The sequence below is a fragment of the Mytilus trossulus genome, chromosome 3 (genome assembly GCF_036588685.1).
Source record: "Mytilus trossulus isolate FHL-02 chromosome 3, PNRI_Mtr1.1.1.hap1, whole genome shotgun sequence".
Taxonomy (NCBI): Eukaryota; Metazoa; Mollusca; class Bivalvia; order Mytilida; family Mytilidae; genus Mytilus; species Mytilus trossulus.
In genome coordinates, this window is record NC_086375.1 from 37,653,675 (window position 1) to 37,779,342 (window position 125,668).

Consider the following 125,668-nt stretch of genomic DNA (forward strand, 5'->3'; position numbering starts at 1 on the left):
TTGATGAATATTGATTGTTGTTTTTTTTCATTGAATTTTTTTTTTTGCATACTTGATTCGCATAGGATTTTTTTTTATAAAATGCTGAACTTATGATTTGAAGTATTAAAGCATTGTGAAAAACAACTATTTCATCAAATAAATTTAAGTCAGATATTCCTATGATATTCCTTTTCATATTGGATACAAACTTTATTAAGTCAACTGCAGACACTTTGTAGTCGAAGTGTTTCAACTGAGGTACTACACAGGCGTCAAAAGGCGTCATTATGGAGTAAAGGGGTTGGCGTCAAAAGGCGTCATTATGGAGGAAAGGGTTAACCCAGAATAGAAAATTAATGGACGAAAGAAAAAAGAACAAAGAAAAAGGAGTGCTAAAATATAAAAAAAAGTCAATAAGATAATGAGCAAAACAAACAAAGACTGCAAAGACAACTCGAAATGGCATAAAGCAAGATTCAAATTGCATGTTCTATATATAAACCCTTGTCATAACTTGTATTAACTATGACAAACGCTCTTTTTGACTATTAGATTCGCCAGTAGTGCTGGAATCTAGTTTCCAGACAAAATCAATAACAAAGTAAGAGACTATGAAAACCAAAATTTACAATAAATTGTTGCAAATCTGATGCTTTCTAAGTCTGGATCAAAACAACTTTAGTTTTTCGAAATATTTGAACATTTTATGAACTATTAATTTACATTTCAAACCTGTTGAAGTATAACAACTTTATGTTTTGAATTATTTGAAAATTTTATGGACTATAAATTTATATATCAAACGAGTTTTATGATTGAATTTGAAGGTCTTGAAATATTTCAAGAGGTCTTCAAAGATAAATGGATATCCTGAATTCGAATAATGGAGATCCTGAAAAATTTCAGCAGCTCCTTTAAGAACAACAGGTTTGGTTTAATTTGTGTCTCGTACTATCGTACGTTGCGCAAAACAAACAATCTGTAGGAGTAAAATGTCTACCTGTCATATTCTTCCAGATTCTTAGTTTGTTATTTTAATTGTATGCTAAGCCAAAGTTCACTGTACATTTTCAGATATGCCACACAGAGGGTTTTAGTCTCGGTTTTAGTAGAACACTGAACTTTTTACACTCCGTCTCGAACAAAGGATCACTTATCAAAATGTCACGTAAACATTGAATGCGCACATCGTTTGCATGTGCATCGGTCTGGACATAAAATGCAACGATCGTGAGCTGTCATGAAAAATAAAGCTAAAAATAGAGAGGTTTTATTTGAACTTTCAATCTTTCCCTTTTCTAGTCAGCCAGTGTTATTTAGTACAATTTAAGTACATTCTTTTAGCTTACACGTACGATAAGTACTAAACAGAACAATTTTGGCCTCGTTTAAAGACAAATTTCTGAACGTGCGAATATCTTTTAAAATATTTCTGACCTATTTCATAGTATACTTGTCTTTTTATCGTATGTTATAGATGTCCGAATTTCGATTCGTATCATTTTAAGATTAAATATGTTTGACCTTGGAACTCAAGATCTAGAAACTTTGGTATTTACAAATAAACAAAAGATTATTTCTGTTATCTAGATCTCTGAACTATAAAAGGGATTCCTTTGCACAATTCGTACCACTTTTTAGTCTATAGTTATAAGAAAATGAAGGTAAGATTTTATGCAGCAAAGCAAACTCTCTTTCCTGTTTTTGAATTGTGAAATTTCAGGAAGCAACCAAATAGGACTATGAAAAAGAAAATTAGATTTATATTTTTCGTACGTCCGAAGTACTTTTCTAGATTAACCTTTATTCGGAAGGCTCAAATTCAAACATTTGAAAACCAGGGAGTATAAATACGTTAAAAAAAAAGATTGAAGCTATATGACTTAAAAATATCAAAATTCATCTAAGGTGAACTTTGCCTACCTTGAAGGCTTAGTTTCTCTTAAAAAAAATAATCAACGGAAAATCTTTGAAAAGTACGTATAAATGATGTCAGTTCGGAAGCACTGACTGACTGAGCTAAAGATACAGTCCAGTTTAACCTTCTATAATGCAATGCCATTTAAAATATAAATTGTTATATTATGTGCAATTCTGAAAAAACGTCTTAACTTAATGGATCACAGGTAATAACAATAAAATGGAGAAAGAGTGGCATTTGCAGTTGAAATTCTATTTTGTTTTGTTTCAGGTATTCTGTGTAGGAGTAGCGCTGATGCTGGTTTGCCAGTCAACAGCTATGTCGCTGTTGAGGGATAGACCAAATCAGAAAGTTGCACACAGCTTCCTTCAGAAAGTAGAATACATAAATCCACACAACAAAGTTGGTGCTGATCTGTGCCCTACTTGTGTATCATTTACAGGACAGGCTATTAACACACTACTTAATCTGATTCTTCGTAAGTTAAGTTTAAAATTATGTCCCACTGTGTATAGTGAAGTTCGTATAGTGTTTTTTTCGTATGAGCCTTTTTAAGATTTGTATGTATAATATACATGTTTAAGTAAAATACCTAGAAGTTTGAGCTGTGTCCTGTATATATATATATATATATATACATGCATAATACAACAATAGTACAATTAATAAGTTTATTTGAGTAACTTAACAGCAAAAGGCACCAATAAATGGATGATAGATGCACACAGTTTATATATGTATTTATGCACCAGAGATACAGCTTCATAACAGAGAAAGTGCTAATACCCTCCACCCCCCCCCCAAAAAAAAAAATTTTTTTTTTTTTAAAAATGATAGCTTCGGATGAGTATGTGAATATATTCAAACCTGTTTCAGTTTAATGTATTTCTCAAGTTTTTCGGTTTTGATTATCATAAATAACTTACAGGTGTTTTAAGCCTACATTTAGAATAATTAAGGTAAAGTTGCATCTTTCTTAAAATTGGTCAATATATTCAAAATATATGCTTACAGAGGGCGGAGTTGTCGGCACATGTGGAGCATTATGCAGTGCTCTGGCACAGAAAACAGGAAGCCAGGCTCTCGGCGAAGTATGTGATCTCATATGCGACATTGCTGGCATTGAAGAATTCATCAAACTTATCGAAAAGTGAGTTTTATTTTTTATATAGATATGGTAGGAAACATAACGCTTATACACAGAAAAAGCTTAGTTGAACTTACATTTTGAGCATGAAGGTTTATGCTTGGTGCATGACACATATTCTAGGAGTTTTGAATTTTTCAGTTTCAATATTAACTTCCAATCGGTTTAGAATTATAGCAATACACTTTCTACTATTGGTGAATAATCATGGAATGTTCATCATTGCCGTCCTACAAGGTAATTTAAATGTTACAGAACCAAAACATTTTGTGACTGACGGACGGACGGACGGACGTACAAGCTGTTTACTGTAGCCCTATTTACCGACAGGGGGCTACTGAATCCTAATTATAAAACGCGATGATCTTCTGCGCTTCGGAATGGTAAGTAACGACTCGTTTTTAAGGCTTTTTATAATTTTGATGTAGTTTGTAGTAATGAAATTATGACTAATTGTGACTAATTTAAATTAATTTTGCAGGGCCGACTTAGATCCAATCTATTTCTGTGAAGAGGTGAATTTGTGTCCCGTTAAAGATGATGGTGATGCAAAAATAACCCAACTTTCAGTCACTCCTAAATCTGGACCTCAAGGTAATATTATGTATATATGCATGATGTTTAGCCGTTATTTCAAATTGTAAGTTTGTACATTTGACAAATTGTTATTTTAAAAGTACAAATGGGTTTACATTTTATTAAAATACGGGAGTTAGAACTTAATTGATTAGACGGACTTGTCTGAATTGCCTTCCATTATTGGTGTATCTCTAATCGTAAATGTGATATTTGCGAAATGTTTCATACATACCGGACTCTACGCACTTTTAGTTGAAATTTACTGAAATTGCACCTCATGTTTTCTTGAAAAAACACGTGATTCATTGTTGTTCATTTGCTATGATGTACAAAGTATACAAAAGAAAGAAGACCAGTGAAAGTGCGCTAGTCATGCACTATTGTAACTGTTTATTTAAATAAGCTATAGAATCTGCATCTTGCGACGATCATGTTTAATCTTTTTTTATATTACAGGACAGTTTTCCATTGACTTCACATATGTCTCAGTTAACGGCACTGGTACCGGCGAAATTATTTTAGAAGTAGAAACAGTAGATCACATTCCAGTGGGTAAGTCAGTCGTTCATTAAATAATTTGAATTACATTTAATTAAAAATAATGTTGCAAAAACAAACTTATTGTGCTCGCAGGTTAAACTTAATGTGCCACATATAACTAAATTACTTATTCCAGCATGCAAAGTGAACCAATATTATTTTTTTTAGTAAATGAAACGCAGGAACTTTCTAAATGCACCATGCAGTGAGTGTCAGAATTGGTTCTTAATGAACAATCAATATATTTATATATATTAAACTACAATTAAAAAGGAGCTACAATGCTCTGGTACATGTAATTTCTGACTTAAGAATTTTGTACAAATGAGAATTATATACACAGTATACCTGCAAGCATTAGTGCTGATAACAATATAGCCTTTTTTCTTCTTTTTCACAGAGGGTTCATTTTTACATGAATTGGCTGACGCAGGATCGTATCCTCAATCAGTTAAACTAAAAGCTAAACCTGATCCTAACTGTGACCCCACACAAGGACCATGCGAAGCATGGATGCCTGGAAATTATACTGTCAAAATTGGTACGTATTGATGTAACTTTGTAAAGCCTGTGACATTTGTATGTGTTCATACTTTCTTAATCTTTCTTCTTTTTTTATTATAGAAAGTGAAAAAAACACAAATACATAGGATCTTTTTCTCTATTCTTTATATTTGGCACACCATTATTCTCTGTTCTTATTTCTTTCTCGTGTACATTTCCATGTAGTTCTGGCCTATTAATCCCATTCTTTATGCCTCATCCTGACCCTCATATATTTTAACAATCTTCTGTCTCAGAAGAGTATACAAGTTAATTAAAACGTTTGCCTAGCTAACATGGTATTATCAGACTTCAATCGCTGAATTTCTAAACATACAAAAAAACAACAACCTAGAAACAGTGACGACTATTAATGAGATTTGTTGTCTTCAGACAGTTGCGTTGACATATTCCTGTGATGTATTATGTAAACTTTATGTATATGTTTTTTTGTTTATCAACAGCTATCTGCAATGGTGAATGTGGCAGCAAACATCCAAACAGTCAGATTTACGATGAAGCCACAACAACTTTTGAAATTACAGAGAGCAATACAACAAATTAAGATCGAACATTTTTGTGATATTTTCATGTTTATGTAAAGATGGAAACTGTCTTATTCTGTTGCTGTAATCATATTTGTTATATCATGTCGTCATTTATGAAATAAAAAAAAATGGTTCAACCTTTTTATTGTTCGACAACTTTGAAGACGTGTTTAATTACGTTTGTTATTCAAAAATGTTATTTTATATGTTTTAAATATTCTTAATAGTAATTATTTAATAGAAATATTCATATGCATAATAGTCAAATTCTGCTAAACCCATTTATTAAAAGGGGAAATGGTTCTAAGCAGTTGTTCAGTAAGATGCAAGATTTTGTTGGCCCGCTGGTTTATGATTGTGTGCAGTTCTCTGAGTGCAAATTAATTTAATGATTTTGCCCTTGCATGCTTTCACAGATGTTCAGTTGTACGATTTAGATTTCAAAATGAAATCTAAAATAATTTGGAGACTTAAAAGTGTCCGTTGATATTATCCTCTTATCAATCTCACTAAAATCACTCTGCTCCAAAAGATTTTTCTGTCTAGTATAAGAGCAACACATAAATCAAACGGAGTAAAGTGAACTATCTTATTTTACTTCAAGTCATGATTACCCGCTTTCGAAATACATCTTCCGTTGAAGTAGTATTGTCTTGTAGTTGGAAATGTTACCATGCACACTTTGGAGGCAATTGCTTAATCTGAAATACAAACGGGAAGACATAGAGGGTGGTTTTTTCACGATTTGTTAGCTCATGTTAGCTTATTGGGTTTTGATATTGGGTGTTTGTTAATGAAGCCCCCTGCATGGTTTCTGTTGCAATTCACACAATAGAGAGGAACCTTCATGTTATTGTTGTAGCGCTAAACATAAGGGATATTTTCAACATCTATAACTGCAATAAAGTGTCTGAAGATGGTTAACAAGGGTTTCAGCGATTCGTTCTCATTTCATTTGGTTATTTTACTGTATGGTAAATTGAGGGAGGTACAGTGTGCGTTTATGAGAGAGCAACCCAAAATCAGAAAACAAACAAAAGACATCTATAAAAAAAATGGATAGACAGTTATCGAATGTAATTTCTGGGGCAAATAATTCAAATCACAGCGGTAAAAATAATGTATTGTTTTTAAGGCGGACAGAACACCTTGAGCCAGACTATAGTGATTAACATACGTTATTTACCAATAGACCGATGTCTGTATAAGTAAATCTATAAATCACCCGTAGTCTGCAAAAAAGGACTTCAGACTCCATAAAAGACAACACATTGAGAAATACCTTATGTAATAACAGTCACTTGCGAGGCCCTTGCATGGATTGGGAAACCTCTGATATAACTCCTTATAGCCACCGGTTGAAATTGAGAAAAAAAAAGAACCATATTACTTTCATGGTTCGGAAATTTCAAAGTTCTCGATTTCTTTTCCTCTGAAACTGAAACTCTATACAAAAAGGATAGTAAGAATTATCAAATATATTGGACAGTGCAATATACCACACTAATCACAAGCAATCATGTCATTTCAAGCTGTGTAGATGAATTGGAGAAAGATTAGTGGTTTGTATATATGAGGCAACTCCCAACCAATGTCACAATGCATAAAAAGTTAACACTGATAGGTCAAAGTACGAACTTCCCCAAGAAACTATAGTTCATACCGAACAGCAAGCTATAATAAAGGGCAAAAATATCTAGTGTTAAACAATTCAAACAAGAAAACTTTACATACACTAGTAACCTATTATGTCATGACTTTATTACCACACTGAATTAGTTTTGCTAAATTATTTCATAGAATAAAAAACTTGATTATGAAGTTTGGCTATATACATTGTACCTGCAGAATTCTTATCAAATATGGCTATATAATACAGGTGAATTGGTATAAATTAAAAAGTGTTGCTATCCTCTTGATTAATCATAAATGTTCTAAACTTTAGTGATGATTACAATCACGGTCGTTAATTGATAACCTGGTTGTGTCAGTATGTATGGACCGTAGTATTTTTAAAGTAATGGATGTGTTTATTCTTGAGATATATTTTCTTATGAAAATACAAAAAGATGTGGTATGAGTGTCAATGAGACAACTCTCCATCCAAGTCACAATATTTAAACGTAAACCATTATAGGACAAAGTACGGTCTTCAACACGGAGGATTTGCTCACACCGAACAGCAAGCTATAAAAGGCCCCGAAAGTGACTAGTGTAAAACCATTCAAACGGGAAAACCAACGGTCTAATCTGTATATTAAAACGAGAAACGAGAAACACTTATGAACCACATCAACAAATGACAACCACTGAACATCAGGTTCCTGATTTAGGACAGGTGCAAACAAATGCCGCGGGTTTAAACGTTTCAATAGGTACCAACCTTCACCCTTACCTGAAACAATAGTTCAGAACAACATAGAAATGTTTTAATTCTGATTGTAGACTAATGTAGAAAAGTAAATGCATAACAATACGCACATTAAAATTCAGTTCAAGAGAAGTCCGAGTCTGATGTCAGAAGATGTAACCAAAGAAAATAAACAAAATGACAATAATACATAAATAACAACAGACTACTAGCAGTTAACTGACATGCCAGCTCCAGACTTCAATTAAACTGACTGAAAGATTATGATTTCATCATATGAACATCAGGCACAATCCTTCCCGTTAGGGGTTTAGTATCATATCATCATAATATATATGAGAAGAACATAACCCGTGTCATGCCAACAACTGGTTTTAGAATTAATGTGTTTAGTTTCGACGCAAAAACATATCAGTGACTCAATATTAACGCCAAAATATGCAATCTTTAATGACTTGACAACAGTATCGTAATTATATCCCTTCTTAATAAGTCTATTCAACGGTTTTGTAAGTTAATGAGGTGAATACTGACACCTTTGTGCTTTATAAAGAATATTTCCATAAAAAATTGGATGTGAAATACCTGAACGTATAAGAAGTCTGCATGTTGAGCTATATTTACGAATGATGTCTTTATACCGATGATAAAATTTAGTAAATGTTTTGACTTGTTTGTGATATCGAAAACCCTGGTGTAATAATTTTTCAGTAATACATAAATTTCTCTCTCTAAAATCTAAAACATTGTTACATACACGAGCGAATCGTACAAGTTGAGATATATAACCACCGTAAGATGGTGACAAGGGAACGTCACCATCTAAAAACGGATAATTAACGATAGGAAATGAAAAATCATCCCTTTTATCATAAAATTTTAGTATTCAGCTTTCCGTTAGTGATATAGATATCAAGATCGAGGAAAGGGCAGTGGTCATTGTTAGTATTAGCTTTATTTGAAGTAAGTTCAGCAGGATAAATTTCATTAATATACATACTGAAGTCGTCATTATTGAGAGCCAAAATATCATCCAAATATCTAAAAGTATTATTAAATTTGTTTATCAGATGTTGTTTTGATGGGTCTTTGCTTATTTTTGTCATAAATTGTAACTCGTAACAATACAAAAAAAGTCCGCAATAAGTGGTGCACAGTAAGTCCCCATTAAAATCCCGATAATCTGACGATATACGGAATCCCCAAAGCGAACAAAAATGTTATCTAGTAAAAATTCAAGGGCATATATAGTATCAAAGCATGTCCAATTAACGTCTTCTTAAGTCAATAAACATGCTATGTCATTTAGTCCCTGTATGCATGGTAAAGAGCTTTCAGATTAGCAATCATACCACGTGTTCCTATCATTTTGATAAACTTACTGGGACTGTAATGACAAGATTGAGAGTGCATTTCTTTCTAAGACAAACCGAGGCAAACGGCTTTAGAAGCGCGCACATGTTTTGATCATTTCTTTCAAACATGCGTTTGCAAAGTTTACATAAACGATGTATTTGTTTTTACGTTTGTAAAAAGCCTGTTTACAAACAACATGTGCATGCATTATTGAAAGTTCAAACCACAGGTGCTTGAGGACAGGATCCTGTATGAGCCCCATATAGTCCCTCCCCCCTTTTATAGTCGAGATTCACGTTGATAGTAAACATGCATATTTAGAGTATAAATATGGTATATTAGTATATATATGGTACAAATAAGTGATATATATCGAAAAATGTGAGATTTATGTTAAAAAAAAAAAAAAAAAAAGGGGGGAGGGACTATATGGGGCTCATACAGGATCCTGTCCTCAAGCACCTGTGGTTCAAACAGGGTCAGTAAACACTGATTAAACAATGAATTTGTTTCTTCTTTTGTAGCGTTTAGAAAATAATGACAAACGCCACACAACTTTTACAAAATGTTGGTAAGAAAGAAATGCACTCCAAACCTATTATAATATTATCTTCACCGCAGTATCTATTTGCGTTAACGTTTCGACAAAACAGTGTGCCGGCATGATGCAAGGGATACATTTTAGCATAGATATATATAAAAAAGAAGCTGTGGTATGTTGGCCAATGAGACAAATCTTCACAAGAGACCAAATGACACAGAAATTAAAAACTATATAGGTCACCTTAAGGTCTTTAACAATGAACAAATAAAATTGAATGTTAAAGAAACAACAACCCGACCAAAGAGCAGACAACAGCAGAAGGCCATAAATGGTCTTCAACACAGCTGGCACCTAAATACAATTGTATACTAGTTCAGTGAAAATGGACTTCACACTAAACCTCAAAACGTTAACATGAACTTAAATACAAAAAAACAATTCTAACAAAGGCAAGAGGCTCCTGATTTGGGACATGTGCAAAAATGCAGCGGGCTTAAAACCCATACCACATAGTCAACTATAAAAGGCCCCGAAATCTAGAAAAAAACTTTACAGCAGGATTCTTCTTCATCATCTTCTTCTACTTCTTCTTGGTGTCATAATTGTTCTCTGAAGGTTCAATTGCTGGGCATGTAATAACCATTTGTGATAGCATTTTCCACTGAGCTATTGTAAGAGGAAAAAATGCCATTTGAAAATTTCTTTTGCAGTAGAGAAAAATGAAGTGTCTGCGCGTCGTAGCCGATGACGACCCTCGTAGTCTACGCGTACCTGCCTTTGGTTTTATAATGTAATGTCATCGGATCGGGAATAAAATGTGAAATGAACTCGAAATTATCGCAATAAGTGAAAAGAAATTATTTGAAAGGCACAGCAAGGACGTATCTAATATATTGGACATAGAGATTTTAAGATTTGAAATGTCAAAATTTCGACTTTGAAAAAAAGAGTTCAATGTCTATTTTATTTTTACTACGTCCCTATATATAATAGCCTTTCATAGAAACTATTCTGGTTAGTTTTTTAATATTTTTCATATATGAGGGCCAATTTGGCTACGCATGCGGGTACGCGCAGAAATTGCCTAAAAAATGACCATTCGTAACTTTCTATTGCAGTAGAAATTTGACGAAATATTTGGTTGTGCGTTTATGTCACGATTAAGTTACTGTTGGAAATAGTGCTATTAGAGACATATAATACATAGAATATATATTAATTGTCTCTGGTGCTGTTTGTAGTATTGACATTAATCTGTGTACAACTTTGTAAAAAGTGTTGTTTTTACACGGTGCTCTATTGAAGTGTTGGTCATTTATATTTTATAACATAGTCATACGGTTATTACACTTCTGGTGTTGTATAGTTGTTGCATGATTAACGAGCAGGACATCTCTGGATCATTTCAAGTTTGTTTATGTGTTCTGTTGAATGTGATTACATAGACCGCAACTATTTCAAAGTGTGGGTCTTGCTATGGATTTGCATGTTCGTGATTTTATTTCGCTGTTTGAAAATTTTAAGTTTGTTTTAAGAAAACCAATTTAAGTGACCGCTCACGGCATTCTATTTTCTGATTTGCATTTTCTCAAGATTCCCTTTGGCATCCGTTAATATTAAAAGCAGATATAATAACTGAGACTACTATAACACATGTGTTGGTAATAAGAAGGGATTGAACTGTCATGCAGAGATAACATGCATTTTTTTAATTCCGGGCACGCTTAACCCTTAATCAGTGACTTTCTATTCTAACAGAAAGTCCATGGCTTAATGTAGGTATATGATCTCTGAATATAGTTTACATTGGCACTAATATCGATTTTGTCTCGTAATTAGACCTCTGAATAGTTTACATTGGCACTAATATCGATTTTGTCATTAGCAAATTAAAACATAACTAAATTATATCTTCTTTTGAGGCGAGATGTATAGAGACACAGAGTGACACGTTAATTTTTATCTCTATGGAACTCGCTCCTCACTATCCTACTACCTTTTGATACATTTATGTTTGGCATTGCACAAGTCATGTCTTCTCTGACTGTTCATGACGTTAAAATACTAAATCCCTGGGATGTTTTTAAGTTGGTTTTAGTCTCTGATGTATGTTTTTTTTATCATTAATTGTGTTTGGCTTTGAACTAGCTGTCAGTAACTGCGAGTACTCTCAAATCGTATTTTCTTGTTAATTCGACCTGTTGATACTGTTTATAATGCTTTTTTGTTATTTTGTATTAATATGGATCTTGTCTATTATTTGGAATATCTTCTAATTTTCAGTTACTACATATATATAAACTTCAAGATTTACCTGTATTATCAAAACCGTTTTTTTTTCGAAAGTGATAATTTCCGAATAGTTAAATATTTCGCAGTGGTGTCTTGCCATGGCTTTGTTTGGACACGTTTGTTTGCTTTTTGGCCTTGAATGTTTGTCCCTAACACTTAATTAACCGTGCATTTGCATTCAGATACCGCAGATCAAATTTATTCGTTCATAGAGTATTAATTTACGTTTTTTGATTGAGTTAAGCCTGTCAATTGATATTTTATCGTGTGTTTTTTTTAAGTTGTGATGTTATGCTATTGTTTCAGGAAAAAGGGAGAAGGTTTGGTACCAATAAAACGTTTTATCCCGCTGCAAATGTTTGCACCTGTCCTAAGTCAGGAACTTCTGATGTACAGTAGTTGTCGTTTGTTTATGTTATTTGTACCTGTTTCTCGTTTTTTTTAATAGATTAGTCCGGTGGTTTTCCCGTTTGAATGGTTTTACACTAGTAATTTTGGGACCCTTTATAGCTTGTAGTTCGGTGAAGGCCATACTCGCATTGACCTATAATGGTTTACTTTTTTAAAATTGTTATTTGGATGGAGAGTTGTCTCATTGGCACTCACACCACATCTTCCTATATCTATATACCATGCGGTATATGAACCCTAAAGCTGACTGCTCGAGCCCTAAAGTTACTAATCAGTAACAGTTTCTCTTTAAAACCCTTCAGTTTAACGACTCACAAAACAATATAGAATATCTACTAGATCGTGCTAGATGCTTATTAATAATTAATTGTTTTTTAAGGTGGCTTTTTTTTTAAACTTAAGAGATGACAGACTAGATATCTGACATATCTCTTAGGAAAGCCTGGAAATCCGAGTGAATAAGAATAAAAGTGGAGGAGGTTTTTCCTAGTTTTATTTTAATTACTTTAAATCAGGGACTTTTCTATATTAGTATAGAGCGTCCCTGTTTAAAATTTGGTCCTAGCTGACGTAAAGAAAAATATTTGAATTCGTGATAACCGAAATAAATTAATTTGTTGTAAAATACGTTTATCCCCCTTCACCTTCTTTTATTTTATTATGACGAAGAACCAGACGACGAGATGAGCAAGGTAAAAATACAACAATTTTAGCAAGGAACCGGACCAACGTTACCGGAAGTCTGCTATAAAATCCAAAACAATATGGCGGGACACTAGCAAATTGTAAAATGCCGACAATTCAACATGTGAAGTTATTTATTAGAGAAGACTTCTTTATTTGCTTCCAATATTGAAGCCATTTGCGAAATAACTGCCACCATGTGTGACCTTTGTAGTGATATGGTATTTTTACTTGACAATTGTAAGTATTTTCCTTTGTCCGTATTCCCCATGCGAACTCTCTCTCCACTGACCAAAACATTCTATAACATTTATGTACACAAACAGCAAAATAAATGAGTATCAGTGACAATCAATAAATGGTGTAGAAGTCAATAATTTAAACAGAAGCGGTGACAAAAATACTGCAGTACCCGAAGATAGAAAAATAATGTCTACAGTCTCAACATCTGAGAGTGAGAAATTCCATCATTCGACAACACTGGTCACCAGTATATCACTATCTAACTATCAAAGAAAAGGAAACAAGCATTTTGAAATTGCACATTGCCAATTTCTTTTGAATTTAGCATCACTCAAATAAAGCTGGCCTCTATCAGTGTATGGCTGTAAAATTCAGTGTCTATATCCTACCGTAGTCCAAGATCGTTCATCTTGTCAGTTCGTTAGGTATTTGTGTTTGAACTAAACACACGGGGAAACTCTGCATTGATGTCACTACGGTACTTCTGGCGTAGAAAAACAGTGCAAAATACGTTTTTTCTGCACTTTTGAATAAAAAACCATTTCTAAAGGTAAGTTTTCATTGTTGTTCTCAATTATTACCAAAAAATGCCAATTTTCTAATGCCCGTTTCAATCCCAACTTCCGAATATTTAAAAACATTCTAGAACTTCACAAAATCCCATTTCCGGCCTCCATTGCTTTGTGTACATTCCATTCAGCGTCATCAATCTCGTGGCAGGCAATATAGGTCAAGCAAAACGTATTTTTAGGAATTTAAAAATGACATGCTCCTTACCTCTTTCTCGATTTTCCCGCGAAAAAAGCTCAACCAAAATGAAAGGAAAACTATATGAAAAAACGATGCCCATACCATAATTTTGAACAGGCATATAGAGTTGGTTAATAAGAAACCATTTACATTTATTTTTCATAGAATTTTCTTTTTATTCATTATAAAAAGATCGATATTCTGACCATCATGACTGTATGTAAATATTAATACAAAATTCCCTTGATGTCAAAAGGGATGGCAAAAAAAGAGTTTTCCTGTTGAATAAAACCCAGAACTATTGCAAACTATTTTGAAGCAATATCCCAGAAAGAAATAACGTAATTGCTGTAGACTGAAAAATCCCCTAATTGACAGTAGAGCAATTTGATTGGATATAACGAACTGACATCACGTGAGTTTGACGCCATTGAAATTTTAATGTAAACAAACAAGGTCAGAAGGTTCCGTATGGGACATCATTGTACATTTAGTTACTGACAAACAATTACGAGTTATCAAGCTTGCCAATGCATGGTTATAAAAAATTAAAGCTAAGTCTACAGAAAAAAAAAAGAAAAAAATAGCCTTAGTATAACGACTTATCATTACACCTGGATAACTTATAGGCACTGGCTACAGTTTATACATGGAAATGTAACAATAATAAAAATATTACTGTTGCATTGAAGACTAATTGCCGGAATGCAAAGTTGGGTAAGGAACTGATTTATTACGAATGTAACAATAATAATGGAGGCTACGGTTACATTGCGTTATTCAGTTAATTGAAAAAACGGCAATGTACGATGGGACTAGTAATATGAACTAAATAATAAAAGTTGAAAACATTTATTTTATATTTACAATATACATACAATTATTACATACAATTTCTTTATTTATTTTTATTTACAATGACAGTTTCTACATATCCAGTAAGTGGTTTTTGGAGCATTTTAAGTCCGACACATCTTTTTTTATAAAACCTCTCTAAACGGCAATATTCGTATAAAGGTATATAATAGATTAAAAAAAAGGGAAAACAGTTACCTTTTGTTTAGGCTCTGTCTGATTTTGAAACGAAATTACGTCCTCCATGGATGATACATGTATACAGAAGTTCACAGTTAGCAAACTTTGCTTTTGATATATAATTTTTTTTCAGAACTGTGTTTGTATAGTTGTAGTAAATTTGTGTCTTGTTATTAAATCAGTTTCGTTTCAAACCAATCCAAAGTTTCAAATTTTTCACCCTAAACTAAATTGGTAATAGGAATCTCTTCATCCTTTGTCCAAAGTATAATGACAGTTATGAGAGTAGGTTTGCAGTTAAATACTGAGAAAAGGAAACTTTCTGAGAAAAGGAAACTTTTCTCAGCCCGACTTGGATCCCAACAACAAACCATTGAACTATAATTTCCACCTTTGACACTACTGAAGTAAAATTGAGAATGGAAATGGGGAATGACAATGTGTCATCTTAATAGCGACAACAACCCGACTATAGAGCAGACAACAACCAAGACCACAATGGGTCTTCAATGTAGCGAGAAACTCCCGCACCCGGAGGCGTCCTTTAGCAAGCCCCTTAACAAATATGTATACTAGTTCAGTGATAATGGACGCTACGCTTAACTCCGAATTATACACAAGAAACTAAAATTAAAAATCATACAAGACTAACAAAGGCCAGAGGCTCCTGGCTTGGGATAGTATCTTTAAGAACATCAAAACCATTAATACGTAAAACTATTCAAACACAATTTGTTGAATAATAACTTATTATTTGTCATTATTACAAGTATTATTTGGTACATATGAATGAATTAAGCAACAAAACTATAGAAGATTTAAATTTAATAAATCCAGGGTATATTGCTGTTTTTCATGTAACAATAACGCAATGTAACCGTAGCCTCAATTATTATTGTTACATTCGTAATTAATCGGTTCCTTACCCAACTTTGCATTCCGGCAATTAGTCTCCAATGTAACAATAATATTTTTATTATTGTTACATTTCTATGTAACTGTAGCCAGTGCCTAACTTATAAGTCTTTGACATGTTTGATATACCAAGGCTCCCTCCTTGGTATCTTTCAAGAGGAAGCTTTCAACCCTTTCTATCTAATCTGTGCAGTCCCCCATTTGCCAAGTAAGTCCAATGATGGACTGGAGCTGAGCTGGCGGGGATTACTTTCCCTGGTACCGCCACAGAAGCCAGATTGGTTCAGGCCAGATGAACGAAGAGAAAATGGGAAACCCCCCCTTTTTTATGCATTGCTTTATTTATAATGTAATGACTTGGGGTCGGCTGTCTACAGGGGTCCAATTTAAGCTTTTTTGTGTACTGGATAGCCGGACCAGTGGACTGAAAACTCTACTGGTCCAGCTCCAAATCTACTGGTCCTGCAAAAATGACATTAATTTGACAAACACGCGTTTACTTTTCTACATTGGTTAGAGGTATAGGGGGAGGGTTGAGATCTCACAAACATGTTTAACCCAAGGCTTCCAAACAGTCATATATTCCGGTCATTTGTATAATGTCCGGTAAAAGTCCGGCTGGCCAAAGCATTAAACGGTCATATATTTTTTAGTTTCAAAGGCTTTTTCGGTCATTTTAACATATAAATTCACGATCTTTTTGACCCAACCTTTTGCCTTTACCTAACAGCCATACATTTCCGGTCATAAAAGTGACATGATGATTAATTACTATCAAAACAACCCCTACTTCAATACTTTCTAATTTTAATCAAGGCTAATTAGTTGTTGGACAGCTGAAAACTACCTGTTCAGGTGACAGGTAAACTATTTTCAGTACTGGACATCGTATAAATTAATCGGTCCATTCACAATTATTTTGGTACATTTCAGCGGTTTGTAACTAATTATTTTGTCCAAAAGATAAAAATTATAAGAAATGAATTTATAAACATTATTTGATGAAACATTTAAAAAGGTTTTAAATTAAAAATCGTCAGAACTACGTTGTACGAACAAGAACACATGTGCGCATGTGCACAGGTGGGAAATTTAATTATGCATCCTACATTTCTTCAAAAATGCTAAAACTATCATTGATACCTGTATCTAACGTTCATTCAAAGTATTTTGTTGAAGAAATAACGTGGAAAGAGCTTCTTCGCTCAGTCGTGTTATGTAAACAAGTCAACATCCGGTTTTGAAAAATGTGACTTTCAAAACGACAATAAAGTTCAAGACAACGTCTTTTGCACAAATGAAGAGTCTAATGCAGATATGAGCACGCTGATGTGCACACTTTGAATGATGCAATGCCAATTTTACAGTTTATGTCAGAACATCAAATTCATATCAAAGTAAAGTTTGATATCGTTTTTAATCTAATGTCAATCATTGGAATGGCCATCTGTCTGATTACCATAATTTCTTTTTGTGACTTAGTCTTACGGATTAAAATCCGGATCGAATACAAAATGTCTGGCTGGCTCAGAAAAATTTTGGAAGCCCTGGTTTAACCCCGCCACATTTTTGCGCCTGTCCCAAGTCAGGAGCCTCTGGCCTTTGTTAGTCTTGTATTATTTTAATTTTAGTTTCTTGTGTACAATTTGGAAATTAGTATGGCGTTCATTATCACTGAACTAGTATATATTTGTTTAGGGGCCAGCTGAAGGATGCCTCTGGGTGCGGGAATTTCTCGCTACTTCAAAGACCTGTTGGTGACCTTCTGCTGTTGTTTTTTATTTGGTCGTGTTGTTGTCTCTTTGACACATTCCCTATTTCCATTCTCAATTTTACTAATATAAATGATAGATGTTCAATTTTATTTTGATGCTTTCAATTACATAAGTTAGACAGTAACAAAGGAATAGTCTGTATTTTGATTTTGATAAAGGCTTTGGTAATCTCAATGATTTTCTTTATCAAAATCAGGATCAAGGACAGAAAAAATATCAACACTGTTTCCACGTCCACAATCTGAAATTTGACGATCCAGTTATGAAAATATATTTCCTATCTAGGTCTTTCATTGCAAATGTTTCACATATTGTACAGTTCATTAAATTCAGATCTACTATATAATGCAACCATTCACGATCTTTTTCCCATTATTTTTGGTATTTGCGTTTCCTTTTGTCACTTTCATATACTTTATTTCGATCTTCCTTTTGATTTTCAGTTATCTTAATTTTGTTGTCCGGCGGTTTAACTCGGCGGTGTCAAAAATTTCCACATTTTATATTGTTGTGAATGACGCTCACCCGATATATTAATCAACTTGATCAATTGTAATACCCCCCAGTACTGTGTAATAGATTTCACAGGTAAATTGTTTTGTAAACAAACGGACATTGCGATGAAATCAGTGATTTTTATCGACAAATTGCTACTGGTCCGCCGGTCCACCAGCTGACAAAATCTACTGGTCCGACGCAAATTTTACTAGTCCCGGACTACCGGACTAGCGCTAATTTCGACCCCTGTGTCTAGTTCACTTATCGTCTTTAACGATAAATTATCCTCCAATAAAACATTTGTACTAGTGTGAATTATTTTGTTTATGATAGAGTGTGTTTTGAAATTCAAATAAACTAAGAAAAAAATATTCTTAATGATTTGATGACAAACCTAAATGCCTGGTTAAAGCTCAACCCTATTTTCTTGTAAAAACAATTATGGTAAATTTGAACAGCCCAGTATCTTTTGATAATCATCTTATAATAATAACAATAAAGATGATAAATATCCATATGTCGATATGAAAATAGAATCAACTATTTTTTTTATTGAACATGTTGAATAAATATTGTATGATATATATACAGGTGTATGTCACAGTATGTGCATATTTAATTTTGTAGCTACATTGAATCCATGACAAATTGCCACCATTAGCAAATCGCCTAACTTTCTAATAAAATCACCCACTTTTGTTTACCAACTCTCCCCATTTATAAAAAGGGTAAAATCACATTGAAAATAGGTTGGATTACCTGTCCCTCTTCTGAAATAGATTGAAATCCCTCTGAATTAAGCTACCAGCTCGCCAAACTCATGACAAATAGATAAATCACGATGAATTAAGTAATGCCAACTCATCCCACTTATGAAAAAAGATGCAATCTTGTTGTGTATCTATGTTCCTGTCCCACTTATAAATAAAACCAATACCTTTGAAAACCTTAGATAAACATGTTTTTGTAGTTCTTTTCTTTCTCATAAACGTTGGAAATGCATCATGTTCATGATGTTTTTTTGTTCTTTTCTTTTTGTTGAAATATAGCAGAAAGAGGTAAGCATCAGCATTTCTGTGACGATATTTTCAATTGTCTGTGTTATGTAAACAACTCAGCTTATTAGAATAAATTTATAATCAGAACACAATAAAAATTTTACAAAGTGAAACATTTAATTTATAAAAAAAAATAGTTTAATACATTCATGACATTTTTGTCTTTTTTGTATTCTGTGTAGATTAGTTTTCTTTTGACATGCTTAAGTGGGTGAGTTGGCAGACCTGAAAATAATATTTTCATCAAAATTTTTTCATTAAGAAGGGTGATTTGGCAGAAGAAAAATTATTGGGATTCAACCCATTTCACAAGTGGGGTGAGTTTGTAAACCAGTTGTGGGCGATTTTTCAAAAGTCGAGCAATTTGGGGTTTAGTGATTTGCCAGTAGGGCGATTAGTCCTGCTTCCACTCATGTATTTTGGTCAATCTTATTTCTTAATGAGAGCACAACCACAGTACCATAAAAAAGAAGATGTGGTATGATTGCTAATGAGACAACTATCCACAAAAGACCAAAAATGACACAGACATTAACAACTATAGGTCACCGTATGGCCTTCAACAATGAGCAAAGCCCATACCTCATAGTATGATTGACCACTGTCAAGATCAACAAAAAATTAAACACAACTATTCTGTACATTATGTCTTAAATAGGAACTATTCTGGATTGATGAGATAAAGAAAAAAATACTAGTGCATTGCCATTTAGATCGATATCAATGCAACACAAAAAAAAAGACCCCCAAAAAATAAGCATATAAAGCTATTGCTTCACACTACAATCGTAGGCAAAGGCAGTGTTCCAGCTAGGCCGTTTTCAGAGGGCGCCCCTGCCCTTTCCCGAGTGGCGCCCTGTGCCCTTTTTACAGTTTCTAGGGCGCCCTGCCTTTTTTGAAGATCGATTGCATATTAATTTGTTCGTATTGATATGATACCCTCATTACTAAATTTTACCTGGGGAAAAGTTTATGACTTTGTTTACGTTTTCAGAGGGCGCCCCTGCCCTTTCCCGAGTGGCGCCCTGTGCCCTTTTTACAGTTTCTAGGGCGCCCTGCCTTTTTTGAAGATCGATTGCATATTAATTTGTTCGTATTGATATGATACCCTCATTACTAAATTTTACCTGTGGAAAAGTTTATGACTTTGTTTACGACCCCAAGCTAATCAACGGTTACAACTGGTGTCATAATCTGTTGTTATAGGTAATCCGTTTATCAGATGGGTCATTAATGATCATCAACATTAATTAATTCAAATAGAATCGGTCAGTCGGCAATTATCTTTGAAGAAATGTGCATACAACAACTTGGGCACAATTTGCGATGTTTACCGTAGTTTCATGGAGGAAACGTAATGACAGAATGTTGAAAACAACAATAAACTCGTTGAAGACATTGTTTTACTTGTTTTCCGTGAAATAAACAGAAAATTCGGACTATTTGTCATTGACTGCCTTCATTTTTGATACAAAAATAACAAAATCGGCCGCCATATTGTGATCATATTAACATCATATTTACGTACTGTTTATAATCCTCCAAAGAAGGAGCACACCCGAATAAAGAAAGATAACTCTAACTGATTTTTTTCTTAGCATTGAGTAACCCATTTACATATATTCTAAAATATGTCTACATACTTCTTGCTTAAGAATATATATGTTTAGGTATTTATTTTGAGATATGGTAAAAGTTAAAGAGGGTCTTAGTAGCAGTGTTGGTAGGGTGCCTTGGTCATCTTTTTCTGTATTCTTTATTTTTTGATACAATTTTTCACTGTTGCTATATACATGTATCCTAAAATTGTGCATTTACTGAGCACAGCTGTTTTGTGCTGTATTGCTATTAAGCACAGCATGGGTAGAAAGGTGAAACTGGTAAAATGTTGCAGACCATAGAAACAGTATGAAACAGGTCACCTTTCAAAACATACCTGCATATAAAGTTCAACTGTGCCAAGCAATGATAAAAAAACTTGTGTGACAAGTTTTCAGCCTTAAAAGTAGAAAGATAGAGTTCTATATGGGCTAATGATGTTGTTCTTGTATAACCTGTGATTCAACGAATAAACACAATGTTTGATTAACATCTTTTATTAAAATATGCCCTTTTCATATTATCATATCGCGCGTTAAATGACCTTTTTCAGGATTGGCATCCTGCCCTTTTGAAATCCTAGCTGGAACACTGAAAGGCTATACATGTATATAATAAAACATTTGAAAAAAAGTTTCAGAAAAATAAAAACTGTTCCCTCCCTACCTACCTGAAGTCAAAATGTCATGGTGATAGGAAGCACACATGTTATTTTATTTGCCCTTAATCAGTGGGCTTATAGACTAGATTTAAATATTATTCATATTTGTATTATTTTTCTTTTTTTTTTCAGATGAAGAAAGAAGTCAAGTCAGTGGATGTCAGCTGAACAAAAATGAAATATTTTCTTTTGTAACTTATGTCCACCTGTGGCCTCAGAAGTTTGTATTTTATATTCTATTATTGAATTTTATGAAAATGTATATTTGTTCTAGAAATAATGACTAACTGTATATACTATACATGTGTACTTGGCAAAGAAACAGGGATGTGGGGTATGTATCAGTTAGAGAGCAACCCAAAAAACATATTCAAAGTTTAAAATTTCTAGAATCTTGTTAAAATATTTATTCCATGTATTCTTGTGAAAATATTTATTTAGTACTAGCTATAGTTGCAAATAATATATCTCAAAAGATGCATTAGGAAACTCATCAGGGTTTAAAATATTATTACTGCAGTCTTCAGAAATATTCCCTCAGCTGTATGGCTGGTTTGGATCATTGGGGATAATCCTCTTTGGTTATTTGCAGAAACTATAATAAATAGAGGGAAACTGTACCATGCAAATATTATGAAGTTTGTTGATAGAAGTTAAATATGAAATTGTTCTTTACAGGCAATGTATGTGTTGTTTCAAAACTCTGAAAAACTTTGAGAAGTTAAACAACATGGTTCAAGTTATCCTGAGTGTCGCTATTAGGGCCATTCAAACTTTACCTGACAATCATGAAAAAGACAAGAAAATGGAAGAAAAAGAAGAAGAACAGAAGGATGAAAAAATGCAAACAGAAGAGGAAGATGATAATGAAGAACCTGAGAAATACACAACGGAGGAGAAGGAAAAATTACTAACATTTGTAACCAAAGTATTCCTGATGAACTTTCCATCTTACATGGCATATAAGCATATGGTTCATGCTTCTCTAGAGGTAATTCAATATTGATTATAATGCAATGCATCTTATAACACCATTTTTGATTGGATGACGTCTTCTGTCAGTTCCATGGCTGATAGTCGGTATCATTGTCAACAACATTGTGCAATTGTTGTTGGAAATTTCAAATTGCTTATTTAAAAGTTACCAAGTCAGTGGCGGATTCAGAGGGGTGGTTCCTAGGGTTGGACCCCCCTATTTATTTTGACAATCAATGCATTTGAATCAATGGGGACATAGAGTTGGACCCCCCTTTATACTGGGTTGAGAACCACCCCTTTTAAAAATGACTGGATCAGCACTTGCAAGTATTTGACTAGAATATATATTTAGGACAAACAGTTACATTTTTGAAAAGTTAACATCTTTTATTTATTTGGATTTGATGATCCCAATAAGATTTTAAATTTTTTCTAACATAAGATTGATTCATTTAATTTTGCATTGGTAGAGGAAATATGTTTGTTTGATTTGTAATTTAGGCAAAGACACAAAAACTTTCAAAATGTGTTTTTATGCATCTTTCAAGTAGCCTTGCTTTTACACCATCTGACAGCTAGTGACAGAGTTTAAATTTTGTTTTATATCTTTTGACAAGTATATTTGAAGGAATGATTTGTTTTTCTTCCTGAAAATCTGTCTCTTTCTCTACTCCTTCTCTTCTGCTTTCCCTGATGAGTTGTTTGGCTTAAATGATATTTTTTATACTTAAAAGTAGTGATTTCTGCTTAGATTTTTTTCACTCCCTAATATTTTTAAATCATGACAGAGACCTACTAGTACTATATTTGCAAGATATCAAATACCAATACCAATTATTTAGAATTTCTAGTCATATAGTAAATGTTATTTTCACTTTTTGCATTTTGCTTTATTATTTGTTTTAATGGGTATTTCAGGAGTTGTCACAGCAGGAAACCAGTGCGTTGAATAACTACTGTGAGATTTCTGTAAGTAAGAGCATCAAGGGCAAGATCCCAAGCTACAGTAAAATTTGTGTATAGTACATGTATTCACATTTTTTTCTCAATATTTCAAGTTGCCATTAGAATTGAGAAAAATTGTGTGTTTTCATGATGTTTATTTTACCCTGACTGCTGATTATTAATATTAAATTATTTTCCTTATCATTTTTATATTGAAATTACTATTAGTCTGAATTATAAACTTCTCACGAAGAGCATGTTATTGGGGCATTGTTTGGCTTAATATTTTACTGAAATTTAAGCTTCTACTTGATATCACAATAAATGCATTTATAATGTCACAGGAAATGGCCCTTCTTCTGGTGTGACACTTGCATGGGTAAAATACTGATTTTGTGACTTATTTAACTAATTACACTATCTTTTAACTGAAATATCTCTGCATATATTCACTTGTCTTTGTTAGTTTTCATTCTCCGATGCAGAAAAGGGCTCTTAGAGCATCTCATCCTCTCTCCTATCATTTGGAAGCATTCAGAAAATATTTTATGAAGATCTTGAAAGTTTCAAAAGTGTTACAAAGTAACAAAAAACCCAAACATTATTGGGTCGTTTTATTGTGGTCTTGGTAGGGACAACAGAATATTTCAGTCAATTCATATATTAAGAGGGAGACATTTGTGAAAAAGTTTAATGCTTTGATGCTATTCAGGCTTTTACTAAAGGAATAAAAGAAATACATTGATAGAATTGAAAGATAGAGAAAATCATATATAAAAAACACCCATTCTTTACATCTTTAAGAAGTGTGTATACATACATTCATTGATTTATTGTTGCTAACTTTATATCCAGTGGCTATGTATTTATGGATGAAAGTTATTTAACAACAAATCATGAATTCTGTCACTTAATTTATGACCAATGATATTATTTCAGGACCCAGAAGTGCCAATATATCTGCTGAGAAACTTGTGTTACTTCATAGACAGCAATGGCATTGCAGGTCTCAAGCAGTGCTTTGACAAGGCAACCCCTGAATCTTTATCATTTACTGTAGCTCACATACTGATAACATTGATAGCTAATGTAAGTATAAGATTAAAAAGCAAACAAAATATTTTATATATATAGGAAGATGTGGTGTGACTGTCAATGAGAACTCTCCATCCAAGTCACAATTTATAAAAGTAAACCATTATATGTCAATGTACGGTCTTCAACACAGAGTCTGAGCTCTTACCTCACAACAAGCTATAAAGGGTTCCAAAATTTACTAGTGTAAAACCATTCAAACAGGAAAACCAACGTGCTTAACTATATAAAAAACAAGAAAAGAGAAACACTTATGAACTACATCAACCAACAACAACTAATGAACATCAGATTTCTTACTTAGGACAGGCGCAAACAATTGCGGGTTTAAATAAATATTTTGCATGAATATTTATAATTTATGGTGTAATAGTTTTAATACATATTATGTATGAATAATAGTTAAATGGTTATAACTGGTTGCATTCAAAGTGAAAATACCAATAGGCTAGTTCAGATCAGGAAAAACTGATACCCACAAAAAGAAAATGGTCTTTGAAATACAATTCAACAGTACTTGTACTCCTTAGCTTCGTGTTAAATGGAAAACATATGCAAAAAATCATGAATAATAGTGTTCACAATAAAAGATAAAAAACTTTTGACATGTATTTTGTATTTTACATTAAACAAAAATGCAGATCCAAAGTTTCAATTTTGATGTTGTTTCTAATCATGAATTGTAAATTTAAAAAAAATTTGTACACAACTTGAACATATCCTTAATTTTTTTGAATCTTTCTTTTCTCACAGTTACGAATGTGGATGAATATACAGACAGTCATGCAGTGTATTGTTCCTCTGAGATCAACAATTATAAGGTAAAACTTATTACATCTCTTAAGTTTTTACTTTTTGTTTTTTTAAGGTATATTCCACAGGCTTTTCAAATCACATGATATTCAGACACATATAACTATAATTTGTTTTTACAAAATATACTAATTAAAATTCAATATATATAAATATAATATTTTCTTGTATTATATATAGATTAGAAAACTTTACCTGTATAAACTTCACATTTCATGGAAAATAATTGCTGTAGACAAATTGAAAATATTTATATTTTATTACCAGGTACATGTGTAAGTTATCAGACCAGGATTTGAGACTAGCCGGTAATCGTAACATGACAGATTTAATGTGGGCCGCAGTGAAGGAACCATTGGAGACACACTTTACATTTGATAAAGAGGGACTAGACCTAGCGTTCAAATACTTCACATGTTCAACATTGACTATACGACTAGCAGGCATAGCACAAATAAATGTAAGATATTTAGGTCCTAGGATATCAGTGATTTAGTCTGGAGAATATTCCATTTTAACATCTTCTTTCAAACAAGATAATTATCATTTATTTTTCAAATCAATTGATATCCTCTGCCTATAAAACTGTATATACTGAAATTTTTAGAAAGGTTTGCAATATTTATGAAAGATTAGAACTGCATAAACTAAAAACTCAATTATGTGACAGCATGAAACAAATTAAAAATTTTGATAGCCTTATTGTTCATACAGACAAATTTTATTGTAAATGATTCTGTTGCTTTGCTTTGTGCATGTGCTCTTTCGTGGGTCTGAAAAGTACATAAAAATCAACTAAAACCTTTTTTTAATGAAAATAGTAGTGACTTGTCTAGAATGCCATTTTGGATGTCATGTATTCTGATATTAATTTGTTTTTATTTTAGAGTCAGATAAACCTGTATAATGAAAGTTGCAATAATGAGACGCTATTGGATGCTGAAAGGTAAAAATAAAAGTTAGATAAATGGATAGTTGTTCAAGCTGCAGTGCTGCTTGCTCTGAATTCTTTTATACAATTGGCTTTTCTGTTTGCTTATGATCTTATGTAATGTAAGAAAATCCTATTTAAAAGACTACTAAATCCACATATACAGTCGATTCCACTTAATTGCATACCGCTTAATAGCATAATTCGGTTAATTGCATACTTTTCTCCTGCACAAAACCATTTCCCATTCACCTAATGTTAAATTGTCCGGTTATATGCATAGCCTTACAAGTGGCATTTCGGTTTATTGCATAGAAAATAATCGCCAGCTAGATATGCTCAGTTAAAACTGACGAGATTTTTGACCGGAAATGGCAGTTTGGTAAGTATATTTTTCTTGAATGCATCCTAATTTTCATTATTATTTCACATTTACTTGTGTGTTATTCAAATAAAGTTTTAAAACAGTATCTTTCGTGTTTATATGATTATAGAAAAGGCCTCGATGTGTACACAGGTAAAGTTTCCCATATTCTATTTTAAGCCTCGAGGTCATAAAAATGTCAATCAGCTGATTGTTGTAAAAACACAACCATTCTATGATCTTCTATCTCAAAAGGTGTTAATTATTGATTGGATTTCAAACATTGTTCATAGATTATATTTTGGGTGAATTTTTAAAACATTAACGCCTGCTAATTATTGATCATTATCCAATGTGTAATTTCGTAATTCAGCTTGGGTGATCTACATTTATGTTAAATATTACAGGGCATTTATATATGGTTGAAGAATTTTATACATCAATCTTTCCTTTTTAATATTTTTCTAAAAGAAAATTAACTTCTGATAATTATATTTTCTCACTTTCAACACTCGTGTCCAGCAAATAACCCGTGCATGGCCCCATCACCTGTTAACTGCTTTGCATAAACGAAACTAGCGGTGTTAAAGTAACAGTGTCACATCACTGTGTAATTGGTAAATACTGAATATCAAAGGCAGTTCATCACACAATTATTGTTTACAATGATTATAAACTGTGTAGTATTGTTAAACAGTTTGTTTTAAACAAAGCGTAACAATTTAATTTGTACATCCGGGTCATAGAAACAAATCTATTTTTAGAACAATTTTATTATCGTATTTCAGTTAAAGGAAAAGTCGGTACATAAATAAACAAAAAACAAAATGTGTTTATAAACTTTATTGAAAGAATACACAATGAAATAAAATGTATGACAGTAGACAAATAACTTTTATTAGAATAAATAAGCATTCATTATGTTGTAAGTGGACTATGGACGTACATCTTTCTTCTTTGCTGATCTGCACTATCGATGTCATTTGACTCCGTAATTTGTCATTTCGGATATAAGCATACTCCGCTTTATTGCATAATTTCGTCTGACAAATAGGCTATGCAAATAACCGGAATGTACTGTATCATTAAAAGTTTAATTAAAAGTGTTGATTGATATTTGAAGTGAATATAAGCATCTTATTCTGTTTCTTGGGTCATATTTCTCTTAATATTTATAATCGTAATGTTTTTATTTTAGAGTTGGTCATCAGTTAGCCCAGTGGTTAATAGACAACAAAATAATAGAACATATATTTGGACCAAATTTACATGTAGAGGTAAGTACATGATGTGTTTACTGATCATTCAGACTTGCCATCCTAATACTTTTGTAATAAAAGGGACACTTTTGAATTGAGTAAAAGTCAAAATACACTTTTAAATGAAAGAAAACTTGATTGTTATTGAATCCTATAATCCATGAGAAGATATTTAAGTTATAGACTTAGATAGTTGGGATTTTACAATTTTTGCAGATTGTTATCATCAAACGTGTAGTGAATAGTAGAGTACCAGATTTCATGGAAGTCATTGTAAATCAAAACCACAAATTTCGATAACAAAAGTATCTTCATAAGTCAAAATCTATAAACTGAAAACCTCATTTCAATGCACTTTAACAAAGAATAGTAATTAGCAATCATAACACTTTCATATAAATAAAATAAGAAATATAGAAATATGATTTTTTACCTTGGAAAATACATGAAATATAATATCTGAATATAAGAGTTCTGTTTTCCATTTTAGCTGATTAAGCAAAGTCAGATGATTTTAAATTTACTCGCCATGGAAAATAAGATTACCAATGAACACATAGATTGTATCTGGGCTGCAAGTCAGGTATGTTCCTAATAAGTTGTCTCTATTTTTTGTGTAAGTGTAGTTTGCTCTCAAATTCTGAAGGTAAGAGGCATGAGAAGAATGGATTTTTTTCGTTCATTTAGATCAACATTGGAATGGATCAACAAATGGAAGTTTTCAACAACTTTGACTGGCTATACAGCCCTTGCACCGTCGGCATGAAATGTATGTAGTAACTATAGAAATAATATGCTATTTAATTGCCAATGAGGCAACTATCCAGCAGAGACCAAGTGTCGTAGATGAAATGATTTTCGTTCAAATTTTGCTTGTTATACTTAATATATATGCATTCTTGCATAGCAAATCATTTTGAATTTACTGTGAAATGATGTACAGTTATAACCATATAGGTTACTCTTTTACTCATTTTCATCTTACAGTTGAAGCACTGCAGCAAACAAGTTTATGACATCCTTATTCCATTGATTAAAAATCTAGAACTGCAGCCAGTCCAACATCTCCTAAAACTGGTTTCCTCATTAGATCAAACAGCTCATACAGAATCGGTAAGTATTTACACACATATATGTATTTTGATACATCATGAACATAAGTACACAAAAAAGTTTAATATCCATTACAGCACATTTCAGTCAGTATGTAGCTGATGATAATATCTTTGGTTAGCTTGCTTGTTAGCTGAACCATGAAGTCATTGTTAGGTTAGGTAAACTTCCCTCCTTTTAAAGTAGCTTAGTCCTACAGAGAGATAGATTTTTTATCTGTTGGGCTAGTCTACTATTAAAAGGGGGAAGTTTACCTTACCTAACAATGACTTCACGGTTCAGCTAACAAGCAAGCTAACCAAAGATATTACCATTAGCTACATACTGACTGAAATGTGCTGTAAGCAATCTGCAGTTCATACAGCTCACATAATATTAAAGCGTTCAATTTTCAGTAGTTATTTATCTCACAGAATTTGTTTGTATACACATATATATGTGTAAATTAACATGACCCACATAAGAACAACCTCTAGTTTGACTTTTTTAAAATTTCAAACAGCTCATACTGAATTCATCATCAGGGTGACCATTCCCACTTGAATCATCATCCCTTAACCAACTTAATTATTAACCAGCATTACTGGTATGTTACTCTGGCTCAAATTGTTCAAAATGCATTTTAAAGTTCTAAAATTTTAGAATACATATACTTGTTACTGACTTTTTACACATGACATACTATTTTGTGTGAAGACATATCTTAACTTATGTTAAACCTGTTCAAAAAGAAATAAAAGATAAAATTTTTTTTTGATTTTTGAAGAGACTAATTTTTATCTATTTTTTCAGACTTTATACGTAGCCTCAGCTCTTATTAAGTGTGTATGGAGTACTTGTGCTGGGAATCATTGTGGAACAACATTACAGCCGACACAGGCTCAATACCCAGCCATGCAAACTGAGGAGGATGGAAACACAAGTAAAATTATTTTTTATTATTCAAGAAATAATTCAAATAAGTTTGTATATCAAATTTCATAGATAATATTCGATACCACTTTATAATATTGAAAAATTTAGAAAAGTACTTATTTTCATTTTAAACCAGAAAACATTTTTTTGTCAAAAGGAAAGTTGAAAGCCATTCTGCTATGGAAACCAGGAATCTTCTATGAATTTGAGTTTGGAAGAAAAAGCATATTTAAAATGATTGATTATTTACTTTATTATTTTTCAGGTAAAGAGACAAAACATGAAGCAAGCAGTGAGGAGAGTATACAAGTATCAGATGAAGGAGAGAAAGAAAAGGTAACAAATTTACATTAAATAGTTCACAACATTATTTTACTGAGACTAAAAAATCAACCTCAACTGTTCAGATATAAATGGAATTATTCACCTTATACTATAAATTCAGAAAAATATTTGCAGTTTTTGATAGCTAAAATTTGTCAGAATATGATCTTGAAAAATTGAATCTTGCATATTATATTTTGAAAGCATCATTGGTATGCAACTTTTCCTAAAATTACAGTATATATTGAGGCATGATTGAAAGAATGGATTTACAAATACTAAATACACTTATTATTAAGGCTAAATAAAAGTCTTATAAACAATAATTACATTTTTGTTTGTTTGAGGCATTTGTATAAAAAATGTTTATTCAGAGTTATAAACTGTACATTTCAGTTACTGAAAATGGCACAGCAGAGACACAGACGTAGAAATAGACATCGTAACCTAGGCAACCGTAATAGAATACCTAAACATGTCTGCTGTTCTGGTGCTGAATCAGAAGAGGAATGTGAAGGTCATAGTGAGGAAAGTGAAGAGGACCATGAATGTCTGCATCATTCAAGACAAGTTCCTCATGGACATAGTGAGGGTAGTGAGAGTGAGGTAGAAGCAAGTGAATCAAGTGAAGAAGAGGTTGAAGATGAGACAGAGGTTATATCGGGACAGTGTCATCAACATAGACTTCTTATTGCTCAACAGCGGGCGATATTACGGAGGCACTATCAGGAGGGTCATACGGTAGATACATCAGAGGAGGAGGAAGAGGAAGAGGAATCTGAATATATTGATTCAGAGGATGAGGAACTGTTGAAAGAGGCAAGACTTGTGCATACTAGACATCCTTGTCACCACACAAGCGAAGAAAGTTCAGATTTTGATGAAGAGGCCTTACAGGCAGGTAAAATGACATATCAAATGGCAGAACATTTATTACGTAAACATCAGCATCAACAACAGAAGCAAATGTTAGAGGCTGCCCATAGACAGGCTCTTAAGAAAAATGAGACCACAAAAACGCCCAAATCCCCAGAAAAGAAAGTCCATTCAAAGCTTAAGACAATAGAGGAAAGCAGTGATGATAAAGAGAAAGTGAAAGAGAAAGAGAAGAAATCAGATGAAGCAGAGATAGCTGAAAAAGCAGAGAAAGAAGATGTAAAGGAAGAAAAAATGGATGATATGGTATGTGGTTTATTTTTGTTAAAATTTAAGGAATGTTTTCTGAAACATTTTAGATTGCAAGGCAACTGGTTTATTTAAAATAATAGGTTAATTTAAAATAATAAATTTGTTGAAATGACAGATTAAGCTGGCAATTGGATCACACAATCATTTGACAATAGTATGTCTGGACAAATATTTATTAAGTTTGCTAAATTGTATCTTTTCTGACCTCTGCGGCAAACATTAACATACAACTAAGTGTTTGAACTTGCTAAATTATCATTAAAAAATCTTGTGGACCATTTTATTACAAGAGCTAACAGTCAGCTTAGGAGTAGTTTGGTTTCAGATATCAATAAGATACAATGTTAGAATTAAATATTCATATATATATATATAAGTCTGAAAATTACAACCAACAGTGTTAGAATAAGATTTTCTGTTGACTTATTTTTGTCCATCCCTCAGCGGGATTCAAACTGACACCTTTGATACACTGCAGCATGACACCATTGGCTTAGCCTAATGTCTAGTGCTCAAGACCACTCGACCACATCCGCTATATTAAAATATAACATACCATTTCATGGAAGGCGAATCTAGAGATAGTCATAATATATGTGTTTTGAAGCATGTGAAGATGTTATAATATTATTTTATACACAATGTATTTTTATTTGTCAGCAATCTAACTCAACAATTATTATATACCTTTTGGATAATGAACCAATTCATTACACAGTCACTAGAAATAAGTGAATTATAGAATATATATATGTAAGATTAATTTATTTAAAGGTGATTGAAGATCCACCTAATGACCAAGCAACAACATCAGAAGAGCAAACAGAATTGAACCCTGCTGTAGAAACAGAAATCTATGATGTCTCAGAATTTGTAGAACAGATTCATGCACAGTGTACTAAGAAAAAGAGACACCATGCTCAACCTGGGTTTGTTTTTTTAAATTACAAAAAAATAATCAAATATATAGGTTGATTATCAAGTATAGGCTTGATTATAAAAGATAAATACACATCTAAATATTTTAATACTTTTTTAGCTGTGAAATTGCAAACAATTTATTATAGAAATCTTTCTTTGTTCACTAACAGTATGGGTGACATACCATAAGTATTGTTTTGCTTGAATAAAATGTGCTTTGCTTTAAATTATCCTTGCTTTATATTATCCTGTAAAATTGGTCCTATTTATTCTTTATCATATGGAATTGACATCATATTGACATTGTAATCTTTATTTTCTAGTGATACTGTCAAGGAAGGAACAACTAGTGGAGAGGAAGTTGAAGGCAGTTGTCATAGTTCCAGGATCAGTAATAAATCAGAGAAAAACATGGCGGATTTTGAAGGAGAGGATTTCATCAGTGATGAAGAACTCGCTCAAATTAATGCTCAACGACAGTTTAATCCCCATCAAATGCAGCAGCATTTATCAAATCTAGCCTCAATGTACCATACCCATCTACCACATGGTAAGTTAGAACAAGAGATACATTGCAAATGCTTGACAGAATATTTAACATTTACGAGTTCTGTTAAAAAGCAAGGCATTGATTGTTGTGTGAAAACGAAAAACGTTTCACAAAAATTGATGCCCCAATTCATATTATTAAAAACAAAATATTTTACACATTTTCAGTCTAACCTCTTGTTACTATAAGAATAATCAAAATAAGAATAGGTTTCTTGACAGGAATGATATATAGATGCAGTATGTATGTATATATGTGAAACAAATATTGTTTGAATTGTTTTACATTGTCTTATAGGGGCCTTTTATAGCTGACTATGCAGTATGGGCTTTGCTCATTGTTGAAGGCTGATGGTGACCTTAAGCTGTTAATGTTTGTGTCATTTTGGTCTTTGGTTGATAGTTGTCTCATTGGCAATCATACCACATCTTCTTTTTTATCATCCCTCATTGTGGATGATTTCCATGTAGTTTTAAATACCTTTTGTTCTATTTACAGGTCCAGTACACGCCAGACCACAGCCTAAGGAGGCACCCTATACAGAGTTTAACTTTGATACTGTATGTAATAAAGGAAATACATTATTATGGGATTTGGTGCAAGAAGAAACAGCTGTAAGTCTCAATATCAATTAAAAATGGTTTGGATGATAATGTCAAGCAGACAGCAATCCAACAACATATTTTTAACAAAATATTCATCTAGAAGTCATCATTTTGCTCAACATGTCATATAAAAGGCTCTGCATTGTTGAAAAGAATTCTTGGTTTTTTTTCGTTTTTTTTTCTGGGGCAACTCAGTTAATTTAGATTTTGACCATGAGGTTAACATTTCTAAGATGTAGCCATCAAATTCTCTGGTGAAACAGATTTCTTCATGTGACTACCTCCGATTTTCCACTGATATTTCTGGACATTTTTAACAACCACTGATTTGTTTTTTTGAAATGAACATATATAGCTCTTTGTAAATAAAAAATTAGCAGTGTGCAAAAATTAAATAACAGGTGAATGATTTAAGCTGTCATTCATAAGAAAAAATTGAGTATATTTTCTGTAAATTTTTTGTACAATAAAAAAAAACCTAACTGATCATGGGTTCAAATTAGCCTTAATTTCAATAGTAAATGACCTGGACTGTTTTAATTTCCAATTTAGAAGACCTCTTTAAGAAAGATAAATTTTATTTTTATATAGTGTAGTATAAATGTGTAGGATGGGAGGTCTTTGACTGGTAATTAAAAAATGAAAATGCCCCTTGTCCCATTCCTTGGACTTACACTAATTAGAACCTTTGCTGTAATGTCTTTTATTTTTTCCACAGCCCTCACTACCTGAAGGACTTGCCAGTGAAGCAGAGAAAGCTTTATGTACACTTGTGTGTTATTCCACTGACAGAAGGATCAAGATGAAATTCATAGAAGCCTGCGTGGAGAACCTTGCTCACCATAGGTAAGTTGTGTTCATTGATTCACGAAAAAAAAGGCAGTTCTAAAACTTCTCAAAACCTATTTAATGTAATTCAATTGACTGAAGAATTAAGTTTTAAAAATTCATGCCTTGCACCTTGCTCAAAACAGTGAAGTTGTTCAAACTAAATAACTTCACACCCTAAATGTTTTATGTAAGCATAAGAAGTTATGATGGTTTAAAAGTGAAAAGAACTAACTTCATTCAGTGTATTCAAAATGTTCTGTTCAAGAAAATGTACCATCAATTTATGCAATATCTTTCCACTATTATCAGTATTACTATTTACATATTCAACTGAGATTATAAAGCATCATATTTGATTATGCTTTTACATTACACCTTACCAGTTTTCTTGGCAGTATATATCAGGACAATCAGCACCCCAATAACACATGGTACAAAGAGATGTATCTAAAAATTAATTTAGAGTTAGTTTTCAAAGATATAAAAGATATATCAATGCCAAAAAAATCAAAAGCTAGAATATAAAACAAACATCTATTTGGCACTGTTTATGTCTTTGCATAGACAGATCTACATTAATTACAGTAATATCAATTTATATGAATATGCTTCATTTTCAGGTCTGTTGTTGTGTCATTAAGATTACTACCCAAGATACTAAGTTCCTTCCAGCAGTACAGAAATGGAATAGATACACACCATGTTACAATGTAAGCTTATTTAACAAGTAAAAAAAGTGTATTTATCTTATGAGAATCTTTCATTGCTGAATCAATTTTTTTTTTATTCTACATAAAAATATGAAGCTTGGAAATTACTTTCTTGCAATGGAAATGAAAATTTAAATTTTCAATATGAATGATAAATAATATGGTTTAAGTCACAATGAAAATACCAATGAGATTCTGTATGTTTTGCAGGTGGGCAGAGAAAGATTTGAACATGATGAGCCATTTCTTCATAGATTTAGTCCACTACACAGAAATAAAGGAGAGATCAAAGCCAGCTGATTCATTGTAAGTTTAACTTCAAGTGAGGGAAAATATTTCACCTGAAACTTACACTGTAAATTCAGAAAGTTTATATAAATAGGATTAATGTGACTGGAAGAATAAAAATAACTCATATCTCATACATATATCTGTATGCAGCTTTTCCTGAAATCACAATATTTTTCTTTCAATTTATGTTAGTCATGGCTAAATCACAATAGATACTCGCAATAATTTCTGAATTAACTGTAGCAAAAGTTAAGGTAGTGTAATGATATGTTAAGAGACACTTCAAAGTATATAGGTATTAAAAAGATATCAAACAAACATCTGTTATTTCAGCTTTTACATTAATGCTAGCAAGACAAATCTTTGTTTGACTTGCTTGCTTTGTTTGTATCAATGTTTGCTCAAGCATGACAATTAAGATAGGCGGGCTCCAGCTTGTATACATCATACTTAAATATTATTTGGGTTATGTTTGATGTTAAGGACACTAAATTTTAAAACATCACAGTATGACAAATATAAAGCGCAATCGTAGAAATAGAAGCCAAAAATATATATTTCATCTTTTAGAACTGTGATTTTTTTTATGTTATAAAGTCAACCTGTAGCTTTGATATATAAAAATGATAGAATCTGAAGCGAGATGATGTATCAAATATTCTTGCTTTGTACATTTTCAAGACATTTATTCATCTCAAACACACCCTAACTCTTATGTTAGGGTGTGTTTGAGATGAATATTTTGTCTTGACAAACGTCCTGTGTATTTGATACATCATCTCGCTTCAGATTCTATCATTTTTATATAGCAAAGCTACTGGTTGACTTTATAGCATAAAAAAAATCACAGTACTAAAAAATGAAATATATGGGTCAAATGAAATACCTAAAATTTATTGTCCTTAACCTCAAACATAACGTCCAATAAAATTTAAGTATGATATATACAAGCTGAAGCCCTGCCTATCCTAATTGCCATGCTTGAACAAATATTGATACAAGCAAACCAAGCAAGTCAAACAAAGATTTGTCTTTCTAGCATTAATGTAAAAGCTGTAAACTTTTTTAAAAACTATATGTTGGAAGTTTCTGATATGAGATGAATTAACAAATGAAGAGTTATCTATAAATACTATACAATATTAGTTCCATGATGATGATTTTATTGTTATTTCCCTCAACTTATAATTGCAAATATTTCTGGCAGATTAAATGTGATACACGCAAAGCATTAATCTTTATTTTTCAGATATAGTCATAAAGAACAGATACAAGTAAGACTGTCATTCCTAACATGTGTTTTCTCAGCCATGGGTTCACCAGATGGATTTAGTAAGTGTTATTCATTTGTTATTCATGTAAGCCATCTGTTTCTGATTTTATAAATATTCAATGATGCATATATATAAATGTTTTTCTTTTGGTAGAAAAAGAGAATATTTACTTTTAATGAATATGAAGCTAAATTTTATTGAATACTGTGTTGTATTATGGAAATTTTTCAGAAGGTCAACAACCGATTCAGGTTGATAAGAATGGAAAAATAATTCATTTTGAATATCAATATCAATATAATAATACAAGAGGCCTTTGTTAGTGTTGTATTATTTTAATTTTAGTTTCTTGTGTACAATTTGTAAATTAGTATGGCGTTCATTATCACTGAACTAGTATATATTTGTTTAGGGGCCAGCTGAAGGACACCTTCGGGTGTGGGAATTTCTCACTGCATTGAAGACCTGTTGGTGACCTTCTGCTGTTGTTTTTTCTATGGTCAGGTTGTTGTCTTTTTGACACATTCCCCATTTCCATTCTCAATTTTATCCTATTAACATTAAAAGAGAGTGTTGGCTGCATGTTTAAGTTAAGGATTTGAAAGATTATCTTAGCATATATAATAAATATATCATTGGCCTTTTTAACATGGGTTTTATAATTGAATCAAACAATCTATTTATATAATTTCTTGTACAGGATTGAACTTGGAGCAGGTAGATACACTATGGAGATGTGTAGCTTTAGATCCAGAGTGTTCAGATGAATGTTTAAGTTGGTTTCTCAATCAGGCTAAAAGTAAAGATCACCATGCTATGGGACTGGAGACATTTAAACACATCTTCCTAGAAAAGGTTAGTTCCTGTGAAATATTGAAAGATCTTCAATACATGAATAACAGTTTTCATTGATTGCTTTCACAATGTTTGTTGAAAAGTTCTTGTATTTGTGACATTGAACTTGGCAATGTAAAAAGCAATAAAAATCAGTATTTTATTTAGCATTGTAAAACATGAAATATTTTTGAATGTATACAGAATATTAAACTTAAAAATATGTTGTAGAAATTTAGAATAATGATAACAGTGGTTTGAAACAGTTATAACCATTGAAGATGAAAAGTGTCAATAGAATAACTTTGTAGAATGATTTCATACTTGTTTTATTTATTTTACAGATGCACCAATTAGAACCAGAAAATATGAGTGTAACAGGACTGAACTTGTTTCAACAGTTGTCCCATCTGACTAGGATTGCTAATGCATCATTTGATACTACTTTGTCAGAGGATGAGGTAGGTTTGACTTTAGATATGAAAATGATTAGATTTTTTAGTAATTTGAGATTTGTCCAGTTTATATTAGGCAAATAAAGAATTTACCAATAAATTTCTGTGATATCTATATAGTTGACGACGAATAAAGTCAAATGAAACTATTCTATAATAAGGTGACATATCATTGCAAATTTCTGAATTTTATTAAGATCATTTAGTGCTTTTGGAGTCAATAACCAATCAAGCTAGCATAACAAATTTGGATTAGCAAAAGAAGTCCTCATAACTTAGTTTACATCTATTTTTTAATAGGAAGACCAAAACAATAAACACAATTTAAGTATGCCTTTACAAATACTTTATAGGTGTGTGGTATTGACCAGCTGTGGTCCATAGCATTACGTGCTAATAATACAGATGTCAGTATTACAGCTATACAGATATTAAATTGTTACTATATCAATTATGGTAATGGTCATCTGGAGAAAGAGGAGGAGTTTATTAAAAGATGTATGGAAAGTTTGGTTCAGACACTTACAGATATAGAAAAGGTATGAATTATTCCAATTTTAATTTGATACAATAACATGAAGAGATGATTTGATTTGTTCATCTGCAGAATTTTAAATCATCATTTAAAAGAATAGTATTACTTCTCACCTTCACAGATAAGAAAACATGGCCATCCATGTAAAAGGGCTATACATTGAACTGGTGCTTGAAATTATATGTAATAAAATATGAATTCGTGAAAAAAAAAAAATGACATTATTCTGCATAAGTTAATTTTCAATAACCACAAATAAGTGTAAAAAATGTTATTGAACTGATGCAGTTTAAGTACAATTTGGTAGTTATGTTGGTAATTAGAAACACTATCTGTAAATAAATGTAAATTCTACTTTTTTCCCCCATAGAGCCCAGAGACAAACTTACTTGTGATTCAAAGAGGCTTGGTTCTACTGAAGAACCATTTGGAAGCTTTCAGGAAACGTTATGCCTACCATCTACGAAACTGGCAAATAGATGGCAGAGGTATACAAAGTCATCAGAGAAATATTCAGGAGAAAACGTCGGCTAATATACGTGTTGTATTACAACCAGCTGGAATGGCAGAAAAGGTAAAACTATAAGAATAAATTGTCGATGTATATTGGATAAATAATCTACTTTATGGTTTGTTACATGGGATTTTTTTATGAACAGTAGAGGTCTTTATTTTGCAGTTTTAGTTTGAGATATAAATTCACTAAGAACAAATGAAATTTGAATTTAAACAACTTTTTTTGAAGAATTAAAGAACTCAATCAGACTTTGATTGTTTTTCTGCAAACATTGGGTGAACTACAGTGAACTACAATCAATATTTCACAAATGAATACTCTAAAAATTAGATATGGAGAAGAAATCAGGGATAAACACATTTTTGAATACACAAGATCATGATTTTTTGTGTGTAATTTTGCATATTTTAAATTTTTTACAACAGACTCCCTTAGAGTTGTCATTAACTGACCTTGTAGCAGAATTAAGAGCAGAAGTGGCCAGATGGTGGGAGGGGCTTCATAAACAGCAGATGCAAAGACACCAAGCTGAAGGAGGAAAAGGAAGTTCCTTGTTATCACCAATATTAGGAGCCATGTTAGGTGATGGTCCAATACGTATGATTACATTAGGACAAGAGCTGACGGTAGATATGGATGAGAAAACTCTAGGAGAAATGCAGTTTAAAGATATGCAGGTAATTTAATTCTAAAAAAAAAAGAAATTATTTGATAAAATATGTTGAAGACAATTTGTTATGTAAATCCGAATAAAAAGGTACAGCAATAATAAATCAGTTGAAGAAAAAAAATATGTAAATTTGAGAATAATCTGGTGTATATGGAACAATGAGAAAAGATAAATCAGAAAACAAGGGAGCAATCTGGAGGTAAATTGGAACTACTGTGGATTCATTATTATTCGTTGTATACCAATTTTCGTGGGTTTCGTGGGTACAGGTGAACCACGAATTCAAATGTTCAACGAATATCATATTTTAATAGGCGTTGTATACGGAGATTGGCTAAACCACGAAATCAAGTATCCACAAATATGCAAGTTTTCAGCAATCCACGAAAATTAATAACCACGAAAATAAATGAATCCACAGTATACTGTAATAAAACATATCATCTCAAAAGGTACATTACAACCTGTATGTAATAAGCAAAAATGCCAAAAATATGTCAAATTTTTATACTTGGATATGACATTTGTATTTATAGCTTGTATTTGTATCAGTTGGAGCTAGTAGACCTCCCAGGAAAATGGATGGTAGTTTACCCTCATCCTGCCTCCCATCACCTGTATCAGAGAAACTACCTGTAACACTGCTGATCAGAGAACCACACTTCCAACAACTGTTTATGTTATTAGAAGAACTAAGCAAACTGGATTTCAACTTCTCTAAAATGGTAATTAAATGTATTGAAACATTTTTATATGGATTACATTGTATCTGTTTTACATCACTAAAGGAATTTTTATCAAAAGTAGCATTTGATGAACTTTATTATGAAGAAATTCTTGAGTATGAGGTGTGAATTTTGCATTTTCAGGGAATACATTTTATATGAATGATTTAAAAGACGAGAAAGTACTGAAAATTTAAATTATTTGCTGTAACTGTTTGACTGATTATATGTTTTCTTACAGGAAAGTCAAGAGAGAAGAGGATTACAGACAACAGCCAGGATCTTGTCTAGAAAAGTCTGGGAGCTCCTCATGTTATTACCTACAAATCAGAGTATGCTAGAGGGATTCAAACAAATTGTCTCGGAAGATGTAAGCATAAAAATTTCACATAGAAATTATAAAAAAGTGAAAGAGGCCTTATTTGTTATACACTTTGAAGATACATATGGAAATATTTCTAAATCAGGACTATGTATGGAAACTCAGGGAAAAAAATTATTTAACTTTTTATGCCCCACCTACGATTTATGCCCCACCTACGATAGTAGAGGGCCATTATGTTTTCTGGTCTGTGGCTCTGTTTGTTCGTCCGCAGGTTAAAGTTTTTGGTCAAGGTAGTTTTTGATGAAGATGAAGTCCAATCAACTTGAAACTTGGTACACTTGTTGCTTATGATATGATATTTCTAACTTTAAAGCCAAATTAGACTTTTGACCCCAATTTCACGGTCAACTGAACATATAAAATGAAAAATGGGATTTTCAGGTTAAAGTTTTTGGTCAAGGTAGTTTTTGATGAAGCTGAAGTCCAATCAACTTGAAACTTAGTACACTTGATGTTTATGTGATGATATTTCTAATGTGAAAGCCAAATTAGAATTTTGACCCCACTTTCACGGTCCATAGAACATAGAAAATGATAGTGCCAGTGGGGCATCTGTGTACTTTGGACACATTCTTGTTCTTAATTATGTAACACCATTGATCACCTTCTGGTATTTTGTGTCTTTTATTGAAACTAATTTTGGGATTTTCTGTAGTAACCTTGTACATTGCCATTGCACTTTGCTGGGGCAAGGGGCATCATTTGTGTTAGATTTTATAGCAATACCTCTGGTTTTTTTTAAAATTTTTTAGTGCCTTGTCTAATGTAATATTTTTGTGTTTTTATAGTGTGATGAACAGAAAGCTTCATGGAATGCATTGTTAGATTCTGTTGGACCCCATAAGTTGATGTACTCATTACAAATAGTGGAGACATTGTCACGACCAGTCAGGAATCGTAAAAGATCTTTTGTAAGTAATTCTATGTATGACAATTATCTTTGTTAAAGTTACCTCAAAGGCAAATGAATCTGACTTATCAGGAGTAACCTTTCTCTATATCATTCTATGGATTATTAATGATTTTGATGATAAAATTAGATGTGATTTCATGTTCTTTAGATGAAAGAAAGACTTGAACATGATATTATAAAAATGACAGAATAAAAAAAAACTCAACATGTTTCAGTAGGGCTAACAGGATTTTAGAATTTTAATCTCTATTTGAATATTATGTTGTAATACATTAGATTTTGATTTTTACACTTTTATACTTCATAAAAATTTCTAAGCTTGCAAGATTAATATGAGCCTTGAAATTTTGTTGCTTGGGTTATTCTCACTTATTTAATGATTAAGTTAAATTTGCTGAAATCAACAGTGTCGTAACAGCGTGACATAAGAAACTGTAAAAATCAGATTGATCCTAAGCAGAAGAAGATATTTTTAATGCCTTTTAATCACTATACCATAAGAGCATGGTAAGATTCATCTGATGTTATTTTAGATGAGATCTGGTGGTGGAGACTCTATCATGAGTACTGACTCAGAAATGGATGTCACAGAAAATCCTGAGGAAATATGGAGTCAAAAGGTTTGTAAACACCAAATAAAAACATAGGTATAAATAAGAAGTTGTGTATACAGACAGAGTATAATCTAGTTTTTTTACAATTGAAATAGAATTAAAAAAAAATATATAAGTATAATGTTGATTTCTATGCCCCACCTTGGCTAGTAGAGGGGCATTATGTTTCTGATCTGTTCGTCTGTTTGTCAGTTTGTTGGTCTGTCCGTCTGTCTTTCTTCAGACTTAGTTTTTGGTCAAGGTAGTTTTTGATGAATTTAGAAGTCCAATCAACTTGAAACTTAGTACACATGTTCCTAATGATATGATCTTTTTGATTTAAATGCCCAATTTGATTTTTGACCCCAATTTCAAGGTCTACTGAACATAAAATATGATAGTGTAAATGAAGCATCTGTGTACTATGGACAAATTCTTTTTTAGCTCACCTGGCCCGAAGGGCCAAGTGAGCTTTTCTCATCACTTGGCGTCCGGCGTCCGTCGTCGTCGTCCGTCGTCGTCCGGCGTTAACTTTTACAAAAATCTTCTCCTCTGAAACTACTGGGCCAAATTTAACCAAACTTGGCCACAATCATCATTGGGGTATCTAGTTTAAAAATTGTGTCCGGTGACCCCGCCAACTAACCAAGATGGCCGCCATGGCTATAAATAGAACATAGGGGTAAAATGCAGTTTTTGGCTTATAACTCAAAAACCAAAGCATTTAGGGCAATCTGACATGGCGTAATATTGTTAATCAGGTTAAGATCTATCTGCCCTGAAATTTTCAGATGAATCTGACATTCCGTTGTTAGGTTGCTGCCCCTGAATTGGTAATTTTAAGGAAATTTTATTGTTTTTGGTTATTATCTTGAATATTATTTCAGATAGAGATAAACTGTAAAAAGCAATAATGTTCAGCAAAGTAAGATCTACAAATAAGTCAACATGACCAAAATGATCAGTTGACCACTTTAGGAGTTATTGCCCTTTATAGTCAATTTTTAACCATTTTTCGTAAATCTTAGTAATCTTTTAGAAAAATCTTCTCCTCTGAAACTGCTGGGCCAAATTATTTGAAACTTGGCCACAATCATCATTGGGGTATCTAGTTTAAAAATTGTGTCCGGTGACCCCGCCAACTAACCAAGATGAACGCCATGGCTATAAATAGAACATAGGGGTAAAATGCAGTTTTTGGCTTATAATTCAAAAACCAAAGCATTTAGAGCAAATCTGACATTTGGTAAAATTGTTAATCAGGTGAAGATCTATCTGCCCTGAAATTTTCAGATGAATTGGACAACCTGTTTTTGGGGTGCGGCCCCTGAATTGGTAATTTTAAGGAAATTTTGCTGTTTTTGGTTATTATATTGAATATTATTATAGATATAGGTAAACTGTAAACAGCAATAATGTTCAGCAAGGTCAGATTTACAAATAAGTCACATGACCAAAATGGTCAGTTGACCTCTTTAGGAGTTATTGCCCTTTAAAGTCAATTTTTAACCATTTTTCGTAAATTTTATATATCTTTTAATAAAATCTTCTTCTCGGAAACTGCTGTGCCAAATTGATCCAAACTTGGCCACAATCATCTTTGGGGTTTCTTGTTTAAAAAATGTGTCCGGTGACCTGGCCATCAAACCAAGATGGCCGCCACGGCTAAAAATAGAACATAGGGGTAAAATGCAGTTTTTGGCTTATTACTCAAAAACCAAATAATTTAGAGAAAATCTGACATGAAGTAAAATTGTTAATCAGGTCAAGATCTATCTGCCCTGAAATTTTCAGATGAATTGGACAACCTGTTTTTGGGTTGTGGCCCCTGAATTGGTAATTTTAAGGAAATTTTGCTGTTTTATATTGAATATTATTATAGATATAGGTAAACTGTAAACAGCAATAATGTTCAGCAAAGTAAGATCTACAAATAAGTCAACATGAACGAAATGGTCAATTGACCCCTGTAGGAGTTATTGACCTTTGTAGTCAATTTTCAATCTGCTTCCTTTGTTTAATATTCACATAGACCAAGGTGAGCGACACAGGCTCTTTAGAGCCTCTAGTTTTTTGTAATTATGCATTTGAATACACTCTGTATTGATACTTTCTTTATATTTATATTCAACATTTGAATCTATTTATTTCAGTTTATTACAAAAGGAGGACTAAAACATCTGTTGAATGTGTTTAAGTCGGGTAGTTTACAAGCTAATGAAGATGAGGAATGGAGTCAGGTAATTTATGACATTTTCAATCATTTTTGTATAAAATTTATTTTAGGAATCCATCATCCAAAAATATAAAATGTCTGTCAGAAAGAAATATCTTAAATTTTCAGTAGTTAAGTATTTGTTTCAACTTTGAATATCATATTAATATTTATGCGTTAGAGGTATATACATACAGCCAAATTATGTGTTCATCAGTAAACGCCAAAAGATAGCATGTCATTCTTGTATCTCTTAGTAGACTCATAGCCAAAAGTTATAAAAATAGTATATTTATTTTATAATGTGAGAATAAAATGAAAAAGACCACTCTAACAGAATTACCAGAATTGTTAAAGGTAATTTTAGCTGTTTCAGCTTGAAACATAATATTTACATGTTTTATGATTTGCACTTTGCTAATTTATAAATTAGGGTTTGAACCAGGTTTTTCAGTCAACTGAATATAGAATTTTACGAGTTCTAGAGTAAGTGAGGACACATATTATTGTTTTTGATACTTTTAAAGTTTATTTAACTTAAAAGTTGACAACATGCTTCATATTGAAATACATTTAACTTACAGTGGAATCAAGAATGTCTTGCCTACCTGTTAAGACTAATCAGTCAGTTTTCTGTTGACTCATCTGATGCTGAGGCTGGACATGATGATGTTTTTGAAACCTACGAGAGTCCTAGAAGGAAAATGAAACGGAAAGGTGGTAATGAAAAGATTGTGATACCCAGGTTGAATAAGGTAAGTTGTTTTGATATAATTCTTAAGTTAATTTCTGTGAAACCTCTTCTTAAGTCTCAGTTGTACCACAAATGATATAAAGATTTATAAAATAAGATGAGTGTTATATATCAATTAGAAAGCAACCTATGGCCGTTATAAAAAATCAAAAAGGCATTTAGATATCAACTACATGAAATTTATCAGGAAACAGGAATACCACACATGTATTTTATCTTTCATTGGTTAAATCGATATGGCATAGCTTTCACTACATTAAAAAATCAAGTAAACTGTCTAAACAATTATGCATTGCACACAATATGAATCAAAAGAAAGAGAGAGTGGGGGATGAATGAGAAAACAAAAAGTATCTTCAGATAAAATAGATAAGTCCTAAGTTATTGAAGATTTGTAACTTATTTATATGATATCAGACCTTTTAAACTATTTAACTTTTTGTATACAGCTTTTGAATGCAATACTAAAGTTCATATGTTGTTCTTTCAGTCGACCCTGGCCATGTTGAACATAGACACAGGTTTGAGTATTTTGATGCAAATCTTATATGATGCTGCTGTACCTAGAGAATCAGGACCTATCCATACAGGAACATGGGGGAGAGCTGAAGGTATGTTATAAGGGGGGAAATCCATTTCGTGAAAAATTACAAAAAAGCAGTTGTTTTTATAGAGTGTTTAAGGAATGCTTTATAATGACAAAAAATATAGAACATTAATTTTTGAATGAAGTGCATGCTTATTCCTATTCAGATACTGAATTTTTACTGAACCAAAAAAAACCAAACAAAATACAGAAAACAACTGTAATAAAACAATAATACATGGATATGCACATTTTTTGTATCCTATAGGCTTTGTGCTATCTTTTATTTACAATTGAACATTGTTCCCTGTTGTTGCTGGTAGCTCATACACACACATAACAAACAGACAGCATATTATCTTTTATAGTAGTGTGTCAGACACAGTATTATAAGGATTAAACACATTTTTTCTAGAGGTTATTGATGTGTAAACCGGGGCGATTAACTCACAAACTGAATAAAAGTCTGAAGGACTTTTATGTCAAGTAACGAAATATTCTTCCGTCTGAAAGTTTTCAATCGTGTGACGTCGTGTTTTGCCATGACATAAATTCGCAAAATCATTCGTGAAATTTCCCAGAATTTTATTTAAATTTTATTTTTATACATTTTCAAAACTAAAGTGCATTTATTTTATTTCTTTTTTGGGGGGGGGGTTATATATGCATTGGAATGGAAACAACTGTTATGCAATTGTTTTATAATCTCAATTTGCTGAAAATCCCAGTATCCCTGCAAGAATCTGTATCGCGCATGAATAGGTTACAAAAACAGTTTCGGAAACATGGTTTATCGAAGTGTAAACCAAGAGAAAAATTCTAATAGACCCATCCAATTTAAGTATTTGTAGATATGCAAATGATATAAGAATTATAATGTTATGTTTTCTTGGTGTATCAGGTCATTATTATGTAATTTTTCTTTTCAGTTGTTCATTATTCCCTGTCATTTCTGGTATCCTGGACATACTCCTGTGATAATGTAAGACAGGCATTGTGCTCATCACCAAAGTTTGTTCCTTGGTTAAAACGACTGACATTAGAAGCACCTGAGGTAAAGAGAAATACCATTTAAACTATAATATTCAATTTCAATAGACGTTGATATATGTAGTTTGGCATAAATTCATTAATAAAAAAAACAAATAATATGGGATATCCCTCCATGACACAAAATCACACATGCACAGCAAAAAAAACCCACTTAAAGTTTAATATTTCAAGATTTAACTAAGATCTTTCGTCTTTTGAATATTAATATATGATGAATAGTTATGATACTAGAAAAGGTTTTTAAATAAGGTATGTTCGATGAAATACATGTTTTACAATGATAAGATTTGTGAGGGAAAATTTATGAATTCTTCTTATTTCAGCCATTTGTAAGACGTGAGGCCTGTATGGGATTATACAGACTTTGTCTTGGTAGAACTACAGATGGAAAGACAGGTTATCCCTTACTGATCCCAATGATTACAAATTTGCTGTCATTCCTTGACAATGCTCTGTCAATTAAACCACAGAAAACATATACTGATGTAAGTAACAAGCTTGAATTGATTTTTCATTGAAATGAATACTTAAACTGATAAAAAAAAAATAATTAATGTTTGTAATTTTGGTTTTGATGGAAAAAAAATACATTTATGAAAAATTAGTAGAGGAGGGTATCTGGTCAACTGCAGAAAAGTACTATTGTCAGGAAACTGACAGAAATTTCAGACCTAAGATGGAAACAAAATATTTCTTTTGTTTAATGCTTATATTTATTTATGATCAACAGGCTGATGGTTTTAAAGAAAAAGAACCCCATGGGCCAGGCTGTAGAGATTACTTCTGGCTAGTGTGTAGATTTGTTGACAGTATTTCTAAAGAGGACGCCAAACCTGAATCAGTAAGTGGCTTTTAATCAGTTGACTCATTTGTATTGTATTTAATAATCCAACATTACAACAACGAATGACATTTTTTTTTTAGCAGTATTCAGTTACTGCTTCTTCTAGGCCATTTATAGATAAAATCTGAAACCCTCATAAATCACATGTATATGGCACCCTGCCTGGTTCTTACAAAGACATAATAATGCAATAAATCAAGAAATGACATCTAAAGGTCACCTTGCACTGTTATTGAACTTTATTTTATATAACTGGAGCCGTTTCCAATATAGACATATATTCTGTACTCAAGACAAGTTTATATACTGCAATTATTTTTCAGGAAAGCGGATTAGATTTGAATGAATTAGCTAAGAAAGCTACCACCTTGACATTAAGCAGATCATACTATGAAACTAGGCAAGGATTTGAGGAAGATGATGGAGTGATTGGAATGTTGAACTTGAGTACATCAATACTAAAACACAAACCAGCATTTAAAACTTCACCTGAGGGACAGGTAATTTGACATATGGATGAACACACATTTTGGACTTGTATTTTTTTTTATGGTCCCCGGTGTCTGTGCAGCCCATGTAATAGCGCATTAGCTGATTTCGTCATATCAACACAGTTACACATACAAAATCGTTCTTGTTATTGTTTTAGCCTTCCTGTACAAACTAAGCTATATTTCGTAGTATGATATCTTTCCTTTATTCCAAATAAGCTATTTTTGGAAGGCATGAGCGAAATCACTGGACATGGGAGGAACTCTCAGAACAGGGGTTTCCCTAATTTTGGACACACATTACACAAAATCCAGAGGATGAAACGATACAAACAGAAAATTTTATGAAATAAAAGTATATTATGAATGTGTTCACACAAAATTATCCAATTATTGGTTTCATCAGTTGAACGAAGTGAAGGCATAAGTCTAAGGTGCGCGGATACACCGGACTGCACCGTTTTTCTGAAGCACATGTCAGCATTTGAATTTAAACAAAAATATTGACAGATGAGAAAGACAGGTTTTGTATGTTCGTCAGCCAACTATTACATGCTCCACCATATATGCAGAGAAAATATGTAAGAATTGTATAGATGCAGATAGCTTGGAATGCTTTAGTCATCAATGAAATATAATTTTTGATATCAAGTGTAAAACATGCAAAGAAAAAAATGTCTGGAATAAAAATATTGCAAATATATTTAAAAGGATTTTTTTTTTTATTAATAGTAAGATTCTGAAAAGAAAAGGCTCTGATTATATTTTAGATATCTTTTATTGGGAAAAATTATGTTTCAGGAATTTCTCAATGAGGTATTTGATTTCTTGTTTGCCTTACCCAATCCCAAGAAGCGATACTTTCCAAAGTGTAAAAGTCAAACAGCACGAGGGGCAGCATATGATTTGTTGGTAGAATTTGTGAAAAATTGTGTAGAGAACTTCAGGATTTTACACAACAAGATGATGCAACAACATTCAAAAGGTAATGAATATTGATAGGTAGAAGCAAGAACCATTAGATTTGTGACATGTTAAATTGAATCTGATTATAAATCCATGATTTTGTTGGGGCTATTGATTCATAATGAAATTATATCCTGAAATTTTGATGATGAAAATGAAAGTAGATAAGATATTTTGAGATCTCAGTCACAAATAAAGAGAAACAGATATTAAAATTTACAACCTGGATTATATGATATGCCTTTAATTAGGCACTGCGACAATTAAAGATCATTGTTTTATTTGTGGAGTAAATTGTAGTTCAAAAGGGTAAATCCAACATTTGAAAAATACTTGATAGTTACAAGAAAAGATGCAAATTATGAGGACCTTCATAAATACAAATTACAATAGTATAGATACCCTTTTAACCTCAGTAAGTGATCCACACAGGAAGATTTTGACCAACAAACCACACTACCATACTACTGTGACTACCTTATTCTTATATCAAATGCTTTGATGCCTATAATCAATTTTGTAGATGCCCACTCTCAGTATCCTTGGGATTACTGGCCCCATGAAGATGGTAGATCTAAGTGTGGATATGTTGGTCTGACTAACCTAGGAGCTACGTGTTATATGGCCACATGTATGCAACATTTGTATATGATACCACAAGCTAGACAGTCAGTTTTACAAGCTAAGGTTAGTATATTGTGAAATTGACATTGTTTTATGGGATAAGTTTTTTGTCAGGATTAGTCATTTGAAATTATTAATAGGTTAATAATAAAAAAAGACCTATAAAACTTTCAGATAAAAATATTTCAGTTGACACATTTATTGATGTTATCCACATGTGAAAATCTACCAGATCTAAATATTTATTAGTGTTTTCATGTGAGAACTGTTTTTTTTTTTCATTTTCTAAAAAATAACTTAATTTTCAAGTTCATATAGACAGACTTCTATTATGTCTACTTTGCAATATATTTTTACATCGGTATACAATATATAGAGAATAATACATGGCAAAATCTGTATCATATGTCGTATCATCCTGAGACATCAATATCAGCCCAAGGGCCTTTAGGCCCGAGGGATGATATTGGTCGAGGGTGATACGGCATGTGATACGGATTTTGCCATGTATTATACGCTTTATCATATGTTTCAACAGAAGAGTATTATATGAACTGTTTTCTGATCCATAGCACTGGGTTACCTTCAGTTCTACTTTTGTCTTGTTTCAAAGGCCTTAAAAGAACTGCTCATTTACTAATCCGAAGCACCTTGGTTACCTTACAATTTGCGTGCTGTTGTTTTAAAAATATTTTGTTTATTTTTGTAAGTTTTTTAAAGTTGCATTTAGTGTGCCAAAAACTATGAAAACTTGACGTTCGTGACGTCACATACAATGTGAAAACAACGTTCGTGACGTTACATACCAAACTATGACGTCATTAAATAAAATTTTGAGGAAAATTTTTCTTGAGCTAAAAAAAATTAAAACGGACTTTATGTAAAAAAAAAAAAAAAAAAAAAAAAAAAGTAGGGGTGTGATAAAGGGTAGGGGTGCGATAAAGGGTATGCGATAAAGGGTAGGGGTGTGATAAAGGGTATGCGATAAAGGGTGCGCATCAAAGTTGCGCGATATGGATTAAACAGCAGCCTATTTATCACATATGCAAAACTACTGTATTTACTACTAAACATATGATAAATGTGTATATTTGCAGTGTACAAAACAGAATCGTTATGAAGAGACATTGATTGAAATACAGAAAATGTTTGCATATCTTCAGGTTGGTATTTTACTTCATAATTTTGGGTAAAGCATTATATTTGTTTTCATTTATGTATAAATACCTCTTGAGCTCATGATAGTTGAATGCCAGATATGAGCTTTACTGAATATGCTTTGTTCAATAAGAGTAGATAATTTTCTTTTACACTTAAGCATTGATTGAATAAGTTGTCCGTAACTATAGTTGTATGTATATCAAGTTTTAAATTATTGTAGGAAAGTGAGAGAAAAGCCTATAACCCCAGAAGTTTTTGTAAGACCTACACAATGGACAAACAACCATTAAACACTGGAGAGCAGAAAGATATGACAGAGTTCTTCACAGATCTTATCAGTAAACTTGAGGAAATGTCCCCAGAAATGGTATGGTTGTATATACCACTTTGTTATTTAAAGGGAAAATCTTAAACATTTATTTTGTGTGGTCCATAAATTTTTATTAAAGTTTATACTTACATTCAGCAGTGTATAAATTCTAGTTCAATTTAAAATCCAATTACTTTGGTTCTTTTATAGATTTTTTTTTATTTCATAAGACAATTCTTTGAATGAAGAATTTGAATCCAAAGTTTTAGTCATTTGAAAAATGATTGCAATGCATTTTATAAAGTAAAACATGGAACAGTTACTAAGTATAAATAGTGGATATATCCTGGTTAAATATTTAACATTAGGATCTTTATATGAGTGAAACAAAATTTTTAACAAATTGCAACATTTAAATGAAGCTACAGATGTATCCCTTACCATCATTAATTCAGTATTTTCAATATCAATTGAGTATACTTTCACTTACAACTGTTTTATATTTTATGGTGTTTTTTTTCTCACTTTCAGAGGAAGCTAGTCAAGAGTTTATTTGGTGGAGTGCTAACAAATAATGTTGTTTCTCTGGTAAGTTTATTTCATCTATTACAGTTCTAGAATATGTCAGATATTAAAGAATGAAATGTCTAAATCAACTTTTCATTTTATCTCTATGTTAGAATTTATTCTTTTTATTTACAAGATGCCCCTAAATTTTAATCATTGAAACAATATTTAAACATGCATGCTGTCACCATTGTAAAAATTATATCTATTAATGGTTATAAAATGTTCTTCAAGCTTATAGGTTTATGGTTATCCAAATTACAGGAGAAATAGTTCCTTATATTGCTATATTTTCATTATACTATAGTATATTTATATTTATACTAGGACTGTCCTCATGTCAGTAGAACCTTGGAAGAATTTTATACTGTCAGGTGTCAGGTTACAGATATGAAAAATCTAAATGTAAGTAGCAAAAACCATAACAATAAATACCAGAAATTTTACCAAATAGAAAAAGAAAGTTACCTTATTTATGAAAAATACACAAGGAATACCCTTGAACTTCTGAACAATTCATAACAGAAGGAATGAAGAACACAAATATAAAGATATATTTTTCTGCAACTTCAAGATACGTAAAATACTAATCATTACAAGACTATTACCAGTTAAAATTTGTTAAGAGTCAATAAGACAGATGGTCAACTATTTAACTTAACAGATGTTGGAGTTTAAATAAAGACATATGAAGAAAATGAGTTTGAATAAAAAGATATGCTGGATGCAAGTAAATAAACCAGCAACCAAGCAATAGAATTTAAATCTACTCTTAAGGTTAATATATAAACTTTTCCTGTAGGAATCCCTTGATGAAGTGACAGTTAAAGATATGTTAGAAGGAGATAACATGTATACTTGTTCTAAATGTCAGAAGAAAGTCAGGGCAGAAAAAAGGTAAATATTTTTATATTGTTTTCACAGATAAAACTGACCCTTATATTCTGTTTAATTTAAAACTCGTTCACTTGAATATCATGTTTAAAGTGTATAAACCTTCTTACTGCATCATTTTATACATTCATTAAGATAAGTGTAGGTGGTCTTGGTAGCAGAGTGGTCTCAGAAGTTGATCTACAGGGATCACAAACATGTCAAATCTCAGGATACATGGGCTTCCTCCACCAATATAAACTTGCTGTAATTTTATTATTAAAGTTTATAAAATAAGAGGCATTGAAAACAGATCATAAGTTTCATGATTTATATACTTGAAATTGAAGTTATGAGTTCCTTTCATTATTTGCATTATGTTTTTTTTTTCAGAGCCTGTTTTAAGAGACTTCCCAGAATATTATGTTTTAACACTATGAGATATACATTTAACATGGTGACCATGCTGAAGGAGAAAGTCAATACACATTTCTCCTTCCCACTTAGACTGGATATGTCACAATATATGGAGAAAAATCTGATGGGACCAGATAAACTCAAAGGTAAGAAAGAACCTTGCATACCATACAATCTAGATTAGTCCAGTTGACAGACAAATTTGAAAAAAAATACTATATCGTATGACTACTACATAAAAAAGAATATTTAACTCTGGTTTGAAAATTTGGTAAAGGAACTTTTTTTTTTTTTTTGGCATAGCCATTTTTTTTGGCATAGCCATTTGACAAAAGTGAGTTTTCAAAAATGTTATTACCAAACTCATATTTGATTAATCTTGTATGTTACTCATGGATTCATGTTATCTTGCATTCACAAGATGTAAAACAAACAAAAATCAATCAATTGGGCTGAAAAGGGGAGGAAGATGTCAAGGAGACAATAGAAAAAATATTGGTGAAATAAAATTCTTCTGGCATTTCTAAGTTTTCCATCATTTTTTTTGGTGATGTTTATGTTGCTCAATCTTTTCTGTGTAGTGTTAGGGCACTACATAGAAAACTTAAGATTGAACAGCATAAACATCCCCAAAAAAATGATGGAAAACATAGACATGCCAGAAGAATTTTTTATTCCTCTTGTCATAAATGTTCATTTATATCTGAATTGTACTAGTTCAACTCATAGCTTTCCTGCTTATACTCATGTTAGTAAGATTTTCTTTGTATTTCGTTCAAGATGATGATGAAGATGACAAAATGCAGATTTTAGGAGAATATGAAGATAATGACAGCTATGATTATGAACTGATAGGGGTAACTGTACATACTGGTACTGCTGATGGGGGACATTATTACAGTTTTATTAGGGACAGGTTACATAAATCAGAAAATGGACAAGACAAATGGTAAGTCTATGTTGTGGGTGTGTAGAAAATTGATATAAAAGCCAATTAGAATCAAACAAATTTTATTTCAGTAGCCCTGTTCAAAACTTGTGTGTATTTTATTAAAGTGTTTGTCGATAGTTAGACATTGTATTAGGAAATATTTTTTCAAAATTTAAATAACACATTTTGTGAAATAATGTTTTTAACAGTTTATACACAATGGAGGAAAGTGGTTTTGATTGTGAAAACAGTTTTGAATTATTATTTGTATTGAGAGAAGTTAGTTTAGGTGTCCAATAATTCTTGCAATACCAACACTATCATTGAAAGTTTTCAAGTTAATACAAATATCAAAGTTTGTAAAGCTGTTTATTCTGAATTATTCACTGTATTCTATTTACTTTATAGGTACTTGTTCAACGATGCTGAAGTGAAGTCTTTCGATCCAAGTCAGATAGCTCAAGAATGTTTTGGTGGTGAAATGACTGTAAGCTATTATGTTTCGTTTTTTTTCCCTAGAAACTAAATGCTATATTATAGTCATATACACTGGATGTTAAGCAACCAACAATCAATCAATATAATCATATAAGCAAAATTATGACTATCTCTTTTTGTAGAAACAAGACTCTTAAAATGTTTATGTCTTTTTATTTCAGAGTAAAACCTATGACTCTGTGACAGATAAATTCATGGATTTCTCATTTGAAAAGGTAAGAAAAGATGTAGCATTAATGTCCTACACAGTGTTTTAAATTAAGATTGTCCTTCAATATCTTTTCACTACACTACAATTGAAAAGATTCCATACTCATTGTTTGTTAAATACTTTCATAATGTTTTAACATTGATGATTGAAACAAGCTGATGTTTGCACTTGTTACAAAATGAGGAGGGCTGCTCTACATTAAAGATTATTATTTGATAAAATTGAACTAGAAATGAATTATTTATATACCTATACACACTCAAGTGCTTTTTTAAACCAAACTTTTGCCTTTTGTGACACACCAAACAGCTGCAATTGTTCAAATACTGATAAAAAAAATACTTTTGTCTACATACAACATTTATTTACGATTGTAGACTAACAGTGCCTACATGTTGTTTTATGAGAGATGTTCACCCAGACCTGAGGATGAGAAGAAGTTAGATCTTGTAGAACAAACGACAGATCAACCAAAATTTAACTTTGAATTGACAAAGGAATTAGAAGAGGTAAGGCTATGTAACAAACATGCAAATGCAAGGCAATTTATTTTGTTAAGATTTCACCATAATGATCAGATTTTTCCAAATTATTTTCTCACCATGTTCAGTTGACCATATGACCTATTTGTCATTACTTGGAACCAAATTCTGACCATCCATTGTTTGTTGTTTTAAGACAATTGACATTTTCATTTGTATATTGTTTTAACTTATGGGGATCCATGAAAACAAAATCATCTGAGGCTAAATTATCAGAGATTGACTTCTGTTGAGAAATTAAGTTATGCCATAGGGATTACAATTTTTATGGCCTTTATTTTATTTTCAATTATAAAATTATCAGTTTTTACAATATTAGAAAATATGTTATTGCATTAAACTTTTTTTTTAAATTTGCAAATCATGTGACAGGATAAGTTTCACATTAACTTTCATTCTGATAGAATTATTCACATGTATTATTTTCTTAAACCTCATTATTAAATTCATGCAGTTATTTCTGAATTTACTGTTACATAATAAGGTATTCCCAATTTTCATATAGTATTACGTTTTTATTGTAGTGGATTTGGCAAGACAACACACAGTTTTTACAAGACAAGAATATTTTGGATCACACCTATTTTGGGTAAGTTCAATGTATAGTACTGTTTAAATGTTTAACATTGCAAGAGATCTAACTGGATCAACATGACTATTGAAATTTGATTTCAACTGTTATCTAGTTAATTAATTGTTTAACAGCAATCTTAATAGAATTGACCACTTCAAAATATTGTCAAACTTATAAATGGCTTAATACCTATAAAACTCACAATTTATTTGAGAAGAATTTCATGTATTCATGTATATATTTCAGGTTTATGTGGCAGATATGTGGCTATATACCTACTACGTTACCAAAAGATCCAGAAAATCTGGTTTCGTTAAATGCTGCTCAACTAAGTACTTCATTTGTATTGGAAACACTCATACATGCGAAAGAAAAGGTATGTGTTAAATATTTTGTTATACTGCAATATTTTATTTTGATGACATGCATTTCATATTTTAGGTAATAAGATGAACAAAAAAATCAATGTGAAAAATAAAGCAAAGAATTTTGATTTACACAAGCTATACATCATCTACCTAGTAAATAAAACTTATAAAAACATATTATTCGACTCTAAGAAATGGAAAACTGGTAGCATTCCATACACATAATTCTTGGTAGTTATGTTTACATGTAAATGTCATTTATGGCTATACATATATTCTGTAAATCATACATGTTCACCTGGTATTGAAATAAGTAATATAACATCTCAATAAAAGTTTAGTATAACCAGAAAAGTACTGGAAACAATTTGATACTACACAAAAAAAATTGATACACAAATGGAAGTTTTTAACGACCTTGACTGGCTATACAGCCCTTGCACGGTCGGCAAAAGATTGATGATATTTTTTTTAATTTTTCAGCCAACAATGTTACAGTGGATAGAATTGTTGACGAAACAGTTTAATTCCTGTCCTGGAGCTTGTGAGGTAAGTTTAAAAAATACATTTTTTTAGCAAAATATATATTTTAAGCATCAAGGTTTTATGAATAATCTTAAATTTGTCAAGAAGGGTAAACAAAATATAAACAAAGTATTTAGTTTAAACAAATCAAGTATAAAGTGCCATTTGATTGGTTAATGATTTTTAGTACATGATAAAAGTATGATTATAATAAAATAAACCTGAAATGTATTGTAGTGGTTCCTGGATCACATGGCAGAAAGTGACTGGTGGCCGCAACAAATTCTAATAAAATGCCCTAACCAGATGGTCAGACAGGTAGGTCAAGAAAATATATAGACAATCCAAAATCATCTCTATACTCCTATTTTCAACAATTTTCAAACATCAAAACAGTGTTCAGGCCTTAGTTAACATTTGTGTTTTATATATTGAGTAGATGCACTGCACTCTACATGTGATTTTTATTTTCAGATTCATTCAAATTGAAATTACACTCTTAATTTTCAATGTATTTTTATTTTGCCCTTCCAAACTTTGAGAATATTTTTCATGTATAGATCATTCTTATTTTACATAAAGTTCTTTCTTAAAGGCTTTGAAGTTGTATTTTTTCTCAATTAGTTATTGATTTAATGATGTGATATTTATATAATTATAGATGTTCCAGAGACTCCTTATTCATGTAATAACACAGCTAAGATCATCACATGAAGATCTCTACCTGGTTCCTCTCATTGAAGGGTTAGTATTTTATTAAGAAAAGAAAAAAGACTTTTGAATAACTGAGTAAGCCTTATGACTGCTGAAAAATATATTGTGTGTATCAATTGTATATTATCTGGCTAACGAAGCGAATTTTCTTCTCATGACTGAAACTTTTATGAAGCTGAATTATTTCTTACTGTACCTCTTTGTGTGATGTATGTTTTATTCCTGTTAATACATGCATAATAATATAATGTGTCATAAATTTTATTTCAGGGAAGATGGAGAAATTGATGTAGCAGAACTTGGAAGCAAGTCTTGTGTTACAAGGTTTATCAAGAAGATGTTGTCAATAGTAAGTAAAAAGTTTATATTAAAGAATTTCTCTTTGCAAAGTTTTAACAAAAAATCATGTTAAATGTGAACTAGTTAAGAAGCAAGCCTGACCTGTATTTCCAAAATCTTTTTTCACAAACTTTTTCAATGAATATTTTTTTCTTCAAATATCTTTGTCTTTAAGTTCTCCAAGAATAAGATTTACATTGCTTGTTCGAATATTTTTTTTACAGACTTGCTTATTTTTTTTTGTATTTTAGAAAAGATATGCCCCACAATTTATTTTGTTATAAATTTTAACCAATTTTTGTGCTTGATTACAGATAGAACATGGTGTTCGACCACACAGTAAATATTTAACAGAATATTTTGCATTCCTACTGGAGTTTGCTAAGATGGGAGACGAGGAGTGTATATTTATGATTCACATCAATGCTATCTCAACCATGATTAACTTTTACCTTGGACAGAAAGCTCAAGAAAATTATGTAAGTTTAAAGTATAATTCTACTCTCAAAGATGGATACAGATAGAAGTGGAATCGTTGTAAACCTTAGTGAAAATAAATATTTTATTATGTCACAAAAGTTTAGAAGTTAAGTTAAAGTTTTGAAAAAAATGATTTTTAACCAAAATGTCTTTCTTTCGAAGAGGGAAGTACCCAATTTGTAATCCTATTATTTCTGCTTGAAATAACTATTTGCTGACCTCTTGCAAATGTTGGTCAGTCTGCAAGAGAATGGTGTCTCTCATTATAGAAGTAATGGGAAGATGGGTAGGTTATTTGCATTGATGCAAGTATTCCTACCACCACTGAAAAAATTGATAACATATACACAGTCTAGGTGGTAAGTTCCTTTTTTCTTGAGATAATAAGGCTCAAAGTTTGCATTATACACTTAGGAGTATTTCTTATTTACAGGTTGAAATTCCCTCTGATGATGAAGATGATGAGGTCATCACTATAACAGATGATGCCTATAAACCTCTGTCGCTGGAGAAGATGATCACTCTGATTGCCGTACTCGTAGAGAAGTCCCGCGGAGAGGATAAACAATTACACATCAGTGATAAAGATTATAGTGCTATTATTGGGGGGAAGGTTAGTACTGTGAAGGTAATACTATTTTATACATTATTGTTTGTTTGTTTTGTTGGTGGGTTTTATTTTATTTTAAATTTTTTTTGTCCCTAAAAAATGGAAAATGTATTCCCAAAGAAATAAGTCCCTATTATCATACGACTGACAACCTTCTCCTTTTCTTTGTAGCACGTATCACTAGTTACACATTGATGAATGATATATTAAGCTTAGATGAGGGCGATCCTATACTAACAGCTGGGACAACTCAAATATGGCTCTTGGGCTAATTATATGTTAACTGACATAAATACAGATATCTGGGGTTTAACATACATGTATACCCTTACTAATTCTTTTATTTATATTATTTAACATTGTATTCGTCTCCTTTAAGGTCATTTGTTTAAGATAATGTTTATTGGTATAAATATAATGTTTAAGAAGACTTGAATTTTTTCCACCGATTTAATAGATAAGCATTGATGTTAAAAAAAAGCTTAAGGGCTATTCACCACCAATTCAATTGCATATATAACCACAGAATTTTAATTTTGTGAAGTGCCCCATTCATAAAAAAAATAAAGTTATTCCTATCCACACCACCATATATTGTTTTCTAGAAAAGCCCTTATCAATTATTGACTTCCTTTACCTTCAGACCCTTCATACCAGCTTTCAATTGTGTACTTACTCACTCAATTCTACATATGCTTACTATTGTGCATTTTCAGGGGTTCCCATTCTTATTTAACCAAATAAGAGATGCCATTAATTTGAGGCAGACATGTAATTTGATATTTAGTCTGAGTAGATGGAATGAACAGTTAGCTGTTGCTGTAAGTAGAACTAGTTTTAAGATGTCAAAATAAAGAAGCTTAACACAACCCTATTTTGTTAGAGTTGAAATTATACAATTTTTGAATTGAAAAAAAGAAGATATAAAATAAAATATGCATGTGTAAAGGAATACTCAACAAATTTAATCCATTATAGTAATGAAGCTAATATTTTGAGCCATTTATGAATGTAATTTCATGAATCGAGAAATAACTTGAATCTTCAATTTTATCTAAGTTAAGAATTTTTTTAAACTAATCAAAGTCGGCTAAAAAGGGTTGTACATATATAAAGGGACAGCACAATATTTTTGTTTACAGAAAATGACACATTGAAATAGTTAAGTATTTATGCTGATACCTATATTCTTTATATTTCAGATTGTTACCATGGTATTTAGTGCAATAAAGAAATTAAGTATAGAACATTCCCAGCCATTCTTCAAACTGTTGTCAATGTTAGTAGAATTTGGCGGAGGTCCTCCTGGATTACCTCCCTTTACACAGTATTGTCTACAGCGTTTCTGGGATGTAAGTATTGTTTGTTACTAACTCTAAAAGATAATAAACAATTGTTTGTTATGACAGACTATATTGCAAATAATTGTTAATTTCAGACCATTCAATATTTGGATAATATGAATATACATTTAGTCTACCATCTTTTAGATCAGCAATTATAAATATTACTGTCTCTCTAATTGAATGCTGGAAAAACTGTTTAAAAACCTCCATATGTTTTTATCAGATATTATGAAATTTAAAAATCATTACCAATGATAGTAATGATATTAAGCAAAAGGTGAAATTTGAATGTCTCAAAGAGGTGGTAGACTTATCTACATTATTAAATGGTCTACAGATCTTGAATGTCTTTTTGTTTTTTGCTTCATCATGAGTTATTTGCAATGTATTACAGTTAACAAAGAGTTGTCCTCAGCCATGTTTAGAATGGATGTCCTCTCAAGTCACAAGAAATAAATTAGCTAGTCATTGGATCCTGAATCAGAGAGAAAGCTGGGTTGAACCTTATCTTATAGCAAATAATAATGCTAGAGTAAGAAATGGTAAGTGGCTTGCTATGTACAATTATTGGTAGCAATTAATTGGACTTGGAAGAAAATTTTTAATCAAAATCCACCTTACAGATCATTCAATTTTCTTTTCGTTTGACACTTACAATAAAACTGACTGCTGTCAAATTTAAGAAGCATACTCCCTCCCATAAAAAACAAAAAGTTTTAGATGTGTGAATAAGTTTGTTAGATGCTTTGAATTCATATTGGTCTCTAGTCATTTAAATACTGTGGACTCATTTATTTTCGTGGGTACCAATTTTCGTGGATTTAGAAAATCTTGCATGTTCGTGGATATTTAATTTCGTGATTTTGCCGAGTCTGTATATATAAGCCTATCTAAAAGTTTGTATTCATTGAACATTTAATTTCGTGGTTCTGCTGTACCCACGAAATCCACGAAAATTGATATCCAACGAATAATAATGAATCCACAGTACTCTAGATTACTTTTAAAAGGTATGACAACATAATATACTCTGAATGTATTTTAAAAATTTCACACACACACAAAAATGGATGATTAATGGCTGTATATTCTTGGAAGTCAGTGTTAAGTTTAGGCATAAGTTATTTTTTTAATTCAGCTATATTGAGGAAAATATAATCTTTCATATTTAGTAGCTTCTAAATACTAGATTGTAATTGTTTTGTGATGAACATGTCATACACTTGATATCTGTAATATTCACAGAACACATGAAAGTTTCTGGTTTCTTTTGTTATCAGCTGCTGCTATGTTATTGATCTCACTGGTACCCAGTAACCACTTCAGACAGACATTTAGAGCTACCAGGAGTATTGTTAGTCCCCATAAGGAATCAGCTGTAAGTTATATTCATAAAGTTTGCAGTATCAGAAAATGTCTATAGATCAAAACATACATTTCAAATTTTTGCCTAAACAAATGAGAAGCAGGAGAAGGGGAGACATGGACATTGTTAATAAATGTCTGACCATACAAAATATCTTGGCTATATGTATCCCTTAAGGGTATGCAATGATTTTCCTCTTGACAGTTTTGAATACTTGACATTCAATTGTTAATATTGTTCAAGTATATCTTAATGTTGAAGAAAGAGTGGAAGAATCTTTTGCTCTGACTATTTGAAGAGGAAATGGAGACACACTTTCACATTTTGTTTTGATGATCTGGACTTTTTCATGTTTTTATGATAGCTAAATGAAATAAGAGGCAACAATCTGATATAAGTGAATCACCCTTCTCAAAAAGTATTCATATCAATAAAAATATGTTAAAACTTTCTTATTTTTTACATTTCAGATGTCATCAGAGGCTGTCATAGTTCTACACCAGGTAAGAATGAAAAAAGATTATTTGGTGTATATACATTAAATTTAATATAACTGAAAACCAACAAAATTTGATAACTGCAATTGATCTTACAAATGATTTGCTATAAAGGGTAATATCTCATTATCTAACAAAGAATAATATTCTACTGTGGAGTGTAGCCCATCATGGTATTCTTCTCAATTTTATAACAATTTTTAAAAAGACTTATTGTACTATGGATTGATTATTATTTGTTGGATACCAATTTTCTTTGATGTTGTGGGTAGCTTAGAACATAAATTTAATGTTTAATGAATAATTTTTTTCTATATCCATGTATGCAGACTTCAGCAGAACCATGAATAAAAATATTCACGAACATGGAAGTATTCCTTAATCCATGAAAACTGGTACCCACAAAATAAATGAATCCACAGTATTACATGCTTCAAGTGAGAAATTTTAATGGGTTGATATTTTGTAAGAAATAAAACATTTGCTTTTTCCATTTACAGATTTATGAACACTTGCTAAGTTTGTTATCCAGAGCCAAACTGTATGTTGGTAAGTAAACTTTGTGTATTCATCAGAATTTGTTTGATGTGTTAAACTAAAGAGTGACAGAATACAGTACTACAAAATGTAGAGTGTTTATTGAGCTTAAACAAATCTTGACATTAGAACAATTTTCTTGGTAAAAGTAAAAAAAATCTTCTTTTACGTTAGTTTGTTTACACAAATTGTTATGCAAGAAATATGTTACAAATTTAGGATATAACTTATTGCCTGGAAAGATTTTTCTTTCTCAAACCTGATATTAGTTACATGTATTTATTTATATTACAGATCCACAGGCCCATGGAACTTCCAAACTGACAAGTTATTTTGCTGTGATGTCTTACTGTTTAATTTCAAGAACAGAAAAACTAATGGTAAAATATTTTAAAAAAAATCTATTATAATTGCATGTGCTCAGAAATTACTAAAAATTTGGTTTCGCCTTGCAATGTCTTCAGTTTGCCATAAACAACTAAATTTCTGAAGACAAAATGTTTATTCAGAAAATTTTCTTTGTGATTTTTGAAGGCACTGTTATTTTAAGTTCTATGTTACTCTAAATAATATTTCAGTGAAGATTTTGTCAATGAAATAAGATGGACCTGGTGGTTGTGTTGATTAGGAAGAAAGTATTTGCCCTTTAACATAACATATAAAAAAAAGAAGATGTGGTATGATTGCCAATGAGACAACTGTCCACAAGAGACCAAAATGACACAGATGCATTATTTTTTCTCTCTAGAATATCTCTTGATAAAAACTGTGATCATGAAAATATCACTACCCATAGACTTCATTAAATTTCACAATGGAAAATACCTTGAAACAGAAAAAAATCACCATCTTGATTTTTTTAATCAACTCTGTATAAAGTTGTCAGGAAAGATGTTAAAAATAGAGCCTTATCTGTAATAACATTTAAACAACATTTTGTTTAATTTCAGTTTGGTAGATTGTTCCAGGATTTATGGAACCTTTTTCAGCCAAAGTTGTGTGAACCCCAGATTTCAATGCACCATAATAAACAGGTACTTTGTGCATATTACATATAAATAGTTACATGCATCAGATAACAATGTTAACAAGCAAGTTGTGGTGAAAATTTGATAGTTTTGTTCTAATGAGAGGCATTAATGACATTTTTTGAAAACTGGCTGAGTTGGTTTTGTAAAGCATACTTGTAGAAATTTTCACATAAAAAGAGTTATTTTAATCATTTGTTAATTTTCATTTAAAACCTTTGAAATACATTATTTACATACATTAGTATAATAAGGGCCCAATCGCTTTGTAGTGATCAGTCTGTCTGTCCATCCATCTTTAACAAATTTTGTCTGCTCTATATCAGGAGAACAGTTATGATTTTTAAGTTCATACTTGACATGTATATTAGCCTACACCAGAGGACATTGTTTGTACTAACTCTTAGAACAATGGTCAAGGTCAAAACCTTTGGTTTCCGTTGACAACCCCATGTCCTTTGATAAAGATCGTGTCCACTGTATGTCTTGAGAACTGTTTATAAATTGAAAGTTTACACTTGACATGTTTTTTAACCAACACCAAAGGGGGTGTCATAATTAATGTACAACTTCTTAGATCAAAGGTCAGGGTAAATAAAAACTTTGGTTTCAGTTAACAACCCATGTCCTATGGTAAAAATCGTGTCCACTCTATATCATGAAAACAGTTATGATTTCAAAGTTTATACTTATGCTTATTCGATTGTTAGGTTGCTTGTGAAATTAATATAAAAGAATATATGTATTGCATTACAGGCTTTGATGTATTTCTGGTACCAGGCATGTGTAGATTGTCCAGAAAATATCATGAAGATTGTCAGTAATCCAAATGTTTGTAAACAGATAGCTTATAATTATATTTTGTAAGTATGCCATGAAAATGTTTAATCATAGAAAGTAGCAGAATCTTAAATGTACAAAGCTTACTATGGAGGTTTCTTGCAATAATGATAAATACTGTAGAAAGTCTTGAATTGTCCTGTTTATCTATAAAAACACATTATCTTGATGCCTCATCAAATGTGAACACAGAAATATTTTATGAAGAACTTCTTCAAAAGTAATTAACTTTTTCTGTAACACCTTTTTTTTCCAGGGCTGACCATGATGATCAGGATGTTCTAATGTTTAACAGAATAATGTTACCGTCATATTATGGATTGTTACGGATGTGTTGTCAACAATCCAGGGTATTCACAAGACAGTTAGCGTCACATCAAAACATTAACTGGGCTTTCCAAAATATAGCACCTTATCCTACGAAGTATGCTGCTGTAAGTATTCTACATACAATATTTGACGATAAATCCATTGTTTTTTTCACATTATGTTTTGCATTAGTAAATGCAATTTCACCATTTTTGAGACAAAAAAGTATTTTCAATGACAATGACAGCATAAATTCAATTATTTCATTGTTTTCCATATAGATAAAAAAAAATAATAGATATTAGAATTATATGTTGTATACAGCAAACCAATACTTAACAGTTCCAAGATAAAAAAAAACAATCAAAAAACAACAAAAAACAACCTTACAACAGTTGTTAAATGTCTATGCAGAATGTAGAGCTCTAAGTCACAATTTACAATACATCAAAGACCTGCTATCAACACTAAATCCCCAATGGACAAAATATACGAAGACATTATTAAAGGCAATCACTAACATTACGATAAGTTCCCTTTTACATTGCTTTTTTTTAATTATCCACCAACTAAAGGTGTTTGTTTAATTGATTTATGAATAAGATAATGAAATAAAAATAACAAAAGTTGGATATGTAAACTATTTTTGTAATTTGCAGGCTGTAGATGAATTATTTAAAATGATGAGATTAATGGCTACAAAATACTCAGACAGTTCAGAAGAGGAAGTTAGATCCATTAATTCATTCAAGAAAAACACATCACAGATGTTCTTAAATATGTTAGACGCAAGATCTGGATGGCAAACTTTAATCAGGTAAATATTTTAGACTGAAGATTATGTTACAATATTTTTTGAAGAATCGTTACATTCTCAGAAAATGGATAAGGGATGTTTAGTTATCATATGTGGTAGGTACTGAACGTTTTGGTAATTTTAGAATTTCAATTTAACATTTATTGTACACATGTTTTTTAAGACACCCACCCGTATTTGAAATTCAAAAGTCCTTTCTCTCTTTGAATAAAGATCATATAAAACATAATCACACGAAAGATCTGCCATTTTCTATTATAGTGTGTTGAAGATATTAGTGGACACTGATAATGACAGACTATTCCTAATATATCAAGGAGGCTTACAGATGATGTCTGAGGTTTGTATTACATGTTATACAGATGAGTTGTTTTATGCCTATCTACAGTTAGTCCTTTCCACTTAGATATAATATATATAATAAAATGTTATTGTGCATTAATGCTGTATTATTTGATTCTCGACCAATAATAATTAATTCACACAGGGTACACCAACTGCATCTCAGTAGCACGGAGTTGACCACATTTAAAAAGCAGATTTATGATGATATTTGTTGTCATGCCTATGCCTATATGGGATCACTGAGAAAAAAATAAATGTCACATGAGCAGGAGTATATACTTCCACTCTCCCTAAAAAAATAAGAAAAAAATATATAAATTAGATAAGTTGTTGATCATCTTGATCCTTACTAAATTTGAAATAGAAACGAAATGAAGGAAAATAATAAGTGTACACAAACCCACTTTAGTTTGCATATAAAAAAGATATTGTACAAGTGCCAATGAGACAACTCTCCATCCAAGTCCCAATTCATAAAAAAGCCAGCAATTATAGATCAAAGTAAGAACTTAAAACTAGCCTTGGCTCACAACGAGCAGCTAGAATGTTCAGCATGAATAGCATTTGAATGGGAACTATAGATGTAAGATTTAATTATGTATCCAATTACAGGAGTGTTAATTTGAGACATGAACCAGATTTCAAAAGTAAAAATTGATATCTGATTAAGAAAGATTTGTTCTTAGAAAAAGATTTTAAGCTTGATAAAAATTGCAAAACTTAATACACATTTTTCCAATGAAAAAAGTACACAAATTAATTGAACATAAAGATATTTATTGTTAGAATTTGAAAAAAATAAAATGTTTTAATTTTCATTTAGGCATTTAACAATTTACATGTGATGTACCATGAGGCTACAGCATGTCATGTGACTGGAGACATAGTAGACCTGCTGACCATTATACTGCCAGTGTTGAAAGTACTCAGACATTTCCATGATAAGAAAAGTAAGTTCTTTTCCAAAATTTTTTGTGCAAAAAGAAAAACCTTAAAATATGACATCACAGTGAATATAGCTAGCTATAAATTAAAATATAACTTACAATTTTATTGTTTGTAAATATGAGCAGAGAACAGGCTATTATTTCAACCTGTAATTATTTTTATTTATGTAATTTGCATAATTTGTTGTGCTAGAAATTTTTAATAAATTCTATGTGTATTTTAATGTTCTGTGTAATGCACAACACTGTCTATTGCAAAGAAGATAGCACATTTTCAATAAAATGTACTGTGTGGCGCACAACACTATCTTTACAAAATACATTGTATTTAAAGTGTTATGCTCCACTCAAAACATTATAATACAGAATAATCATGATTTTTATTAAAAATTTCAAGCACAAGAAATTAGGCAAATTCTATTATTTAGAATAAGTTGAAGTTATAGCCTGCTACAGCTAATTACAAACCTATTTTGCCCACCTTGAACTTTAATGTCTATTTCCATAGAAATAACAGCACTATAGAATTGTACAACCAAGATGTTTTATCTTTATTATTTTACATACAAGAAAATATTATTTTAAGCCAAACTAATGTTGGTATATTGTTTTTGTAGGTTCTGGTTCAGATATTCAAACAGTATTTCAGAATTGGCGAGATAGAATGGAATTTGTAAAGAAACTGCTGACGTTACTGAATTCATTTACACCACCAGAGATCAGACAGATATCAATAGGTATGGAGAAGAAAATATTTCTTGTACTGTAGATTTATGAAACTGTGTTTAATCCAATGTTATTTGCTTTGTAGATTAATATAAATATCTTGATACTTGTTTAGTATGTTATTTTTACAGGTGCATGCCTTTCTCCGGACTGTTACCATTTTAAGCTAACACTTAAAAAATATGGACCAGTGTGTCTGTCTAGTACATAGCAAACTTCATTTGCATGATAGATTTATATGTTCTCATCCTGAATATGCCACTACACATTAAACAGCCATCCATCATCATCATTCTGTTAAGCATAAATTCATAGCATATCTTATATTAGTGACCAGAAGCTTACATTTCAACTTGTACTTAATGAATATTTTTCATGCAGAGGTTTTACGAGAAATGGTGATAATTTTCCAGAGTGAATGTGTTCATACAATGGTACCAATGTTAACACAGGCTCATGTTTCTTTCCAAGAAAGTAATTTGCCAGGTAAGATAAATTATATGATGTTAGTTTTATAGTTTAAATACAACATTTGCTTGACTTGATATAGGGATCTTACCCTTTTCCCTGTTTTGTGTGAAACTATTTATTTGTCAGACTTACTTGAAGGGGATTGAGGGACTTTCAAACATTTCCTCTTTCCTCTAATTCATGTAAGTATTTTAAAAGAAAGAAACTGTTTCGCTTGAAGTTTTAAAAAAATAATCAATACTTTTATTTACACACTAAAAAAGATAACATTAGTATCAATTCATAAAAGAAGCAACTCTGAAAATTTATGCTGTATATTTCAGTTCCGACCCCAGGACCATATTTTCCTAGAAGAGGTCAAAAGCCTATAGGGTCAAAGTCTAATATACGTCCACCAAGACCACAGTTTAATATGATGTTACATTCTAGTCAAGTAGAGGCAACAAAGGTAAAGAACATTGATTTACACAATACATTAGTTTATTTATTTATTTATCAAATGATTTTTAACCAGATTTTTGTGACAAAAATGTTAGTTATTGATTTAGGGATGTATGGCGGGCGGGCAGGCGACGGCCAAATGTTGTCTGTGCATTTATTCATGAAGCGTTCTACCGAAGCTTTTAAAATTTTAATATGTTGTTACTGACAACAAAATGGATGCCAAGTTCAATAATGACGATTTTGACTTTTACAGTTCTGGAGTTATGGTTCTTGAAAGATTAAAAAAATGATGTTTCCAGTCCTCTTCGTGCATTTACTCATGAACTATTCAACCAAATCTTTTAAATTTTTAATATGTTGTTACTGACAACAAAATGGAGGTCAAGTTCAATAATGACGAATTTGACTTATACTGTTCAGGAGTTATGGTTCTTGTAAGATTGAAAAATGGTGTTTCCAGTTGTGTCCGTGTATTAACTCATGAACAGTTTAATGAAAGCTTTTAAAAGTCAAACATGTTGTTACTGATGACAAAATTGAGGTTAAGTTCAATAATGGTGATTTTCACTTTTTCTGTTCAGGAGTTATGATTCTTGAAAGATTGAAAAATTGTGTTACCAGTCATGTTGTTGCATTTACTCGGGAACCATTCAGCCAAAGCTTTTCAAATTTTAATAGGTTGTTACTGATGACAAAATGGAGGTCAAGTCTGATATTGAAGATTTTCACTTTCACCGTTCATCAGTTATGGTTCTTGTGATATTGAAAAATGCCCGGACACAAATAAATATGAATTAATCCGGTTTGCTGTCGCTGTGACAGCCTCTTGTTTAGAGTAGTTCTGAATAATAGCAATAAATTTTGTATTTTAAATTTGTTCTCAAAGAAATTTAAGTGATAATCTTAAATATGCATGGTTATTCGCTTTCCAGCAAATGCTTTTGACACTGGATTTTTCTTTTTATGGTTGTTCAATTAAAATTGAACATTTTTATTTCAATATCATATATATTGTTATGTATATCTTTCAACACATAATTTAATAAGCCTGTTTTGTATATCTGGTTTTACTTAATTTCAGGGTGTAGATGAGAATTATGACTGTGCGTTATCAGAATTTTTCTTACCGTACCATTCCTTAGTAGATCTTATATGTAGAGTGGCTGTCAATCAACAAATCCTTAATGAACATATAATTAATCTTAGTAAGTGTTCAGACAATAATTTGTATTATACTTATGCACTGTACTTTACATAATTTAGAAGAAATGTAACGACCATGTGATCGTTGAAATTCTATGTTATTGCGAACCCAATTAAACCTTTCCATAGATTCACCTGGGAGTTACCTGTCCATTTAAACTTTTGGCAGTTCTATTGTCCCATCTAACAAATACAACAGGTAATATTCTCTGTTTAGTTTATTCACTCCGACCTTTAAATTTCTTCTAAGAGTAATATATCACTCATTGATTAATCTACCTGAGTAAAAAATAAAATAAAATTCAATGATTCAACAGATTTCAATTTTCCAAGTAATCTAAAAAAAATCAAATTTAATTCATGAAGTGAAAACATAAACCAACATCCAATCTAATTATACTTTGATAAACCTCTGTCATAAAAAATATAAGTTGCTATAACTTGGTACTTATCTTTTAGGTGCTGTAGTGGCTGTGGAAGGTGTCCCATTACATTCAGCTTTCTTTGCTAAGTTGTGGTATGAAATTTATCATTCTGAGGTAAGAAACACTAATACATAATTCCAGATAATTTGAAAAGTTATCATCAAATGTTAATTAATGCTGATAAAAGTGGTTAGGAATGTTCTTATTTGGTCAGAATTGTTAATGAAATTGAATGCAATGATATTAAAAAATTTGCTGTTTCATTTCATTTTAGTTTTTATGCCCCACCTACGATAGTAGAAGGGCATTATGTTTTCTGGCCTGTGCCTCCGTTCGTCCGTCTGTGCGTCCGTTCGTGCATCCTTTCGTCCATCTGTGTGTCCGTTCACTTCAGGTTAAAGTTTTTGGTCAAGGTAGTTTTTGAAGAAGTCGAAGTCTAATCAACTTGAAACTTAGTACATATGTTCCCTATGATATGATCTTTCTAATTTTAATTTCAAATTAAAGTTTTGACCCCAATTTCACGATCCACTGAACATAGAAAATGATAGTGCGAGTGGGGCATCTGTGTACTTGGGACACATTCTTGTTTTTGGCAGGTATGGTATAATATGTGCTTAATGATTTTAGCTGATGCACTGTATTTTAAAGAATAATTGCATATATTGTTTGTCTTATATTCTTTTTTGTTTATAACAGGTTGATAGAAATTGTATAAGAATACTTTGCAGTAGCAGTTACTTTATAGAATATGTAGATTCAGTATTATTGGATGAGAGACTGTCACTAAACAATCATAATATATACCAGTTCTTTTGTAACTTCTTTCCAAAGGTTTGTATTCAATTAAACATTCTTTCTTTTAGCCTCTTCCTTTACTCAATGCTTTCTCTAATAATTATATAGGTTGTAATTAAACATAAATGGTATTGACATCTGCTACACACATTCCATTTTCATTATTTGATCTTATTATCATTATCATTATGATTTAAAAATTAAGTTCTTAGAACATTTTCAACACTTGCATTTTGTAGACCTGGCAGCTAAAATTACTGTAAAATGACTAATTTTTGTGGGGTTAAAGATCTCTCTAATTTCAATGCTAAATTGTCATGCTTTTCTTGTTTCTTGTTTCTAATCATATTGTAATGATGAAGTTATGCAAACACAGCACTCTTAATATTAAAGACAGAATTATTACCAATGCATATAATATACATCATTGAATATTTTTTCAGGTATATCAACAAGTGCTAAATGACCAGGGGAAATCATTACTTGATAGTTTGGTTGCCTCAGTAACGGCAGAAAAATCTGCCATAGAAAATGTCAGATACCAACAAGATTTACTTAACATCTGTGAAAGAATAAATGGGGTATGTTATATTGAAAATTATATTGCAGCTTATTACTGTACATATTTAAAAGGCTTTGTTCTTTATTCAGGAAAGACATCATTATTTGGACACTAAAAACAGTTGCAAATAACTTTGAACTTTGTGAATTGATTATTCCTTCTTGAAACATTCTATTGTTTATTGATTTATTAAGATTTGTTGTTTTCTTGTCCCACAGACCCACTAATATATACAAAATAAATATATGAATCAAACTAATTGCTTTTTTTCAAATTCATCTTGTAATGGGATTTGTTTGTGTAATACAAATGTTACATATGATTGAATTCTTAACATTTTAGGATTTGCGAGCCATGTTACTGATATTCTCTGTTCAACCTCCAAAGAAGATGAATCCTTTGTTAATGGACAGTTTACATTACATCTTGAGCATATGTAGAGAAAACCAGCAACAGAGGGCAGAGGCAGCTAGAATTCAGAGCAGAAAACGGTCTGGATCTGAGAGTCAAGAGGAGTTAACTGATTCTACAGGTTAGAAATAAAACAAGAATTTCAGAAAAAGGCTTTTAAACTTCTTTAAACATGGCATATCTCGACATTAGGAATTCCTTTGATATATATTAAAGTTGATACTGAATGTAACATCCTTCTTGGAAATAAACAGAGGTATTTGTCATAAGGACCTTACAATACACTAGCCTTCATTGGTCTTAATAGTCTTATATTGTCTGAACTTATGTATATGAACAATTAATATTTGTTCTTGTGGTTTTGCCAAAGTTAGCATACAAGACTGTAGAAAATTTGTGCATTATTAAATTCAGGATTTACCTATACCAATGAAATCCATAACAATTGGTATAAAACAAATGATTTTTAATCAACAATCACAGTAAATATAAAACAGAAGATGTAGTGTGATTGCCAATGGGACAACTATCCACAAAAGACCAAAATGACACAGACATATGTAGAGAAAACCAGCAACAGAGGGCAGAAGCAGCTAGTATTCAGAGCAGGAAACGGCCTGGATCTGACACTATTATTGTCTAAATTATTTAATGTCATGCCAATTGACCAGTATAAACATATTATAGTTTGAAAGGTTTTTCTTAATGGTCCAAACAAATTTATACATATGTCATATTGTTATTCTTCTACAGAAGCTACACCTTCCAAAAAGAGGAGAGTTTCTGGAAAAGATTCAGCTGATGAAGCAGAAGACAGAGACTCTAGTAGTGATGTAGAAATTATTCCTGATGATACACCACCTAAAAAGGAGGAAGTCAAATCTCCTGAGAAGGAGGAAGAAAAGGTGTCATCTGGAGAAAATTCTGAGTCAGATACTAAAATCCAAGAAAGTAGTAGTCAAAGTGACAGTGAGAAACCTGGGCCTAGTACTTCTAAAGATTCAAAAGATTCTAAAGATTCAAAAGAAGAAGAAAGTTCAGACTCCAAGGAACCTGAAAATGAAACAGAAAAAGAAAGTGAGGAGAAAGTTGAGAGACAGAATAGTTCTGAAAGTCGACATAGTAGTGATGAAGTACCGAGACAGAAAGAAAGACCAACTATTGTGGACTTAGTAGCCAAACAAATTGATTCTATATTTTCTCTTATAGAGAAACATTAATGTGCTTTATAGGAAATGGTGCTGAATTTGTATCAATCAAAAATCATTTTTACTATAGACCAATTGATAAATGATTAGATTTATACATAATGAATTTGAAAGATTTTAACTTGCTCTGTAAAATTCCCATATTGTATGAGTTGAAACGTTTTTAAGATTGTATAAATTGTTTTTTCTAGAAATTTCTGTGCAGACAGTCTTCCTTTTCCAGTGAATCCGTAAATAATGCTGAGGATGTGCTTTGTTGTTACGTGTCTTTCTTATTGACAATTTCTTTTGCTTTTGGTAATGCTTGTTCAATCCCAAAATATCTTTTACAATGCATATAAATGATCATGGTTCCTTTTAGATATGGTAAGGTTTTTACATAGAAATCAAGCATTCCCATGATACAAACTTATTTTAAAATGCCTTTCTGGAATCACTTCATTACTAAATTGTACAGCCCTATAAGATAATAATCAGTGTTTGTCTTGATAATCAATTCAAATGAAATGCTTGAAATTTTTAGTTTCATACTAGAACAGATCTAAAACCAATCATTTAGAAAAAAACAGTTTTGTTCAGGTTGATATTATGTCAGTTGTCTCCCTTGATTAAACAAAGGAAGGGGAGACAATTAGTTATCTATCTTTCTTATTTGTGTATGAGTACAGATATCATGAAGAAAAATTAATACTGGCACTGCCTTTGTTATACTTATCTATAGTATTATTTATTTTCTGTAAAGCAAAAAGATTGAACAATATAATGCTCAAAGGCTTTAGTGGGTTATTTGGTAAACTGAAATTATCATATAAAATAGTTATCCCATTAATATTTCTATCAAAGGAAAAAAACAAAAAAAGGTCATTATGAAGTACTTCTATTTCATTGAAATATTTTCATATACAAAATCTTTTCTATGGAAAAATTTGTTTTGAACAACACTTTGATTTTATAATGCAACAATAACATATTTTAATGAATTTATTTTAGAGAAAAGATTACAAAGTCAGTTTTTCTATGTTTCATTTTTTTTTATCATGCATGCCTTATGAAATCTATGGTTATGGCATAAACATCAGAGAATTAAAATGTTTATTTTTGCACAAGCTTACACATATAAACATTATTCTATGAAAAATGGATTTTTCTAAAAAGGTTTTACAAACATCATGTTTACTTTCTGATTACAAAACTATTTTTAGAAAATTGTTCATTTTGAGTGACATTCTGCTTGGAACATTATAATTATATGTGCACTTTAACATGATTTCCACTACTGGAATGGAATAATCCATATCATGATTCTTTATTAAAGATTTTGAGAATTCTGTTCCTACACAGGTTTGCCATATAAACTACTGTTTTGAATGAAATTCATGAAAAGGGATGGTTTTAAACAAGAACAGATATTATAACAGATTAACTCAGTAAAAATCAGTTGTTTTCAACATTAGCTCAGTGATATTATTAGAGAAATTAGTCAGCTGTCTATCTTGATAAAGCAATCTAGGGGAGACAATTTATTTTTTCATGAATAGCAAAGATAAATATTATCTCCCTACATAAATTGCTTAAGGGTAAAACTAGTCTTTGATTTAGTCTTTACTTTTACATGATACAGTATTGAAAATTCATTACACAGAGCTGGTTAGATATATATTAACGGAATAATGTGTTAAGCATTTTAGAATTTTGCATTTATTATTAAATATTTATTATTTTTGTTGTGATCTCAAATTGTGTTCACTGCCTATGTATTTGTGAATCTGTGACAATCATGTCAAGAATGGGTGTAAATTTCTTTTGTAAATTTATTGGTTTGAGTTGTAAATTTATTTCTTGAAATTGTATGGATGACATTTCATAAAGGTAAATGGTAAAATAAAGAGATTCTAGATTATAAAAAATATTGACCCCATATCTGTTTGTGATTCTGTTTTAAATTCATGAATGACTAATTGTGCATGGATTATTGTTGAAGATTTGTCAACAGATTGAAAGACTTTTTGAGTGAATAAAAATATAGTGTGACTTACGTGTGTGAATTGTATGATCATGGTTGTAATTATGATATAGAAAATGTGAATTAAAAGCAAACTTACAACCTATTAATTTTTATGTCTGTACTTTGAATAAGGTTTCAGAACTTTACAATACACTTTCAATTATCATATCTCTTTAAAGATGAATATGAATATAAATAGTATAATTGCAAACAAGACAAAACAAAGAACTTGGATTCTTTTGTTATTTTCATTATTTTTAGCGTGAATACTGGATGGCTGAGTTTTTTAAAATTCTGTCTAATTTTTAAAGTAATATAATTATCAAATTATTTTTTACGAAAACAAACCAAGCAAGCAGACATAATGATTTATAGTTGATGTTTGATTTCTGAGTGATCGTATGTTATATGTATATATTGTATAGTGTTAAATTTGTCTGTTGTTGATCACAATATCTTCTGTTTAAGGAGCAAATCAATTATCTCTGATTTTTAAATATTTGTGGTAAGGCCTGTTTTTTTCCCCCCGTTTTTTTTCTCTTTTTCTTAAGTCTCAAAATGTTTACAGCCAGTTGTTAACTGATTTTCCACTTTACAAGACCAATCTATGTTCGGTTTCTGAAATTGGACCATGCAAAACAATAATCAAATATTATTGCACAGATCAGTCAATAAGACACTTTGATTCACAAAAGCAATCTTCATGATCGAAAATGTTTTTTTCTTGTTAATTATATATAAAAATAATGAACCACCCTCTTTTGTTCAACTTCTTCACACAGTCCAGTTCATTCCCATTATGTATGAGAAAAGCCGGTCATGGGAGATCAACTGTTACATGATTTATAGGATTTTAAAAAACATCAAGAAAGTTAAATGATTGTCAAATAGAATCATATTCAAAACAGTGTGGTCCTGGCCATTGATTGACGACCTAAATTATCCCATTGACTGGGACAGATTAGGTGAACGTTTGTCGGTAACAGTCACTGCTCACTATGTACGTGTTAAGGACACTGAATCTGTGGGGTCACCAAATGTTCTCAACACCTAAATAAAGCAATTCGACAAACGAATCCGGAATAATATGATGTGTTGATTTATATCAATAATATAAATCAAAACATAAAGGTTATTCCTGAATAATTTTTCAAATAATTTTATTATTAAAGGCGTTAAGAAACCTTCGGTGACCCCAGTTTAAATTCTATAATAAGTAAGAAGTGAGCAATGGTCGTTACAGACAAACGTTCACCTAATCTGTCCTAGTCAATGGGATAATTTAGGTCGTCAATCAATGGCCAGGACCACACTGTTTTGAATATGATTCTATATCAAGAATTAGTTGAAATAAAGTGCCATCATTTCATATGATGTCTGCTCAAATCTTAATATAAATAAATAGAAATTATTTAATAAAGGAAATACTTTTCTTAACAGGAATTGACTTAAGAAATGTAATTTTAACTTAATTTATGGACTTGCTGCTTACACAGAAATGATATTCATGTGCTTTTAGTAAATGGCTGAACAAATTTTATTTTAGTCATGTTTTTTCTGCCTCGTGTAAATAAGAAAAATCTGTAAATGAACAATAGCAGCATTTTATTTAACAAGAGTGCACACACTGAAATGTCTCGCCTTCTTTACAAATCATTGACATTATGTTGATAGTGTAAAGCTTTATTACAACTGTCTCATTAACCAAGATAACTAAACAAATACCAATAAACCATGAGGTCAAGGTCAGATGAACCATGCCAGGCAGACATGTACAGATAAGAATGCTTCCATACAACACGTATAGTTGACTTATACATATAGTATAAGAAAAAAAGACCAAAACACAAAAACTTAAACAAAGCAATGAACCGTGAAAAGGAGGTCAAGGTAAAATTAAACCTGTGCGAACTGATAAATATAGATCATAAAATATTTCTATACACCAAATATAGTTGACCTATGACATAGTATTAGATAAAAAGACCAAAACTCAAACTTAACTTTGACCACTGAACCATGAAAATGAGGTCAAGGTCAGATGACATCTGTCTGCTAGACATGTACACCTTACAATCATTCCATACAACAAATATAGTAGACCTGTTGTATTAGTACGAGAAAAACAGACCAAAACACAAAACTTAACTATAACCACTGAACCATGAAAATGAGGTCAAGGTCAGATGATACCTGCTAGTTGGACTTGTACACCTTACAGTCCTTCCATACACCGAATATACTAGCCCTATTGCTTATAGTATTTGAGATATGGACTTGACCACCAAAACTTAACCTTATTCACTGATCCATGAAATGAGGTCAAGGTCAAGTGAAAACTGTCTGACGGGCACAAGGACCTTGCAAGGTACGCACATACCAAACATAGTTATCCTATTACTTATAAGAGAGAATTCATCAAACGACAACCATTGCACAGCCTTCGGACTAACGACGGGTGCATATGCAGGGGGTTTAAAAATTCTAGCAGGTGACAAGCTTCACTTTAACCTGAAACAGTGGTGTAAAGGTTTATTTCATCTTAGTCATTGGACTAGAACGAGAATTTGCATTTCAGTTGCACACCATACACTTTTACTGTATTGTATTTTAACATTTGCCTTCACAGTTTTTAATTTTGGTGAATTCACTGAATTGAGTGAAAAAAAGACATCAAACAAAATCAACAGGTGTTATAGGCTTCTTGCATGCTTCAAAATGGAATAAAACATTGCAAAAAGAACATTTTTAGGTGGAAAAATGTTACTTTTGCATTTACTTCATACCTATCAATATCAGAGTCTTAAATGGCTGCTTCCATTAGTTACAAGCAGATTGTTTAAAAATTTGTTGCTGATTGATATCCAGTCGGGTTTCATAAGAGTCTATTCTCTGTGGTAACACTCTAGATAACCCAGAAATCATCAAAAACTACTTTCAGGATCGTGGTTCAGGGATATCCTCATATTTATAATCTACACCCACTGGCTCGATGCTACAGCTGGTGTACAAAAATATCAATAAAGGTTCTTGGTTTATTTTTTTTATTTTATAGTAAAAATTCATCTCAATAATTTAACACAATGTGGTTTTTAACATGTAAGGTACCTGTCCTAGGAATTTAACAAATTACTGAATATTGAATCCTTCTTTATCTTGCTATTTCAGACATTAAAATGACAATAATACTTGAACAGGGAATATCATATCTTGTTTTATAGTGGAAATGGCTTTAGTGAATATTCTCAACAGTGACATAATATATAGTCCTCCACTGAGTGCCGTCTTGTAATGTTTTAAATATAAAATTGTTTTTTTTCAGCAGTAAAAAATGGCACTGCAGAAAAAATGAAGGAACAATCATGTCAATCATATACCAACTTATATTCTCTCTTTTTATAAATACATTAAAATTAAAAATAGCACTTATCCTATCAGTCCAAATTTTCCCATTTATTGTTTTGCAATAGAAATGTAAAAATGTTTTTATTTCATAGCTTACATGATACAAAACAAAATATCTTAAATTTTTAACATACACAGTCAGTTGTTTTGGTATGGGTTCCACAAAAGGGCATACAATTACCAACATTATGGCCAGAATGACAGCTTTCATCCAAAATGACCCTTGAAAACCAAGGGTTAGAAGACAACATGTCGTTTCGAGAAAATATAAACCGAAGGTACATAGCCGTTCATAGTTTTTTTTTATCCTTTTATAAAATGGATTGGGGGGAAAAATGGAATAAAATAATCTATGAAAAAAGTTGTGAATGTTAAAATTTAAGGGAAATGAGTATTTCAGTTTTCATGCATTCTGTCAAAAAGATACTTTACACTGTTTACTGGTTTCAAAATAAGGAGATGCGATTTTACTTCTAACTGTCCATCAGCTTTTAAATGACATTGAAGAAAGCAACTTAAAGGCAATGTACAGCCTTCAAACATAAGGAGCATTTATTTTAAACCAATTTTTAGAGATCAACATAAATGATGAGTGATTTTGTGGTATTAAAACAGCAACAGATAATGAAATAAAGGAACAATTAATTATGGCAAACAGTCTTCATAAATGATTATCTTAAGCATGAATATTATAAAAACACAAATTTCTGTTTTGGTGAAATACTTTTTTTGGACATATTCAGATGATTTGAAAAGCAGGTTATTAAACAAGAGACAATAGTAATGGCAACAGTCCTCACAAATTATTATGATTAACAATATGTTATGAATACATGTCAGACTGACAATGATTAAAATATTAAGGTCATCACTATAACCTTGTTATTGGGTAACAGAACAATACATTTATCAGGTAACAGTACAAAATAGTCTGGTCAATGGAGTCAAAACAAATTGTATCCTGTTTAAGTACACTGCAGTACTAACACAAGCAGTAGAATTTCTTTTGTTCTCAGTTTCATCCTACTTTTTTCATGAGTGAAAGACGTGTAGATTGTTGCCTTGGAGATCGATTTCATTTCTACTGCCGTCAAAATATATTTGCTCCATATCCAAATGTCTGCTTGATTCTGTTCCAGTAATTAATTACCCATCCTTCTTTCGTTCTTTCAAATTCACTATCAGGTACACCGGTTTGAGTTAAGAAGAGTTCTGTTACACCCTCTTTTTCTTCAAAGTCAAAAGTCACTTCTGAATAATGGGCATCTGGCCAAGATTTAACTCGCCATCGCTGAACCATTTTCTTCCCAGGTACCTGATAATAGAAAAGAAAATTGTTGACAAAGAAATTACTAATTTAACATGTGAACTAAATGGTTTCAAAATCAATGGGCTGTCATGCCAAATAATCCTGATGAAGTGAGGTGTGTCAATGTTAATAAAATGTCACCAAACATTGAATTACTATTTGTTATTAGGTAAAACTACATAATTGCATTTTTTATTAAATTGTCAAAAATTTTCTCATCTAAGGAACATGAGGAAGGAGTTAATCTACAACTGTTTAAATAAAAACATTACTAATTCCACAAATATTAATTCTCAGTTTATGTGGTTGTTAAGTAATGAACACACTGAAAGTATAGCAAAATGTGTTTTTTACTTGGAATAAAAGTGTGAAATTTTTGTTTGCTGCGTATAATGTAAAATAATTACTTATATTTTTACACTAGAGATACTCCCTTGGAACACATATACTTCAATACTTGTGTAGTATTAATTTTAGTTAAGATTGTTTAAATGTCATTCTTTGTTGCATCTATGCTATTAATGATCATGTTCATAATTGAGATTTCTTTAATAAAAATATTTCATATATTTCGTTTCAAACTTTAACATGGGTGACGTTGCCAGAAACATCATATGACTAAGTTATACCTCTGAGGATTTGACAAAACTTTAGCTTTTCCATCATATGACTAAGTTATACCTCTGAGGATTTGACAAAACTTTAGCTTTTCCACTTGCTGAATTGATTAAAACCTAAACTTACCAAGTCAACAAATTCTCCAGTAACATTGCCATGCATTAAGGAGAACCTTCCCCCTTTTTCTACTTCCATTTCAACTGGTCCCCCAGTAAATGCTTGCACCATCTGAAGAAAAAAAAAATATGTTTAAAAAAATATCTAAAGTAGCAAAGTCATACAAAAAGTAGTAACCATGAAATTCACAAAAATCGGTACCACATGAACTACGATGATTAGACATTGGGATATCAGATTGTTGATGACAGTAGAGAGGGGTCACTATGAACTTGTAATGCATCAACAATTTCATACATTGCCATTACGTAAAAGAATATTTAGTATTCAATAAATAGGAAGTAGATTTACAATGACTGAGAATGTATCATGAACTTATTTCTAATTAGCAAGATCTCATTTAAAGGTCCTGAGAAAAATGTGAAAGAAATGGACATAGGTTGAGTAGTATACAGTGGCGGATCCTGAACTTTTTATAAGGTTTGGCCAGCTGACTGACCTAAGGGGGGCTTGCTCCAGTCATGCTTCAGTGATTCCCTATATAAGCAACCATTTTTTTTCCACGAAAAAGGGGGGGGGGCGTTGTTCCAACATCCGCCTATGGTATACTCCACTACTTTTGATCAGGGTATAATATCCAAAAGCATATCAGACCTAAACAATCCATGTTACTTGTTTTATTTTAATGTGATGTTTACTGAAGACAACATTTTCTCTTCCTAAATATTAGATGTTTCTCGTTATTGAGGACAATGGAAGTGATTTTGATCTCGAACATTTTCATCTTTCACATAAGAAAATACTCTGTAATTTATCTATTTATCTATACAACAACCCATCTTTAATTGGTCAATAAGCTTAAAGCCAAGAAAAAAAATCCACAAAAAAAATTTAATATTCTGTCACTTACTCCAATATCAGTTAAACATCTGTATAAGTCCTGCGCTGAACACATGAATTCATGTTTACCAGTTAATTTCTTTGTATGAATTTTTACTCCAATTTTACTTTCTTTTTTTGGTGATGAAACTACAAGTTTGTTTAATTCTTCTCTGGCTTTATTCTACAAATAAAATTCATAGAAATTAAGAATATAGTACACATCTACCTAGATCAAGCATTTGATATTTACCCTTTAAATACATGTTTCTGAAGATTTTTTGTACAACTTTAAATTTCAAGTATCATGGAAATTCAGAACTCTTAAAAATTTATTAATTTCTATGAATTCTGACATACTCAATTGTAACTGACATTAATTTTACTTATGGTTCAATCTTAAACTGAATACAGCCTAAATAGGATAATGATTCATTTTAGCAGATGCAGTTTACTACTATAGAATTAATGATGAGAAAAGGAATTATTCACAACAATTGAGTGGCTATGATATTTTACAATTCATACTAGGAACTATCCATGCAGAGGAACATGCTGCAATCTCTTCTTTCAGCTATACAGTAAATACAGTAGTTCTTTATCTCACATGGATTTATTAATCTTATTCAATAATCATTAAGAAAATATTTGCACCAATGTACCTGAAAAAAACATCTCTGAATTACATGCATAATTCTATATATATTTCATACACTTACTGTAGAGTTGGTTAACTTTTTTGCATCAGGCTGTCCATTTTTGGTTGGCAAAATAACTCCTTTACCATATTCTGAAATAATACAATCTCATTAGTCTTTCAACAGACTTGCATACTCCTTTAATAGGGACATGATTCTTCAAATTAAAAATAATCAGATATAATCTGTAAAAATTTTCTAAAAGTAAGCATCTTAAAATAGGAGATTTTAAAATATCTCTGCACTATAAAAAATATACATATCACCCCTCATTTAATGAATAGCATATTTTATGTAACTGGTAAAATCTTAAAATCATGTTATCACGGTACAAATCTTAAATACATACCTTGTGTCAAATCAGCAATGTATTTTGCAAGTTTATTTTGAATTTCTTTAGTTCCTTTCTTCCTTAAAAATTCTTTAACTTTATAACTTTCATCAGTCTGGGTGTTGCAGGAAAATTCAACCTAGAAAATATAATTTTGGTAAAACTGTTATCTTCTATATCACTTATATAATATTCATAACTGTAAATTCAGAAATTATTGTGAGGTTTTAATTATTGCGAAAATGCAACAAAGTTGTAGATGCAATAATTCGAGCTCGCATTTTGAAATATTATATATGAATTTGAAAGGGGTTTTCTCAAAATAGTAAAAATTCAAATCACATTTAAGTCTAAACTGACAAAATCGCTTTAATAAATGCACACAATAATTTCTTTATTTACAGTATGTATTTTTAACTTATGTAAACATTTGTACTTGTATGCCAACTGAAATGTCAGACTGAGTTTAAATAATGTAAATTTACATTTTACAAACAAAAGCACTTTCACATGCAGGCATGATCAGGAATGGCAAGGTTCCCTTTCATTTGAAAAGGAAAATTAATGTCCATAGAAATTGTTTATTCAAATTTTTCAAATTGCCACCCTGAACCCCTGATATAAACATGCTTAAGCTTGAATGTTATTATGAAAGGGTCGAATTACTTACATCAACTTCATCTGCATCATTTTCCTCACTCAAATTTGGAATGTTAAATTTTCCTTTGTGTTTCTTGTCCCCTGATTTCAATTTTCCTACAATGAAAATACATAAGTTTGAGAAATGCAATATGATAAGATGCCTTTTAAGGGGTTAATATATAATAATTTTGGTTGTCCATCTCACTAATGTACATCTCATATCTTTAATCGCACCGAGGGTAAAACATCACATTGTGATTGGTTTAGCGCTGTCATGTGGTGACCCCTATGAGATCGTAGGGGATTAGTAAATTTCATAGGGGGTTCATGACGTCACATCCTACTGTTAATGGTGACATCGTCATTGTTTATTTTTCTACAAAATGCAGCAGGAAAAGTCCTGTGTGTGATAAATTCTTTATATGGTTTACTACTGACCCCCTACGAATCCATAGAGGGTGAGTAAAATCCATAGGAGACTTGGCCTACGGCCTCACCCCTATGGATTTTACCAACCCTCTATGGATCCGTAGGGGGTCAGTAGCAAACCATATAACTTATACTATTGTTCATATGTCTGATTAATTTTGTAGCGAACTGTTTTTATAACCTTATGTTCAGCTATCACCTTGCCGAATGTTAAATATGCAGTATCTAATACAGCATTTGTGAGAAATAAACAAAAAAATATGCTATAAAAAAAGTAAGAACAAAATAACAATAATTACTTTTCAATGAAATATTTTTTGTTCTTGACATACATAATGTGTATTAAAAGATATTTTTAGAACCATCCAAATGCAGGCGCGGATCCAGGGGAGGTTCCAGGGATTGTAACCCCCCCTTTTTTAGGGATGATCAATGCATTTGAATGGGGACATGTAGTTGGACACCCCCCCTTTTTGTCCTGGGTTAGACCCCCCCCCCCCCCCCTTTTTTAAATGGCTGGATCCCTCCTAAAATGCTAAATAATTTTGTTCCAGTGACAAAATTTTGTTCTTACAAGGTACCTGTATGTGGCCACTTTGTTGTCTGGGACATAAATAACTTGTAAGTAGACAGTTGGTTGGTTGCATAATACTAATTACCACTCACCTGACCATTCTCCTTTGAGAACCCATTCATAAAAGAATATCAATTTAGCTTTTCTGTTATTAGCTGTAGCTTCACCATCTATGCTTGTCAATTCTGTTAACTCACCAAAATCTAAAATATTAAAATTTGGTTAAGAAAAAACTGTAACATACAATTATATATTTGGAGCAGTTATGCTAATGTGTCCTAACTGTCCTTCATATGATTTAATGGGCCTCATAAGACAGCACTTACTACCGGCATTTAAATGAGTATTTACATAAGTATATATACATTTTATCAAATCATCACTTCAAATGAATTTTCAATTTATACAAAAACAGTTGAAGTTGCCTGCTTGTTGTAAAACCATCAATATTCTTTATTTTAGGTTTGTAAAATGAAATATATTTTCAATTTATACAAAAACAGTTAAAGAAGTTTCCTGCTTGTAAAATCATCCATATTCTTTATTTTAGGTTTATAATAAATTACAAAAAACACCCATATTTTCACCCATTTTCAACATAGTTCGGATTTTTATGTGTTACATATTTGTTTTTCGTTCATTTTTGTACATAAGTAAGGCTGTTAGTTTTCTCTTTTGGATTGATCTACATTGTCATTTCAGAGCCTTTTATAGCTGACTATGCGGTATGGGCTTTGCTAACTGTTGAAGGCCGTAGGGTGAGCATTAGTTGTTAATTGTTATTTTGTTAGTTGTTATTTTGATCTCTTGTGGAGAGTTGTCTCATTGGCAATCATACCACATCTTCTTTTATTTATAAGATATAGGATGGATCTGGATGGGGGCCCAAATTTCTGTTTTCTTTATATTTATTTGCCAATTTTTCTCTAATCTTTATATTATAGGTCTCCATTATTCTCTATTCTTTGATCATTTGTGCCATTTTTCTCTGTTTTTGATCATTTCAGCCCTTTACTCTGCTTTCTTTGTCCATTTTTTTCTTTCCTGAAAATCCAAACATCACTCGTATTAAAGATAAGCTGTCAATAGGTACATACATTCTTCATCTTCTATCACCATTCCCACAAGTAATTCTTTAAGTTTATCTTTTGACCATCCTGTTGCATTCTTCTCTACCCTAAAATTATATGAATCATACAAACTATAACTCTACAATTCACACAACATATTTTGAAGACTCAGTATAATTATATAAATAAAACAACAGTACCCAATAACTAGAGACTCTCAGGAGCTAGTGTGGCTTACCTGCATCAACTGTAGTTTTGGATGTCGTGTTAAGGTTAATCATAAATAAATAGTATTAGATACCATAATAATAATTGAGGCCAGTTTGTAGGTAACATGTTATGTGTACTAAGTTTCAAGCTGATTGTACTTTTTATTATTTTTTGGAAATAAGTGTGACCTATTTATGTAAACCTGGGTCGCAATTATGAACGTTTTGTAATAGAATTCCATAGCTCTGTGGTGCCAAAATAGTAAACTCTGGAAAAAATACCATAAGGAGTTAACCCTTTCAATGCCGTGCCGAAATCTTAGAAATATACGTTCAGTGCCAAGGCTTGTTTTTTCATCCAAACTGGTTGTGCATTATGACGTTACTGTATTCTAACGTCATAGTGTAGGCTTACTGCAAGAAAGCGTTAGGTAAAAACCGAGGGTCAAATGAAAATTTACTGAATAATTGATTTATATATATATATAAATAAGCATACTTTGTATAGTATTTTATATGCATAAACACATTATTTCTTCTAAAAAGAAATAAAATTTGTAATTAAATAAAACTTGAGAACATAGTTTTGTTTAGCTTAAGGTCAAGGAACAGTAAATGGGCTACGTCGCAGATTTTGCTAAAAATTTGCATACAACCTTGGCTCGTTGAACTACAACTGAAAATCGAAAAAAATAATACTTTTATCTCTTTTATTATCTGAAAAAATGCAGATTGATTTCTTTTAATATGGGTGAATGTTTGTATAGAAAGCATATAAAATCGGCAAAAAAAACTTCTAAAATTTGTCTTAAAATCGCCAAATCTCTAATTCTACTCCATAGATTTTTCTTAAAAAACTGTTTATTGTTGACAAATAAATTTCTGTTTTAATGATATAAAATAATCATAGGGTCACTGACTTCGTTTTTTGTCTAATAATCAATTTGTTACCTTGTTGGTAGTGAAAAACCACAGGCGCTTGGTTCTATGATAATGATACAGATTTTTTTATTTTTTTTTTTTTATTAAAATATTCAATTTTCTATATTTATAAGACATATCTATCACTTCTGTGCGTGTCTCACCTAGTTTCGAGTGATTTAAACGACCCAGAGAAAATACCCAATTTTACTATCCATACTAAGAAACCTAGTTTCGAGTGATTTAAACGACCCAGGTCGTTTAAATCACTCGAAACTAGGAGAAAATACCCAATTTTACTATCCATACTAAGAAACTTAGTATGGATAGTATAATTGGGTATTTTCTCTGGGTCGTTTAAATCACTCGAAACTAGGTGAGACACGCACAGAAGTGATAGATATGTCTTATAAATATAGAAAATTGAATATTTTAATAATAAAAAAAAAAATCTGTATCATAGACCCAAGCGCCTGTGAATTTTACAAGGGTTTTCGACGATTTTATGTGCTTTCTATACAAATGTTCACCCATTTTGTAAGAATTCAATCAGTAATATTTCAAACGATAATTGAGAAAAATGCATTATATTTTCAGTTGAAGTTCATCGAGCCAAAGTTGTATGCAAAATTTTACTGAAATCTGTTACATAGCCCATTTACTGTTCCTTGACCTTAAGTAGCTGTTTTTTTTCTAATAAAAGACGCATACCTTATCATACATAGACTTGTTTTTTTAGAGACAATCTTTTAATTTGACCATATTTCTAAGACATATATTAACTTTTATAATGAATTGTATTGTCTTCCCGTATCAAAAAAATATGAATTGACCGACAGCTTTTCCATACATTGCTGAAGTGCAATTAGTGATTTTTTTCATCACAATTGAAAAGGCATTATAAACAACTGATAGAGAATATAAATCCGGTGATATACACCTACAGGTACATGATGTACATAACAATTATACAAATAATTAACAGCGAGTACTAGAGTTCCGTTATTTAACGATAACTTTTTAATGTCAATTATAGCGCTTCGGCATGATTGTCCTTAAATCTTGTAATAAAAGAAAAAAAATGTGTCTCCTTTACTTGTATGATACATGAGGTTGGATATGAGGGGTTCTCATCCCAAAATTCCGGGCTTAAAAACACGAAATCCCGAAATCCCGGGCTTAAAAACACGCAATCCCGAAATCCCGGGCTTAAAAAAGCGAAATCCCGAGGTCCCGAAATTCGAATAAATAAAGTCCCGTACTAGAAAGGGTCAATCCAGAAATCCCAAGCTTAAAAACACTCAATCCCGGAGTCCCGATAAAGATCTTATCCCCCCTCAAACATTCTCATAGCACTAACTGTACGTGCAATATTGGTTTTTCTTCTTTTCTTTTTTTTTTTATCAAAACTAACAAATTAAATCTAAATTTTGCGGGAATTATGGTGTTGGAACGTCGACGTCATTGAAATCAATGACGTCATCATAAAAAAATCTTCAGCGAAAACATGGACGATTCAGATGAATCTTTTTCCGAATCTGACCAAAGTGATCTAGAAGCTGAATATGATAGTGAGGAAGGAGAAGAAGGAGAAGAAGTAGGTGAAGAAAATGATAGAAATGACGAGCAGGTGCTTCAACCCTGGTTTCGGATATTTCCACCCGAAGAAGAGCGTCGCCAGCCAGACTTTCAGGAAACTGTTTGACCACAGAATATGCCAAACCGAAATTCGAAACCTATATATGACTCATACATATAAATTAATCACTTAAATATTTTATTGTCAACGCTTTTGTTTTGTCTTGTCTATTTAATGTCAATAACTAAACAATTTACAGGATGGCAGAAAATACCAAAGATTGATTGGTAGCGTCATGGCAAAAAAATATTTAAAACAGGCTAGTAAAAATCAAACTATGAGTCTACAATATGTGTACAAAACTGAAGATTGAGTAACATTATCTTTACTTTAAAAAAACACACACAACAAGGGAAGCAGCTACTGCTTTACATGTTCCCGCCGTTGCGTGTATTCTGATATAAGATAAGTTTTTAAGTTTTAAAAAGATATGTGTAAAGACACACTTTAAATAAATGTGATCTGACCTGGTCAAACCAGAACTTGAAAATTGGTATTTGCTTTTCCGCTACTACAAAACCAGGTTTATATTCAAATATCATGGTCAATATGCTTGTGAGTGTAACCTACCGATTCAGAGATAGATGTGACCCGAAAAATTCAAAGGTACATGTAGTTGTAAAAAAATCATGTCTATACTGTAACAACTTGCAAAGAAATCCCTTACTCTTCACTTTGTAACGAAAAAAATGTGTGTAAGAGATCAATGAATTTATTTTAAAAATATACTATTTTAGGGAAACACTATTCATCAAATGCGTATATTAATAAATAATGATTTACCCGCACCTTTCTTAATTTTAAAAGAATTAAAGAATTTGGCGCGCTTTGTGTATTTAAAAGGAGCCAGAACAATGACGTTACGTCACAGTACATTTTACAGCATCAGAGTAAAAAAAAACAATGGCCCAAAAGTGGCCCCTTGGCACTGAACGTAGTACGAAAAAAATGGCCCAAAAGTGGCCCATGGCACAGAGATGGTTAAAGGAACGAAGAGATAGGGTTCGGCAGCTAGCATCAAATATTTCATGGTAGTCTCAGTTTGGTATTTTTTATACAGATACATGTACATGAGGGTTAAAATGGAGGAACCTTCATGTCCAATAACATTAAAAATTCTTGCCATTTGATTTAAACAGTAATATTGGGTGTGTCACTGGAAAATGTACACTTTCCTTTGGACAACAGTGATTTGAAAGGATTTTTTCTGTATGAGCCCAGGGCCCCCTAAAAATCCTTTGCTGTTATTAGGAAAACATCCAAGACATCCCATATTATATGGGCGGTGCTTCAGTCATTGGCGGGAACACTACACAGTTTTGTACATACGATTGTCACTCTTTGCAGTTTTCTGGTCAATAAGCGCAATTGGCATATGGTGAACATCCTTCCCGTTCACTGAAGGAAAATTACCAAATGCCTGATTTTGACTAATCATGTTATTAGTTTTTCAAAAATAACAAAAATTAATTTAGACCTATGACGAATCCGGATAAGCCTATATTTATAAGGATATTTTGACAAATCACGGTAAACATTTTAAACAATTTGACGGTGACAAAAAATTGCATGTAGATGCATGACAGTAGAGGCAATGCTTACTCTGACATATGTAGCTCATTTTTGTTATTTCGTTTTCAACTCAAAAGTTTAGTTTCACAAACCAAGGACTTATATACGTCCCTGCACAAACTAACTTTGTATCAACATAATCAATGGCAATGCCTAAATCATACCAATGCCAGTTGTTCACATTTGTTCCGTCTGGACGTTCTTCGACTATCCACCGTGGGTCTCCTTCTCCCCATTTGGCCATATTATCAAAATTTAAAGGGAATTTCAAGAAGTTAGGCCTGTGCACGTTATAATCAGTTTCTGGAATAAACAACGGAAGTAGATATAAAGCGCTACTATGGGGAGAAATTTCGAGAAGAACTGGTTTACGGTCAATGAGATAACATAGCAAAAATTTATACTGGTAAATAAATTGAAGGGAGACAATTTTAGGAAAACTAGCCTCTTATTCCACCAAATAATTTTTGTTTACTTCCGATTTCTAAAACAGCATGGAGGGACTGCAGCTGTTCAGAAAGCTTGGAGTTGGTGCTAAATTTGATTTGAAAAGATTTGGAAAGGATGCAGAGAAACTAAAGGTACGTCATATCATGGACGATTTAAAAAAAACTTACATCAGATGACTGAAAAGAAACCCTCAAATTATCTGGGTTTGGGACCTATAGTATAAATTATAGTCCCAGCCTAAGGGAGGGTAGGCGGTGTCCTGATCCCGAATTCCCGGGCTTAAAAAAATGAGTTCTCAACTAAAATTTCAAATTCTCATGTACAGTTTTTTTCATACATCCCGTGAAATAACTAGGAAATAGCATATTTCAATGAAAAGATGCTAATTTTGAATAATTTTTCAAAGTATTTCTCAATTTTTTAATTGCTTTCATATTTTGCATAAGGTAGCATCTTTTTATAGTACGTATGCTGTGCGTTTTATTTTATATGCTTCTGGCATTAAAATTTGATGTAGATGCTGTTCTTAAAATAATAATGTACTGGCGAATCTTACTATTACTGGGATGCTAGTTTTGCTTATATTTTGTAAAACTTTTTTTTTTATTTTTTGGGGATGCTGGATTTCCTTTATATTGAAATGCTGGCATCCAGTCATATTGGGATGCTGGCATCCCGTTTTATTGAGATGCTGGCATCCCGTTTTATTGAGATGCTGGCATCCCGTTATTTTGGGATGCTGGCATCCCGTTTTATTGGGATGCTGGCATCCCGTTTTATTGAGATGCTGGCATCCCGTTTAATTGGGATGCTGGAATCCCGTGATATTGGGATGCTGGCATCCCGAGAAAGCTGGATGCTGGCATCCCGAGAAAGCTGGATACTGGCATCCAAAACTGTAGGAGTACAGACATCGCAAAATATCCAAATGCAGTAATCCTTCAAGTTCTGTTTGATATACCGTTGGCCGAATTTCTATAGATGTACTCCAATGCATAATTTTGTGTAATGCAAAAAATAAAACAACAACAAAAATCCGTTTGTTGTTTCTTCCCAACACTTTATCTAATGACGTCAGGGATATTATGACGTAAGAGGTGGTTTACCATCATGCGTAGAGATTCGTGCAGACATAGTAAACATGAAAAGAAATCAATTCTCAAGAATCACTTATACCGATATAAATATTTTTTGAAAAGTAATTAAAACAGATAACCCTTTTAATATTCTCTTATATATTAGTTTTTCTTATGTTTTATACTGAAAGCGCTTGCACTATTTTTTTACGCTAATTGCGGTAAATCCCACAGCATGACGTCATGTAAAAAGAATGTTTAAAATCGGCGAAGTGGACATGGTAGCAAGGGGAAGGACGAAAAACACTTCTTTGGCCAGTATGCCGCAATTTATCATCATTTTGATATAACAAAAACATATTCGCAATAGAACGCTATTCATACAGGTAAGTAGATTTGCTTATATTTTACATGCACTTCGTAGTCCGAGATTTCTCAGATTTAGCCATTCATGACCGCCCCCCCCCCCCCCCCCCCCCCACCCCCCCTCATTCATGACATAAGGAATGTTCTACTCAACTCGACAACTGTATCATGTATGTCTGTAATGGTTTCATACATATATTATCGACATTATCAGATGTCGAATTTTTCTATAGGAGACGATTTGACCTGTAACCGTCCGAGATTACTCTGGCGTCCTACGCTCATGGGCCTATCTGCGGAACCGTAGCTCATAGGTCCTTATGCTATTTTTTTACTATTTGCGGATGGGCCGCAAATGAGATACGGTTCCGCAGCTATAATGGGCCTAGCTTGTCTTGCAAAACAGTTGTTTGAAGTCCGAGTAATCTCGGACGCATCAGTGACTTGAATCTTGATACACCAGCCGGATAATATAATTCTGATTACTTCCAGAGAGAAAATAACAGGCACAAATGCTTAGGCAACAATGATTATGTCAGTCGCCAGATTCTCCCATGTCGTTTGGGAGGGATGCATTTCGATCCGTTTGTGGTAGCAAATGGTGATTCCACAACTTTCTATAAATGAGATTTGGGGTCACTGACTGCCATAACAGAGAGCCCGATAAAGTCGTCTTTTAATGTTTACCTGTATAATAAACCAATTTTTTTCACACGAAAAAGGAGGAGGGCTGGATCCGCCTATGGTAGCGATGAGCCTCCAAGACAGACACAGGGAATACACACATATATTCTTTTTATTTTGCCTTATTGAAGTATGTCCTTTTTCATGAATTTATGAATAGTTTTGACAAATATATGATCGACATAAACCCCACTGAGACGATTAACCACCATCAATATGGCCATGGCCAGTAAAAATATGGGTCTGCAAAATTGATTTGTTTACCCCTAGACAACCTATAGGAAAACCATTAAAATGCATCACTGGTAAGAGTCTGAGTTCAAGAAAAATAAAGTATGAAAAACTTAATTTAAGATTGATTTTCGGTCTAGAAAATTGAATGTGTTGTTTGCCTCTTTTTTGCAAGGGTCTAAAACTAGTTAACTTGTGCCCGTCCGAGATTACTTTGAGTCTTGACTTCCTATGCTCATGGGCCTAGCTTTTCTTGCAAAACAGCCGTTTGAAGTGTGAGCAGTATCCGAGTAATGGTTAGCTGCGGAACCGTAGCTCTTAGGTCCTTATGTTATTTTTTGACTATTTGCGGACCATGTAGCTCTTAGGTCCTTAAGTTATTTTTTGACTATTTGCGGACCATGGTCCGCAAATAGTCAAAAAATAACATAAGGACCTAAGAGCTACGGTTCCGCAGCTAAGTAATGGTATGATTGCTAATGAGACAACTCTCCACCGGACTGAGACCAAATAATATAGCACTAACATGACTAAGCAGTTTACAATTAAATGTCAGCATATGGCCTCCAACAATGAACAAAATGTAAATATCGCTACAAGAGTTTGTGTTCCAGGACTAGGCTAAAATTTAAAAAAAAACACACCAATTACATCATTATGACATCATACATGAATATTTACTTTCTCCTAGTGTTGTGATATTACAACGAAAAATTGTTTTTGATAATCTTTCATATAATTATTATTTCTCTTTTCAGCATTTGTAAAGAGTAAAGAAGTGGCTTCACCTTTCTGTTTACTATTCATGTGTTGTGTATTAATGTATCGCAACACTTTATAGTTATTGGACAGGTTAAACTTAGACGACGAATCATACAAACAGCACCAGATCATTTGTGATTCCAGTTCGTGTAACTGATTTGATTAAATGATTACCAAATATTGAAATATCAAAATACAGAAAAAAAGATACAAGTTTAATTATGATTGTAATAAAAAAAAAGTTTTGTTAATGAAATGAAAGACTCCAGTACTAAAAGATGTTGACATAATGTACTGACACATTGGAAGATGAATACAGCAAGTCCAGATATACTGACAATATCCAGTACGTACAGATCAAAGACACTGCACCAGTATCGATAATAGATTTTTTTTAAATATTGCATTGTGGTACATGTTTTATGGTATACAGACAATAGTGCGGAAAACAAATCTCCTTACTTTATACATTAAATGCACCTCATATTTAGCATCTTCATAAAGGTACAGTCTCCAATCTGTTTTGTAGAGTGTATGTCCTGGATGACTTAGTTAATCAGACATTCCAAAGGTTGATGGTTATTGGGCAATTGCATTAAGCTTATTTTCAAAAAAATTATTCCATGAACATTCGAAACATGAGCAGATTTGAAAATTGTAGTCCTGATGTCATATATAAATGTATTGTCTCGAGACCATTATACATGTAGTCAATAAAATGTATACATCTTGTCCTTCATAATGGTAATCAAAGTCAGAAAAATAACATTAAAACTGGCTTATTATTGGAAACTTACCGGTAGTACATTGACATAATCTTATAAGTATCAAATTGTTAACATTCACATGGTAAACTAGCACTTTACAATTCAGACTCAGTTTGTTGGTCAAGTATACATTTCACACTCTGACCTATGATGTCACATTCTCAATATGCATTAAACTGGCCACTGGACATGAACAAAGACAAAAAATATAATCTTCCCGGCATTCATCAGTAGCACTTTTTTTTTATTACTTGATTGTTTTAATATGCATTCAACACACATCAAAACCTTAGGAAATTTTCTGGGTGTTATATTGGTGGCTTAATACTAAAATCAATTAACTAGGAAGCAGCATTTAAATTCGTATTTCATAATGAAAAATGGTACATGTCTGCGTGGTTGTGATGCCAGAATCCCTATGTTTTGGGATGCCAGCATCCAGATATATTCGGATGCCAGCATCCCGATATGTGGAGATGCCAGCATCCCGATATGTTGAGATGCCAGCATCCCGATATTTTGGGATGCCAGCATCCGGAGATTTTGGGATGCCAGCATCCAGATATATTGGGATGCCAGCATCCGGAGATTTTGGGATGCCAGCATCCAGATATATTGGGATGCCAGCATCCTGATATATTGGGATGCCAGCATCCGGATATTTTGGGATGCCAGCATCCAGATATTTTGGGATGCCAGCATCCGGATAAATTAGGATGCCAGCATCCGGATATATTGGGATGCCAGCATCCAGAGATATTGGGATGCCAGCATCCAAAGATTTTGGGATGCCAGCATCCAGATATATTGGGATGCCAGCATCCGGATATTTTGGGATGCCAGCATCCGGATATATTGGGATGCCAGCAACCAGATATATTGGGATGCCAGCATCCTGATATTGTGGGATGCCAGAATCTACAAATAATTGGAAGCCAGCATCCAAACGTTGAAGTATTCAATGGACTTCAATATGAAATTAAAAGAATTACATCAGCATCTATCAAAGGTGGAGATGCAATTTCAATTTTTTTCTTCATTATCCGCAGACACTTTTCTTAAATATGCCATATACAGAAATAAGAAGTGCTTTTTATACAAAACAATTTCACAACTACAAAAGTTATTAATATAATTGAGAGAGCATCCATAATCTTTGAGAACCAATAAAATCTATAATGCAGCATCTACTATTCATAGAAATAAATGAATCAGTATGATTTTTTGTAAAATGAGCATATGTTGATACTAAAACAAATGCAATATAGTAGAAATATTCCAAATATGGAACATGGCCGTAACATTTTCTCTGGACATTGAAATATTTAGTAGAATATAACATAATTTTACCTTAAAAGTTAAAAAATTGTCAAAAAATTCTCTTTTAGCATATGAGAATTACAAATTTTAGTTGAGAACTCATTAAAACACGAAATCCCGAAATCCCTGGCTTTTAAACAGGAAATCCTGAAATCCCTGGCGTAAAAACATGAAATTCCGAAATCGCCGGCTTTAAAAAACCTGATCCCTGAGTCCCAAGCTTAAAAACACACGATCCTGGAGTCCTGATAAAGGTCCTTCCCCCCTCCAGCCTTAATGCCCTGATTCCGTCTACAATTTCTACCTTTGACTTATTGAACAGACACTGGGCGAATGGACTCAAAACTCAAATTTGAATCAAAAATCAATTCCCATTAACATATTTTTTTTTATTTTGTACAGGTTCATGGTCAATGGCTTTATTACTAAATGTCCCCAGCATGGTTGGATTCTGAGTCAGGCGCTGGAAATTTTCAGTACACTTCTCTGGTACCCAGAAAAGAGTTTAAACTAGAATGGGTACTTTGGGGACCTCATTTGGTATCAGGTCCGTTTGTAACGTGTAACCAGGCGTTTATATCCTAAACGAACGTTCCAGTAAATACTTGGATCCAAGTTGTCCACAAACAATACGCAATACCAAAAACAATAACTATCTATGATATACAGTAGCTCCTTGCCGATACAAAGTAACAATGAACAATAAAATCAATTATATATACACAAATATAATTACTAGTATAACACAGACTGTTCTCCTAATAGAACAATCTGTCCTATACGACAGTGCGGCGGGTACAGTACGTTACTATCAGACAGTGCGGACTGGAACAACTTGTCCTCCTAGTAGGACAGTCTGTAACTATCAGACAGTGTGAGCTAGAACAACTTGGCCTCCGAGTGGGACAGTGTGTCACTAACAACTAATGTGGACTATTGCAGTCTGTTCTCCGAGTGAAACAGTCTGCTCTACCAAATTCCAATGTTAGACCAACTTGTACCCAGTACAAGTTGTCCCCAGTACAAGTTGTCCTCCTTACAATCTTACAGCTATGTAGTGTACTCACTATTGTAAGCCAGTCTTCTTCTGTAAGAACATCGACAGAACCCGATTTGTATTCCTCACCCACTTATATACTCTAGGGCGAATTCACTATTTACTGGATAGGGGTGTTCTCTAAATGTCCCCGATACCGAACACAAGAGTACCTCTGAAACACCCCCATACCGATGGACCCAACCACTGAATCTCCCGCCAAACGTCCAAATCTACACAACGCTTCCTTTATTATGAACTATGCATATATACAACAAGATTCTTCTTGTTTGTAACCTTAACAACCAATAAACATTACACGTTCGCGCCCAATACACTTTCGCACCCTACACGTTCGCACCTCGCACGTTCGCACCCAAGGTCCGTTCGCACTCTACTTGTTTGAGCCCAATTTTTATCAAATTCCAGTATTTTTGTTTTAAATTGCTTGAATTGAATGTATTTGGCTTGGTGTGAGTAAAATATTGAAGATTTTAAATGAAAAACACAAAAGATAATTGTGTTTAACAGCTTGGTCCCTTTGATCTGAAACAATGAAACAATAAAATATAACAATACACTATTGTAATTAAAACATGATTAAAATTTTTTTTAACCCCCCCCCCCCCCCCCCCCCCCCCCCAAAAAAAACCTAGTCAGAAATTCAATTTATTTTGAAACAAGTGTATGAAACAAAGTTATAGCAATACACTAACCAAAAACATGATGAAGAGTTTTTCAACACAAAATAAAACGTAAACAGAATCTCACTTTATTTAGAAGGTTTTTTTTTTAACAATACACTATCCAAAACATGGTAAAGATTTATTCAACACAAAAAAAAAATGCTGTCTCACTTTATTTTGAGATAATGACAACAAATATACTTATAAGAATACACTTGCCAAAACTTGATTACAAAGTTATTAAACACAAAACGGAATAAAATTGGGCGCGAACATGTAGGGTGCGAAAGTGAAAGGGGGCGAACATGGGTGGGTGCGAACGTGAATGGGCGCGAACGGACCCGGATTCACCTCATTTGGTCAAAGTTATCCCCTTCTTTGACCTGGAGATCAATCTTCTGATATCTCTCCAGTTTGTCTCTTTCTGCCGAGTGACCCAGCAGTTCTCTCTGAGTACTTCGACTTCCTCCACCTTAATAATAGACTTCTTGGTGTCCTAGCACTAACTTTGTGTAAGGATGGGGATTGTCCCTGTAAAAATGGTTGTTATTACAGAAGTGACACATCTCCATTAACTCTGATCTTAAAGGCGTGGAGTGTACATGGATTTTAAGTTTAATCTCACAGCGCTGGAGGAGAAAGTGGTTCTTCTTGCATGTATGCCAATATGCACAATAAGAGTGTATCATGTGCTCTTGCTTGAGCTGTTGATTATTTATCTCTCATTTGTCAGTAGAAGATGTGGTTCAGATTAAAATATGTGACAAGATTTCCACTATTCTACTTCCAGATTATTTCTAAGGATCTGAGCTTCCAGAATACAACATTAGAGAAAGCAGACAGAAAAGAAACAAATGAGCTGAAGAGGAAAAATGTTGATGTAGATAGTACAGCTCTATTGAAAAAGGTTAAAGGTACATACATTGTATATATTAGTTCCATTTATTGCATGCACATATGTAATAGAAAAGATCTCAAGATTTAAGAATATTTCATGATCCTAAAAAAATAATCTGAAATACAATTATCACCCAGCTGCTTCAAGGGGTTCATGTCATTAAACATGTATGTTTAAATGTGTATTATATGGTATTTTGTTTGACTGTCTTATTACCTGAAAACAATGCTTTATTAGCTCACCTGGCCCGAAGGGCCAAGTGAGCTTTTCCCATCACTTGGCGTCCGGCGTCCGTCGTCGTCGTCCGTCGTCCGTCGTCGTCGTCCGTCGTCGTTAACTTTTACAAAAATCTTCTCCTCTGAAACTACTGGGCCAAATGAAACCAAACTTGGCCACAATCATCATTGGGGTATCTAGTTTAAAAAATGTGTGGCGTGACCCGCCAAACCAAACAAGATGGCCGCCATGGCTAAAAATAGAACATAGGGGGGGTAAAATGCAGTTTTTGGCTTATAACTCAAAAACCAAAGCATTTAGAGCAAATCTGACAGAGATAAAAATGTTTATCAGGTTAAGATCTACCTGCCCGAAAATTTTCAGATGAATCGGACAACCCGTTGTTGGGTTGCTGCCCCTGAATCTGTAATTTTAGGGAAATTTTGCTGTTTTTGGTTATTATCGTGAATATTATTACAGATAGAGATAAACTGTAAACAGCAATAATGTTTAGCAAAGTAAGATTTACAAATAAGTCAACAGGACCAAAATGGTCAGTTGACCCATTTAGAAGTTATTGCCCTTTAATGTCAATTTTTAACCTTTTTTCGTAAATTTTATAGATCTTTTACAAAAATCTTCTCCTCTGAAACTGCTTGGCCAGATTATTTCAAACTTGGCCACAATCATCATTGGGGTATCTAGTTTAAAAAATGTGTGGCGTGACCCGCCAAACCAAACAAGATGGCCGCCATGGCTAAAAATAGAACATAGGGGTAAAATGCAGTTTTTGGCTTATAACTCAAAAACCAAAGCATTTAGAGCAAATCTGACATGGGGTAAAATTGTTAATCAGGTCAAGATCTACCTGCCTGGAAATTTTCAGATGAATCGGACAACCCGTTGTTGGGTTGCTGCCCCTGAATCTGTAATTTTAGGGAAATTTTGCTGTTTTTGGTTATTATCTTGAATATTATTACAGATAGAGATAAACTGTAAACAGCAATAATGTTCAGCAAAGTAAGATTTACAAATAAGTCAACAGGACCAAAATGGTCAGTTGACCCATTTAGAGGTTATTGCCCTTTAATGTCAATTTTTAACCTTTTTTCGTAAATTTTATAGATCTTTTACAAAAATCTTCTCCTCTGAAACTGCTTGGCCAGATTATTTCAAACTTGGCCACAATCATCATTGGGGTATCTAGTTTAAAAAATGTGTGGCGTGACCCGCCAAACCAAACAAGATGGCCGCCATGGCTAAAAATAGAACATAGGGGTAAAATGCAGTTTTTGGCTTATAACTCAAAAACCAAAGCATTTAGAGCAAATCTGACATGGGGTAAAATTGTTAATCAGGTCAAGATCTACCTGCCTGGAAATTTTCAGATGAATCGGACAACCCGTTGTTGGGTTGCTGCCCCTGAATCTGTAATTTTAGGGAAATTTTGCTGTTTTTGGTTATTATCTTGAATATTATTACAGATAGAGATAAACTGTAAACAGCAATAATGTTCAGCAAAGTAAGATTTACAAATAAGTCAACAGGACCAAAATGGTCAGTTGACCCATTTAGAGGTTATTGCCCTTTAATGTCAATTTTTAACCTTTTTTCGTAAATTTTATAGATCTTTTACAAAAATCTTCTCCTCTGAAACTGCTGGGCCAGATTATTTCAAACTTGGCCACAATCATCTTTAGGGTATTTAGTTTTAAAAATGTGTGGTGTGACCCGCCAAACCAACCAAGATGGCCACCATGGCTAAAAATAGAACATCGGGGTAAAATGCAGTTTTTGGCTTATAACTCAAAAACCAAAGCATTTAGAGCAAATCTGACATTGTGTGAAATTGTTCATCAGGTCATGTTTTATCTGCCCTGAAATTTTCAGATGAAGCAGAGAACCTGTTGTTGGGTTGCTGTCCCTGAATTGGTAATTTTAAGAAAATTTTGCTGTTTTTGGTTATTAACTTGAATATTATTATAGATAGAGTTAAACTGTAAACAGCAAAAATGTTCAGCAAAGTAAGATTTACAAATAAGTCAAAATGACCAAAATGGTCAATTGACACCCTAAGGAGTTATTGTCCTTTATAGTCAATTTTTAACAATTTTCATAAAATTTGTTATTTTTTTACTACCGGTTACATTTTCCACAGAAACTACTGGGCCAAGTTCATTATAGATAGTGATAATTGTAAGCAGCAAGATTGTTCAGTAAAGTAAGATGTACAAACATATCACCATCACCAAAACACAATTTTGTCATGAATCCATCTGCTTCCTTTGTTTAATATTCACATAGACCAAGGTGAGCGACACAGGCTCTTTAGAGCCTCTAGTTTAATAGGTATTTTATCTTTTGCATGGTTTTCAATGAAATAAAAAAAAACTGTTTTAATAACATTTATTGGTTGTGATATTAGAATTGAAGTTATGTTTTATATAATTCCTTTTCAAATAATTAATATGATAGAATTTTGAACATCAGAAGTCAAGTTTGTATGAATAATATAAATTCTGTGAGTTGTGAGTTATTTTGGAAAACCTTTCCTTTACAAATTTTGCAATGATAAAAACGTCCCAATTTAAAATAAATAATTAAGGCCATTAAAACAATTAATGGAATCATTGATTCACAGTACAATTGATGGTGTTTAATTATTACAATAAAAGAAAAAAATAAGATAACGGTCCATATAGGAATAACATAAGATGATGAACCATGAAACACTGACCAGTTAATACTTAAAACACCTTAAACTAAAGACAGACTTTTAATACCATTGTACCATTTATGGTCTAATTTAAGAGTCATAATGAAAATTTCTCTCCAAGCCTTGAGCATGCTTGGTTGCTTACTGATTTTAAATAATAATAAAAAATTATAAAATAAAGCTTTCTTATCATAAGGACAAGAAAAAATCTGACCTTATTGAAGTATAAGGGGCAATTTTGTAGGGAAAAAAATATTCATGTATTGTAGTTCTACAAACTATGTAGTGCACAACGCCATACAAGTTTTATTAAATGAATTATCTTTAAATGTAATTTATACAGTTTTGGCTTTTTTTTTGTTTTCAATTTTACAAAATCACATTAGTTTCAATTGTGGGTTGAGTGTTATGATTGCCATAATCAATATCTGGTTAAGAAAAAGAATTAAAAAGTTAACGGTTTAATAAACACACAGAGATAAGGTAACATGAAGTTTGTAAGAGGATTTTCTACAGCCATTATTTTTAGATAAAAAGAAGAATTAAAAATTTTGCATTGATATTGATAATGTGTTTGAACTCCATGTTAATTTCACTATATCCCATCAGGTCATCTGGTCAGAGAACAGCTGATGTCTCTAAATAAATCCATCTTAATGCTAATAAATGGCTATTGTAAGTACAATGTAAGGACACTTCAAAATTGAAAATTTATTATACTTTTAGAAGAAGAAAAGTTAAAAATGACATTTGGAAAAATTGTAATTCAAATTCAAATTCAGTTGTATTGTAAAGTCTGTGTTCTACAATGTTTAAGTAACCAATGACATCAAAAGCAATATTTTTTGTCAAATAAGAGCTCCTTTTACAAACATTCTAAATTAGAGTGGGTGAATTGGTGGGCTGAGACAGCTACACCAAGTTAAAGTATGGAAGATCACAAATTATCGAAGATGTGAAAAGCAATATCAGATATTCTGTTAATAATAAGTATAGTAGCTGTCAACTGTAAAGTATCTTAAGTCATGTGACCTTCTTTATATGGCACATGATTAGTCTCCCCAACCTACTCCTTTACACCTATTGATGTGACTTTATCATCTTAGATGTGACGTTAGAGTACCTAAATAGATCCTTTATAAAACTTGATTGGTGTGAAATAAATGAAATACTGGAAACCCACCTTTTTAGGAGATACTTTTTTTGTTGAGGATTGTCTGAGGGTCCATGTAGAATAGTTGACCATAGTTCTTTGTAAGCAGGCATTGTTACTAATATTTTTCTCACATATCAAATCAACAGGGTGTTAAAATTGATGGTATCAATTTTTTGTATTACATTTGAATTAAAGATCAAGTAATATGTGTTAAATTTCTTCCAAAGATCAACAAATTTACTGATATTTACACCTACTGTTTTACAATGTTTTTACTATACCCAGTGCATTGCCCCTTCTCGACATTCATTAGATAAAACATCTTAAATCTGATCAGATGGTGGCTTTAGTTCATTTATAAGTGCCAAGCATACACCCCTTTCTGCATGGTTATAAGTGCGAAGCATACACCCCTTTCTGCATGGTTATAAGTGCTAAACAGACAGCCCATTCTGCATGGTTATAAGTGCCAAACAGACACCCCTTTCTGCATGGTTATAAGTGCCAAGCATACACCCCTTTCTGCATGGTTATAAGTGCCAAGCATAGACCCCTTTCTGCATGGTGATAAGTGCCAAGCATACACCCCTTTCTGCATGGTTATAAGTGCCAAACAGACAGCCCATTCTGCATGGTTATAAGTGCCAAACAGACAGCCCATTCTGCATGGTTATAAGTGCCAAACAGACACCCCATTCTGCATGGTTATAAGTGCCAAGCATACACCCCTTTCTGCATGGTTATAAGTGCCAAACATACACCCCTTTCTGCATGGTTATAAGTGCCAAACATACACCCCTTTCTGAATGGTTATAAGTGCCAAACAGACAGCCCATTCTTCATGGTTATAAGTGCCAAACAGACACCTCTTTCTGGATGGTTATAAGTGCCAAACAGACAGCCCATTCTGCATGGTTATAAGTGCCAAACAGACAGCCCATTCTGCATGGTTATAAGTGCCAAACAGAGCCCATTCTGCATGGTTATAAGTGCCAAACAGACAGCCCATTCTGCATGGTTATAAGTGCCAAACACACCTCTTTCTGCATGTTATAAGTGCAAAACAGACCCCCCTTTCTGCATGGTTATAAGTGAAGTGAAATAGACACATAGTGTATTGCTATTATCAAGAAATACAGTAGATTCCAAACACCATCAAGTATAGGGCCACTTTTTTTTTATTAGTTGGTTTACGGGATTCTTCTTAAAAAAGGAAGGGTAGGAGGTCGAAAAAAAAATAAAATAAAAACAATGAAAAAATGTAGGTTAAAAAATAAATAAAAATAAAAATTGGAATTAATACTGTTTTTTTTAACCAAAAATGGAGAGAAACAAACAATGACATTACTCTATATAATAGTAATATAATCGCTGGAGTATATACACTCAAAAATGAGTCCACTCCTTGACAGGAAGATAGATACATAGATATGATAGTATTATGCATTTTGTACTAAACATGTATGCAGATCGTTTCATGATTTGGTATTGATTCTTGCTGTTTTAATTTAAATTTAATGTGTTACAAGGAGTCCAATGTCAATGTAGATTGATGAAAGCATGTCCTTGATGAAAGGGAAGTGTCTTTACCAATTGCATTTCTCTTTGTTCTGTGTATTTATTTATCAAATTTAGATCAGGGAGTGACAAAATTCCTCATAACAAAATACAATCTTATTGAGGAAATACCATATGCGCTCTGCATGTCATATGCCTTCATATGTGGTACATGAAAACATGTCCTTCTTAGGCTTTTTATGCTATTTTACACTGCTATTTATAAAGTATTAGCTTATATCTCGAAGTGTTCTGTGATTGTCCCTTTTTAGCTCACCTGGCCAGAAGGGCCAAGTGAGCTTTTCTCATCACTTGGCGTCCGGCGTCCGTCGTCGTCGTCCGTCGTCCGTCGTCGTCGTCCGTCGTCGTTAACTTTTACAAAAATCTTCTCCTCTGAAACTACTGGGCCAAATCAAACCAAACTTGGCCACAATCATCATTGGGGTATCTAGTTTAAAAAATGTGTGGCGTGACCCGGTCAACCAACCAAGATGGCCGCCACGGCTAAAAATAGAACATAGGGGTAAAATGCAGTTTTTGGCTTATAACTCAAAAACCAAAGCATTTAGGGCAAATCTGACATGGGGTAAAAATGTTTATCAGGTCAAGATCTATCTGCCCTGAAATTTTCAGATGAATCGGTCAATGGGTTGTTGGGTTGCTGCCCCTGAATTGGTAATTTTGAAGAAATTTTGCTGTTTTTGGTTATTATCTTGAATATTATTATAGTTAGAGATAAACTGTAAACAGCAATAATGTTCAGCAAAGTAAGATCTACAAATAAGTCAACATGACCAAAATGGTCAGTTGACCCGTTTAGGAGTTATTGCCCTTTATAGTCAATTTTTGACCATTTTTCGTTAATTAAAGTAATCTTTTACAAAAATCTTCTCCTCTGAAACTACTTGGCCAAATTAATCCAAACTTGGCCACAATCATCTTTGGGGTATCTAGTTTGAAAAATGTGTGGTGTGACCTGATCAACCAACCAAGATGGCTGCCACGGCTAAAAATAGAACAAAGGGGTAAAATGCAGTTTTTGGCTTATAACTCAAAAACCAAAGCATTTTGAGGAAATCTGACATGGGATAAAAATGTTTATCAGGTCAAGATCTATTTGCCCTGAAATTTTCAGATGAATCGGTCAATCGGTTATTGGGTTGCTGCCCCTGAATTGGTAATTTTGAGGAAATTTTGCTGTTTTTGGTTATTATCTTGAATATTATTATAGATAGAGATAAACTGTAAACAGCAATAATGTTCAGCAAAGTAAGATCTACAAATAAGTCAACATGACCAAAATGGTCAGTTGACCCGTTTAGGAGTTATTGCCCTTTATAGTCAATTTTTAACCATTTTTCGTTAATTAAAGTAATCTTTTACAAAAATCTTCTCCTCTGAAACTACTTGGCCAAATTAATCCAAAATTGGCCACAATCATCTTTGGGGTATCTAGTTTAAAAAATGTGTGGCGTGAGCTGATCAACCAACCAAGATGGCTGCCACGGCTAAAAATAGAACAAAGGGGTAAAATGCAGTTTTTGACTTATAACTCAAAAACCAAAGCATTTTGAGGAAATCTGACATGGGGTAAAAATGTTTATCAGGTCAAGATCTATTTGCCCTGAAATTTTCAGATGAATCGGTCAATCGGTTATTGGGTTGCTGCCCCTGAATTGGTAATTTTGAGGAAATTTTGCTGTTTTTGGTTATTATCTTGAATATTATTATAGATAGAGATAAACTGTAAACAGCAATAATGTTCAGCAAAGGGTGCAATCAACAGTTTTTTTCTATGACATCACATTTTTAGGGACCATGCATAAGTGACCCTTAGTGGTGGACTGATTAATAAAGATACTTGTATAAAACTTGATATCACTGGAATCAGAATGTTCTCTAGTTTATAATGAAATAAAAATAATGTGTACTTTTAATATATTAAAAACATTCCATCCAATGAACATGGGGGAAAAAAGCTCTAATTTTGACAGAAAAAACTTGAAACCAGGTCATGTGCACAGACATGAAGACATGATCCCTGCACATTTTTCATAATCAAAACTGTATGAAATTTGTAGGTTTTTACCTGGCCTTTCAAAAAAATCTTGTTTCAGGGTACGGTTTCCTGCTCCGAAAAGAGCTACAGTGGCTGCAAATAAGTTTTCAATTTTCACTGCCAAAAAAACAGGATGTTTACAAAGTTGTCTCCCCTCAAAACATGTAAAGTTAATTTAATTTTTAAAAATATTTCAATCATTCAACCTGTTTTAATTGAAAGTTAATTAACTATTTTTTACAATCAAACACAAAAAACATGATACTTTTGCACCAATTGAGTTAATAAACAGGGGTTTCCCTCCATGGTTATTTTTAGTCAGGGAATAACCCCTAGTTTTTTATACGAAACTGTTTATAGCACCCAAAGTAAGATCTACAAATAAGTCAACATGACCAAAATGGTCAGTTGAATCGTTTAGGAGTTATTGCCCTTTATAGTCAATTTTTAACCATTTTTCGTTAATTAAAGTAATCTTTTACAAAAATCTTCTCCTCTGAAACTACTTGGCCAAATTAATCCAAACTTGGCCACAATCATCTTTGGGGTATCTAGTTTAAAAAATGTGTGGCGTGACCTGATCAACCAACCAAGATGGCTGCCACGGCTAAAAATAGAACAAAGGGGTAAAATGCAGTTTTTGGCTTATAACTCAAAAACCAAAGCATTTTGAGGAAATCTGACATGGGGTAAAAATGTTTATCAGGTCAAGATCTATTTGCCCTGAAATTTTCAGATGAATCGGTCAATCGGTTATTGGGTTGCTGCCCCTGAATTGGTAATTTTGAGGAAATTTTGCTGTTTTTGGTTATTATCTTGAATATTATTATCGATAGAGATAAACTGTAAACAGCAATAATGTTCAGCAAAGTAAGATCTACAAATAAGTCAACATGACCAAAATGGTCAGTTGACCCGTTTAGGAGTTATTGCCCTTTATAGTCAATTTTTAACCATTTTTCGTAAATTAAAGTAATCTTTTACAAAAATCTTCTCCTCTGAAACTACTGGGCCAAATTAATCCAAACTTGGCCACAATAATCTTTGGGGTATCTAGTTTAAAAAATGTGTGGCGTGACCTGGTCAACCAACCAAGATGGCCGCCACCGCTAAAAATAGAACATAGGGGTAAAATGCAGTTTTTGGCTTATAACTCAAAAACCAAAGCATTTTGAGGAAATCTGACATGGGATAAAAATGTTTATCAGGTCAAGAACTATCTGCCTTGAAATTTTCAGATGAATCGGTCAATTGGTTGTTGGGTTGCTGCCCCTGAATTGGTAATTTTGAGGAAATTTTGCTGTTTTTGGTTATTATCTTGAATATTATTATAGATAGAGATAAATTGTAAACAGCAATAATGTTCATCAAAGTAAGATCTACAAATAAGCCAACATGACCAAAATGGTCAGTTGACCCGTTTAGGAGTTATTGCCCTTTATAGTCAATCTTTAACCATTTTTCATAAATCTAAGTAATCTTTTACAAAATCTCAACTGAAACTACTAGGCCACAATCATCTTTGGGGTATCTAGTTTGAAAAATGTGTCCGATGACCTGGCCGTTCAACCAAGATGGCCGCCACGGCTAAAAATAGAACATAGGGGTAAAATGCAGTTTTTTGCTTATAACTATGAAACCAAAGCATCTAGAGCAAATCTGACAAGAAGTTAAATTGTTAATCAAGTCAATATCTATCTGCCCTGAATTTTTCAGATGAATTGGACAACTGGTTGTTGGGTGGCTGCCCTCTAATTGGTAATTTTTAAAGAAATTTTGCCGTTTTTGGTTATCTTGAATACTATTATAGATAGCGATAAACTGTAAACAGCAATAATGTTCAGCAAAGTAAGATCTACAAATAAGTCAACATGACCTAAATGGTCAATTGACCCCTTAAGGAGTTATTGCCCTTTATAGTCAATTTTTAACAATTTTCATTAATTTGGTAAATTTATGTAAATTTTTACCAAATATAGTTCTCTGTTACTAATGGGCAAAGTTCATGATAGATATAATTGTAAGAAGCAAAATCGTTCAGTAAAGTAAGAACTTCAAACACATCACCATCACCAAAATACAATTTTGTCATGAATCCATTTGTGTGCTTTGTTTAATATGCACATAAACCAAGGTGAGCGACACAGGCTCTTTAGAGCCTCTAGTTTTTGAGTTTTCATTTGTACAGTTGATCTACTTTTGTTTAAATGATTTCATTTGACTGAAGTGATTATCTTAATGTGCCTTAATCAGGAATGGTAAAACCAAAACATTCATATGGCAGGGATTCATAGATATGCAGAAATGTTCTTGCATCAGAATAGAATATTAAAATTTTACTGTTTTATTGAATTTTCATAAGATCTTGAATTTATTTACAGTAGATTCTGAATCTGAATCTAATTCTGAATCTGATTCCTCCTCCTCTGAAGATGACAGTACATCAGAGCCAGAGCCTGAAACAGAGCTTCAGATACTTGGGAAAATCACATCTAAAGGGACAGAACAAAGAAGGGAGAAGAAAAAGAAAGTCAAAACAAAGGAAAAGTTAGCAGCACTGCATCAAGAGGAGGTAAGCCACATCTGTATTCTCGTGCAAATATATTAGTCGAAAAATTATATTTGAATGAAGGAGTAAATTGATTACATGTATTAGACAATTTGATTCCTGTTTTAAATGTAGATTGTATGAAATAAACATATTTTTGAATTTTCAAAATAACAGCTTATTGTTTTTCATCATAAAGGCTGTTGGAAGTCTTGGCTCATTTTAACAAAATTGTGACAGTATTACTTGATTTATTTCACTTGACTGGGCGGGGTTTAAGAAGTTTGCTTATTTAAGACCAGTCCATCTATAGATAGGAGTTTTGGGATAAACTCGTCAATGAAGTGTACAGTTATTTGTACAATACCATACACTCAGTTCTTTTGTATATGTTGACACTGATAGGTGATTAGACTTCAATAATAATTATAACGACCATCATCCTTATCACACACATCTTCAAATAGACTGTCCATATGCAAATTAAAACTTAAGCCTGATCGGTTGAAATAGCATTGGTAATACCTGGCATCTATTTCAGACAATGAAATGAAATAACTGGATTAGTCTTTGACAAACGCTGTCTTACATTGCTAAACAGGAGATAATATAAATTTAAAATCTTAATTTTAAACCTGTTTAAATAAAAATAACCTTGATTATAATACGTTGAAGTCTAAAAGATAAAAATTTCACTGATTTTCAGGTTAACAGAATAAGAAATCAGCATAAAATACATATTTATGGAACTGATAAGCCAGAACCATTGAAGAGTTTTGATGATCTTGTAACTAACTACAAAATGTCAGATGACATCTTGAAAAATATTGCTAAAATAGGGTACACAGAACCTACACCAATACAGAGACAGACTATACCAGCCATGCTGCATGTAAGCTTACTTATAAAATATATATACCAGTATGAGTAATTTATAGTTCTTCAACATGATGAATTAAAAAAGAATATATGTAAACAAAGAAAAAATATGATTGATTTTAAAGAAAATTAAAAGATGATTATCTGTGTTAGGTCAGAAATCTTTATGTACATTCACAAAGAATTCTTTGCTCATCTCTTTTTATTGTAATGTAGAGCTTGCAAAATTGAATAGAAACCGTCAATGGTTGCTGCTATTCTCACTATAAGATTTTTGTCAATTGAGTGGTAATCTTCAAGCACTAGTTCAGGTTTCAACTTTCCTTCTACATTCCCATCTTTATTCAACATTACATGGATTGAAATTTAAATTCATACGATTTATTTTTTGCTTTACAGAGAAGAGAGATTATGGCATGTGCTCCGACAGGATCTGGTAAAACAGCAGCATTTATCTTACCAATAATACATCATCTAGGAAAACATAGCAAACATGGGTTCAGAGCTTTAGTGCTTGCACCAACCAGGGAATTAGCCAAACAAGTAAATAGACTCAAATTATTTTATTCATTACTTCTTTATAAGTTTTTGGATACTAATGCCTTTAAAAATATTTGTTATTGTTTTTTTTCATTCTGAAGAGTCAAGTTGAGACAATACCTTTCTTTTTTGTGTTTTGTGGAGCTACAACAGTAGCTAGTAACATTTCAACATTTAATTCTGAAATTTAACTTTCTTTAAACTTTTGATGAAAGTAATGATCAATATCCTACCTGATGACATCACAAAAATAAAAACAAATTTATTGCAGATCATTAGAAAAGACAGATAAAGTTTGTCAACAAATCATTAGAGAAACAGATCCCATCCCTGAATTTCATGCAATACAATATTCTCTAATCCTGAAAGTTATATTTTGAATGTTTGAATTTTTTAACTGTCTTGAGTGGAGCATTATTGTATCTCACTAAATACAGTCACTGTGAGTGTTTAGATCTATATAAATATCTACACACACAAACTTATCAGTGGTGTTATATCTGTCATAATAATAATGGTGCTTGTTGTTTTTTACAGATTTACAGAGACTTTCAAATGATATCAGATGGAACTGGTCTAAAGTTACATTATATAGATAAGACTGTCCCAGAAAATGAAGGGAAGTCAGTAAAGAAATTTGGTATGTGTCTTTATTGTATTGAATAACAACTGCTCAATTAAAGATTCATATTTTTGTTGAGCTGGTACCATTTTGCTGAGCTAGTACCATTTTGTTGCTAAAGTATGATACGCAGGGATCTTTTTTGTTTGGTTTTGTCAACATTCAGGTTTAGTCTGTGGTTAAACTTTTTTTAAACATCAATACCTTTGTCAACTCCTCATGTTTGAAACTATGAAAAAAGCTTTTATACGATCAGATGACATTGGTAACTAGAGTCATGACATCAAATATGAAACAAAATGATTCATCTCCCTTGATCAAACATATCACAAATATTTATTATAGGCTGTTAATAATTAAATCAGATTTATATTTTTATGTCCCATTTATGGGCATTATCTTTTCTAGTCTGTGCATATGTCTGTTTGTTGAATTGTCTGTCCGTCCATCTGTTCTGCTTCAGGTTAAAGTTTTTAGGTCAAGGTAGTTTTTGATGAAGTTGAAGTCCAATCAACTTGAAACTATGTTCCCTATGATATAATCTTTCTAATTGTAATGCCAAATTAGAAATTTTCCCACATTTTCACGGTCCACTGAACAAAGAAAATGATAGTGCGGATAGGGGATCTGTGTACTGGGGACACATTCTTGTTTGTTGAAAATTTTGTCTGTTTACAGATTGTTAATATATTGTATGTCTTTGGTATATTGTTGACTTTTTCGGGACACAACAGTTGATTTTGTTATAACTAGCAAACTAATATTTTGCAGATATTCTTGTGTCAACACCTAACAGACTGATATATCAGTTAAATCAAGATCCACCTCAGATAGATTTACACACGTAAGAACTTAAAATATATTTATTATGTATATTTATTATTGATAGAGAAACAATGATATGTCATGAAAGCTTTATTCAATAATATTGTCATGGTAAATATTTATAGATTATCGTTGGTTATCTCAACGAGATTGATTTTCTCATTGAGCCGTTACCGCTGTGCTGACAAAGGAAATTATCAGTCAGTAAGATCAAAGGGAAAATTTCGTAAAATAACTTTAATAGTACATTAGCAAGAGAAATTCAACATGATGGACAGAAATGCACATTTAGATGTTTTTTTTATGGTACCACAAGTTTTTATAAAAAATTGATATCCAGATAGGCAGATACTATAATGATCAGAATGAAATGTACTAGGAGATGTGATATTAAAAATCTCTTTGTATTTTGTTTGACAGGGTAGAATGGTTGATTGTTGATGAATCTGACAAGCTTTTTGAAGAAGGAAAATCAGGCTTCAGGGATCAGGTAAAAGTTTTATTAAGTTATTCAGGACGACCAATGAATGAAAGGTACTAGTCAGCAACTTTATCCTTCTATTGAACAAAGGGCAAGATAACAAATATTTTAAAGAATGTATTCAATAACTTAAAAACTGAACTGTAACAAATCTGTTTTATTATTTTATTCTGACGTCACAAAAACAATCTGCCTTAGAGGTCTTGACATAAAGAATGAATTTTACAGCAAATATGACAACAATGCATAAAAGAAACACTTGTGAAGTTTAAATGATAAATCAGTCACAATCAGTAATTATCTTGATTGTAATACACTATGACAACTTCATTTCAGCATTTGATTCTTGTTTAAAATTAAAATTACAAATAACACTATCAAATCAATGATTTTATTTGCAGCTTGCCGTAATTTACAAGGCATGTGATTCTAAGAATGTAAGGAGAGCAATGTTTAGTGCCACTTTTGCTTATGATGTTGAACAATGGTGTCGACTGAATCTAGACAATGTCATACAGGTGAATGTGGGTGCAAGGTATGTGCTTTATTTCTGAATATGATATAAAAATAAGGAGATGTGGTATGATTGCATATGAGACACTTTTAAACCAACCCCATGCTAAATACTGTAGAAACATTAATTTATGTAGAGCCAAAATTTTGTGGTTTTGTCTCTTATATAAGATTTCATGGGGATTTAATTTCGTGGTTTCCATAAAATGGAAGTGATATTATATGTAGTTTAAATTTTAGTGGTTTATTTAATTTCGTGGATATATTCTTTCCACAGAATAAAGGAAATTAAATCCTTCCCAAAATTTTCTGCTTTTACAATAATTTTGATGTATAGGATACTGTTTTGTCTTCAACAATGATTAAATCTATATTGTACAGCAAGTCTCAGAATGTAAAAAATTTCAAATAGAAAACCGATGACACAATTGATTTTAAAATAAAAAAAAGGAAAATAAATAAAACAGACAGCAACCAAGGACAACAAATAGATTACAGGTTTAACTTAGGACAGGCACATTGAGGATGTGGTGGGTTTAAATATGTTTGTAAAAGTACAACCCCTCACCTAATCTGGGACAGTGGTGTAAAGCACACTACTTTTAATGCATTTTAATCTTCCATAGAAACAATATTTCAAATTTAAGAAGTCATACAGAGGCTTGAAATATGTTTAACTAAATCTACCAATATATGCTATTTCAGGAATTCAGCCACACAGACAGTAGAACAAGAGTTACAGTTTGTTGGAACTGAATTTGGAAAGCTATTTGCTATCAGGGAAATAATACATAAAGTAAATAATTTGTATGTAAAACATCATTTGCATCTTTCTATCACTTTATAGCCAAATTGACTGTATTTTCCGTAAACCTGGACTTTGAGGGAACCAATTTTATTTGCAGTGGATGAGCAAGTTTTATGAAATCAACTACCGGTAATGAAATCAAATGCAATATGTTTCATTTGAGGTTCAGCTTAACTGGGATAGTTAATTTTAAAAAGTTCATGTTGAGCACAATTTCCAATATTAAATGGGCACTAGCTGTCAACTTTATGTTCAAGGATTTGACTCAAATTCTAATGTTTTATTTATAACTTTGTTTCGTGTGTATTTTAGTCTTGACACCATCTAATTAACTATCAAGTTTATTTGCAAGAGAATGATTCACCATCAATGTTCTTAGCTTAAAATTTGACAAAATTTAACCATACTAGCTGCTACAAGAGAATTATTAATTACAATTTCACTTTCATTAATGATTGAGCAACAACAAAAATCATACTTTAGATTTTTTATATATCTCGTAGCTGGTGCCCCTTTCACATCTTATTACTATAATAAGTTTAATGATAAGTTTAAGTCAGATATAGGACATAGTTCACAAAGGTAAGAAAATACATCTTTTAACTGGTACTCTGCTTTGATTTACATGGTGCTTTTGTTATGAAAATAATTATGTCAAGAAGAATGACTTTATTTTGCTGAATTTTTTTATTACAGGGCATACAGCCTCCAGTACTAGTGTTTGTACAGTCTAAAGAAAGAGCTCAGGAATTGTTTAATGAGCTGATATACGACGGTATGAATGTTGATGCTATACATTCGGGCAAAACACAGGCACAGGTAATCTTTTTTCGTCCCTTTGCCATGTTTGCAAAAATTAATCTGGTAAATTTTGTTTTGTATATTATTTTTATAATAGGAATATAGGTTTAGAGAAACTGTTTGCTTGTTTGATTTGTATTATCTTAATAACTTTAACATGCAATGTTCCAACCATCATGTTTTACATGTTGGTTTATAAACAGACCGAGATACTTATAGTTGCTTTTCAGCGATAATTTAAAAGTGTGATGTTTCCATGCAGTTGAAGCATTTTCAGTCATACTGTAAATACTAGCATTCTTTCATTCCACAGTGTGTCTATTCTGACCAAATATTATTTACTAGAGACTAATTTCTATAAATATTGTAAAAAACTTTGTTTATGTTTATGGTAGATTGATATATTATTAACATGTATTAATTGGTTAAAATGAGAATAATTTTTAAGGAACCAGTTTAATTTATCTGTCACTATCCAGCGTTTTTGTTGGGGGATATAAAGCACTGAATGTTCTTCTTTCCAATAAAAGTTACACTGGAGGAATCAAGCATTCCTTGGATAAAAAGAAGTTTTGGTTTCATTTTCATTAATTATTATGCAAGTTTTAGTTATTCAAATACCCCTTAAAATGTCAAGACCCCCTTTTGTACATTTCCCATAAAAAAAACGCCTCTTCAGAATCTTATGGCGGCGAGTAATTGATATTTTGCACTAGACATGGGTTAAAAATGTTGAGCATTTTGTTGGTGGATATAAAACACGAGGATTTTCCATCCTTCAGAGGGGGTCTCATTGAGGGGTACCGATCCTGGATCCCGCTTACTGTTTTGTTAGATTCCTGTATCCCGCTTACACTATGTGCGTAAGCAATTCTCATTTTTTTGTCATTTCCCGGGTCCCGCAAGACCTCATTTCCCGTTTTCACGACACAATATTTGACTTTCACATCTCACGCTTAAGAAAAATCAGCAATCCCGCATCACGCTTAGACCCCAATGAGACCCACTTCAGATAAAATTCACTTGTGGAATTAAACCACTGTTAAAAAAGCAGACAAGATTCTCAAAAAACTAATACCTTTATATTTTCAGAGAGATGAAGTGGTCATGAAATTTCGACTTGGTAAAGTGTGGATTTTGATCTGTACAGAACTTATGGGTAGAGGAATAGATTTCAAGGGAGTTAACCTAGTCATTAATTATGATTTCCCAAACAGTGCAATAACCTATATTCATCGGATAGGTAAGTTTAGTTATATATTATTTGTAAAGTAAGTGTGGAATTAAAGGAAGAAATTTGGTCCTTTATAATGTGTTAATGTTTTTAAATTGAAAAATAAAACTGCAGAAGTCATATCAGAATTATGCCTTAGTATACTAGTGCACCACAAAAAGTCAGAATATGTAATTTCACCACTTAGATGAGTTCATAATAGAATTGTGCTAATAAGATATTTGTACCATAAGAAATGCTTCAAATAATGAATTTTCCCACATATAAACAGGAAGTTGATGCCCAATGAATGTGAAAACGCATCACATAATATAGCATGTGGTTATGAAGCTTGATACCAAATTGCAGGAAGCTCCGATTTGTTATTTTTGAGAAAAAACCCTTGACTGCATTTTCATACATGGCCATATTTTGGGGATTTTATAAAAGTAATCAGTAAACAAGCCTTTGATAAGCAATAAATGAAAAAAATGAAAACAACAATCAACACATTACATATTTTCCAAAAGTGACACATTTTTATTAGATGTTCTGTCACAATTAACAAACTGTTGTAATGGTATGAATTATCGCTATTTTGTGCATTTTTTCTTTGATCTTTTTTTGTGATAATTTTCATATCATGCTTCTCGCTTGAGATGGAAAAATTATCACTAGAAACTAAGGAGGCACGTGGCGTAGCTAACGAAATTGACATGAAATTGACAACGTCGTCACAGGTAAAATAGCGATAAATAGATTATCATTGGTCATCTCAACTCGATTGCTTTTCTCACTTTCGCTGTACCAGCTCAAGCGAGAAAATCAATCTCGTTGAGATGATCAACGATGATCTATAAATATCACACATTTTGAATGTTTAGATACAATGATTGGAAAGATTTATTTTTTTATCAAATAATTTATAACTGTTATTATGCAGGTCGGACAGGCAGAGCTGGAAGATCTGGAAAGGCAATCACATTTTTCACAGAAGATGATAAGATAAATTTAAGAAGGTATTGTCTCTAAATTCTGTGTTATTTTTCACTTTGAACGTGAATATTCAAGAATTGATTGGCAGTGAGACAACTCTTTACAAGAGATATAGATCTTTTAAAACAACTATATGTGGTCTTACAGCCCTCCACAATGAGCAAAGTCTATCCACTTTAAATGTGAATATTCAAGAATTGATTGTCTTTTCACAAGAGACCAAATGACACAGAAATTTTAAAACAACTATATGTGATCCTACAGCCCTCCACAATGAGCAAAGTCCTTACTATAGAATGTTCTATTAAAGTCCATGTTGGTCTAACAGCTTCTCATATATTCAAGTATTGTTTTCAAAACTTTGAGTTTACATGTTCCTTATGAAGGTAAATCCAGAAAGGCACTTCAAATGCACAAAATTTCAGAAGTGTTGATTTCATTTTACAGTCAAAATTTTCGAAAGTAAAATATAAGACTCATATTACTGTTCATAAGTTGATTTCAACATGGAAAATGTGTTTTAATATTTTGGGAAATAGTAATAAATGCCATTTTATCAATATTTTGATTGATTGTTGGGGTTTAACACTCCTTTTAGAACTCATGGCTAATTCAGCAATCAGTTTGTGATGATAGAGCTCGAGGTGAGTTGGGATCAGAAATTAATAAATCTTGCTACAATGATGTTTGAATTGATCATCTTGATTAATTTTTTCAGTATAGCAAATATAATGGTCGAAGCAGGATGTCCAGTTCCACCTTATATGTTACAAATGAAAAAACCTACGAAGTAAGTAAATTTACATGGATAAACTTGTCTGCCATGGAACACTGAATATAAAAAAAATATGAAAACAGGCAGGATGTATTTTAAAATTGACATATTATGTGCATTTAATTTTAGATAATTTCTGCTAATCAAGCTTTTGGGCACCAAGCTAAGGCTTGATTATTCATCAAAATGTGATAATTGGAATATGCATACAGGACAATTAATCAAATTAGTTATCATTCCAAGGGGAAATAACTCCAATATTTTTTTATCAATTAAAATAGCACACTTTTTTATACCCCCGCTTTAAAAAAGGGGGGGTATACTGTTTTACCTCTGTCTGTCTGTCAGTCCGTCCGTCAGTCCTTCAGTCCGTCCGTCAGTCAGTCCGTCCCATGAAACTTTCGTCACATTTTTCTCAGGAACTACAATACATAGAATTTCTGAAATTTGGTTTCATGGTTTATCTAAGTCAGCTATACCGTGTGATGCGTTTTCAGATTGATCACTTGACAACTTCCTGTTTACCGAACACTTGTATGATTTTACACATGATAGCCAAGTTGAAAATTTTCGTCACATTTTTCTCAGGAACTACAATACAAGGATTTCTGAAATTTGGTTTCAGGGTTTATCTAAGTCAGCTATACCGTGTGATGCGTTTTCAGATTGATCACTTGACAACTTCCTGTTTACTGAACACTTGTACGATTTTACACATGATAGCCAAGTTGAAAATTTTCGTCACATTTTTCTCAGGAACTACAATACAAGGATTTCTGAAATTTGGTTTCAGGGTTTATCTAAGTCAGCTATACGGTGTGATGCGTTTTCAGATTGATCACTTGACAACTTCCTGTTTACCGAACACTTGTACGATTTTACTCATGATAGCCAAGTTGAAAATTTTCGTCACATTTTTCTCAGGAACTACAATACAAGGATTTCTGAAATTTTGTTTCAGGATTTATATAAGTCAGCTATACCGTGTGATGCGTTTTCAGATTGATCACTTGACAACTTCCTGTTTACCGAACACTTGCATATTTTTACACTATTAATATTATTATGCGGCGGGGGTATCATCAGTGAGCAGTAGCTCGCAGTTTACTTGTTTTTTCATGTCATAAGTGTACTTAAACTTATTTTTTATGCTAGTTGATACCGTTTCAGTAAACACTTAAGAATTTAAATGATGTAGCTATTACATATTTTGAATACAGTTAAGCGAAAAATAGAAGTTTATCTCTCACTAAATCTTTAAAAAAAGTTATGAAAATATTTGGTTATTATAGTTCTAAAGATTATAAGTTTGTTTTACTTATTTCATACCCTTTGAACAAAATATTAAAAAAGATTAGTATACAGTTGACATTTTATGAATTATAGGAAAAAAAGAAGAAGATTAGCTAAAAGAGTACCAGAAAGGGAACATATTTCAACTGCACTGAAAGCAGATTTGGAAAAGGCAAAGAGAAAAAGGTATGCCACTAGTTTATTAAAATGTCTCTTTCTTTAGAGTCTAATAATTAGATATAATATTGAACTGTTAAATGCCATTAATGGGTTTGTCTATCTTGTTAACTTTATATAAATTAACCTGTTACAATATTCTTTACATCAATGATTTAACCCTGGAAACATCTTTAACTTGCTGGAGCATAACTATAGGCATACATATAAACATCCAAAGTTAACAGGACAGCTGATTTGTGGTAAGCATTAACTAAGAAAAGATATTGTAATTGAAACAAATGACGATTTAGGAAAATATTACAGTTAACTCTCGTTGTCTCGAACTCGGTTGACTCGAAATTTCGGATGAGTCGAAGTTTTCACATGGTCCCGAACTTTATTCCATACAAAAGTATGTAATTCGACTCCTGATGAGTCGAAATTTCGGTTGAGTCGAACTAAATTTACGGTCCCAAGGTTAACAAAAGCATTCAAAATAAATTTTTTATCTCGAACTAATACACATATGTCAAAACATGACCTCCGGGATTTAAACATCTTCGCTAGCCAAGGGTTACGATCCACTCCCTCTCTCTTCATCCTTGGCGGATTGAGCCAACATTTGTGAAAATAATGTTGCGCCATCTATCGGAAGATAAAAATCACGCCCATTCGGAATACATTATCCTTGACCAATGATAGCACTTGAACTCTTCAATTTGGAGGTAAAAACACGGTAGCGTCTAGATTATACACACTTGGTAAAGCCGGAAATGAAAATATACGTTAACATTCATCCATTTGTGCATTGAATATACACAGGAACTATTATTGCTTGATTAAAAACATTCAAGTTGTCACTAAATATAGTCGTATGTTTAGGGATGTAAAGACTTGTTGCACAATAAACACGTGGTAATTGTTTACAAACACTTTCTACATTTACACGTGATCATGTCATAGGCGCTTTTTGATTGGATTCAGCGAGTTTTGACTGCAACCAATGAAAATCCTTACCTTGTGTCTCCGAAATTTTATCTCAATCCGCCAAGGGTGAAGAGAGCGGGAGTGGATCGTAACCCTTGGCTTGCGAAGATGGGATTTAAGTGGATTGAAGAGTTAATCTGACAATACACGTGTAATTAAGTTTCCAGTCACTGACCACTGTATTGATTTATGACATGCTATTTCCATGAGTGTTTACCTAAGATTATCTTTTATAGAATTTTTATAGATAATTAGTGAGACATTGTTAAAGTTCATGAAAAAGTCTTTAAAATGTTTACAGAACAATTAATTTGTGATTTACGCTAATGAGCTTGGGTGTGTATAAAGTGAGGATTATGGCTTCGGTTGGTGACCACCTAAAAACTACTCAAACGGCGTCTTTAATCTTGTTATATTATCTTTTAAAAAGAAAGAGTGAGATAAAACAAAATGAATAGAAATCAAAATTTTCTTAAATCTCTTCTATCCGAGAATGAACAATTTTGTCAGCTATAACCGACCTGAATAACAAAACTATCTATTGGAAGTTACTCTCTTGGAAAAGCCATAGGATTTTTTTGATTCGAGACAATTGAATAAGTAAAAATAATGTCATTATAATAATAAAAGACTGTGACATACAAATACATCGATCTGATACTAGAATATCGACCCCCTTGTCATATTCACCCGGATTTATTTTAGCGTTACCAAGCTAAGCAAGAGTTGTGTCCCTTAGATTGTCGAACTTCCGGTGTTCGTTTGAGTCGAACTACGTGTATCTCGAAATATTTCTCTGGTCTGGCTGACTTCGACATAACGAGAGTCGACTGTATATGAAATTATTTTGATAAACAACATATCAGCTATTCACTATACCCTACAATAAAATATAGGAAAGAATAGTTTCGATCATAACACAGAGTTTTGTCCTGGTGAGAGCCTCTTCCATCGTTAAATTTTCATCCAAAGAAATCCCTGCTTGTTCTTGAATTTCAATGTTATTTTATGAGGTGATATTGTTTATTTTCAGGGATATCATCCGCAAAGTGAAGTTACAGAAGATAGAAGGTTCTACAGTTGATAAAAAGAAATTACGAAGACTTAAAGCAAAATCCAAAAATAAGTCAGATGTAGATAATAAAAATCCAACAACTCAAAAGGGGAAAAAGAAAACTCCAAAAGATGCAGTAGAGATGAAGAGATCAAAACAAAACATTTCGCCAAATGAAAAAGTGAAGAAGTTTAAACAAAAAAAGAAAAACAAATTAAAAAATTCCAAATGATCTTGAAATATTTTGTTGAATTTTATTTCACCCTTGTTCAGTGGGATAGTTAAGTGATAGCAGAATGTCATGTACAAATTAAAAGGGTTGTACTAAAATTAAAGAAAAACAGATGACAATTATTGGATCTATCAACATTGCAGTATTTCTTCTGAGTAAGAAAAATACTTATGTATTTCTTATTTGTCTTATAAATGTCTCAACCAATTTATTCATAATAATGAATTTTACATTATATTGTTTTCCTCAATTATTTCTTTTGTTTCTTCAAGTGCCAATTCAGAGTAAACAATAAATCACACTTACATGTATAGCTTTTTTATGCCTTATCTAGGAGCATTGTTTTTCTGTCAGGTCATCAGATTGTTTTTCTGTCATACTTCATGTTAACCCTTTCCTCCATGATGACGCCTTTTGACGCTACCCCCTTTACTCCATAATGACGCCTTGTACCTCAATTGAAACGCTTTGACTAGGAATATTTTGCATCAGACTTAATAAAATTTGTATCCAATATGAAAAGGATATTCATAAGATTATCTGACTTCACTTTAATTGATGAAATATTTGTTTTCCCCAATGCATTACTACTTTAAATCTGATGATTATTATTTTATTGAAAAAATCCTATGCGAATCAAGTATGTAAAAAAAACCAATTCCATGGTGGTAAGGGTTAAAGTTTTTATACGACCGCAAATTTTGAAAAAATTTTCGTCGTATATTGCTATCACGTTGGCGTCGTCGTCGTCGTCGTCGTCGTCGTCGTCCGAATACTTTTAGTTTTCGCACTATAACTTTAGTAAAAGTGAATAGAAATCTATGAAATTTTAACACAAGGTTTATGACCATAAAAGGAAGGCTGGTATTGATTTTGGGAGTTTTGGTCCCAACATTTTAGGAATTAGGGGCCAAAAAGGGCCCAAATAAGCATTTTCTTGGTTTTCGCACTATAACTTAAGTTTAAGTTAATAGAAATCTATGAAATTTTGACACAAGGTTTATGACCACAAAAGAAAGATAGGGATTGATTTTGGGAGTTTTGGTTTCAACAGTTTAGGAATTAGGGGCCAAAAAAGGGCCCAAATAAGCATTATTCTTGGTTTTCGCACAATAACTTTAGTTAAAGTAAATAGAAATCAATGAAATTTAAACACAATGTTTATGACCACAAAAGGAAGGGTGGTATTGATTTTGGGAGTTTCGGTCCCAACAGTTTAGGAATTAGGGGCCAAAAAGGGACCCAAAAAAGCATTTTTCTTGGTTTTCCCACCATAGCGTTAGTATAAGTAAATAGAAATCCATGAAATTTAAACACAAGGTTTATGACTATAAAAGGAAGGTTGGTATTGATTTTGGGAGTTTTGGTCCCAACAGTTAAGGAAAAAGGGGCCCAAAGGGTCCAAAATTAAACTTTGTTTGATTTCATCAAAATTGAATAATTGGGGTTCTTTGATATGCCGAATCTAACTGTGTATGTAGATTCTTAATTTTTGGTCCCGTTTTCAAATTGGTCTACATTAAGGTCCAAAGGGTCCAAAATTAAACTTAGTTTGATTTTAACAAAAATTAAAAATTTGGGGTTCTTTGATATTCTGAATCTAAAAATGTACTTAGATTTTTGATTATTGGCCCAGTTTTCAAGTTGGCCCAAATCGAGGTCCAAAATTAAACATTGTTTGATTTCATCAAAAATTGAATAATTGGGGTTCTTTGATATGCCAAATCTAACTGTGTATGTAGATTCTTAATTTTTGGTCCAGTTTTAAAATTGGTCTAAATTAAAGTGCAAAGGGTCCAAAATTAAACTAAGTTTGATTTTAACAAAAATTAAATTCTTGGGCCTCTTTGATATACTGAATCTAAACATGTACTTAGATTTTTGATTATGCGCCCAGTTTTCAAGTTGGTCCAAATCAGGATCTAAAATTATTATATTAAGTATTGTGCAATAGCAAGTCTTTTCAATTTCACAGTATTGTGCAATGGCAAGAAATATCTAATTTCACAATATTGTGAAATAGCAATTTTTTTTTAATTAAGAGTTATCTTTCTTTGTCCAGTATAGTAAGCAAGAAATATCTGCAAGAATTTTTTTAATTGGAGTTATCTTTCTTTGTCCAGAATCAACTTAAATCTTTGTTATACACAATGTATATTCACTTTTTACTACCAACTGATAAATTTAAATAATCTTTACCATTCAGTGATAACAAGCAGTTTTTTTACATCTTAATATTTTATGATGTATTTAAATGAGTAGTAATTGTTGCAAACTCCATTAGAATATTTTAATTGAAATTAGTTTTGGAATAAGGGAAAGGGGGATGTGATTAAAAAATTGGGTCAATTTTTCTCATTTGAAATTTCATAAATAAAAAGAAAATTTCTTCAAACATTTTTTTGAGAGGATTAATATTCAACAGCATAGTGAATTGCTCTAAGAGAAAACAAAAATTTTAAGTTCATTTGAATACATTCATTCTGTGTCAGAAACCTATGCTGTGTCAACTATTTAATCACAATCCAAATTTAGAGCGGAATCCAGCTTGAATGTTGTGTCCATACTTGCCCCAACCGTTCAGGGTTCAACCTCTGCGGTCGTATAAAGCTACGCCCTGCGGAGCATCTGGTTGAATAATGTTTTTGGTCAAAGAAGTTTTTGATGAGGTTGCAGTTCAACCAACTTTAAACTTAGTACACATCTTCCCTATGCTATGATCTTTCTAATTGTAATGCCCAATTAGAATTTTGACCCATCCACTAATCATAAAATGATAGTGTGAGTGGGGCATCTTTTTGCTTTGGAAACATTCTTGTTTAATACATGGCTAAATAAGGTATTTTTAGGTATATCTCGTTGGTATAGTTCTTGTTAATGAATAAAAGGATGATGATGGTTGGGTATTAAATACCTTAACAGCAAATGTTATATGCATATCAAGATGAAAATATATTTATACAATACTTTGAACTAGACCAACACACTGACCTGGATTTTACATGTTAGTGTTCTAGGTAACCGATTGAGGTAGACCTGACAACCTTCAAAAACAATATTCTGCAACTGAGCCTATAAGTCTGCTATAACTCCTGAACCTTTTGTTAATAGGATCAATGGCAAATAACTATTTTGAAGTTATTGGTTTGATCTTGATGAAGACCTGTTGCACTATGGGTAAGCACAAAACCACACAGGCTGTGTAAATATATGTTAATGAGACAGTAAGCCAACAACATAAAACAAATGGAATCTAAGGATCAGCATATGGAATTCAACAACATTTTGTATATATGTTTAGCTTTTCATCACCTTTAGTATAGAATAATATTGAAAATATTTTAACTAAGTCTACATGTATTAATATCTGCCAGTCATACTAAATTCTCAAAATAAAAAAAACAACATGAATGAATTAATATGATTGCATATGAACCTGCAAATGTTTCATCCATACATAATATGACTCCAACCTAAAGCAGGTGTAATCAAAAAGAAATTGTTCAAATGCTAAGGTTTGATGATCATCATTGTATATCTTGGGACTTAAATTGAACAGAATAATTACAAACTTTATGGAGAACTATATCCTCCCTCCTCTTGCTGTCCTATGCATAATACAACCACAGTCCTTGGTGAGGATTTAATAAAGAGGTAGTTTAAAGATTTTTGTAACAATGGCTTCATGTTGAACTGTGTTCTGTGTTAGCAGCTATCTTGAAATTAGTTGATTGAGGTATTCCTTCCTTTTTTACTTTGCATTTCATAATAAGTGTAAAATAGTTTAATTATGTAATACATGTATCTAGTTTAATTATCTCCCCTGAACCAAAATGGTTAATTTCAATTTTTTTCCAAAACAATGAATATGTTGGGAGATAAAATTGAGATTAATCATGAAATTAACTCAATTTTATCTTCATGCTTGCAACTTTAAAAAAAAAAACCAACAGAGAAAAAGCAAAACAGTAAATCAGTCAAAAAGCTTTATTTAGAGTCGATTAAATTAAAACTTGTACAAAATAGCTTCATATGACTTCAAAATCGACTATATATCATTCAAATCACATAAACAAATATATGACACTCATAATTAGGAGAATCTATTCATAACAACACATTTTATATAAAAAAGGAACAAATACAAATCCACGGCCCATTAAACCATTTTCAACAAATATGATTTGTAATTCCTTATATGAATATTTTTTTAAAAAGCCATAAAGAAGCCATAACAAGAATGTTAAAAAAAAAATCAGTACAATGAAATTCTATAAAAAAAACATAGTGTTCCTTATCTGAAATTATAAATAATGCCATAGAGTCCATACTCAAAAAAAATTAAAAGAGTCAAGACTAAAAAAGGCTATAAATTAGCCAATCTAACAATCATGTATATGTAAATGTATCAATGTGGTGGAAGATGATAACTAGAGGCTCTAAAGAGCCTGTGTCGCTCACCTTGGTGAATTAAACAAAGGAAGCAGACAGTTCATGACAAAATTGTGTTTAGGTGATTGTGATGTGTTTGTACATCTTACTTTACTGAACATTCTGGCTGCTTACAATTATCTCTATCTATAATGAACTTGTCTGTGTAGTTTCAGTGGAAAATGTTCGTAAAAAATTTACAAATTTTATGAAAATTGTTAAAAATTGATTATAAAGGAGAATAACTTCTTAGGGGGTCAATTGACCATTTTGGTCATGTTGACTTATTTTTGAGTCTTAAATTGGTGTACATTATTGCTGATTACAGTTTATCTCTATCTATAATAATATTCAAGATAATAACCCAAAACAGCAAAATTTCCTTAAAATTACCAATTTAGGGGCAGCAACCCAACAATGGGTTGTCTGATTCATCTGAAAAATTTAGAGCAGATAGATCTTGACTTGATAAACAATTTCACCCCATGTCAGATTTGCTCTAAATGCTTTGGTTTTTGAGTTATAAGCCAAAAACTGCATTTATATCTATGTTCTATTTTTAGCCATGGCGGCCATCTTGGATGGTTGGCCGGGTAAAAAAACACAAACTTTAACCGAGATACATCAATGATGATTGTGGACAAGATTGGATTAATTTGGCCCGGTAGTTTCAGAGAAGAAGATTTTTGTAAAAGATCATGGATATTTACGAAAAATGGTTAAAAATTGACTATAAAGGGCAATAATTCCTAAAGGGGTCAACTGACCATTTTGGTCATGTTGACTCATTTGTAAATCTTACTTTGCTGAACATTATTGCTGTTTACAGTTTATCTCCATCTATAATAATATTCAAGATAACCAAAAACAGTAAAATTTCCTTAAAATTACCAATTTAGGGGCAGCAACCCAACAATGGGTTGTCTGATTAATCTAAAAATTTCACTGCAGATAGATCTTGACCTGATAAACAATTTCACCCCGTCAGATTTGC

The 125,668-nt window shown here is 32.1% G+C and overlaps 4 protein-coding genes across 5 annotated transcripts; 3 read left to right on the forward strand and 1 right to left on the reverse strand.

Moving 5' to 3' along the window:
* Nucleotides 1-1,548: 1,548 nt before the first annotated feature.
* Nucleotides 1,549-5,432, forward strand: LOC134709401 (countin-1-like). The gene is made up of 7 exons (XM_063569567.1): nucleotides 1,549-1,646; nucleotides 2,174-2,381; nucleotides 2,918-3,053; nucleotides 3,532-3,644; nucleotides 4,086-4,181; nucleotides 4,570-4,710; nucleotides 5,177-5,432. The coding sequence occupies exons 1-7, from the start codon at nucleotides 1,641-1,643 to the stop codon at nucleotides 5,275-5,277; spliced, it is 801 nt and encodes a 266-aa protein (XP_063425637.1). The 5' UTR covers nucleotides 1,549-1,640; the 3' UTR covers nucleotides 5,278-5,432.
* A 7,543-nt stretch (nucleotides 5,433-12,975) lies between these two features.
* Nucleotides 12,976-76,178, forward strand: LOC134711394 (ubiquitin carboxyl-terminal hydrolase 34-like). The gene is made up of 79 exons (XM_063571956.1): nucleotides 12,976-13,158; nucleotides 21,585-21,672; nucleotides 22,131-22,443; nucleotides 23,349-23,399; nucleotides 24,315-24,464; nucleotides 25,224-25,291; nucleotides 25,551-25,743; nucleotides 26,171-26,229; nucleotides 27,777-27,855; nucleotides 28,328-28,420; nucleotides 28,825-28,950; nucleotides 29,743-29,872; nucleotides 30,131-30,201; nucleotides 30,586-31,371; nucleotides 32,152-32,306; nucleotides 32,622-32,848; nucleotides 33,347-33,462; nucleotides 34,172-34,299; nucleotides 34,905-34,994; nucleotides 35,205-35,300; nucleotides 36,535-36,617; nucleotides 37,260-37,414; nucleotides 37,738-37,854; nucleotides 38,202-38,387; nucleotides 38,754-38,957; nucleotides 39,326-39,577; nucleotides 40,107-40,295; nucleotides 40,537-40,665; nucleotides 41,469-41,591; nucleotides 42,127-42,213; nucleotides 44,340-44,426; nucleotides 44,986-45,156; nucleotides 45,646-45,766; nucleotides 46,671-46,795; nucleotides 47,118-47,279; nucleotides 47,525-47,635; nucleotides 47,962-48,138; nucleotides 48,931-49,114; nucleotides 49,619-49,782; nucleotides 50,817-50,882; nucleotides 51,101-51,247; nucleotides 51,722-51,778; nucleotides 52,085-52,162; nucleotides 52,560-52,654; nucleotides 53,024-53,193; nucleotides 53,828-53,996; nucleotides 54,387-54,465; nucleotides 54,638-54,691; nucleotides 55,065-55,196; nucleotides 55,754-55,818; nucleotides 56,050-56,179; nucleotides 56,655-56,720; nucleotides 56,934-57,014; nucleotides 57,358-57,440; nucleotides 57,681-57,759; nucleotides 58,064-58,228; nucleotides 58,663-58,842; nucleotides 59,556-59,660; nucleotides 60,042-60,191; nucleotides 60,580-60,727; nucleotides 61,466-61,563; nucleotides 62,022-62,054; nucleotides 62,549-62,597; nucleotides 62,880-62,965; nucleotides 63,536-63,619; nucleotides 64,370-64,476; nucleotides 64,710-64,887; nucleotides 65,422-65,579; nucleotides 65,841-65,919; nucleotides 66,748-66,874; nucleotides 67,489-67,608; nucleotides 67,979-68,083; nucleotides 68,392-68,516; nucleotides 69,594-69,717; nucleotides 70,175-70,254; nucleotides 70,840-70,974; nucleotides 71,382-71,519; nucleotides 71,843-72,032; nucleotides 72,665-76,178. Exons 1-79 carry the CDS (start codon nucleotides 13,116-13,118, stop codon nucleotides 73,129-73,131), a joined length of 10,671 nt encoding a protein of 3,556 aa, XP_063428026.1. The 5' UTR covers nucleotides 12,976-13,115; the 3' UTR covers nucleotides 73,132-76,178.
* Nucleotides 76,179-79,567: 3,389 nt separating this feature from the next.
* On the reverse strand, nucleotides 79,568-89,901 carry LOC134711397 (activator of 90 kDa heat shock protein ATPase homolog 1-like). The gene is made up of 9 exons (XM_063571959.1): nucleotides 89,702-89,901; nucleotides 85,224-85,303; nucleotides 84,219-84,329; nucleotides 83,152-83,237; nucleotides 82,500-82,620; nucleotides 82,172-82,242; nucleotides 81,484-81,636; nucleotides 80,583-80,684; nucleotides 79,568-79,844 (listed from the first exon to the last, which is right to left on the reverse strand). The coding sequence occupies exons 1-9, from the start codon at nucleotides 89,779-89,781 to the stop codon at nucleotides 79,620-79,622; spliced, it is 1,029 nt and encodes a 342-aa protein (XP_063428029.1). The 5' UTR covers nucleotides 89,782-89,901; the 3' UTR covers nucleotides 79,568-79,619.
* A 60-nt stretch (nucleotides 89,902-89,961) lies between these two features.
* On the forward strand, nucleotides 89,962-120,251 carry LOC134711395 (probable ATP-dependent RNA helicase DDX52). 2 transcript variants are annotated; one of them, XM_063571957.1, is made up of 16 exons: nucleotides 89,962-90,118; nucleotides 97,706-97,829; nucleotides 107,899-108,089; nucleotides 108,772-108,957; nucleotides 109,344-109,487; nucleotides 110,022-110,124; nucleotides 110,878-110,950; nucleotides 111,352-111,421; nucleotides 111,814-111,947; nucleotides 112,631-112,721; nucleotides 113,430-113,552; nucleotides 114,627-114,777; nucleotides 115,691-115,766; nucleotides 116,462-116,533; nucleotides 117,905-117,997; nucleotides 119,991-120,251. In XM_063571957.1, exons 1-16 carry the CDS (start codon nucleotides 90,032-90,034, stop codon nucleotides 120,241-120,243), a joined length of 1,971 nt encoding a protein of 656 aa, XP_063428027.1. In that variant the 5' UTR covers nucleotides 89,962-90,031; the 3' UTR covers nucleotides 120,244-120,251. The 2 variants fall into 2 exon arrangements, with proteins under 2 accessions (XP_063428027.1, XP_063428028.1); XM_063571958.1 differs by having other exon boundaries at nucleotides 107,902-108,089.
* The last annotated feature ends 5,417 nt before the right edge of the window (nucleotides 120,252-125,668 follow it).

Bases quoted from the DNA above. Each gene is read 5' to 3' on its own strand.
- LOC134709401 (XM_063569567.1), top strand. The intron at 2,382-2,917 runs GTAAGTTAAGTT...ATATGCTTACAG, and splicing joins ACTACTTAATCTGATTCTTC to AGGGCGGAGTTGTCGGCACA. The intron at 3,645-4,085 runs GTAATATTATGT...TTTATATTACAG, and splicing joins TCCTAAATCTGGACCTCAAG to GACAGTTTTCCATTGACTTC.
- LOC134711394 (XM_063571956.1), top strand. From the start codon at position 13,116: ATGTGTGACCTTTGTAGTGATATGGTATTTTTACTTGACAATT. The intron at 31,372-32,151 runs GTATGTGGTTTA...ATTTATTTAAAG, and splicing joins AAGAAAAAATGGATGATATG to GTGATTGAAGATCCACCTAA. The intron at 72,033-72,664 runs GTTAGAAATAAA...ATTCTTCTACAG, and splicing joins GGAGTTAACTGATTCTACAG to AAGCTACACCTTCCAAAAAG.
- LOC134711397 (XM_063571959.1), bottom strand. From the start codon at position 89,781: ATGGCCAAATGGGGAGAAGGAGACCCACGGTGGATAGTCGAAGAACGT. The intron at 85,304-89,701 runs GTATGATTTAGG...ATATAATTTTAG, and splicing joins AATGTGAACAACTGGCATTG to GGTAGAGAAGAATGCAACAG. The intron at 83,238-84,218 runs GTGAGTGGTAAT...TTTTCATTGTAG, and splicing joins TCTCAAAGGAGAATGGTCAG to GAAAATTGAAATCAGGGGAC.
- LOC134711395 (XM_063571957.1), top strand. From the start codon at position 90,032: ATGGAGGGACTGCAGCTGTTCAGAAAGCTTGGAGTTGGTGCTAAATTT. The intron at 109,488-110,021 runs GTAAATAGACTC...TGTTTTTTACAG, and splicing joins CCAGGGAATTAGCCAAACAA to ATTTACAGAGACTTTCAAAT. The intron at 111,948-112,630 runs GTATGTGCTTTA...ATGCTATTTCAG, and splicing joins CAGGTGAATGTGGGTGCAAG to GAATTCAGCCACACAGACAG.